The sequence below is a fragment of the Artemia sp. Qi Xiang Cuo genome, chromosome 7 (genome assembly GCF_049724085.1).
Source record: "Artemia sp. Qi Xiang Cuo chromosome 7, ASM4972408v1, whole genome shotgun sequence".
In the NCBI taxonomy this organism is placed as follows: Eukaryota; Metazoa; Arthropoda; class Branchiopoda; order Anostraca; family Artemiidae; genus Artemia; species Artemia sp. Qi Xiang Cuo.
This window is the reverse complement of record NC_142800.1, coordinates 43,740,477-43,884,655: the sequence shown is the minus strand read 5'-3', so window position 1 is coordinate 43,884,655 and position 144,179 is coordinate 43,740,477. Positions and strand designations below refer to the sequence as shown.

Below are 144,179 nucleotides of genomic sequence, written 5' to 3'. Positions count from 1 at the left end.
CAGCCCCCAGGGCAAGGGTTGTAAGTTAGGCCCTGGGGACTTATAAGGTTTCTTATAGAAAGCGTTGTCGTACGAACTTCAAAAAGAGCTTATTGAATTGGAAATTGAGAGAGTTAGTGCCCTTTTTAATTGTCAAAAGTGATTGGACGGCAAATAACTCCCCTCTCACGCCCACCATTTCCCCAAACACATCCAATCAAAATTTTGCGATAGCTATTTTGTTCAACGTAGTTGTAGTTTCTGAAAATTATGTCTTTGAAGATGACAACCCCCGCCCCCCCCCCGATCCCGCCGGGCAAGGGTTGTAAGTTATGAGTAATAAGCTATTAATCACCGCGAGATACACAAAACCTGTCAGACCATTTCTGTAGTTACACCCATTTCTGGACCAGTCAGAGATATTTCTACGAATCCTACACCATATAAATTGAGAAGAATATCGTGGCTATGATGTCATAACAACAAATCCACAGCAACCAGATTCAATATAAGGAGGGATTTTCATCGTAGCTCGTATTAGTACGAGGATTGAATTCAGAGAGAGAACTATTTGTTTTTTATGCTCTATTATTTGATAAGATATTAGCATAGAAAATGAGTGCTATGTTTACGCTATTGGAGCTTGAGTGTGGAGCAGGTAGTAGCAACGATATTAAGACAAGAGTACAAAACGTAGCAGTGGAAATTGCACGAGGATCTCAACTAAGCGTTAATTAGATTGATATGCATGCAAGATGTGGGATATCATTGAGAAAATTTAAAAAAGGAAAAGCAACTATACTTTGCCGCGAAACTGGATATAGTTCATATAAATAAACTTGAAACTTCTTAGAATGCAACAGTAAAATGTAGTGAAGAACATAAGTTTTATCAGTGATTCTTATTGCTATTGTAATTACATTTAACAAAATTGTTTATAAATCGAAGATTTTTGTAGTAGGTTAGCGTATATTCTTAAAGTAGCGAAAGAATCCTGGTTAGTCTGAAGTTGGTCGTGAGAGTTTTAGGATTGTAAAAAATAGATGGATTTGAGAAAGAGAAAATTATACAGAATCTTGTGTTTATGGAAAAAATTTTGATTCTAGATGATGATTTTCTGGAGTTACCTCTTCAAAGGAAGATATTTTCTCAGAGAATACTTGTTAATATAATGAAAACTGATCCTCCGTCATTAGCCTATTTTATGAAACTTTTACGTCGTGGTCCAAACGCATTTACAAAATTTATTAAAATATTAATCGAAACAGAACAAAATGATATTGTGGATTTGCTTTTGAACACACTACCTTAGAAATTTAAGACTATGATTTTTCACGAAAAAGATTTTGTTAAAACAGGATTTACTCCTCTCTCCCTGTGAATTTGCCGATCGTATGTCAGTTTCATTTTTTGCGGTGATAGTGTCAACACATGAAAAAATGTTCTATACATATCCAGTATGCATGTATTCACTGGGCAGCTGGTCATCATGTGAGAATAGTACAATGATTGACGAATACGGTGAAAAGTACAGATTATGAAATCCGTGTCAATAGTATAGAGGTTAAGCATTGCAAATTAATGGCTAGAATTCTTGTCTTGAAGAGATATGTGACTGTCACCCTAGCCGCCACCTATGTTCTAATTTACTCTATGGTAAATGTCATCTGTTGGAGAACGTACATTCTTGTATGACTAGAAATAGTCCTTAATGTGAACTCTGCTTATAGCTTAGAGAGACGGATCACCTGGGTTTTAAATCATTCTTAAAGGAGGAGTCAGATATACAATTCAAATGCTAAAGTTAAAAATCAATTTGGTTTCTTCGTCATCCCTTCGAAAACAAAGGCTGCAAACAGTTAAAGTGTTCTGATTTTTATTTAATTGTAACAGAGAGTGATTTTCCATTTGAGAACACTATGTGAGATATTGTCTCAAATAAGCAAATTGAAACACATGAATTTTACAATATGACTGAAAATAGAATCATTGACTATACAAAGAGACATGATAAGAGTGAAATTACATTATACTGTAGAAAATGAGACCCTGACAACTAAGCACATAATGATCAGTATATGGGGAATTCAGATGATCTACCCGCATTAGTTGCTCTCGACAAATACCTAAGTAGTGGAAGAAGAAATCTAAATAGTAGAAAAGTCGTTTTTTATTGTTTATATACATTATTTTTATTAATAAACGATTTTACATACATATTTAGAACATTTTATTCGTAGGGCACTAAAATAAAAATTAAACATGTTTTAAAGTATATTTTCCACTAGGAAGTCGTTCAGACGAGGAATGTCAGCGTAAATGTTGAGAAAATGCTTATAAGTATAGCCGTGACATCTGAACATGAGATAGAGTAGTGCATGAAAGCCACAGGTCTTAGTCGTTAAATCCCGAACTCTCCTCACATTTTGAATAATAGTTTTCCCACTGCTTTCAATAAAGTTGTTGATGTGTGGGGTGTACAATTTATATGATAGGCCAAGAGGATCAAAAAATTCTATATTCTTCGCTGTTTGAAAGATGCATAGCCAATGACCTGTCTTCACACTCGACGGACTGCTAAATAGGGTATTGATAACACTTGTATTTTTTCAATGATGTCTGATGGTATACAATAGGATTTATATTGGTACATGTATAAATCCATACTAAATACGCTGATTATTTGATTTGTGTTCTTGGTGCAAGGTCTAGTAAAACACTGCCGTCGGGGGTGATTTCCCAATAAGTTTCAAATTGACTCAGTGATATTAATGTGATAATTTCAGTCAAAGTTTTGGCAAATGTGCACTCTAAACGTACATTCCCCGTTCTTACTATCTTCAAATCTTAAGCGCCAGCCAAGTCCGAAATAATTACGTCATGATTTTTTGAAAAGATTGAATTGATTATTACATTTCAACATAGTTGTGAGTCATGATCTCGAGATAGCATAGTCAACTCTTACACACTTCTTTAGGATTTTTGTCAAATAATAAAGTGCGCAATGGACTCCAATTTAGTTTGCGCACAAGGTTGCACAAGCCAAAAAATTAATATCATGGGGGGAAGCGGTATATGATACAATGGCACTAGTACTCTTCGCTAGGAAAGAGGTGAGTTTTGAGGGTAATTCTGAGTCGATAATTGACGAATTGGTGTAACTACGAGAGTCAGTGGCAATGTGATGTTGATAAGTGACTGTATGAGGAGCACGAAGTTTGATATTGTTACCATTGGCTCTCATTTTTTCCACTGCCAATGCAACAGAGCTCATAACCAGTTGTTTTCGAACATGAAGAATTGCTGAAGTGATAATGACATTCTCTTCAGGTGCTGCAGCAAGTGTTTTTCTCAAAATGAGAGCTAGTTGCAACTTCATGTCAATTTTAACATTAGGAGGCAACCATTGAAATATATTAAATATCTCACGATTTAATTTTCCAAATAAATGATACTCTTGGGTCACTGCAGCAGTTAACTCACCCTCAGTACCAACATTCGATCTATATTCATATCCCAGTGCCTTTCCTCTCAACTCGTTGTATGACTGGAGTCATCAACATAAATTGTATGTTGCTCTCATTGTTTTATAAATCATTGTTAGTGGTCACTAAACTTACATTAATGAATACATTAATTTGTTTGAATCAGTTGTGTAGGATACAGTTTTCATAGGACAGGCCATCGCTAGCAGTGGGAATTGTATTTTTTGACTTTTTCTTCACCACAACATTTAAATAATTAAATTTTGATGATAAATCTATGAAATAATCTTCATTGGAAAACACCTGAAAGGGTATATTTTCCGACAGAGGTTGTTGAGGATGAAATTGTTCATACTAATCATACTTGACACTGACATCAATATTTTCAGCATTGAATAGATTCAATGATGAGCTGATTGATGGGTGCGATTCTTTGTGGGGGAGATAGGTCATCTTAATAGAAGAAACCCTTCTTTGATCTAACAATCTTTTTCTTCTTCTTTTTATTAATCTTCTTCCTTTTTTGCCTTAAAGTCGTTGTTGATGTCTTTCGCTTCCCACCTGGGTAGAGACTGATGAGTGAATGATAACCACGAATTGTTTTTAATACCTTAACCTTTTTCTTAAATTTTAATTGTTCGCCAACTGCTCTTGCTAAAGATCTAATATTTTCTTTAAAACTCTCGTTGAATCATTAAATTTTGATGATAAATCTATGAAATAATCTTCATTGGAAAATACCTAAAAGTGTATATTTTCCGACAGAGGTTGTTGAGGATGAAATTGTTCATACTAATCATACTTGACACTGCCATCAATATTTTCAGCATTGAATAGATTAAATGATGAGCTGATTGATGGGTACGATTCTTTGTGGGGGAGATAGGTCATCTTAATAGAAGAAATCCTTCTTTGATCTAAAAATCTTTTTCTTCTCTTTTTGTTGGTCTTCTTCCTTTTTTCCCTTAAATTCGTTGTTGATGTCTTTCGCTTCCCATCTGGGTAGAGACTGATGAGTGAATGATGACCAAGTACCCTATTTTAATCCCTTCACATTTTACTGAGACTTTAATTGTTCACCAACGGCTCTTGCTGAAGGTCTAATATTTTCTTTAACACTCGCTTTGACATTTTTACCCGACCTCCAGTCCTGTAGTGTTGAGGCAGCATAATTTGCTGCAGCAGGTACAAAATATATTCTGGTAAGGGATGGTGCAGAACAAAATAGCCTAGCAAACCAACTACCAAGATCATAGCCAGAAATTGTAGTACGCTCCTTGTAATTGTTCAATCCATGACCTATTTGACGAGGACGAGGACCTATTTGACGAGCACCAACATAGCAGTCAATATCTGGATAGACAGATGGAATACTTCTATTATTCATCTTAGGCAATGGGTCAAAAATGACCTGTAATTACAGGTAAACCTTTTTTTATTGCTAGAGGATCACCCAATTCACTTCTTAGTGTTAACTGACAGAGTTTCAAATATGAAGTGTTTACAGGAACATACTGAAGATGCTTTTTATTATAGTGGAACATGTTCATGCGTTGTTTTTCGTTCAAGAACACGTAGGAGGAGAACCTTTGAATTACCAACTCTCGATGTTTCCACAAAGAACGCATAAAGAAATACACAAGAGTCCGAGGCGAAACCGGGTGGATAATCAGCAATGATAACATGATTCATCCCACTAACAGTTCCACCACTTTTACCATTAATTATATTGTGTTTAAAACCAAGATTATATCTTAGATTATCATTGAGAATAACCTTTTTATTGGCAATGGGTGAACTAATGTAGATCTTGTCCTCTTCCTTTGAATAGTTGAATTGAAAGATTCCTTTTTTACGAGCGAAAATTCTTTCATTGATAGTATGACACAAATAATTCATATAACTGAGTTTCTCGTATTGTAATACGTCAAATTGATATTCAAATGAATTTACCTTTTCAATTTTATCTCGATCGCTAAGGAGTGGCCAATCATCATGTTGATCGCTAAGGAGTGGCCATTCATAGGGTCTAATTTTTATATCAACATGTAATCCTTTCTCAAGATATCAAATCTATTTTTGAGAATACAGTCGACAAGAGCCAATTCAAACTTTCCATCCTCGAATTTGATGGTGGCGGAGAGTTTTGTCCAAAAATCACTTGTTTTATTCAAATCATTGTAGAGAGGGTCGGAGACGTTGGACATAAACGTTACATAAGAATCATTGGGCATTGTTAGTGTCTTCAACTGCAATCCAAGAATCAAAACCAGAGTTGTATCCTAGCCAACGAACAAGCAACTGTTTCTTGCCCCTGAGAGTACGACTCTTTAATATCTTTTCAATTTGATAGATTTCACTATTATTTTTAACTTTTTGTAGTTCATAGTCATTAAGGCCAACAAGAATCTCAACATCTTTGGTGTCTCGTAGATGATACGCTTTGGGTCTGGCGTTTAGGATTTTTGACACTTTAAAAAATCCAGTTGACCACAAATAATTCCCCTTTTCAAATCTAATAGTGGTTCTATCGAGTTTAACACTATCACCAACACTGAATTTTTTCTATATAGTCTTTTCATTGGACAAATACTGTTCCAGGGAACTATCAAGTGTATTATTATCAGAATAATGGACTGCTGTTGTGGTTGAGTTGGACAATGATCGATGGGGTCATTGATTATAAATCAATATGATTTTATCTAAATCATGAATAAAAGCAGCAGTATTTTTCAATATATAATATCTTGAAATTAAAAGTCGAATAGTTCTTGTCAATAGTTCGGCCAATGCAGCCTTTATAGGACAGTGACTATGATGGAGGATTGTATTATATTTCAATAGTATTTTTCGACATGTGGATGAACAAATTCATTACCCTGATCCGTTTGAGTTTTTTTATAAGAATCTTGTTCAAGAATACTTTCTATAGCCTGAACAACTTCAACACCTCTCTTTGTCCGCAATGGAATGGCTTACAAATAGCGACTAAAACACTGATTGCAAGTAGAATGTACTTGTATGGTGTAATGTGACGCCTTTGAAAATCATCTAGAGTTAAGAGATCTGATTGCATTGTATGCAGTGGGGAAAAGGCTTTAGTTTTCGATAATCATTACCATGAACCCTATGATTTCGATGTACAGTGTAACTTGGTTCATTTTGTAGATGTCTTGTACACTTTTCGAGTCAACACCAGTACTTTGGAAAGAGTGATGGGGGAACTTAAACTTCCCGTTTCGCCAATATTTTCATAAACATGTTTCAAAACTTCAACTATTTTGATCATAAACACGTAGTGTAACGTCCAATACCCTTTTCCATACTAGTGGGTGATGATAATGACTTTGAGTTGATATCAATACGTCTTAGCTTTTTTCTGGGTACCACTGGCCTCGTCATCGTCAAATCAATGTTTCCACTAGGTGTACTAGTATTTTCCAACATTGATTTAAAATCTTCACCCGTTTCTTCTTCTTCTCCTTCTTCTTCTTCTTCTTGTTTTAATGTTGTTGATGATGGTGATGGACTATGCTCTTGGAATTTCTTTAGAATTTGCTTATTGATAATAAGACTTTTCGGGAAGTTTAATGTATTTAAAAGTTGAATAGATGACTGTCAAATGATAAAAGTCCTTTACGATTTGTAACCATATCATAAATTAAAACAAGTAGATTATAACTCTTCCCTTGAATTATAATTCATTTCCAATTGCTATCAACTTGAACATGATCTTGACCACTTTCCATGAGCTATGTTCTGAGTCTTTTACTTTTTTAACGACAATAGTTTGGCAGTATATTTACAAATCTTGCCACTATTTAATTCGATTCGTCATCCTTCTTTAATTGTGCTAACCTTCCAGCAGCAGCAGAATCTTGAAGAGAATTTTCTTTTTGTGATCAATGACACTTACATTGACTTGTCTCAAACGATAGGGCTTATGTTTATCCACACGTCGAAGTGCATCTTGAAGTAAAAGTAGTTTGTATCATCACCAATATTATCATTTTTAATGAATTTGCTCTGATTGTCCTCAAAGTGTTCCACAAGTTAAAGAGCGAGTTCTATTGGGGTCAATTTATAGGGTTTAGCCACCTAGAAAAAACCCTGCAATTATTGGCACTTTTTATTTAATAAATACAATACACTTAATCAAGATTTTTTTTCTTCATTTACAAAAAAAATTTTTCATACAACAACAACAAAAACAACAACAACATTAATTTGAAATACTTCTTAGGAAAAAAACACATTTTTATTAAACAATAAATACACTTAATCAAAATAATATCACAGTTTTTTTTTGTTTTTTCTTCATTTTATTTACCTAAAAATATTTTTTACGACACATTTAATCAACAACAACAACATTTTAATTTGAAATGGGCCCCCCACCCCCACCCCACCCTCATTTAGAACATTTAGATAGTATAAATTTTCAAGTCAAGATATATACTTTGAGCTTCATGCTCCCAACTATTAACAAAAGTATTCCATTGTTCAATTCTATCTGAACACTTTACATGTAACAATTCATCTTCCTTGCTTAAGGGGAATGACTCCCAAACATCAATCTTCTATAAACAAAGTAATATGATTTCTACAAAATTTTAATTTACTTATATTAAATATATACACTTAGAAATGGGCCCCTCGGGGGCGGGCGCTGCAGCGGCCGAAAGCCAAACCGGAAAGCACGGGGGGCCCACTGCGGCGGGCCAGGCCCGGACCGGAAGGCGCGATATTATGAAGAAATAACTCTACCTTGCAATCACACACACAGACTCACACACACAGACACACACATAGAAAACTAACATATTTTGATAAAAAAATGTTTCCCCACCCACCCACTTTGTATTATGAAAAAAAAATGAAAGAAAGAATTTAAGTTCATTTATCCAGACCCAGTTGTTTTCTGTACTTTATGAATTCAACTCAATCTGAAATCAGATAGTGTCCGTGTGGAAGTACCTTAACATCATCCTCAAGTGAATAAACTTTGTCTTATATGGCTGACATGGCATTTTTCTCAACTCTAACTGTGTAGTTTTTATATTGCAAAGAGTGAATCGCCATGACTTTTACTCTTAGGACTAAGCAACGTTCTACACAGTTTCCATAAACACTCATATTAAAATTATTTTACAAAGTGTGTAGGCACCCCCTTCCAAACTTGTTGGATAACCTTATTGTGCGTTTCCACACAATACACCTTCGGACCAGGAAACACACCATTGGATATCAAGTCGCTTCCTCTTAAAATAAAATAATTTCTTAGACCACACTGCTTTTCCATTTACAAAAAAAAATTAAACAACAAAAACGGGTTTTAATTTCTATAAAGCAGTGAATACAAAACAATTAATTAAACAAAAAATACTCCGAATATTTCGGCCCCACATCCGGGAGCCTTTCTCAACGAAAAAAAAATTCTTACATCAACATAAAAAACATACTAAACAAAAAAAAGAAAAAACATAAATAAATAGGAAAAGAAAACTCACATATTAAATAAACAATGCCATTCACTGGCGTATAAACAAAAGTGAATGGAATTGTTTATTTAATATGTGAGTTTTCTTTTCCTATTTATTTATATTTTTTCTTTTGTTTGTTTAGTATGTTTTTTATGTTGATGTAAGAAATTTTTTTGTTTTTTTTTTCGTTGAGAAAGGCTCCCGGATGTGGGGCCGAAATATTCGGAGGATTTTTTGTTTAATTAAGTGTTTAGTATTGACTGCTTTATAGAAATTAAAACCCGTTTTTCTTGTTTAAATTTTTTTTTAAATAAAATCTTTTTTTAAATCTACAGATATTAACGTTTAAATTCTCAATAAATAAAATCTCTGACCCACTTCCCCCCTTATTATAATTATCCAGTTTAGTTACGATGCTCTTAATCCAATCCAAAAATACCTCCTCGTAATTTTCCAAATGCGGGTGCATTGGTAGCATCTCAGTATGTACAAACATTGAATATACCTCGCCCGCATTTTCATTTAAATAAAATAATTTTAGTACTATTGACGCTTTTAAACTGCCTCTTCCTCTCCACACCCTCATCTCTTGTTCAAGAAGGGCTCGAATCTTGTTCACTTAGGAATGTGTAATAGCCAGGGGATCTGTTACTATATCCCCAGACATTAAAGAATTAAAGGGATCACTGAAAATGGCTCCATAAACATTGATATGGTGCGAGGCAGAGTTAGACAAGGAAAAAATCTGGTAGTGTAGTTGCCGGTGGTAGCGGTGATATTTCAATATCATCATTACCACTCTGCTGAACCTCAATAAGGGGGATGGAGGGTGGTGTAAAATCTCCCAATTCATTATTACAACCAGTCTGTTCAATCTCAATAATGGGGCTGGGCGTGGTGTGAAATCACCCAAGTCACTAAGCATAACTTCCAGTATGTTTGGGCTTAGTTGATCAGCTATTTTGAATTTATTTTGAACTTCAATATTGTCCATTAAAATAGTGGGGGGAGGGTTTTAAATTAACCCACGAGTGAAATCGTCCAAAATAATGCATGTGTTTGGGGATAGCTGATCAACCCACCCAACATCATCTTTTGACACAATTTGATTTGCATATGTATTGGCATAAATAAAACCACCAAGTGAACCCGGTTCAAGTGCACTTGGGGAATATCCCCTAAATATTCGTTTATAAACTTACTTGGCCATTCCGGGTCCTCAGTCATGTCTATATCACAGGTTGAATCCTCTAGGCTAGCTAATTCCCCAAAACAGTCGTTTAAAAAACCCCATTGCCTTTCTATGTTATCGTTGAAAATAATCGACTCTTGAGCTGATGTTGATGGAGGAGGCGATAATTCACCAATGTTAATCTATAAAAACAGGATTTATTTTCCATGTGAAATATGCACTATTTTATAAGGTCAAAACAATAAACTATTAATCAACTCTATGCTCATTGATGTAAATAGAAAAAAAAATTCTCCCCTCCATTCCTCTTTTTCCTAGAATTAGCCCATGAGTTAATACACACACAACTAGCTAATTTAAAATTGTTAAGAATAAAAAAAAGAATCGATGAATGCTGTAACATAAAATATAACAAGGAGTATCTATCCCTTTAGATCGACGCTAAATTACCGTTCGTAATCTATTTTCTGTTGCGAAATTGTAAGTGTATTATAAACTTGAAGAAAAAACATTATTAATGATTTTCATTAATGTAAAATAGAAATAGATGTTTCCCCCCCCCACCCCCTTCTTTTTCCTACAATTAGCCCATGACTTAACATACACAACTTGTTGGTTTAAAATTATTAAGACTAAAAAAGAAGTATCGATGAATGCTATAACATAAAATGTAACAAGGAGTATCTAACCCCTTAAGTTGACGTTAATTTATCGCTCATGATCTATTTTCCCTTGCAAAATTGTATGTGCATTATAAACTTGAAGAAAAAAAGGATTATTAAGGATTTTCATTTATGTAAAATAGAAATAGGGTTTTTTGTGCCCCTCCATTCCTCTTTTTCTACAAACACCCCTTGACTTAATATACGTAACTAGCTGATAAATTCACTTATAGTTATGTCAAGAGAGTCATTGGTCGGTTTAATTTGAGACACATCATTAGCTAGCTATTATAGATGACCTGGTTGTCACATGGATGCGCATACATGATCATTGATTCCCTCTACATGTTCTTTGAAGCAATCAACTCTATATAGTCCATGTCAGGTCTGGATCTGTCATTCTCATCCAGCCTTAGTCTTTTCTTATTTGGATGTTGACCAGCATTTTCCTTGAATACAAAATTTAAATTTAGTTTTTTCATCAAGTAACACCAAAAGACGGAGTCTAATAATCTCTTTCATTACACAGGATAAATGAAAAAAAAGTATGCTTTTTTATACTGAAAGTAAGGGACAAGATTAAAACTTAGGGGAGTAAATTATTTTGCTCAAAATCTCATCTGGTTAAACTCCTAAATCATAAAAAGGAATCAGCGCTCCCTAAAACGGTCTCAACCCATAGAATAATAATGCAAATAAGATGCACACAAAAAATATAACACAATTTGCGTATTAGTTCCAATAGATTATATTCCGAATATGAAGGGGTGTCACCCCTCCTCAATACCAAGCCCCCTACACTAAAGGTGTTTTGCACTTTCAAAACACTCCGTGTGTGTTTTTTAGCAATTTTTAAATCTAACATAGAAATTCTTCATCACAAATTAAGCCGATTACAACCATTAGACAAAGGTTTTTAAATCCCTATACCGGAAAGGATTTAAGCCTGTGACAGCGGAAGGTATTCCAGGAAGAATCAAGCGATAGTTATCTTTGCTATTCCAGTATCTGATACAAACCTATTTACATACATGTCAGACAATGATTGACTTAATTGAATGCACAAAATGATTTTTTTTTATTATAACGCAAGAAAACATTTACTCACCAACATTCGCTTGGAGTTCTCCATTTCCCTCATCAGTGCAAATAATCAATCAAAAAAAGCAAATAATCTATTCGAATCGTTGAAGTAGTGTTTTCAAACTGTAGAAAACCGTAATCTACATCTGTATTTTATACTAAAAAAATTGAATATATTACCCGATGGCAAAACTGAAGCGGTATTTTTTTTTCTTTTAGGATATTCAACATTAAATGGTATGCAGTTGGCATGTATTAAGGTAGAAAATCTGACGGGCTTGGCTCTTGACGCCAGAAACCTGTCCGAAATGGGTGTAACCACTCCAGAAAGTCGTCTGACAGGTTTTGTGTATCTCGCAGTAATTAATAGCTCACTACTGTTATGCCCTTGGGGCATATAAGGTGTTTATAGAAAGTGTTGTCGTAGAAACTTCAAAAAGGGCTCATTCAATTGGAAATTGAAAGGGCTTGTGCCCTTTTTAATAGTCGAAAGTGATTGGAGAGCAACTACCCCCCCCCTCACGCCCACCATTTCCCCAAACACAATCAATCAAAATTTTGAGACAGCCATTTTGTTCAACGTTGTTGAGATGTTCTGGAAATTAGATTTTTGAGGATGACACCCCCCCCCCCAGCTATCAGGGCAAGGGTTGTAAGTTATGCCCTGGGGGCATATAAGGTTTTTACAGAAAGTGTTGTCGTAGAAACTGCAAAAACGGCTCATTCAATAGAAATTGAAAGGGCTAGTGTCTTTTTTAATAGTCGAAAGTAATCAGAGGGTAACTAACCCCACCTCACGCCCACCATTTCTCCAAACCCATCGAATCAAAATTTTGAGATAGCCATTTTGTTCAACATAGTTGAAAGTTCTGGAAATTATGTCTTTAAGGATGACAAACCTCTCCACACCCCTCAGGGCAAGGGTTGTAAATTCTGCCCTTTGGGGATATATGGTTTTTACAGAAAGTGTTGTCGTAGAAACTTCAAAAAGGGCTCATTCAATTAGAAATTGAAAGGGCTAGCGACCTTTTTACAGTTGAAAGCGATTGAATAGAAACTAATCCCCCTATCATGCCCACCATTTCCCCAAACACATCCAATCAAAATATTGAGATAACCCTTTTGTTCAACGTAGTTGAAAGTTCTGTAAATTAGGTCTTTGAGGATGACAATCCCCCACAGCCCTCAGGGTAAGGGTTGTAAGTTTTGCCCTGGGGGCTTATAAGGTTTTTACAGAAAGGGTTGTCGTAGAAATTTCAAAAAGGGCTCATTCGATTGGAAATGAAAGGGTTAGTGCCCTTTTTAATAGTAGAAAGTGATTGCAGGGCAACAAGCCCCCCTCTCACGCCCACCATTTCCCCAAACACATCCAAAAAAAATTTGAGATAGCCATTTTGTTCGACGTAGTTGAAAGGTCTGGAAATTAGGTCTTTGAGGATGACAAACCCCCCACAGCCCTCGGGGCTAAGGTTGTAAGTTGTTTCCTGGGTGCACATAATGTTTTCATAGAAACTGTTGTCGTAAAAACTTCAAAAAGGGCTTATTCCAATGGAAATTGAATGGGATATTGCCCTTTCTAATAATCAAAAGTAATCGGATGGAGAATCCCCCCCCCACGCTCATAATTTCCCCAAAAATTTCCGATCAACATTTTGATATGGTCATTTTGTTCAACGTAGTTGAAAAGTCTAGAAATTATTTCTTTAAGGATGACAACCCTCCCCCAATAGCCCTTTGGACAAGGGTCGTAAGTGATGCCCTTGGGCCATATAAGGTTCTTAGAGAAGTTTTGTCGTAGAAGCTTCAAAAAGGGGTCATTTGATTGGAAATTGAGAATACTAGAGCCTTTTTTATTAGTAGAAAGTGATAAAAAGGCAAATACCCCCCCCCCCCCCCTACGCCCATCATTTCCCAAAACACTTCCAATCAAAATTTTGAGATAGCCATTTTGTTCAGCGTATCAGAACGGCCGGGAAATTATGTATTTAAGGATAACAAAACCCCCAGCCCTCATGGTAAGTATTGAAAGTTATGTCCTGGGGGCATATAAGGTTTTTATAGAAAGCGTGGCCATATAAACTTCGGAGGGGGTTCATTGGATTGGTAATCAGACGCTCTAGTGCTCTTTTTAAGAGTCAAAGTTATCGGATGGCCGCTACCCCCCCCACACACACAAACACACATGTCGTATTGTCCCGAAATTTATCTAATAGAAATTTTGCGATAGCCATTCTCAAATTTTCTTTTATTTGATTAATTTAAGAAATCAAAAATCAATTAAGGTTTTAAGGAATAAATATCAGCATATGTGTATTAAACTGACAATGCACATTTTTTTTTTTTTCAGTAAATTCATTTGAATTTTTTTCAGTAAAGTACAAATTATATTCTGGCTTTTAGAAAGCTTGGGGTTTTGAGCCCTACTCATATTAATTTCTGCTTGTTTTGAGTTTGACTGTTATTTATTTTAATTTCTGTTTGTTTCGGGTTTCATTTATTTATTGATATTGATTTGTGGTAGTTGTATTCTTGGTAGATGATTTGATTCTATTTTTGTTCATTATCTTTACTTTTTTTTAAGAACTTATTTTGTTGAAAAAAAATGTTGATTAATAATAAAAAAAAAGCTTACACGGGCCCAAAGCTCAAAGGAGGCCATAGACGGTCAATCATTTTGATCAAAATTTTCCATCAATTGATTGACGTGTACTTTAATCAACCTTCAATCGACCCTTCAATCAACCCTTCTATATTGACCAAAGCTAATCTAACACACCGCTTTTAATCAAAATGACTGAGTCATTCAAACTTTCTATCAATCACTGTCAACGGTTGACTCAAGCGTCAAACAGGTTCCTAGACGGTCAATCATACTTTAGTCAATCGATTGATAAAAGCTTTTGATCAAAATGATTGACTGTCTAAGGCCTCCTTAAGATACTGTTATTGGATTGTTTCAAATGCCCTAAGGGAAAATGGATTAGGTGAAAACTGAGAGACATATAAAGTTCTAAACGTCTGTTGAAATTGCCTTTTCCAGCCGTAGTGGATTAACTGGTTTGCCCTAAAAATTAGTAAATTTAATTTTAATGTTCATTCTGTTTTAATCACTATCACTTCAATCTTGCTCCATAATTTTTAAAAGTTGTTTCAGCAACAACTGTTTTTCTTAAATGGTACGGTTTCAAAGTATTAATTGGAATGGATATTCATTGAAAATTTCCCAAATATTTTCTTACTATATTTGTTTCCTTGGATAGATGCAAAGATGACATACTCTGAGCTAGGCATATAACCTCGCTAAAAATTGAGTTGAGCTTCCTTAAATGTTTACTTAAATCATATTTTTATTAAACGTTTAAATTGTCATTCTTCGAAAGTGTAAATTGGTGTATTTTCTACATTACCTATTGAAATAACATTTACATGGAAGACTATTAGCTAATATTTTGCTTACTCTTTATTTTTCAGGTTATCATTATGATAATCCAGACGCTCGTTACCATCATTCCTATACAAAATCGTATAGCGATCTATATACTTTTCAAGAGGCAGATCCACAAAAATTAAATGGGACGGATATGTGCAGAAAACAAAGAATTATAAGACAACAATTTTCACCTAAGATAATGGACTTACTAGCTTGCAATTGACAGTCAACTCACCATGCAAATCAGCCTTTAACATGATGCTAGAGAAGGTTCGAAAAATTTCACGAACTGGGACAGTACTCATTTTATCCAGTCAAACTAAAGAGCAAGCCAAGTGAATATGAAATGATTAGGCTTGAAATCAGCCATGCTGCTTATTGCAGTGAAAAATTCATCCTTCCTGGAATAGTCATAACTGCCCTTTGGTTTTCATACCATAATTTTTAGTTGATTGTTTTACTTCTCCCATGGCTGATGGTTTTGTATTTAATAAATTTGAAGCTAATTACATAAGATATGAAAGCTGAATGTGTACTTTATTTTGTTAATACATTTGTTTCTGTGTTTTCACGATTCGTTACTCTTTTCTTTTCTAGCCGAATCAGGTTTCTATCTGTCCTATAAAAGAAAAGTTTGCTTTTATTTAATGTGTTCCTGAAAAGCGTAAACACGACTGTAAGCGTCATTTGCTGACAAAAAAAGGAAGGTGAATTTGCTGACAAAAAAGGAAACAGAGTGAGATTCAACTAGATGAATTTAGCTCAACATTTTGAAATGAAAGTGTTCTTAAAAGAATTCAGTTAAAAGTTAAAAGGCAAAGAAAACCTAGTGCTATTAATAGTGGTTTCATATTGCCATTCTGTAACTTAAGCCAATTGGGGAAAGAACGTAAAACGGTCAAGTATTAGTCAGTCTAAAAATTATCCACAAATTCGATAAAATTTTACATTCTTACACACCTTGAAAATTTGCCATATTTTAGAAAAAGAGGGAATTATCCCAAAAAGGGAAGTGATCTTGATGATGAAAAGACTATCAAATTCAGTATGTAAAAAAAAACCGCTGAGGTTTCCAGCTTCTATCAACAAAAAAAGGAAATGACCAGCTAAGAAGGATGGTCAGATGCGTTTCTTTTTCTTTTTTTCACCAGGGGTGATTGTACGTAGCTAATGGTCCTAGAATATTGGCTAAGGGCTCATTTGAACCAAAAATTTGACTTTAATATCCTTTTTATGCATAATAATGAATCGACAGACATCAAAGTAGCTTTCTTAGTAATATTTCTTGCCCTAAGATGGCTAAATTACAACCAAATGAAAATTCAGAAACAGAAAATCGATTCAGGATCATCGTAAAACTATGCGATAAGCTTCCCAATTACAGAGGACGTAATCCCGCACAGTGACATATTCGCTTCCAAAGACACGTGTAGTTCTTTATAAAATGAACCGGTATTATAGGCATTATATTTTAACCTTCATTTAGCTGATTTTATTCACTTGAGGCTTCATAAAAAATATGCATAGTAGAGTATAATAGTGCATCAGCTATCATGAAGGAGAATCAATAGGACATTCAGTAGTGTGGGGGGGGGGGGAGCGGTAGCCAGAAGGCTCAAAAATTTTATTTTCATGCCCACGGATTTTAACCTTTTCCGAGCTTGCAGATGAATATATAAGGAGGGGGAGAGTAATTTGCCCCCTGATATTCTTTCATCCTGGACAAAATTGTTGCACTAAGCTTAAATATCGGGCCTGCGGGGCGAAAGACCCATTTTCGTTGCGGAAATATTCCAAGCTGAACAAAAAAGATAACATTCATTTATTTACATGAACAGAAGGATGAGAGGAGGGGGAGGGACATTTCTACAAAAACATCTATTCGAAGAGCAGCCATTGGAAGCCGTGAAAACGATAACATTAAAGTTAATTTTTGATTTTTCAGCACTTTTTTCATGAATGGTTATGAGTATTGAAACATTGTTATATGATTATGAATAAACTTGAATTTAGAAAAAGGTTTAAGAATAGCCTATATGATATAGTGATCCTTGTCAAAATATACCCAAGCCCTTAAAACAGAAGTTTCGATTGCAATATATGCATTGACAGAATATACTATTTGCACTGATTGTAAATATGCAAAATTCTAAAACTTCAATTTTACTCATCAATTCTATTAGCATGTGAAAATCTCGGAAAACTTCAGAAAAAGGTTTTAAAGACTCTGAAAAGGGGTTAGATCTTAATGGAAACTATACGATGAAATTTGACAAGTTTGAAAGCCCTAAAAATTGATTACTCAATCATACAAAAGACGGACTGGACAGAATCTCTAGGGGAACATAAACCTGAAGCTTTTGGTTATGCACACATTAAGCAAAACCGAGAGCTAGTCAACTAAAGAGAATATTGAAGCCCATATTACTATATTGAAGGTTGAAAAGAACTATTCCAAGAAGTATATAAATGCTTGCGTGAAACATCTGATACAAGTAAGCCAATGTTGATTACGAGGACAGCAAAGAAAAATTGGCCAATAAAAACTGTAAGTAAGCGAGAAGCTCTTAGAAAAACGGCCAAAGACAATAGTAAAACGCTCCCTTAGATCCCAATCAATTTACAGGTAGCCTAAGAGAAGTAACCCATATCACATGTAATTGGATTTTGAAAATCAAACTACATATTCCAGTCGGTTTTCACAATTTTCCATGTGATGCTAAGCAGATTATGCTGAGATTTTTACCCTTCAAGCTAGAAAATTTGAGTTTATGCCAAGAGCAAAAACGAGCGAAAAATTTATGTTACTGAAAGTTTCATGGAAAAATGCAAGCAATCGAAAATAGACCATTCTGTTTTTCGACACGTTTAATTTCTTCCTGAAATAACTTGAAATTCTAGTGAAGACTCAAGGAAGTGAGGACTCCAATAATTTTCCATAATTGGGCAAGAATTATCTTTAGATGACCAATTTTCCCTGCTTACACATAAAGGAGTTTTTCCAAATTCGTACATGGACTTGTTCTGAAGTTTTAAGGAATAAGCCCTACCACAAAAGTAACCTTTTTATAATGATTTAATTCAACACGAAATTTCAGACAATGAATATCAATTTGCCCAAGGAATCTTCAGACGAATTTGAAGGCGAGAGCACCAGGGGCACCAATTAGGGGGGGGGACCATGCCCCTCCCTAGACTTTGAAAATTACCTTCTTATTTATATTTCACAGCTATTTTCTATTTTAGCTGTGTGCTATATTAAACCAGCAACTGGTCCAATAAATACGACCAACAAACTGGAGATCTAATTCTATCATTAGGAGACAATCTAAGAGTGTGTCTCCATTCACGCGTCTACACTATTTTATACCTGAGTAGGGTCAATTCAAAACTAAGCTTCATGTGGTCAGTATTTCTTTATTGTTCTTGTGAAGAATTCGTTGTAAACTATGAGTGTTGTATATTGCCTTTTTTTAGTAGCTGCGGAAGGAAATGTGTTCTAGGGTTTCAAGGGGGTTTTGGTCAGCAGATTATTGACGATGTTGAATAGTTTATGGGATGACTAGTCCCAGTGGAGTGTATGGGACTGTCGTGACCAGGAAATGTAAGTAATTGGTTTATGGGGTTTCTAAGCGGGGTAGTTTCACCATAGAGTATGGGAGTGATTTTCTAAGTGAGTTTCTAGGTGTTTCTTCAGTTCTTCTCTTGCCGTGTCTGAGTGAAGTCCTTGTCTACTACCCGTTTAACTGAATCTATCTTAAACTACTGTACATAAACTTAGTACAATAAAACACATAGTTTATAGTGAAAGAGACTCTTTTGCCTCCTCCACGAGAACCTATAACTCTGAATGATTCGGCTAAGCTTTCCAAAACGCTTATCAAAGTAAACCCCTATATCAGCAGAAAGCAAGGTTTACATCGTAATCTAACTATGAGTAAAAAGCGACAACAAACTTTGTATTTTATTTTCGGTGAAAATGTGGAAGAAAAATGAAGAAACTTTAGTGCAAGAAACTGGCAATAGTGTCAGCGCCCAAAGTGTCGGGTTAGTTGGGATTAATTCCCCCACCTGACAGAATTTCGGAAACAAGCGGAACAATAAATGGCTCAGGTCAACATGAAAGTTCGGTTTACATCGCTGAACCCCTTGCTGGTTTCAGTAGCAGTCAAGAAACTCTCTCAGATATCTCTAGGACGCGTCACGACAAACCAGCTCAACCTATTCTTGAGAGATATCCGGCTTCCACTTCTAACGGAAGGAAATTCAGTGCACATTACTATAAGACTTATGAATGGATGGAATACTCGAAAACCTTGAATTCCGTGTTTTGTTTTTCTTGCCGCCATTTTTCTATGGGGACTCTAAGGGCTGGAGAAACTGCTGGAAAATGGCTTTCATTGAGTCAAGATTTTGCAAGTGGAAAGACAGTTCTGCTCTACTAAAGCAACATGATGGTTCTGAAAGACATAGGCCTTGTATGTCAGCATGGCCAGAATTTAAGATAATGAGTACTGATACGTCGAAATCTATAGCGAATGCCTTAATTCAATCCAGATCTCAAGAGGTTCAGGAAAAAAGAGATCATGTGAAGTACATTTTTCGCACTATTTGCTTTCTTGGCCGCCAGGGTCTTGCTTTGAGGGGTCAGAAACATCTGCAAACCGGGGTAATTTGGTTGAATTGATGGAGGAAATGTCTAAAGGCGACGAAAAGCTGAACGTCAAGTTACTACTACTACTACTACTACTACTACTAACAACTCACTGCAGCACCAAGCCGCCTGAGGCCAACACAGCTACACACACTCCTCTCCACCCCAATCTATTCAAAGCCTCCCTTTTTACACCCGCCCATGAAGTTCCCATTACCTTTAAATCTTTCTTTACGACGTCCTCCCACCCCAGACGGGGACGACATGCTTTCTGTTTAGTTTTAGACGGTTTGCCGAAAAGAACAGTCTTCGGCAATCTGTCATTCCTCGTCCACACAACGGGCCCTAACCATCTCAACTTTTCTTTCATTATAGCCCTAGAGAGCGGTATTGAACCACATTTTTCGTATAGCCAATTCTTTGAAATACCGTCAGTCAGCTGGGTACCCAGAACAATCCTTAAACAATTTCTCTGGAAAACATCTAGCAAATCTTCATCCGCTTTTCGGACCGTCCATGCTTCAGAGCCATATTTGACCACTGTCATCACTGTAGCTTCTAATATTCTAATCTTGGTTTGCAGACTTATCTTCCTATTCTTCCAGACTTTTCTTTAGCTGTGAAAAAACACCCTGAGCCTTGGCTATTCTATTTTTAACATCTTCACTGCTCCCTCCATCTTTACTAATAATACTACCAAGGTAAGTGAAGCTGCCCACCTGATCAATCTTTTCATTACCCAACGTCACCTTTTCATCTTCACTTATTCCTAGCCTTAGTGACTTAGTCTTCCTAACATTAATTTTCAAACCAATTCTAGCACCCTGAACTCGCAAAACCTCTAAAACTTCATTCATTTTGCTCTCACTTTCATCCAGGATGCTTAAATCATCAGCATAATCTAAGTCCATGGGACTTTTTCCTCCCCATTTGATTCCGGTCTCCCATTACCTTTCCTGTGCTCCTTAAGACACAGTCCATCAAGATGATCAATATAATGGAGAGTTGAACACAACCCTCCTTAACTCCTGATTTAATACAAAACCAGCTGCTAACCTCATTTCCTACCTTAATCGCAGCAGTGTTATTCTCGTACATAGCACTAATCACTTTAATGCATTTGTCTGGTACACCATACAAGAATTAAACCTTTACTAAAGCTCTTCTATCAACAGAATCAAACGCTTGCTCATAGTCTATAAAACTGAGGACCAAAGGTGTTTGACAACTCAGACACTTCTCAATTACTAACCTAGGAGTGAAAATTTGGTCAACACATCCTCTACCTTTTCTAAAACCGCACTGCTCTTCTCTTATAACTTTGTCTACGGCATCTCTCAGAGTACCATATTACTAAGTAATATACTACCTACAGAGACCAAACTAATGCCTTGATAATTACCAAACTCACTTTTATCACGTTTCTTATAAAGTGGCTTAATTAAGGTTTTCCTAAAATCGTTAGGTACTTCCCCTTTTTCAAAAATCATATTCATAATCTTCAGTAACTTATTTCTAACCTCAGAGCCACCATATTTAAGAAACTCATTTACCACCTTATCAGCACCTGGAGCCTTACTACTCTTTAATCCTTTTAGTACTGTTGCAAATTCCTCCTCACAAAACAGATCTTCCTTCACATTCAAGGTATCAAAAACTTTTATATTTTCCTCTATATTTTTTCTAACACTCTATCTCGGTTAAGTAAATTCTCAAAATGTTCGGCCCATCTCTCTTTACTCTTTTCCCTATCACTAATTGCGACCCCACTCCTATCTTTAACTGGGTCAAGTTCGGATTGACTACTCACTCTCAATTTGTTAACGTACCAGTACAATATTTTACTATTATGCCGTCTAGCTGCATCTTCCAGATCCTCGGCAATTTTATCCATGGCCTCCACTTCACACCTCCTTAGTTCATATTTTAATGCTTTCTCCACTTTCTTTACATTTCTTTTGTTTTCATATGATCTATCACTCAGATAATTCTTGTACAAGTCATTTCTCCTTTCTGTTAAACATAACATCTGCAAACCGGGGTAATTTGGTTGAATTGATGAAGGAAATGTCTAAAGGCGACGAAAAGCTGAAGGCCAAGTTTCAGTGCCGATACGGTCACTATTGCAGTCATCAGTACCAAAATGACGCAGTTACACTGATAGGAAATGCCTTGCACCAAGATATTATTTCAGAAGTAAAATCAGCTAATTACTTTGCTATTCTTGTCGACGAGAGAAAAGACGTCTCTATAAAAGAACAATTAGCGATCCTACTCAGGTACATATCAAATGGAAAAGTAGTGGAGCGACCAATCGGCTGCTATCACATGCACAAATTAGACGCCGAGAGCTTATCCACCTCAATTTGTGAAACTATAGAAAAGCTTGGTGTATATTTGATGCTGTGTATTGCCCAATGTTATGACGGCGCATCCGTTATGAGTGGGAAATTTAACGGAGTTCAAGCAAAGTTTAGGGAGAAGGTGCCTTATGCAGTTTATGTACACTGTCACGCCCACAGATTAAACTTGGTTTTGACTGACTGCCTAAAAAATATCAGCGAACTTTCTGAATTTTCTGAATCTGGTGCAAAGACTTTACGCATTTATATCATGCAGCAATACTCGTCACGAGCTATTTGTGGAATCCCAGCGTATTAGCGGGCAAAAAGTCTTGGAGCTTGAGAAGACCGTCCAGACTCGCTGGTTTTACGCAGTCCGCTCTATTTCAAAGGTGAAGGCCAGATTTGATTGTATTGTTGCTGTGCTTGCCGCAGTGTCTGATAGTTCCAACGGCGAGGCAGCGTGTGAAGCAAAAGGACTACTGGACAAAATCAACTCTGCCTCTTTCGTTTCAACTTTGCAGATAATGGAAAAAGTATTAGTCATTGTAAATTGTTTATCAGAGCAACTTCAATCCGGAAGTTTGTTGATTTATAAGGCACTTGCCCTGATTTCTGGGATATATGAGACACTCCAAAAGCTGAGAAATGATAACGAATCGAACAACTTAAGCAAAAAAATATCTGAATTCTTGGCTTTAAACGGTATCCAGGAATCGAAATCTCTACAATCTAAAACCAATGCTCGAAGCAAGAGAAGTCAAGCCATTTCCATTTGTCTCAAAGACTTTCTTTCGAACTCAACAACCGGTAAGCGCAACACCAGTCAGCCAGTTGAATCAGACTGCAGTAAACTTCTTTACTTTGAGGTAATAGACCGTTTCACGAGTGAGATGGACCAACGTTTCATGCAAAATATGCCTCTACTCGACGCTTTATCTGCTTTCATCCCCTCAAGTTCCGATTTTCTCGAACTTTCGAAAGTGGAAAGAGTTATGGGTCATTATCAAGAGATTCTCGGTGTCGATGACCATGCAATAGAATCCCAGCTTTCTCTTGCAAAGCTGCATCTGTCAAAAAGTGATATTCCAAAAATGTATCTTCTTCGAGCTATCAAAATCTTATCCGACCTCCCAGTTGCCTATTCTGCAGGGCTAAAACTGATGAAGCTAGTTGCTACTTTGCCTGTGACCACTGCCAGTAATGAACGATTCTTCTCGGCATTAGGGCGTGTGAAAGACTATCTGCGATTGACAATGGGAAACGACAGACTCAGGGATCTCATTATAATGGCCGTTGAAAAAGAGGAGGTAAAGAAACTGGATTTGGATAGATTAGTTGACGATTTTGTCAAGCAGCGACCTCGCCACTACCCCCTGTTTTAGGTATGTTTGCTCAATGTTGTTCTTTTTTCTCCATCTTAATTTTTAAAAAATCTAAAAAAAATCCTTGCCCCCCCCCCTACATTTTCGTGAATTGGCGCCACTGGAGAGCACTTGTCGAGGAAAGCCTTAATGATGCAATAGCTTACAACTCTTCTATCAGTAAGAAGAAAGACTTCATCATGAATAGAGAAGTCAAAGGCAGACTAATACCAATCTATCCTAGAATTAGTGGAAAACCAGAAGTGCCGGTTTCGATCAGCAAATTTGTGGTAGCAGACAGCGTCTTAAGACCTCCCTAATTGACAATGGAAGTCGAACTTATGAAACTTGCCAAAACACTTACTCTCAAAATGATCTATAATAGCAAATTCTAGTAGCTTACGAATAGCAGTTGAAACGGCGATAGGCTTGAAAGAAGTACATTAAAACAGAGTTTTTTTCCCTTTTTGGAAACGGTTATGGTATCTCCAATACGAAAAAGAAACAACATATCTTGTCAATCCACCGCCGTAACAGTAAATAAAAATCCTCAATTGACTATTTCATATTAAGGTAACTTTAGGGGGTCTCGAAAATTGTTTTCCATAAATTTCGGCGATTGTCACTATTTTTCAGAAAACAAAAACATTTACTTTATCTCCGTTCGAATTTCGTTTATTCCTCATAAATATTTTGGAAAAAAATACCGCAGTTAATTATAAGATAATTATGTAGGAAAATGACAAGCTTCAAAACATACTTTAAAAAACGAAAATGATATAGCCAATACATCAACAGGTGGCACCATTAAGTATCTGTTGTCTCCAATCTGTTTCACTGAAGCCACAGCCATGATTTTACAATGCATATACTTTCAGAAATATGTCTTACCATTAGTATTTATGGCATTTAGATACTATCTGTATGCATAGTTGACCATTCTTCTAGTGCACGGAATGAAATAACACCATCGAAAGCTTCGGTAGTGTTTGCCTCCTCCCTCCAATGGGAATAAATGCTGACAGCGACGTCCATGATAAGCTGAGAACTAATCATTTTTTTTTTTTTTTTTTTTTTTAATACTTACTGATTACTTTCAGCAGAGAAACGGTTTTTTTTTCTTCTTTATTCCCAGAACAAAGGAAAATGGGCAAGTTGGAGCTCCGGAATGAAGAAGCATGTAGCTTTTAATGATGGGCTTTTAGCTAACAGACTTTTTGCTATCTTGAAAAGTAACTGAGCTGAGAAATTAGAAAAATAGAGGTAGTTTAGAAACTGCCCCCTGTTATGTCACTTCCCTTTTTTGCAATAGGGTTGGATTAGGAAACAATAGTTAGAGAAAGAACATAAAATCCCGTCATTTAAGCAGAAAATTGACTCAGGTTACCCATTCCGGCAGGAGAAGGCGGCGATAGGAGTGATAGTATTATATGTTAGTTCGTTAAAGGCGCTGACTACCCCTATGACCCTTTCTGGCAGAAGGTCAAGAAGGCCCTTTGGATTTCTGACAGATTAAGGAAAGAACGAGGAGCTCAGGGATTCGTTTTTATTTTTTAATATTATTTACGACTGGACACGGGATATTTTAGCCGTATCAAAGTATTAATTTTCAAAAAAAGAGTTATTTTGAGGGGAAGCTCGAAGATTCATTTTCAATCATTATCTCAAGATTTTGATGGTGTAAGAAGGAGCGGGGAGTTGTTTTCTAAGAGACCAAGGTAGGGAGACGAGAGTTTCGAAAACTCCCTTATTTAGGGAGGGTTGATTTGACTTATGTATAATATAGTACCCTTGTCCTGTGAGCAAGTACTTAAAGAGGGGTTTTATTTTGCTAACAAGATTTCGATTTTTCAGCATAGCAGTTTCCCGGGTAACACGAAGTAGTCGGTTATTATGCATATAAATAGAAAATGAGAAAGTGCTTACATTCATCGTTTTTTTAAAGGTTCTCCAGTACGAAAAAAAAAACGTACGTGTTCATGAAATTAGATTCACGAAACAAGAAAAAAAAAACAGAAACGTTGGTATTCAAAATAAGCCTATATTAAGCAAAACATATTTATTCATATACATGAAACTCGCTTTAGGCCAAGCCCATATGCCTGATGTGTTCAAACTCCTTCTCCCCAACCATCTGCCTCTCAGCAGCCTTTCCCTGAACACAGATGGTGCTAGAAACATTTTATGCTGTAAGGTGAAACTATTATTTAAAAATGATAAACTGGCTGTAAAATACCGAAAACATCCTCTGATTCAATAATGTCAAAAATGTAATTTTGTCCAAAGCGTGATTTTACTCAAAAAACAAACCATTTTGTGGGAAATTGTCGTCTTCTTCTGTAAAATACTACTAAAATAATAATTGTGAAATACTGACTTTGATTTGCGAGATAAGATATGCAGGATATTGGGCAAGTCTATTGAATGATGACCGAAAGGAATTTCTTTGATCAAAAATGAAATTCTGGTCCTATTATTAGATTCCCTGACTCCTAGTGTAATTTAATGCTATCTTTTGGACACGGGCAAATCTTTTACAGTCAAGTATCCCAGCCAAAGGTCAAAGAAAACTCCTAAATTATCAAAGCCAAGGGTAATAAAGGCATTTATTTATATTTTAGCTCTAAAAGGTTTTATAATACAAAGGGGAAACAATAACTATAGCCTTTTTCTGAATAATGTTGTCGATCTGTCAAACATGTTTACACTACTGCCTTCTTTGTAGAAAAAAAATCCTATTGTCCCATTGTAAACTAAAAAGCTCTAAAACGAGCAATACGCGAAGTAGAATGGCGCATTTATGTTCTCAAGATTGTCAATGCTAATTAAGGGTGAGCGTTATCCCGTATGTCGGTGTCAATCATTTTTTAGAACTCAACCGTAAATCTTACTTGGAGTTGAGCTAAGGCATCCAAACACTCATACTACTTCCCTTGAATTCCCTTTTATGGCGACAAGTTATGTTAAGTTAGGTTATGGAAGGTTAGATTAGGTTTCTAACCCATTTCTGAGATTTATGATCTAACCTAACCTTAACTTTTACCATCAAACCTTGCATAAGACTAACGAAGCTAACTAGCAGAGCTGATTAAATCCAAGTAGAGAAAAAAGAATTTAGGACATTCAACGGTAAATGTCGCCATTAACCAAATTTCAGACATTCGCAGTAACATATATAAATAGCACTCCCCTTGAATAAGCGGCGCTAGGAGATGTAGAACACATTAAACCACCGCAGAGAATTTTCTCTCCATGAATTCGTTATGGAGTAAATTATAAATCCATTAAACAAATAGATGAACCTGATAGGAAAGGTTGGTAGCTTAAGATTTAGACGCTCGCAGACATGATGGACAACCAACATCAGCAGAAGAAGGCAATTTTGCAAGACAGCTTGAAATTCTCGAAAGTCTTCCAAAATGCACAAACTCATAATATCGAACCCGTGAAAAAAATTTTTTAGTTAATGCCGAAATCCCTGCGCTCAATTACACCAATGCTCAGTCCTGTGTGGTTGTGTCTTGCTAAAACTAAAAAGATAGCCTATGAAAGAGTGTGTAGTCTAAACATAGGGGTGAAAGAAACATCACCAGAAAAGCTAAGGAATGATACCCTTCGATTAGAGCAATGATATTCGTCTACAGCAGCCTAAAATAGGAAAAAGTAGCGTGTTTGAATACATGTCACCATAGTATAATCTAGAGAAGCTACGTTTTTCCAGTCAGTCCCCTTAGTTAAAAGAATCAGTGCATTTTTATGAGGGGGGGGGACCTTTGTTCTGCATATTAGTATTGAGATCTCTCTAACAACCTTATCCCTAGCGCTTTAGACTCTAGAAAACTATTCATTCTCACACTATATTTGGGTTTTGGAATCTATTTCTTTCTCCGATAGAAAGTAGTATTCAAACTAAGTCAGAAAAGTTTTACAAATAAAAGCTTTTAGGTTTTATTCTAAACTTAATACGTTTAATATATACTCCTTAGTTTTTCTTAGGGCTCATTGACTTTCTGAACTGAAAAAACGACTCAATTTTTTTTCCTTCTCTGATAGAAAGTACTAATCAGTTAATGTTAGAAACGTTTTACATATAAAAATTTTACGTTTTAATATATATTTAACCTATACTTCTCAATTTTTCTTAGGACTCATTGATTCTCCGAAAACTTCAAACAACCCTTTTTTTGTAAAGTCGCATTGAAACGTTTAATGGTCACAAAACGGTGCATTGTTTTGGTGAAACACGAACATATGAACAATTATAAATGGCACATGGCCAAGAAAATGCACTGAGACATCCAGAGGTCCCTTCAAAGCTTTTGTGTCTCTTCTTTTTTACTTAATGAACAGAAAAAAAACCCTAAGATGTGGTTCTCATATATTCTACACTATTATTTCAGGTAGCACCATACTGAAGGATTCTACCAAACAAGCTTTCTAATGTAGAAAGTAGGTAAAAAAGAGACAAGACAGGGGAAATAAAACAGGAAGTCTAACCCCCCTCAAAATATTAAGTGTGAGTGTTCTATTCCGCAAAGCTTAAAATAAATGTGACTTATTTAACAAAAAAGAACTGTATTTAACCGTTTTTCCCCCTCCCTAGAGATTCCAGAGCCCATACCACCCTCTGGAACAATTTCATTACAATATGATGCCTGCCAAAAAACCTCCAACATTGGAAAATTAAATTTACATTCACGGATAAGAGTGGAATTTCAATTTCTGCTAAACTGCTAATGGAAGAAAGAGCTGTGTCTTGCATTATAATTTATATCAATTTTACATTAACTCTAATCAAAAGGATAATTCATTAAGCACTGGGACATGTCTCTCGTGGAAATTCCTTTGCTTTACACTTATATAGAAAATTAGTTTTTACATCCGAAATATGTATGCATGAAAGTATGTGTATTGATACCCAGTATACAAACAACAACAGATGGCGTAAAAATAAAGAAAATAAAATTAAAAAAGATCCAAATTAGCCTTGCCGCGGCTGGCCAGTTTCTCGGCTACTCAGGTGCACTTCTAGCTCCTGATGCTTTTCGATTGGGTTGTGTAACTAGTATCACGGCTGTAGCTGTAGCTGCAACCTAGTAAAGAACGAAACACGGCCCCTACTAACCAAAAATTAAAAAACGCATTTTAATAAAAACTATCTTGTGAGAAAAAATTACCATTTGATGGTAACTTTTTTGTCGATTCGTCTTAATAATAAAGTATTATTTCGAAAACAAACTTATGGGAATTTCGAAAAATAACCTGAAAGCCTAAAAAAAAGGTATCATATCGAAACAAAAAATACACTATTGTAATTACCATGGCCGAAACCCTTATATAGGAAACTCACAGTCCCCTGGCTTGAACAGCAAGGGAAATATTTTTTTGAATTGGTAGCACTAAAGTGTGCTTATTTTCCTCCACTGCTAGCGGGGTAGTGAAACATCATATGAGAACTGTTTAAGGGCTCTTTTGAAAGTAAATTTCTATATTTCAATAAAATATTTTTTTTTTTACAAAAAACTGAATCTTCGTATACAACATGATGTTGTATTGGGTTTGATGTCATATTTGAGTGACTCCTGCCTGATTCTGTTGGGTTTGTTCTTTGCCATACGACTTTTATTGATTTTCAAGCCAATATATTTCCCTGTTGTTAGGCGGTTCTAATCGTGTACTTTTTATTCTGATCTGATTCTATTTTTAGGAGTTATGGGTTATTATATTTTTTAACATTGGACGTGATCGTCTCTTATTAGGTTGCTAGCTACCGCTGCAACCCGGATCTAGCTAAGAAAAACCCAAAGGCTTTTTCCTGTCTGTGTTATATGACGTAATTTATGATCAAGTGGAATACAAAGGTCCAAGCATAAACACAGCAAATCAACAAAAGTTAACCTTAGCAGAAATTTACAGTGATCGAGTGATATGCTAAGACCCAGAAATAAGAAGGTTAATTTAAGAAAGTTTACGTTTAGTCACTATTTACTCATCGTTCGAAAACAAGAAAATCCAAGAAAAGGCAGAACTTATTCAAAAGAATAGCAATAGAACATAGCTGTTTAACCTTGTTTGCAAAAATATTCTGATTAAACAAACAGTATTGCATCCACGAAGGGGAACACAAGGATATTTAAAAGATTTATCAGGATTAGAATTTTTGATGTCAACACAACAAAATCCAAATTATTAATTATTTATTTATTATTAATTAAGTAATTATTATTCAATATATCATCAAACCCAGTGCTAAATAAAAACATGGAACGTTGCTATACTATCATAAACTCTTGTAGGGAGAGCTCTATTTAATTAAAATTGCGAACTTATAATCGACCCATAGGCTAAGCGTATTTTTCACAATTAACATGCTATAATAGAACGAGTCAAGTTTCTTTGAAATCTCGTCCCAACAGCAAACCGAGGCAAGTAAGTTTAGCACACGGTTTAACAATGATACTATTTGGATCAATTACATTATTAAAGAGAAGAATCTTTTTGGTCAAAAACCACAACGTCACTGTTCAAAATATTAAAATCTAGATCAATCGTCTGATAGTTCTCTGAAATATCCCGGAAAGATTTTTCATAGCCCAGAGTTCTGTTAATACTAAACAAGCAATCGGTGAAGCACAAAATGCAAATTGTTGTTCCTTCAAAAGTGATGCACTGGAAAAGTGAGTCCTGGGCTAGGAGGGTCGCATTGTTACAAATAACAGTTGAAGATAAAATCCCTTGCTTCACATTAATAAAATCATCGAATTGTAAACTACGCTAAAATATAAACATTAAGTTACCACCACTGAGTTATAAATTGCTGTACATAGTTATAAACTGCGTGAAAGACATCCGTTCATTAATGTTTTGTTTATTTTATCAAAACGTATACAAAAGAAAACCCAAATGAATGATAAATGACAGCTCTCTAAGCATCTGTAGATTTAAAGGTATCGTCATCTACCGTAGAAAAGATGTGACCTTCGGATGTCATCATTTGTAAAATGGACCTAAAAAGAATTTGAAGTGAAATGGAACCTATTTATTATATGTTAACGAAAAAACTTGTATAAGACAGGGAATCTATTGATAAATTGTTGCGAATGGAATTGAACAATGCAAACAAGCATAGGCACAGGCATTTATTTTGAGTCGAGGCGCCCATTTCGAAAGAAAAGGGGATAAATTCGAAAATGCTTCAGAAAAGGGGGGGTTAATGGAAAACTATAAGACAAAAAAAAAACTTTGAGGTGCGGAAGCGCAAGGTTTGGGTCCAAAGACAAATATGAACTAATAACTAGTCGTAATTAATGTCTTGTCATAATTCAATAAACTAACAAAATTATATTATTCAATACTATACATATTCAATTTTATAGTGGTGTACGGGCGGACCCTTAACGAGTTTACCAGAACCCTGACTGCAAACAGGTGCCCAACTATAAAATTATATCCTTACAAACAACACAGCATTTGGACCGTATTTTAATTGATGGATAATTCTTCTGGGTTTTGTTTGTTTTCGTTGGCTATTTTGGACTGAAAGACCTCTTCTTAGCAAAGTTATCTATTATGGGTGGCCTTCTCACAGCAGGGGCGTAATTTGCTATGGGGCAGGGGGGCAATTGCCTCCTCCAAACCCCGGTTTGCCCCTTACTCAGGCAGGAAGGATGGGGTGCATAGGCAGAAAATAGGGATCATGATAAATAAGGAAGCTTCTAAGTCTTGCTTAGGTTGGGAAAGTATAAATCATAGAATGCTAGTTGTTCATTTTACGACTAAAAAAAGAGCAAGTTATGAGTCATAGTAGTATAAGCCCTGTAGAACCGACTGGTGGAGATAGTAGTGACTCAGATGAATTTTGCTTACGGTTACAATAATAAATAAACAGGATTCCGCATAAAAATATGGTATTTCTATGAGAGGACTTAAATGCCCGGGCTGCTAGAAATATGGATAAATGGTACCCTAGCCTGGGTAAATTTGCTATAGGAATGTCTATACAACTAAAGCATTTGACGGCTTTGCAGAAAACAAGGGTGTGGATATTAAAAAGAATATTAAGATTATAGTGCTTATGCTATGATAAATAATTTTTTCATCAGACATATGGTTATACCTACAAGTAAAAAATCTTTGGTTCGTTTCTTCAAAACTTAGAGCAAAGCAGAGGCTACTTTGACAGCTAGTTTTCTAGTAAAACAGTCTCCAGTTCATAATTTAACAGCTTGCTAAATCCTTTTTAAGCTCATCGCAATGAATCTGGAAGTTTTGGTAAATCAAGCAATAAAACATCTTAACTTACTAGATTCCAAAGTGAAGAGACAAAAATTACACCTTTAGCTCATATAAAACTAAAAATGACTCGAATAGAAGAGCTTAAGATTATCAATAGCCGACAGTCATAAATCTTTACGACGAAAAAAACCACTTTTAAATGAGTTTATTTCATAAAGAAACCCACTAGAAAACAATGGTTACTCTATTGATTGGCTCGGGAGGCTTAAAGACAATAAGAGAAGGACAATAAAGACACGCTTGGCACAGTCCCCCAACACCTGCCATACTTCCACCACACTCGGCACGTGTCACCTGGTGAACGTGATTTTTGAAAGTGGGCAACCCCTCTATCCGAATATAACCAAATCGTAATGGCAATTTAGTATGCGTGAAAGAGGAATTAGAAACTATTAGTGGCACTCAAGGGCGTATCCAGAATTTTTCGGGGAGGGGGGTGGGTACAAAAAAGGGAATTTTAAAAACATCGGAAATTTTTCATATGCATTTTTGTTACGTTTTTACCTGTCAGACAAAAATTAGGAAGGAGGGGGGTTGAAATCTGGTACACTCCCTCCGTAGACACAACATTGGTGGCACTCACACTATAGAATTGCCCACATAACTAGAAAACCTTAAAAAAAAGCTTCAATTGTTTTAATTTTTATTCAGTAGAATTTAGATTTTAATTTAATTTTAAAATTCAGATTTGGAATTCTTTGCACTTTATTTTCACTTTTCTGTTAAAGCAAGCTTGGCCTGCAGAACATGGGCTAGTTAGAAGAACAGGCACGAACACATGTACAAAACTCGTATGTATACAGATAATATCTATACAGACTTTTGAAATTAGCTTCATGACTTTGCTGGGAATCACTAGATGACACTAATTGTCATTTCATGCGTATAATCTTTATTTCAAGTTATTTGATTTTAGATGAAGATAAAACGTCGTTTGCTTTTCTTTTTCCATAATGAACGAAGTTCTTACTCTTATTGGCTTTCCTGCTTTGCGGTCCATGTCGAAAATTAGGAATTTGAGCAAACGTTCCAAAAAAATAAAGATTGAATCTATTCTTCAGGTAAGCGGAAACAATTCAAATTTCTAACCTGAAATACTGAAATATGAATCATACAAATATACATCTAGTTTCAAACCTAAAAGTATATACAAACTGAATATTCCCTTTGTTGGTTTGGTCAATTAGTTTTTGATTTAGTCTACCGGAAAATATTTGTACTTCAGCCATGGGTGCCCATAAGCTGAATTTTAGAGGGGGGGGGCTTACCAGGACTTCCATCGCTGTATAATAAAAATCTCAAAACAATAATATAAGGCAGCATCATTCAGCCCAGGGGGAGGGCTAAACCCCCTCTGCCCCCCATATGGGCGCCCATGACTTCAACTAATTTAAAAGCTGCAAAATTTCGCCTTATTAGAAGTAGCAAAGTATAAATAAAGAGAATAAAAATCGAGGAAATAGAACTTACTCTATTTCTCTCTTGCTAATGATGCCTTGACACTGCCTGACAATATCATCTTTGTGTATACCCATTTCATCACTTGAGTTCTAAAATAAAGGATTTGAGCGTTTGAGAAGGAAGAAAACTGGTGAAAAGCGTGACTAATGCTGACAAACAGAATGACCAAAATTATCAAGGAATATAAAAAAAAAACAAGAGTTAACAACGTGTTTCATATAATTCGCGTTAAATAGCTATAACAGCCATAAATACAGTTTTATTTGTCGTGGGGGAATTGGAGGATGATGACGCATTGGTATATAGTGGTTTATGTCGTAGGTAGTTGGGCTAATCTACTGTTAGTTGACATGTTGATTAGTGGTATTTGGATTGAATCAGAATTTGGATGAGGGTATATTTGTTTTTCCATGTTTATTGGGCTGCCCCTTTGGACAACATTGTGTCAGGTTTTTAGGCAACCCAGAAAAGTGTTATGTTGCTATGTATGCAGTAAATATTTGTTCAAAAAATGAAATTTAAAAAAATTATTTCTTTTCTTCCTAATTTTTATTTATCTCTTCCCATGGAGCAAATTGCGCTGATCTGGATAGACGGCTCAATTCGAACAAATATTCCGAAGAAACAGACCTCAGGTATAAAAAGAAATTTCAAAATTATACAATGAGCAAAGCATATATCCTGATTACATTGACCATACAGTTGTTTAGACGAGAATATTCAGACATTTATTTCGAAAGGGGGGGGGGGAAGAGATAAGCCCCGATTTGCAGTAGTAAACATTACCAAAATCTTCGTAGAGAAGGAAAAGTTAACGACAAAAGGAATTCGCATTTCCGAAGATTTCTTATGTCAAAAATCAAAATGTGTTTAGGTAACTTCATCTCTCAGATGAGACACAATCGTAAATGTAATCCCCTTTCAATATCTATTCGAGGAAGGAGGGTGCAGATCGAACGTAAGTTATAGGGCGCACTTGCATACTAATTTATTTTGGTACTGTTGGCAGCAACAGGGAGATTACCTGTTACGGCTACTGTGGCCAGTATTTTTGCTTCAAGTGCTGGTTGTTGGTGACGTTTTCTTTTGTTTCTTGCATAGCGTTTTCACCTTTAAAAAAAAAAAAAAATCTGCCAAGCTTTGTTATGAATAACATTTAAAGTAATCTCAAGATGCCTTGCCACTTTTAACCCTTTTCGTTCAAGCATTCGGTGGAACGCATAAATAAAGCGTTGAAGGTGAGTACGTAAATAAAAGATACAGTAGAGCTGCAGCTGTTATTCTGAAAATCTAGAAAGAGGAAGTTCTAAAAGAAAGAACAAAGTAACGAAGTGAAAAATAAAGAACAAAACAAAAGTCACTATTAGAAATTTTTAAGATGATGGCTCCGTTAACAATATGCATACAAATGATTACCAACTTGCACGCTGGTTAGAGTCATAAGAAGACAGTTGGGGAAGATGTCTTGACAAAAAAAAAGTTTATCAGCACAACTAAGTCTAGACTTAGGATATTGAAAATAGTTTTTGAGTCTTTCGTGACTGAATGTTCACTTTTTAACAATGAGTAGTTTTAATTTCAGTTACTTACCGTAGTCTGTCATTTAGCCAGATAGAATTTTAAGATCTTGGATAAACTAGCGAGTCTTAATAATTCTGTTCTTGTAATGGCTCATTTTAAATTTAATTTAATGATAATTTTATCACCAAATGGCATTAGAACCGAAAAAGAAAATAGTGTACAGCGTTGAAGAACGTCCTTTATCACACGGTTTAAAGACCGTATGCCATATGCCAACTAGGATAGCAGATGTGTCAGTTTTGGTAATTGATAACAAATCTTCAGCTTTCAGTTCCGTCACTGTCTCTTATTCCAGGAGACTCATCAAACCATTGCATAAGTCTGATATTCAGGTTGATTTGCCCTATGGTGGAAAAGGCAAAACACGTCGGAGACAAACACAACTTTCACACAAAAGATTTCAACTAGATTTCAAACATGAGCTTTGAGATGTTGACTAGAGTTCTGTAATTAAGGTAAGGGATCTGAACCAATGATAAGATAAATATTATTATATTGTGAATCAAAAATTAATCTATTTTGTCCATCTACGAATTACTACTACTACAACTAACAACTCACTGCAGCAGCAAGCTACCTGAGGCCAACACAGCTACGCACAATCCTCCTCCACCCCATTCTATTTATAGCCTCCCTCTTTACACCGTCCCAAGCAGTTCCCATTCCCCTTAAAAATTTCCCTTGCAACATCCTCCCGCTCCACTCATTGCTTTTCGTTTGGACCTAAACGGTTGGCTGACAAGAACTATCTTTGGCAATCTGTCATCCTTCATCCATAGAACGTGTCCTAGCCATCTCGACCTTTCTCTCATTATAGCCACGGAAAGGGGGATTGAATCACATTTCTCGTAAACATTACTATGTCTTGACAGACTTTGACAATCCTGTTTTTGAGTCCCATAAGTAGCATCTTCCCCAGCTGAAAATGCGAGTATTCTTTTTGCACCAGTCACTCTTTGAAGAACATGAAAAGATTGATAAGAGTTACAAACAATATTAATCGGTAGGAAATGATGAACTTTCATCTTATTTAAATTTGTGTCCAATAGTGTATGACAAATATAAACACTTTTTGGACGCTCACAAAACCACTAAAAACATTTTAAAATAAAGAATAGAGAACAATTGGATTTTTTTTTTTTAACTGATTATAAAAACTAAAATATGGATCAGAAAGAGAGATTATTTTTGCGTTGAGAATTCTAAACGTGAAACATTTAAGGATGAAAAGATTGCAATATGGCACTTAAAAATACAAAAACTAAATAATTACTTTACGAAAGGTTTTTGTTGGTTTGTCCTCTTGAAAACTTCGCTCCCCTCCCTTATGATCAGAGGACTTTCGTGTTGCAAATAATGTCCTATATATAACAGAAAAACTTGGTATTTTGCAAATGTGAAAAAAAACTCCCAAACGCAATTTGGTATTTTGAAGTGTGCATTAGTGTTTGTTTCGCCTCTTTTGTCGTACTTAACAAACCCAAAAAAAACAACTAAATCAAAATGCACAAAAGTCCTGGATGAAATTCCTAAGAAAGTCCAGACATGAAGGGATGTCTTTCACCCTGAGTTGATTTGAACCATCCAAAATTTTACGGTGTAAAAACTCTATATACACCAATCCAGTTGCTGGGAAAAAAAATAATTGAAAATCAAGAGAACAGGTTCGCCATTCTATTTTAATTTGTCAGCTTCAATGATTAGAAATGGGTTCTTTTGAAGAAGACGAGTGAGAAGTTACTATGAAATATTTGAACTTTTGATATAAAAATGTAAGATTTCAAAAATTTTCTATAACTAAACGTTCCACAAGAAACAAAGGTTACGCGAACCCAGCTTTAAGGAGTAATTATCAGTTCAGACTTAAGCCAACAACCATAGGTAGACAGCAATTCTCTAAGCTGACCGTTTGCTCCCCCCCCCCTCCGGCTTTTCAACCCCCTTCCCATAAAATCACCTCCTAAGACTCAACACTATTTGTTCGACCTCGTTTAGAGTATGCTTGCCTAGCCTAGTACTACATAGCCTATTCACGAACCAAACACAGACAATACAAACAAAAGGTCTCTAAGAGTAGTATACAGTCAAGTCAAGCTCTTCTTCCCCTTTCTCCTCCAAAGTTCGAACAAATACTCCGGCTGGGAGGAGGCTCTGTGCAGAAGGTTTGGGCTAGAGACTGATTCTTATTCTCAGGTTTCTGGCATTTTCTTTCCGCCTCACATTCACACTCACCCCCCGAAGCATCGTAAAAGCACGAGAGAAAGCCCTACGCAAAGAAAATATTTTATACCATCGTTTGCCAAATGGCAGAACACTAGTAGATAGTGGGAAAGAGTCTATTATCTCTGTATTATAATTATTTTTATATATTTTTTATTTTTACTTAGATTCTAGAGTTTCATCCCCGAATATTAGTTGGACAAGTGTCCAACATGACGATATTTTATTCAGCTACTGACCGAGTTATTTTTTATCTTCGACGAGAACACAAATTCGGCCATTACGTTTGTGAGCAGTCGTTTTGAAATATACTATTCATTCATTTATTATGTATCTATTTTGAAGCTCTAAATATTTTAAATACTCTTTGTCAACATTATGACTGTAGAGTGATCGCCTTTCGATCTAGGCTGGTCAAGAACTATCGGAAGCATATAGGGCTAATGTTAAAACACTTACCGCAATTATTGCGAGTACTCTCTGCTGATTTGGAGTGAAACCACTAGCCGTAGAGCCTCTATCCATTAGTGGCGCAATGATTGAATTAGGCAACGCCCCTTCTGCTTGGTGACTAATGCCAGACTTTTCAAGCTACAAAGTTCAGAGGAGATAAATAAAAGATCTTTCTCTTGGGATTACAATAGGTCACTTCCAGAGTGACAATGAAGACAAAAGATAGGGAATAGGATTTACGTGACGGAATTTGTAGCAGCTAGAAGACAAATAGACAATCCAAGACTAATAATGAAGTTTGAATCGCGAATTTCGGCTATTGTAGGAAATTTCACAATTTCAGGCTGAAATAACTTTGTCTACTATATATGTGAGACTGAAGCTTATTCATTCACACAAAGTAACTGTCTTAGCTGGATAGCCCATTATTTTTTTGTGAGATCAATTCCTGAACCATCTAATTCTGAAAAAAACACGGTCTTGATGATGATAAACAACTCTAATCTGAATTTAGGACCAAACCAGAATCTAAACAAATTCACGGAAACAAATTAGCCTACTGATTTTTTCAAAGTGACGAAAACTACAGTCACCTATGAAGATGAGCCATTTCATCCTAAGAAAAAAAAGTTTCAACACTGGGTTTTAGTTCATAGAAACAACATGTTTTTACAAATAACAACAAATACATTGCTTTAGAAAAAAGACAACTCATATCACACCAAAATCTATAAGTACTATTACAGTAAGTTTAGCTAAGTAACAGCACAGTACTAAATCAATTCAATAGTTTAGTTTTTCCGTTTTTAACATCAATCTAGTCAAAACTGTTAAAAATTCTCAAGTCATTGATATGGTTTGATCCTCAAGTGCATAGTCTGGATTATCTGCTTTTCATTGGAAAAAAAAGGCAGGTCCAATTCGAACAGTCAAAACAAATTTACTGGTATTGTCACTTATTTATTTCTTACGCATTGAGCTTGAAAGTACAGAGAAAGAAATATCCTTGTAAAAGAATCGGTGTCACAATGAAGCAAAATTTTACAAATCCCCTTGTGGCCGTATCTCTCTCACCCATGTGTTTTCTTCCGAACTTTTTGTAAGTTACAGAGAAGCAGTTTAGTCATTTAATTAATGTATATCACGTCCCTTTTTGCAGTGAGGAAGCAAAAATTTAAAATAATAATAAAACATGGACGGCAAATCACTCTTTATTGTCTATCCTTGAATATGATTTTATAAACTTAAAATAAACCAGTTGCTTTTAAAATATACTGTTTATTTTTTCTAGGAAAACTTTCAAAATTACATGAACTAACAGACTTACTTTTTGCTTTGCAAATCAAATTATTCGTATTGTGGAAGAAAAGTGACTGAAAAAAATATTTTTAAGGAAGACATAGCATATAATCCATAGGGACATTTAAAGGCTAAGGGTAGAAACGTACGTGATAATTTTTATTCTTCTCTGTTCTGTTAGTTGGTACCTGAGTTTATTGACTATTAAGATGTCTTGCCCAAATTGTGACTTATTACCCTCCTTCACTTTTTATTAGACCTTCAAGAATAAAATTTTCTTACGAAAAAATCAAGAAAAAATTATTCAGAACACACAAGCTCTTGATCTGAATGTAAGATCTGAGAAAATCGGTTTCATAGCAACAAAGACCAGTGACGGGTGACAGAATGCATTGAACTTGTATAATTTGGGCTATATATTTACACATTAGGGGAGTTGGGGTAAAGTATAGCGTGTCTGCATGCAAAATGTGTTAGCTACAATTGTTCTACATTTGACGAAGTGAGAATTATTTTATAACTTCACGCTGTCCAAATAATTTACCCCCCCCCCCCCCTAATGTGCGAACATATAGCCCAAATTATATAGGTCCAATGCATTCTGTCACCCAAGCATGAAACCAGTTTTTAAAGATCTACAGATCAAAATCTTTGAGTGTGTTCTGAATAATTAACAAGTACCAAAGAGGCTTTTATGCACAAGGAAATAAATGCTTACATCTTTCATTTGAATCTGTTTCAGCTTCAGGGGAGTGTACATGACTTCCAACATATGACAGGTTATGTCGTTATAAGAGGCGCAAACTCTAAAGTTTATAGCCATGAGTGACTTTCTTCCTTGGAATTCTTTGAAGTGCCCAACAACCTTTACAATCGCTTCATCAGTAAGCTCAGCCTCTTGTTTAGTCTAAGAAGAAAAATAAGTAGATGTCAAGTTGTGTCAAGTAGCGCTACAAGTCTAACTCGCAAAATGGATTTTGAATGTTAGTGATATATTTTGAGTGAGAAGTGACAAAAAAACCAGTTTTTTTAAAGAATGATCTTGACAGGCCTTTATTTTATAAATTTAATAAAGAAACAGTTAGAAGAAGACAGAACAATTTAAGATTCTAACATGTGCATTAGCCCATGATATTGCCTTATATTTGGAAAATACTGAAAAAATAGCGCTGTACTAAATACACAAAGTATAATTAAAAAACAGGACGTTGCTAAATGCAGCAAGAAAGTCTTTAACTAGCCTGCAAAAAATCAAAGACTAATTTTATAAGGTGCTTATTATTCTTTCGCAGCTATAATATTAAAGCTTTTGCCATACAATTTAATTTCTCTAGAAAACTCAAGCTAGGCCAGTTTTCGTATAAAGAGTTTTTTTTTAGAGTTTACCAAATATAAAGAATTGTCAAGAGTGAGCTTATTTTAGCTGCTTTTGTAAATAGACGTTGCATAAACTGCGAAGCAATGATGAAAATAAATAGCCTCAACCATTGACGAATTAGCCTTGTATTTGAATAATGTTTTTTCACTCGGTAGTTTTCTCAAAATACTTTTTTTGTCCACTTGCAAAGGTGATTACGAAAGGGAGTATTAAAGAGGGGGGTTTTAAACACTAGTTTAAAGGTTTTTGATCATGGTTATTTCAGTAGTAGACCTTTTTATGATTTCAAGCCTTTACACTCAAGAAGTGACACTAAAATCACACTTTGGTGCCATAAGACATTTTATGGTAGTGTTGTCATGACGAAATTATAAAAAGTGCGTAAATGTGAATCAGCTTTCAAATCACCTTAAGCAACCCTCTATGATATTTTAATGCTGGATGAATAAAACAGAAAAAGGGAGACTTGCCAGCGTTTCCAGCTCTTTTAAAAAGTTCCCTTTAATTTGTTTCCGCCATAAACTTTTGCTATTAAGATAAATTTAAATAATAGTTATCACTCCTGAACAAGGTGCTGGTTTTCTCTGTACTAGGGTACAGCTATCACTACAATAATGACCATTAAGTGAGTTCAGGTCCTGGGCATGAAAAGTTTCACTAATATTCAAATACAAAGGACAGAAGGATAAATTGTTGTTTTTGGAGGGGTGATAGTTTTACATCGAAATGGAGTAAAAAAAGAAGCTTTTGTCACCTCCGACAAAACAGGCTGAATTACATTTTCTAGTTAAATTGTTGATTTGAGGAGGGTTGAGCCGAACGCGTTTGATTTGAATAGGGGTTGAGTGAGACAGGTTTGGGGTAAACAGGGAAGGAGTATTGGGTTAAATGAGGGTTGAATTGCACGGAAGCAGTTAAATGGGGGTGGAAATAAATAGAGGCTGAGTTGCACGAAGGTTGAATTACATAGAGGTTGAGTTGAATGAGAGGTTGAGCTGAATGGGTTTGAGTTGTATGGATAATGAGTTGATTCAGAGTTGAGTTACATTGAGGTTCAGTTTAATGAGGGTTCAGTTAAACGAGAGTTCAGTTAAACAGTGGTTCAGTTGCGTGAAGATTCCGTCGAATGGGGTTGAGTTGCACGGGGGTTGAGTTGAGTGAGGGTTGAGTTGCACGAGGGTTCAGTTAAACGGGGGTTGAGTTGCACGAGGGTTCAGTTAAACGGGGGTTGAGTTGCACGAGGGTTCAGTTCCATAGGGGGTTGAATTTCACGGAATTTAGTTAAACGAAGGTTCAGTCGCACAGAGTTGAGTTGCATAGGGGTCCAGTTGCATGAAGGTTCAGTTAAATGGGGTTTAGTTGCACGGGGGTTCAGTTGCACGGGGTTTCGGTTGCACGAGGGTTCAGTTACAGCTAGGTTCATATGAACCAGGGCTCAATTACATGGGGGTTCAGTTGCACCTGAGTTTAGACCTACGAAGGTTCAGTTAAAGGTGTTCAACTTCTTGGGGTTCAGTTAAATGAGGGCTCAATTACATGCACACACTTAAGGACAAATACAAACCTCGTCATCATGAAAATATGTAATTTCCATGATTCCCGTCTTATCATCAAGGTGAAAATTCGTTCTACCAGGATGAGACTGAATATTTTTCACTTGACCAATCAAAACAATGATGGCAACAGGCCGATTCTCTACAGTGATTTCACCACCTGGACATCGTAGAATCTGACCAACTGTCATTTCAACTACATTTTGAGCTTTGGACATTCCAGGCTTTAAAAAAAAGGAAGTTATTTTGAAAGTCTTTTCCACCTTCAATCCTGGAAAGTGTTTATGAATACTGGAAATTTCAAAATAGCACTACTAAGAGCAAAGAAAACAGTGGCATAAAATATAAACACTTTCATATTTTGATCCCCTCCCCCTTCCAACCCCTTATCTAAGATACCTTCTAACGAAAGTTTAGAACACTCCGAAAGTTTCAACTTGATAACACCGGCCATCGAAAGGCATAGCTGATGATCGAGTTATCTGCTAAAACATGTCTGTGAACATTGGGTACATCATATAATTTTAGTCTCATTTTCCTTGGGGAGTAGGGATGATGTAAGCCGTGGAAGCATGTTTATTAGACCTTATGACATTTCTGAGCAAAATAAATAACTCAGAATTTTGGTTCAACATCACGGGGATTGGGGGGGGGGGGGAGTGGGCAAAGCGCCATTTTATTTATATTTGTCAATTTAGGAAAATACGCAAAATGTAATAAAAAGCATCTTTTTGTACAAAATACTAAATTGTTTGATTATAATGATATTTACTAATTTTAAAGTTCGTTTGGGTTTAAATCAGTTCTATTACTAGTAGTAAACTGTTCCAACCTTAAGCCACCTAAGGCAATCCCCTTATTGGACACTTCGTTCTATAGCATCCTTTTTAAGGCTTCCTCTTTAGCCACTTCCCAGTAATTTGTACAACCTCATCTTGGCCTAATCCAGAGCATCCAAATTTTCTTTTACCATCTTGATGGCTATTTAGAAGATATAATTAGTATATATGGTCTTTGTTCATCTAGATTGAGTCCTCATCCCTCTTTCCACTCTTTCTTAATATTTTTAGCCCCTTTGTTCCTGTAAAGTTCCATATGGAACCTTGTAAACAAGTGAAAATAATGAAAATGAATTCAACAAATAGAAAAAAAACAATGGAAAGTCTTTTATATTTTCTACAAATAATGGAATTTCTTCAAAACTTAAAAATACACTACCAAGATTTCCTTTCTCTTCCTATCTCTTTGGAACTTTTTATACATCAAGTAGGAGCAACTGTTTTTTGTTTCTGGAAAATTTATTCGGGAAATCTTTTTTGCTTGAAAAATTGTAACTAGAAACAAAATACCTGATTTCAAAAGACATATGCTGATAGTTAAGAAATCACCACAACAATCTAAAAAAATCAAGCCTCATTAAAAGTTTTCATTGCCTCAATGGAGAGACATTAAAAAAAAAAAAAAAAAAAAACTACCATTGCCTCAATGGAGAGACATTAAAAAAAAAAAAAAAAAAAAACTACCCTCTTGTCAATATACAGAACAAAATTTACCTTTCTGGAACCAGCTGGTGAGCCACCAGATGGAGAACTCATAAATCCTCCACTTTGATCCATTTTTCCCACTTTCAAGAGCTTAAAACAGTAGCAATAGAGTTAGTCTGAAAAAGAAAGATTTTAATTAGTAGCTGTTTTATATATTTTGTTTAATAACAAACTTTCATGTATCCACTAAATATTTTGATTAAAATCAATTCACAGCAAAAACTTATAATTGCCCAAAAATTAGGAGAGTAGTTATTAGCCAGTATACCTCCCAAAATTTCCCTAAATAAAAATCTTTACTTTGGGAACTTATTGTTCAATTACAGATTATCTCCTAACAAGTTATCAGATCTATTTAACTGCCAACAGCTGTGAATATCAAGACAAGTGTAAACATTGCTGATGAGAAGATATAGTCATGTTAAAAAGGTTGATTAAATGATCGATTCTATTTAAATCCTAATGCATTGAGAACATTGCCAAGGTTGGCTCTGAGTTTTAAGGAGGGATGCAATAGCAAGACCCATATTACTCAACCTTTCAAAACTTGTAGAATACTTATGAAAAACTAAATACCCTGTAATAAGTAATTTCTGAAATTACAATCTTTTTTACTAAAGTTCATTGGCACTCAATATTTTTGGCACATCCCTAGGGTTCTGGGGAGCCCAGTGTAAACAGCCGGACGTAAACAAATGCTTGCTATTTGGAATAAAAAAAAAGAAAGAAAAAAAATGCGTTCATCTAAGAAGGTACTTTAATACCAGAAAGACAAGGGTGATGAAATGAACTAGAACCCCTGGTAAAGAAAATACAGTTACCAGGTTTGTAGATGAAAAACACCTCTCCATAATAAATTATTTATCACCCATATTATCCTTCACTTATCACTCTCTTTCTCTTATTTTAGTAGACAGAGTGACCTTTTTTTTAATTGCTTCTATAAGGATAAACCTGATAAAGAACCTAAAGTCCCTATGGTCTGGGGTAACCAACAATAAACATAATTTCATTATTGAGATTCATATGTTCCCTAAATTACAAAGACTTCATATTCCTCTTCAAAATGTTCTCCTTATACACCATAATATGCTCTAAACTTGTTTGAATAGCTAAAAACAGCCTAAAATTCTTTTCTTTTGAGCATTATTGCTGTTTTGATTGCACTTTGCCAGTAATTTGTAACCAATTACAGTAGTAATCTAAACCCCATTTTGTTTGGCAGTTACTGGTTACTGGTTGCTAGAGTGACTAGTAAATAAAAGCTAGCTTCTAGTGTCATTTCTTTATGCAATTACCATATACCTTGAACATTGAAAAGTCCTGTATCTAAGTTGCAACAGAAAGTATTTCTTTCATTTTGGTGCTTGATTTTTATTTTTGAAAACTTAAAAATGTGTGTTTCTAACTTTTAATGGATAACTAGAAAATACTGTCACAATGTTCAACAGTCATCCAGTAAAATAAGAGAATGCTAGTAAATTAAATGGTTACAAGTCTAGCACCAAAAACAGGGCTGCTGTCTATGATCTCAATCAAAACATATAATAAAGCACCTTTATAACTGAAGAACTTTATTAATCTAGAACAATCCCATTTATAGGATGAATAGTAAATTTCAAAAGAATTTGATTCATTCTTTAACTAAAAGATAAACATATTATTTGATTTTACAATCATATTTTTTTGCCAAACATAGTAATCACTAATGTCACAATTGCATCATAGCCCCTCTTCTTAAAGCCTAAATAAGGTGGCAACAATGGAGTAACACCATAATAACAAAAATATTACTTCAGTACAGATTATACTTTGAATGAAATCATCATAAGTGAGTGCCAGAATAGTAAAGCCAAAAAGATGCTCCCCTATTGCAAGCTGATTTCTGAAAATCTGGCAAAAATAAACAGGAAACAACATAAAACTAAGGACAGGGATATTTATTCTTACTAAAACATATTCAACTCATCACTGCTAGGTTTAGAAAAGCTAAAACACCAAGATTTATTGGTCTGAGGGATCAAAACCTTCCCTCATCTCCCTAACTGTGTGAGAAGGATAAGAAACAGTAAAAGTCATACTTAAAATAAGCATGTTAAGTGTAAGAGTAATAACCACTGCAATAGATTTGACAAGTGCTGAAATAAGTTGTAAAACTTGATCCAAATGATTATTCCTGATTGTGAAGAGTCTATTGCCTCTCACCTTAAGGCCAACACAGAGAAGTTTTGGTAGCATGTATCTAAGACTAATCTCTCGCACTGACCTAAATGTAAGATTAGAAAACCTGATGGCATCATTATCACTATACAAATGGAACTGCCTGAATAAAAAATTATGCACTAACTTCACCACCATAACAACAGACACTTATCCTCCCAAGTTTCCCAGTTGAAGCAACTTTCTCAATGCCACTCATCTCCTCTATTGATGGTGGTGTTTACAAGAGACCAAAGAAATGTTGATTGCAAACAACTTTTTGAAAAACAATCCCCAGTATATTACTAATGCAATTGAACTGATCTTTTATTAATTTATTTTATTAAATAAAGGAGGAAGCCATAGGCTTGTCGCATAACAACACAAAAAAACAACAGCTCAAACAGCAACATGGCAAAACACAAAAAAAAATAAAATGAACAAATATTCATAAATAAAAAACAACTATGCAACAACTATATTACAGAAACTGTTTTTCATATAACTCAGTTTCAACAAGAGCACTCTTAAATGATTGCACTGTTTGCATAGAAACTATGGTATCAGGTAAACTATTCCAAAGTTTAGTTGCACGGTTAACAAAGCTAGATTGACCTATTTTCTTGAGCACTTGTGGCTGATACAGTTTATACAAGTTTTGTCGAGTGGCTGAGTAATGACTAAGTTTGAAAAAATCAGCCCAGTCCACATTATTGACACCCTTCATAATATGGAATGTATTGATCAGGTCAATCCTATCCCATCAAAACTCCAGAGAAGGAAGTCCCAAACACCCCAGTCAATGCTGATATGGTAAATGGCTCAAATATGGCACAAACTTTGACGCCCAATGTTGAACCCTTTCAATTTGCTACGAGTCAAATTTCCATGTAGGATAACACACAGAGGAACACTATTCTACCACTAGGCATACTATTGTCTTGTATAGTGTCATAAAAGTGTGAAGGTTAAATTTCATAAAACTTCTCTTAATCCAAAGCAGACTGTAATTAGCATTTCGTGAAATTATTGACACGTGCTTGTGCAACTTCAACTGGTTACCAAAGTGGATACCTAAATCCCTTACTGAATCTGAAGATGAAACAGGTGTATCACCAAGAAAATAATGATAAGTCAAGCTTTTATTATATGTCATGCAACAGAAGATCTACTACAGTATTGGAAGCAAGCACACATCAAATTAATTCTCAAAAAAGGATTGATTCAAGGAAACAGCTGAAAATTTCATCAGCTGAAAAATTAGTATTAGCTTAATGATGAGGAATGGTGTGGAAAATTCCTTAATGGTGGGGAAAATTCCCTAATGACACTTCTGTGACCCACATAGAAAACAACCAATCACCCATTGACAGCCAAGATCATATTTGTAAAGGCAGGCAGGGGTACACTTAGGGGGGGGGGGACAACAAAAAATTCACAGTGATCCCCTTAGGTGGCACTACCTAAAAAAAATTCATATTAACACCAGGTATAGAAAAGGTTCTAAAGCTGCAAGTAGCAGAATTCAACAGAATTTCAAAAGCTGCTGACACTTCAGCAGCACAACTTGTGTTTTGACAGGTTCTCTCTGAGCAAAAAGTATTTTTATATGTAAAAATGGTATTTTCAGACACAAACTGCCAACAAATTTCAAAACTGCTAAGTAGTATTGCTACTTTACAACCCTACTTTTTGTGCAGTGGATTAAAATCATAAATATAATGTTTCCACATACTACCTTCCACAAAGAGGTCCAAACCAAAGCTGCAATATTGTTTGTTGACATAACATGGTCAGGCAACACGCTCTATGATTTAATGGATGAATTTACAAAAGAGCCCTTTCAAACTTTCTTGAAACCCTTTGCTGGTAAAATTTTAATTAGTAGTAGTATTAGTCAGCAATGTGGGTGAATAATGGCTGAACTGAAAGAAATCACCACAAGATAGATTATCAACACCTTTAATAATTTAAAATGTGCTAACCAAATCAAATTTATTTCTCCTGAATTCCAAATATGGTAGATTCAAACTGCTTAGCCTATACTCATAAGGTAAATACTTTAAATAAGGAACAAATTTAGATGCTTGTCTCTGCACTTCTTCAATAAGCTGTGACTCTGATTTTCTTGTTGACTACTACACAGAAGACCAGTATTCAACAATACATTGCATAATTGTCTTATACAGTTGAGCAAAGCTTTGCTGGTTAAATCTTCTAATCATTCTTTTGATGTCAAGCAAACTGTAGATTGCCTTATGTGATATAGCTAATGCTTGATTACCAAACATCAGATGACTATCAAAAATAATACCAAAATCACTAATAGAATCAACAGAACATACCACTACATCATCAATGAAATACCAGTACTACTACTGAATAATTCACCACAAGGCATTTTCCCTGATTAATAAGCATTGAATTTAAATTACAAAATTAATCAATGCATTTATACCTTCCTTTACAGGAGCTGCATCAACTGGGAAGAATATAGGCTACTATATGAATCTTTACATCATCTGTAAACATTTTAGTTGGGCTAAGTTGGATTACCTGTGGCATATCATTTACAAATATACAAAATAAAACTGGTCCAAAACAACTACCCTGGGGAACTCAACTCAATGCACTATACCCCTCATATAAAGCCTTACCAGCCCTAATGTTTGGTGACCTATCTGTTAGGAAATCTGCATTCTAAGCAAAAAGTTCTGTATCCAATACTATAGTTTTGGTGTTTTTTCAACAGCTGAGGTATTGTAACCTTGTCAAATGCCTTACAAAAATCAATATGAACACAATCAAGCTTTTGAGCTGATATCAGCTATCTTTTGAAAATGCTTAGTTACTTTCATTAACTAACTGTTACAAGACTTAATTGTTTCTAACACCATGCTTTGCTGATGCCACTGGTCACTTTTTCAAAATACTTTTAGAACAGTAAACCATTTCTTTCTCCTTAACTCTTGAAAAAATTGAGGTTTTTGAAACAGAACAATGATTACTTCAATCTGACATTATTCTATACTTATGAAGTGGTTTTATCACTGCCTTTTTCTACATAGCAGGGCATTTATCAGGATCCAAACAAAGGTTAAAATGAAAAGCACAAGGAGTGGCCAAACAAGAAGCTAATTCATGCATTTGAAACACTCTCCATATTAGGGGCTATATATTAAAAAAAAAATCACATACAATATTTTGTACATGTTAAGGTGCAACATCTGAGTTGTCAAACTGTGAACCATTTTGCAGTGAAGGAGCTACCTGCATGGAATAAATTGTAAATGAGCAACAGTATTTAGAAAGAATGATGATGAAGTTTCATTAAAGACAGCTGCCTTCTTATCATCATCAGCAGATTCACAAGCATCAGGATCAATTAAGATTGTAGATACTGGTGACTTTCTTTGTTAACCAGCTTCCTTGTGTACTTGAAATGGTGAAAATAATACAACAAAAGGTTGTAATACAGCTGTTGTGTAAAATAGTATTTGAAATAATTTAAAAATGGGGATGAGCTAGACTAACAATGAAGAAAAACATGATCATCTGATTAATAGAAAGATACTGTATATGATAAAGTAAACCTAATAATTAAGTTAGGCTACCAAGATATTTGGAAAGAGCATAAAATAAAAATCTAATTATAGGCCTAGCCTACTATATTCATTTTATTAGCATAGCATGTTTCTTTTAGATATGGTCAACCAAAGCAAATTTACTAGAAAAAGCTAAACATTAGAAGTTTTGCCAAGCTTTGACAAATTTTCATCAGAAATATTAGCTTAGGACTACTAGGTATACCTCACTGAGTTCTTCCATTTACTACTACTAACAACTCACCACAGCACCAACCCACCTGAGGCCAACACAACTATGCATGCTCCTCCTCCATCCCAGTCTATTCAAAGCCTCCCTTTTCATACCCTCCCATGAAGTTCTAATTTCCTTTGAATCTTTCTCCCACCCTAGACAAGGATGACCTGCTTTTCATTTAGCCCTAGCCTAGATGATTGGCTGAAAAGAATGGTAAATTTTTACCAAATGATATTATTGACTTACAAATAAAGTGAATATACCACTCAATGCCTTTTCTTGTGCTCTTTCCAAATATAATAATCATTTTTGTCAGGAATGAATTTTACCCCCACCCCTATATATACCAATTCAGGGTATATATTTGCACATTAGGGGGGTGGGGGTAAAGTTCAAACTTACCTTGGTAAATATATACCAAATCATATTATTGGGTTAGGAATAAAGTGAATACACCATTTGATGCCTTTATTTATGCTTATTATGAATATAATAATCATTTCTATTGGAAATGAATTTTAGACCCCCCCCCCTATATATGCAAATTCAGGTTTTATTTTTCAAAATTTTTTTTGGGGGGGGGGGGGTAAAGTTTAAACTTACCTCCCATTTACATCAGAAATAAAATTTGCACCCACCCTCCCCCCCCCTAATGTAGAAATATATACCCTGAATTGGCATATATAGGGGGGGGCGAAAATTCATTTCTAATAGAAATGATTGTTATATACATAATCAGCATAAAAAAAAGGCATCAAATGGTATATTCACTTTATTTAAAACTCAATAATATGATTTGGTAAAAATTTACCCTTACCTTCCATAAAAAATAGAATTCCCCCCCCCCCCTTAATGTGCAAACATATACCCTGGGTAAATATCTACCAAATAATATTATGACTTATGCATAAAGTGAATGTACCACTCAATGCCTTTTTTTATGCTGATTATGAATATAATAATCATTTCTATTGGGAATGAATTTCAGCCCCCCCCCAAATATATGCCAATTCAGGGTATATATTTCTACATTAGGGGGAAGCAAATTTTGTTTCTGATGTAAATAGGAGGTAAGTTTAAACTTTATCCCCACCCCCTAATGTAGAAATATATACCCTGAATTGGCATATATAGGGGGGGATGAAATTCATTTCCAATAGAAATGATTTATATTTAGGCCTATAATCAGCATAAAAAAGGCATCAAATGGTATAGGCCTATTCACTTTATGTGTAAGTCAATATTATGATTTGGTAGATATTTACCATCCCCTGAATTGGTATAGCCTATATAGGGGTGGGGGTAAAATTCATTTCCAACAAAATGATTAGCCTAGCCTATTATATTTAGAAAGAGCATAAAAAAAGGCATCAAGTGGTATATTCACTTTATTTGTAAGGCAATAATATGATTTGGTAAAAATTTACCGAAAGAACAATCTTTGGCAATCTGTCATCCTTCATCCCCACACCTACAACTAAATAGGCCTAGCCACCTCTTTACAAATAAATAGCCAAGGTAGGCTATACTTTACCCTTTACTGAGAAAAAAGCTGCAGAAGGAACACATGCAATACTTTTACACAAATTTAACTGAAATAACGTAGTTTACAATGAATGTTTCCTATTGTGATGAGCAAACAGAGTAGGCTAGCATGTGCAAGGAGATTGAGCAGGGCACTATCACCCCTTTACCTACATCTTTCCTCTTTAAATTTTGTGATTTCAGTCATGGCTAATTTAAATACTATTATTTTAGAGTATGAAGTTACCAGAGCAAACTCTCTATACAGATAAACAATAACAGATTTATAAATTATGCTGTAGTGCTTTTCCCTCGCTTGTCGGCGACTTTTAAATTGATTGCTATTTCACAATTTTTAAGGCGCCATCTAAACTTTACATTTTTAAAACATGGATTTCCAACAGGCTGTTTCCGAATTCATTTCGTTTGCTGGAAGGATAGATTCTAAAAATCATAGAAGGAAGTTCTTTCAATGGCTAAATGAAAATATAAAGGATCTTCAAGAGGGTATGATTTTTCGTTCTCACTGAATGTGATCTCGTTTCTCTTTGATATTGGAGAAAATTGCTGCCTATAGTGCCTAGTTCTTTTGCAAGATTATAGGCAGCGCAGTATCGATGCCTAAATAAAGTGATGTGATGTGGTTTCTTTGACGCTCAATCCTAATGAAGTATACCAAAATATGATGAAAATATAATATTTTATTAACAAAATTATGTTATCTGTTACAGATTAGGAAAAATCTAATTGCCCCTTTTTCAGTCCTTGGCAACTCCCAAATTTTCATTTTAACAATTATGGTCAGATTGGTAAGAAACTATTCTCTATCAGTACAGATTGCAAACTAAATGAATTTCATACATGGTCAGAAAAACCGGTTCTACTTAGATGGACAACTAAGTGTTGTAGCTATAACAGATAAGGGTACTTGTGCATTATACCAACTCTTTTATATTCTGCTAGTTTGATTAATGCTAATGAAATAAAATAAGATGAATATAGAATAGTTTAGAAACAAATTTGGGCTATATATTTGCACATTAGGGGGGGGGGGTAAAGAAAAGAAACATATAATAAAAGGACAGATACCCAATTATAATGGCGGGAGTAAGTAATAAAATGGATTACATTTCTTCTCATTCAAGTAAAAATTCATGATTTGTCCATTTTTACACTCTATTGTTTTGGGGAATAACCCCTTTTCCTGAAAAAATTCAACTGCCTCTTTTTCTGTCTTAGGCAAATTCCAAATTATAATTTTATCACTCATTTTATATGACCCGTTTTACACAACTCGACTCTAACAACTGTTTTATGGTCGGGTATCTCTCCCTCATCTGTCCCGGAAACTGCCGCGTCTCATTTGACATATATAAAAGAGTGGGTATAATGCACAAGTAACCAGATAAGTTCAACTGAAAAAATTCAACTGTCTCTTTTTCTGTCTTAGGCAAATTCCAAATTATAATTTTATCATTCATTTTAAGTCACCCGTTTCACACAACTCCACCCTAACAACTGTTTTATGGTCGGGTATCTCTCCCGCATCTGTCCCGGTAACTGCTGCGTCTCATTTGACATATATAAAAGAGTGGGTATAATGCACAAGTACCCATATAAGTAACGTCAAGGGTTGTATTGTATGCCCTTCGGGCATATAAGTTATTTATGTAAGGGATGGTTGTAAAAACTTCAGAGGATGCTCATTTGATTAAAAATGTAATGTTCTAGTTCCATTTTAAGAGTCAAAAGTGGTCGAGGGCAACTAGCCTGCTCCCCCTCCCCCGACGCCCTTTTTTCCCCAAATGTATCTGATCGAAATTGTGAGATAGCCATTGTGTTTGCATTAGTCCAAACAACATACCACAATGTTTACAAGGTGGACACAACCCCCCATAGCCCAGAGGCAAGAGTTATAAGTTATGCCCTGGGGCACAGAGGGCACTGGGGCACATTTCCCAAAATACTTCTAATAAAAATTTCAAGAGAGCTATTTTGCTCATCTTTATTGAAAGGTCCAGTGATTATGACTTTGGGGATGTCAACCTCCCCGCAGTCCTCAGGGCAAGGGCTGTAATTTAGGCAATTTGTTCATTGTTTAAAAATAGTGTATGTTATTGAGTAAGGTATGCATGTTCGACCTTTACTTTCCAAAAAGATGAAGGGCATTCAGGTGAGCCTTTCGGAAAATGTTGAGGGGAGTCTTGAACTAAATCGAAAAATGTTATGTGTATATTGGTTGTCAAAAGGGCATAACTCAGGAATGACCAAAAAGGCAATATGCGTACGCTACTGCTACTACTGCAGCTTCCACCACAACTACTGCTACCACTACTACAACTACTACCACACTACTGTATTTACAATATTGAGGGGAAAATTGAAATAAATCAATGACACTATGTGCATGCACATTGTCAATATTTGCACGCTACTGCTACTCCTGCAGCTACCACCACAACTACTGCTACCGCTACTACTACTACTACCACACTACTCTATTTACAATATTGAGGGGGAAATTTAAACTAAGTGAAAAGAAACTATGTGCATGCACATTGTCTAAGGAGTGTATCTCAAGACCGGATTTGGGTATTAAGTTGAAACTTTCAAAGAATGCGAAAACAGCGGGTCATTTGACCAAAAGGTAGTATGTGCACGCTACTACTAATATCACTGCTACGTTTACTACTACTATTTCAACAACTAGTTCTATTGCAACTACTTGTAAGGCCAAGAGCATCAAGATGAAAATTTCAAGACGCATATGAATCTAAAGGTTATCAAAAGGACATATCAGCAGTCTTATAGCATTAACTAATTGTATTAAGTTGAAACTACCAGGACTTGATGAGAGGGATGTTCAACTAACCGAAAGGCAATAAGTTAATACTAACACTACCACTAAAACTACTGCTTCTGTTGCAAATACTACCATGGCTGAAGATATTGAAATGAACATCTGGGAAAATATTAAGGGGAAAGTTGAACTAAATCAAAAATTTACTCTGTGCATACAGATTGCTGATACAGCTGTATCAGCAATATTTTTGGAACGGCTTACCATATCAAGATGAAACTTCTGGGACATCATGAGTGGGATGTTCAAATGACCAAAAGGCATGATGTACCTGCTATTACTGCTATTAATACTGCTGCTACTACTGTTACTACTACTACTAATAATACAACAGTATTACTGCTACATGTGCTCCTGCTACTACCACTACTACTAAGATACTAGTACTATTAAGGCTACGCATATGAAGGTGAAAATTTGACAGAATATTCAGGGGGAATCTTAACTAAATAAAAACAGACTATGTGCATACTGATTGTAAAAAGGGCGTGTCTCAACAATGGGAATTAAATTGGAGCTTTCAGAGAAAGCTTAAAGGGGAAGATCAATTGACCAAAAGATACTATTTGCATGCTACTATTATCACTATTACAACTGCTGCTTTTACTACTACTACTGCTACTAAACTACTCCAACTGCTACTTCAATTGCAACTACTTGTAAGGCTGTGACAGCCTTTTCAGTCTGACTTGTAAGGCTGAAAAGGGTGTCAAAAGGGCACATCAGCAATACATTTACTACTACTACTTCTTTTGCAAATACTTGTAAGGCTAAGAGCATTAAGATGAAAATTTCAAGAAGTATGTGAATATAAAGAGTATCAAAAGGACATATTGGCGATGTTATAGCAATGGCTAATTATATTAAGTTGAAACTTCCAGGACTTGATGAGAAATGTTCAACCGACCATAAGGCAATATGTTAATGCTACTGCTGCTGCTAGTACTGGTGCCATTACTATTAATATCACTGGCCATTAAATTACACTAGCTATTAAATTCACTAGCCATTTATATCCGCTCCGTGTGTTACAAATTAAAGCTGTAAGAGTTTTGACCAATGACATGTCCTACAATTGGGTAATATCGAGGTATCACCAATTAAAAATTTTACCATTTTTTGGTTTGGTTAAATTTGATGTAAATTCGTTTATGTATAATTTTTATCTAATTTGTTACCTGCATGTTTTTCGGAATTTTATAAGGAAAGGGAACATAGTTATGAAACTTAAAATGTTGAATTAGTTAGAACGCTGATTCCAATTACTATCAGATCTAAATTTTCTATTAGGTATATTGGTCCTGAAGTCTGGAACAGGCTTCCGGCAGGAATAAAAGGTAAGAAGACCTTTGAGGAATTCTGGGCTTCTTTGCGATGTATTTGTTTTAAGCAGTATTGTAGACATGGATTGAGTGATTGATTTGGGAGTGAGTAAATGCTTGTGGGTGCTAAAAGAGAAATTGATTCGTGTGTTGATTGAGGTGAGTGTCGGTATGTGAAAGGAAGCATGATGAATCATAGAGTATGAGTGTTGGATCCCTTTAAGTTTCCTATAAAAATATATTATCTTCAGAATATATTAGGGTATTAGTAGTGGAAGTGTCCCTTTTTTGGGTTGTCCCAAACACGCTAATATGCGTCGGGACCTATTTTGATATTGTTAGTACTATATGCAGTTTCGTTTTGTTAGTATTATATGGAGATTTCAGTGATTGCAGTTTTGTTTTGTTAGTATTATATGGAGATTTTTATGGTTTTTTATAAAAATGATTAAAAAAATACTACTTCTAGTACTACTAATATCATTACCACTACTGTAGCTACAATTACAATTATGTCTAAGGGTATAAAGGTTTTCAGGGAATTTTGAGGGGGTAAGATGAACTGAATCACAACACCGTCTGTCTGCATGTTATCAAAAGAGCATATCAGCAATATCTTACGAATAGTTTGGCGTGTGAAGTTGAAACTAACAGGGCTTGTTATTGGGGGGGGGGGTGAACTAACCAAAATATAATGTTTCCATCCTAATTATACTGCTTCTATAATACTACTTCTACTTCTACTGCTGTTACTGCTGCTACTATTATTACTACTTCTACTACAACTATTGCTACTAAAGCTAAGAGTGGGGATTACCCCCCCCCCCCTCCCGTGGACAACCCCCCTGAGACTCTAGGTGGGCGGGCCTCTCCAAAAGCAAATACACAAGTATTTGAATTAAGAGAGTCATAGTTACTCTCGCGGTTTACCCAAACAGTATAAAAACCACAGGTCGCCCTGTTCGCCTGCGAGTCCAGGAGACTAGCGGACAACTAATTTTAAATAAATTTTGTGTTAATGTAACTGTCTGAGCTTCTAAATTGGTTCACCCGCCTGAGACTTAAGGTGGGCGAGCCTCTTCGTCCGCCAAGAGTCAGGTGGGTAACGCTTTGACCCGATCATTTTTTGGCAAAAAAATACACAATTTCAAACATTTGCCGATGAAAGCTTTAAACCTCTACAGTAGGGTTCTCTTTGTTTTGTTGTTAGGGAGGGGGCAGATGCCACAAAGGATGCATTTGAATGCCAAGACATCCTAATTTTCATTGCGCCTTCAAGTAAATACAGAATTAGTTTTAAGGAAGGGGCTGGAAGGGAGTTATCATTTCTGAATCAACTACAAATGGTAATTTTTTATCACTAGGTTGTTTTTTTAAAAGCACATTTTAAACTTTTTATTTTTTTGGCTGCGGTTCGCTGTTTTATATTTTTCTGTAGATGCTGCAACCTCTCTCTCTCTCTCCCTCTCTCTCCCTCCCTCTCTCTCTCTCACTCACACTCTCTCTCTCTCTCTCTCCCTCTCTCTCTCTCTCTCTCTCTCTCCCTCTCTCTCTCTCATTCTTTCTCTTTTTTCTCGCGGAAATTTATGCTGCACCTTTGTATTATTGGTTGCTTCACTTCTTTTGCAGACGAAGATGAGGCTTTTAGTGGAACTACTAATATTGAGGAGGAGCTCAAAGGCATTGCCGCAGAACTAAGAAAATGTCTACCATCGGATGCCACACTTTCCTCCGAAAACATTATATCTCCCTTGGTTGGTCCCGTAAGTCTTGTCATTACTTAATAATAAAAGAAAGCGTATATTCCACTGAAATTTTTTTTTTTTACTTTTCTTTTTCTTTTTTTTACTATTTCTTATTGACCCGCCATTCTAATTTTAGAATTCAGACTGCAATGCTACAAACACGGTTCACATTGATGCCTTTTTGTACGATGATGATCTAGTCGATTCTTTAGTAGAAGATGGAAAACTCTCAAGGTCCTATTGTAAGGATTGTGGATCAAAGAACACATCGCCCTTAAGTATGTATTTTTGGTTGTAAATTATTGCCAAAATGTTACTTTTATTGCTCATGATCTAAGCATACCCAAGACAGAGTACGATAATAGTTAGACTGGCTTTCTTACAAAAAAGTATGGAGAGTGGCTCTGAATGAAGTCTGTTTAGTTTATGTCTAGAACTCTTCTTGCTGTCTACCCTGAGGACGGAAACATATGCTTCCTATGTACCTATTTCCATGTAAGATAATTCAAGCAGATGAGCTTTTTTTTACATATTACTCACTTTACTTAAGTATATTTCCTGTCAGGTGATACTTAGCGTAGAGAGTGACTTCTGGAGCCTCTCCCTACTTTGATCCATGACGATCGAATGTCTTTTTCAAGTCTGATATTTTCCATAGTGAGGAACTTAACCATTCTGTCGGACTATTGTTTTTCGGCCGACGACTGGGCGTTACCAGCTGGCTGTGATAAGTTGGAAGTCGTAGAGGATCTTTTTGGGTTGGGGTGAAAACATTCTAAGCAGGTGCCCAAACTATAGGATTCTTCTTGTTGTTTGAAACGAAAACTAAGATTCCTTAGTGAGCTGGAGCAAGTTCTCGTTTTTGACGAAGCCGAACTTCAACCCTCCTCGGGCTCTCTGATTTGAATACATCGATAGTCTGGAGGGCCACGGCTGATGTTTACCACGTCTCAGCTCCGTAAAGCATCAGAGCCGTCGAGGACATATTGATTCAGAACGTCAGAAATAGTCCCAATTTTCGTCTTCAACCGGCTTGCAACTTACTTGGTATGAAGACTGAGTAGAACAGATTTAAAAGGACAAAATCTTTTGAAAAAAAATTGGATTGTATCTATTCATGAAATCACAAAATGGAGCAAAAATTGTTCTTCTCAGATCAACAAATCTGGTTGATTTGATTTGTGTCGCCTGATTTTTTTTTTTTTTTTTTTTTTTTTTTTTTTTTTTTTTTTTTTTTGTAAGACGACGAGCAGAACATGAAAATATCCAAAATATTCTTAAAATAAAATGGATATTAAGATACATGTATATTCCGTCGTGTCCAAAGGATGGAGATTAAGATGGCTTTTGTCCCATTGAACATTAAAATTATTTAGTTTTCCACTCGGTATGATTGCAAAACCCCACTATGATTTAATAGTGTATTTTCTATCAAAATCCCTCCCCTTTTTGGGAGTGTTTTCTCCTCTTTCGAAATTAAAAAAAAAAATTCTCAGGTGAATAATCTTTCGATGGATAAAATGTTTTTTTCCTGTTTTAGATTTTTGATTACTATTATCACAAGTCGTTCTTAACTTAGAGCTTGTTCCCACGAACTGTTTGATCTGACAACAAACGTGTACTTTAATGAATGCGTGCTTCACGGGATTTGCCTTTACAAGAAAAAGAACAAAATTTACACAACATTTGTGTAATAAAAGAGGACATACCAGTTTGAAGCAAATAAGTGTAAATATGGAGCAAAACACAAATGAACTGATGCAATCATCCTCAATCTTTAACATGCAAAATTTCGGAGGTTATTTTGAAGTTTCATTGCTAAAATTGCAACTCAATTTTTTTGTTCATTTTCTATTGTAGTTGAATTTTTCTGTTCGTTTTCTAAATTAAAACTTTCTTTATCGCTGCCTACATGGAAATTAATGTACTAACGGAAACGAAATGGAACAACAATTTTTTAAAGTAAAGGTCAGTGCTTACGATTATTTCTTGAAGATAGCCTAGATGTAAGTATTTTGATTAATTATCAGCTATAATCTTTTTCAGATTTTGTTTCACATTCCGCATCCATACCTCGCCTTAGAGCAATTTTCCAAGAGATTTTGCCTGACCTAACGGGAAAAGTGGTTTTGGATATTGGCTCAAGACTTGGACCTGTTCTTTACGGGGTATGTAAATAATTTTTCTACTCCCATGCGTTAGACGATAATGAAATATCCGTCGATATTTAGTTGACTGACCTGGATCAAAGTGTATAGTGTTACGGACAACAAAAGGTAAAACCATGAGGAATTATTCGAAGACAGTGAAAAATTTCCTAAATTAATATTTTGGCTCTATATCTAAGGGTTGTCATCAGCAAATCACAGATAAATATGAAATAAAACTTTCATTAAGACTAAATTAAAACTAAAAATAAAAATGGAAACAGCCTTAGAATTATCACTTCAAGGAAATTTAACCGAAACTGAAAAAAAAACACGAATCAAGAGTATGTTTTTAATGTGATTCTTGCTTTTTGGCAGGTAGTCTAAAAGGTGTTTTCGATGCAGTTTCATTGTTATTAACTATCGGTTTTGGAATGTAATTTGTTAAATCATTTATTGTTAAATTTGCGCATAATGCGTTGAGTAAATATTCTCCCAAATTTCTTTTTTTTTAATTAGTATTCTTTAACTTAAATTTAACTTCTGTGGCCTCTCAAACAATTGACTTGATACCCAAATCATTACTAATGGCAAGGGTGTTTCAAAAGATATTGTATGACCAGCGTTTTCAAAAATATGGCTGCTTAGAGCATAATAAAAAGAGCTAGGAACACTGTTAGAATTTAAAGCCAGGGTTGTATCATCCTTTCGTTTTTGCTGGTGTTTTTCCAAATTTTGGTGGGTTCTACCCACATAATAATTCCTGCAGTCACATAGTATTTGACACACCCCTCTTTTACGAGTAACTGGGGTTACCAGAGTTTGGGAAATTTGTGATTTTCTAAAATTTAAACGTGTTTTACTAATGACATTATTTTGTTAACGATGTTTAATTTAACTTAACGAGCGTAACCATTATTTTATTAACGAATCATTTTATTAACGATAGTTATAATAAATTTAATTTCAGTAGTACTTTTTCCTTTCATTTAATCTTTTTTGTTAAGATGCAAATTAGAAGGTATTGTCGTTTTACAACATGAACCTTACTATTTACAAAAAAACGATTTTGAAACGAAATTTGCGTGCAGCATTCTTCTTTATGTTTGTACACGTGGATCAAGAGATTGAAATACAAGTTAAATGCACGGAGACTATTTAATGCAAGAGTTCTTTTTTCTTTCCTTTTCTCATTTTATCTGAACTATCTCTTCCAGGCTTACTATTACTCCAATGCCGCTAGAATTATCGGGATAGAGATCAATCAAGAATTTGTACAATTGCAAAGCCAGGTGGTGCATGGCAAAGGGTTTACGGTAAGTTTAAATCAATTGTGTTGCTAACGAAAGAATTAGCGTAGAATTTTAAGCTTAAAGCCTTCATTCGTAAAAGTTTAAACTAATTTTTATAATTCTATAAAAGAGAAGTTTACTCAATTCATTGATTCTCCTCCATTTTCTTGCGCATTAACTAACTAATAATTTTTCTAAGGCCTTCGAAACAGGGAACTTTCTTGTTAATGAACGCTAAAACCGACATGAGAAACAGATGCAGCCAACATTAGCCTCAGACGAAAAATTGTTAATAGCTGCAATTTTGGGTTGAAAATAATATGCTGTACTGCTGAGCTTGAGTTGTTTAAGCTTCCTAAAATGAAGCTTTATTAAACGAGTTTTATTATGCTTATTTTAATGAAGATTTTTCTTACTCATTCTAGTCTAACCGGTGACCAAAAGTATCTTAATAGGGCCACCCAGCTAACCTTTTTTGTGTTGTGTATTTTTATTTCGATCTGATTTCGCTTTAAAACAATTAATTTTGGGTTATTGTTAACCGAGGTTCGTCCTTTACTAGGTTGCAGCTACTGCAACCACGATTGCTACAAACTTATCGTAACATTAGCCATTTCAGACCAGCTTACTGAACATTGCCTCCTCTTCATTCCAATTTTCTTTATGTTTTTTCTTTGGCAGTGAATCGTTAATAGTTTAGTTTAGAATTAGGTTGTTCTTGCCAGTCTAAACCGGCTAGTCTAACCGGAAACTAAAAATATATATTCGTATCTGCTTCTTTCTATTTCTGCTGCAGATGATAGTTCATCATTTGGAAGTGGCCTGATTCCAAATTCTCTTATTGTCCACTTAGAGCAACTAAACCTTACAGTATCATCGCGCCAATATTATTGTAAAAGCATTAAAAGTCTTTCCAAGAATCTGGGAAGGCGGATGAGAAAGTTTGTTTGTTTCAGACCTGCAGACCTGCCAAGGTATATTGAGATCATTTATTCAGCAAAACAAGCTAAAAGAAAAGAATGAGCTCCTGGCATAGATGGAATCACAGCAGAAATGGTGAAATATTCAGTAATGACATGCCCATCAGTGTAGCTTGCCCTTTTTCACCAAGATAAGAAATATTGGAAAGTTTCCTGCGTATGAACCAAGAGGATATTGGTCAAGATTTCCAAAATGGGGAGACAAAATGTTGTATGATAATCGGAGAGGCATAAACCTTATGTCAGTGCCGTGCAAACCATTGTCCTGTATTATATTGCTCTGGTTACAGATGCACTTGATACAAATCTGCAAGAACAGAACCATGGTTTTAGAATTGGTATATCGTGCCTATATATATGACTGGTTTTAGAACAGGTCTATACAATTTAGTATGTGATTGTTAACGGTCTCTAGGCCGCTTTTATATTAATTATGTTTTTCTAGGATAGGATTGAAGTTATTCATGGAGATATATGCCAGCGAGTCGACATTTTAAAAGCAGCTAATGTGATTGTCCTCAATAATGTTTTTGAATTTTTTGTTTCGCCTGAGAATCATGTGAAAATATGGCAGTTCCTTAGGAGGGAGATCAATCCAGGGACCTTACTGGTTACTATTCCGTCGCTTGAAGAGGAATTTGCTGCATTGAATGTGAGCTTTTTTCCTTTTCTACTAACCATATAATTCTCTTGTGTTTTTTCTTCCTTTTTTGTTTTTTTATGATAAAAACTTTACGAGAGTAAAAAAATTATTTTTTATTCATATTAACGACTAGTTGCTTACACTAGAAAGGTTATTTGAGGATTCAAGATAAAGTGAAAAGAGATTTGATCCCAGAAGCTCCGAAAAAAATACTTCTAATGTATTTTTTTTAAGCGAAACTACTAAAAGTAGGCGAAGGAAACAAGATACGGGAAAGTAGATGATCGATACTGGATACGGGAAAGTAGTGTAATTCAGTAGACTAATCGATCGAAAGTGTTAAGTTTCAAGGTATGGACAATTAATGTCAGTTAAATGAAAAGTGTCATACATTATCTGTAATACCACAGGCGAAACATGCAAGGGAATTTTTTTACAGGATAGGAATTTTTTACATGGAAAGATGATATAAATTTTGAAGCAATAAAAATTTCATTTTTTATTTGCCTTTGAGGTTCTTTCCATGTGTATTAGCATCCTCCCTTACACTTCCCCATTAGCGCCATTGAAAAAGTATGTTTGCTTTTAGTCCAGTTTTTTAGAAATATTCCATAAAACGGGATGGGATACAAATAAGTCAATAAAAAGTGTCCATCATAAGTCTATGATAAGTCTTGAAGCATGAAAAGCAATACAATCAAATAGGAAAAAATATAGGGAAATTCCATAAGATGGCTTAAGTGTCCAAATCACAGACTCGGATATCCCTTCGTGTTGTAAGACCATTTTCGGGGCTTGTTTACATGTTTCAATGTTAAGGCCTCTCGTTCCCCAGTAGCAACAGAAAAAACGTCCATATCGCGTGTTGAACAGTTTAATTGGCTTCGCCTTAGCTTTAGCTCGTCGCTAACTGCTAAATGTTCTTTTATTGTTAGCTTGGCACTAATTGAATTTTTTAACAGAAAATATACTTCATTTTAATTGAAGTAAAATGAGTTATGTCGTGATTCTTATTCTTACAGCCCATTTACCCAAATTAGTTATGCTTTAAACACTATCTGAACCTATTTTTTGTCATGCCATAATTTCTACTTCAAGGCCATGCCGTTTTAAAACCTTTGTATTAACAAGTTTGGTGTTACTTCCTACGATTGCTAAATATCTACATTTCTTTTAATTATCTTATGTGTATTTTGTTGGTTTTTTGTTAATATTCAACTCTATCATTCATCAATGCTTTACTTTGTGAATAAACTATAATAGCTGGATTTGTTTTCTGTAGCTTATTTCTCCGGTTTTATACTGCTATTCCTATTATCATTTGAAATGGTAAAAATTTCAAAATTTAGAGTGCAATTTGTTAAATATAATTCAGAATAAGGGATTGTGCACCTCCAAGACAACTAAATTGCCAGCTAAATTGCGATTATGCAATAAAAATACAGAAAAGAATAAGTTATTGCATTCTGCAAAAGAATATCAAAGTGCAAGCCTGGTCGTAATTAGTGCGACATAGATAATCAAGACATAGCTAATACAAAGTTACAATTGTTGGTTAAAGAAGCAAATAAAAAAAATGGAAACAAAAAATACTAGAAGTGGAATCTATGTTCAAATGAGTCCGTTGGAATCCAATGCCGACGACCTAGCGCACATGGGGCATAACATTTTTCAGTGCATCTATGCACGATATTCTTGCATTAGTCGAGATATTACGGCTGTTACTACAATGCCCTAAAAATATCTTATTCCCATACAGAGAAGCAATAAAAAATCCACCTTTGTTGCTTCGGTTAATAGTTTTCGTTTTTTTCCAGAAAGTAATTACAAATAGTAGAAAAAGTGGTCTCACGGTTGATTACTGGTTTTACAAGACTTACTAAAAATGAGCCTAATTGTTAAAATTGTTTAGGAACTATAACACTGTCAAGGAAAATGAAATAATGTATGCTTTAAGGCTTTAAGATTTTTTTCAAGCTAGTTCAGTTATTAGTTGTTTTTTTTATCTTCTGCTTCTGAAGTAGGTTAGTCAAGTTGGCCGTAGTATAACAAGCGCAGTCTAACTCTTGTAACAAGCATTTTCAAATAGTTCGTCATGTCCAAAATCAGTGATTGTCGCTAACCTTTTTCCTAATATGAGCTATCTGCTCCCGATAGCCTTTTTTTGGGTCTCTGTCTAGTGTATACTCTATACAATTTTTGTGTTTTTTTTTTGGGGGGGGGGAGGAGAAGAACGCCGGCTGTTAGTGAATGTGTATGTTGGGTTTCGTAAAGGGTGATGTTTACCCATACAAGTTTATAAACTTTGGGTTTATTGTTAATGTGTTTATTTCTTTTAATAAAACCATTTACTTCTTACTTCTCTAGCAAAAGCATATTTATTTGATAAATGGAGACTGGTTATTACCAGGACAAAGTTTTTCATTACCTCTTGCACAAAAACTACCAAATACAATTTTATGTACTGTAAATCAACGTAAAACTGTTCTTCAGCTGCTCATTGTGCTTATTCCCTTTTTTTTTTACTTAAAGTTCTGAAAAAGCTATTCTGACTAATAGGTTCAGAGTCCTTCTTTCGACTCTCCTGAAAATTTACTCTGATGCTCGGTAACTTTTTTTTTTTTTTTTTTTTTTTTTAGTGACGCTGGAGGGGCGTCAATTTGCTAAAATGTAATATTGGGGAGGATTTATTTTCAAAGTATAGCAGGGGGGCAAATTTGTTGTTTTGTTATTATTTTGTCAATGAAAATATAAAAAAAACTATCTTTTGTGAAAATCCCCAAAAAGGTATTTTTCAAAATCCAAGGGAGGGGGGGGGCAAAAAAGGAGACTTTAACCCCCCCCCCCTCTCATTGATATTCTCCTGACGCCGTAAGACATTTAACATTTAGTATGCTACGGCAAAATAATTATCATATTTGCAGACAGGAATCGTTCTTGGTAGTTGGGTAAAGCCCCTGCCCCCATGCAACCCAGCCATGGTCGATGATTACGAAGAATTGGAAGTATCTGAAGTGAAACTCTATCAAGTTTTATAATCAAAAGTTTAATTTAATTCAATTAAATACCCATTTGAAAGTTCTTCAACAAAATCAAAGAAACAAGTAGTACGTAATAAATGCATGGCTTGTAATCAAAAATGGCCAGATAGGCACTGTAATTGGCAACTCAAAAACGACCGCATTTTACCAATGCTGGGCTATTTTACTCTATATTTCAATAAAGAAGTTTTTCTAAGTTAAAGCACATCTCTTGTATCTCTGGCTGACCATTGACCATTGTTAATTCTGTTTTTTTTTTTTTTTTTTTCAGTATCTTGGAAAATCATTTTCTGGTTATAGGTATCCACAATTTAATTCATTTCTTTGTTCCAGTCAGAACGATTGTATATTGCAATAACAAACTAACAGGTAAAAGAAAAGAATAAAAGAAAGTAAAAATAGGATAGCTATTTTCGAAGGGCTCGTACGGCCTGATCAAACAGTTCGTGGTAACGAACTTATTGAAACGATACGGATTAATAGCAACCGAAACTCTAAAAAACTTATTATGTTGGTTCCAAATATATAAGATTCTTTAAGTTTAGTGTAACCCATCAAAAGCTAGGAGCCTGAGAAAATTTGCCTGGTTTTAAAAAAAGGGAGAAACATCCCTTAAAAGTCAAGGAATCTTAAAGAAATCTTCACATTATCAAATTCAGTGTATGCGAGAACCCTATTGTAGAATTTTTCAAGCTTCCATCTGCAAAATGTGGAATTTTGTATTTTTGCCAGAAGAAAGATCACGGATGCGTGTTTATTTGTGGTTGTTCTTTTCTTGTTTTTGTTTTCCCCAGGGGTAATCACATCGAACTAATAGTCCTAGAATATCGGGAAAGGACACATTCGAAACGGGAATTAGAAGTTCTAGTGCTCTTTTTAAGTGATCAGAAAGGTTGGAGGGCAACTAACCCCCTCCCATTCCCCTTTTTTCCTCAAAGTCGACTGATCCTTCCATTTCAAAACTTTCAAAAATTTTCAAAACTTTCAGATAGCCATTTTGTTCAGCATAGTTTAAAAGTCCAGTAACTCTGCTTTTGGGGATAATATGACCCCCACATCCCCTGAGGAGGGTCCGTAAGTCATGAAGTTTGCCCATTGTTTACGTATAGCATTTGTTATTGGGAAGTATATAGATACTTTTCGAGGGGGGGATTTTCTGCTGTGGGGATTTTCCATGGGGCGGGGAGGTGCCGGGGGATGAACTTTCCAAGGGAAATTTTACACTGTGGTATTTTGCCATAATTCTTATACGAAATTATTTTTATTTGTTTTACTTTCTCTTTGCCGACTCAGTTTTACGCATGGAAATGTCATGGGATATCTTCCAGGGGAAGTTTTACCGGGTTGGAATTATCTAGAATATCTTTCTGTAGGGGGGGGATTTTCCACAGGATAAATTTTCCAGAGGGAACTTTCTGCGGGATCAACTTTCTACTAGAAGGTGGGGGGCTATTTGCTGAAAAACTTTTCATCCGGAATCGTCCTCAAAGAAATTTCCGGGCGGAATTTTCTGCTAGAATGGAATTGTCTGAGGGGAATTTCCCTGGCTGGGGGGTGGAGGATTAATTTCCCTCATTGGGGGAATTTCCCTGTTGGTTTTACGTGGAAAGAACATTCCATGAAGGAATTCTTCATGGGGCCAAGGAGTTTTCAACAGAGGGGACTGAAAGTAAGGAGCAACATCAAAACTTGAAAAGAAAATTATTACGTATATGAAATGGGTTGCCCTCTCCTCAAGACATTGCTCCATTTCTTTAAGAAAGATTTCTGAAACACAAGGGCCGTTTAATTAGAATAACTAGCTTTTTTTAAATTATATAAAAAGCTTTAGCGTAAAGAGCGAGGTCTTAAGGAGGGGGAAACCCCTTTCAAATACGTAATAGTTTCTGTTCGTTTTAAGTTTTGATGTTACTCCTTACTTTGAGTTGCAAAAACTCGTCTTTTTATTTAATCCTAATTAGGGACGAAAGTCTTAAAATCAAAGCACAAAGAACCTGCATGGAGCTGATGAAACATTGTTAAATAGGACTAGCATATTGAAACTAGCATAACGATGAAATATATGTATCAAAACGTTCGTGGTAACAAATTGTAAATAAGGAGCGACCCGGCTTTTTTATATCAATATATACATTAATAGAATCAGATTTTGGTGCTGATTTCAAATATATAAGTTTCATCAAGTTTAGTTCTACCTATCAAAAGTTACGAGCCTGAGAAAATTTTCCTGATTTTTAAAAAAGGGGGAAACACCCTCCCAGAAGTCATAGAACCTTAATGAAAATCACACCATTAGATTCAGCATATCAGAGAACCCTACTGTATAGGCTTCAAGCTTCTATCTGCAAAAAATGTGGAATTTTGTATTTTTGCCAGAAGAAAGATCACGGATGCGTGTTTATTTGTGGTTGTTCTTTTCTTGTTTTTGTTTTCCCCAGGGGTAATCACATCGAACTAATAGTCCTAGAATATCGGGAAAGGACACATTCGAAACGGGAATTAGAAGTTCTTGTGCTCTTTTTAAGTGACCAGAAAGGTTGGAGGGCAACTAACCCCCTCCCATTCCCCTTTTTTCCTCAAAGTCGACTGATCCTTCCATTTCAAAACTTTCAAAAATTTTCAAAACTTTCAGATAGCCATTTTGTTCAGCATAGTTTAAAAGTCCAGTAACTCTGCTTTTGGGGATAATATGACCCCCACATCCCCTGAGGAGGGTCCGTAAGTCATGAAGTTTGCCCATTGTTTACGTATAGCATTTGTTATTGGGAAGTATATAGATACTTTTCGCGGGGGGGATTTTCTGCTGTGGGGATTTTCCGTGGGGAGGGGAGTTTCCGGGGGATGAACTTTCCAAGGGAAATTTTACACTGTGGTAATTTGCCATAATTCCTATACAAAATTCTTTTTAATTGTTTTACTTTCTCTTTGCCGACTCAGTTTTACGCATGGAAATGTCATGGGATATCTTCCAGGGGAAGTTTTTACCGGGTTGGAATTATCTAGAATATCTTTCCGTAGGGGGGGATTTTCCACAGGATAAATTTTCCAGAGGGAACTTTCTGCGGGATCAACTTTCTACTAGAAGGTGGGGGGCTATTTGCTGAAAAACTTTTCATCCGGAATCGTCCTCAAAAAAAATTTCCGGGCGGAATTTTCAGCTAGAATGGAATTGTCTGAGGGGAATTTCCCTGGCTGGGGGGTGGAGGATTAATTTCCCTCATTGGGGGAATTTCCCTGTTGGCTTTACGTGGAAAGAACTTTCCATGAAGGAATTCTTCATGGGGCCAAGGAGTTTTCAACAGAGGGGACTGAAAGTAAGGAGCAACATCAAAACTTGAAAAGAAAATTATTACGTATATGAAATGGGTTGCCCTCTCCTCAAGACATTGCTCCATTTCTTTAAGAACGATTTCTGAAACACAAGGGCCGTTTAATTAGAATAACAAGCTTTTTTTAAATTATATAAAAAGCTTTAGCGCAAAGAGCGAGGTCTTAAGGAGGGGGAAACCCCTTTCAAATACGTAATAGTTTCTGTTCGTTTTAAGTTTTGATGTTACTCCTTACTTTGAGTTGCAAAAACTCGTCTTTTTATTTAATCCTAATTAGGGACGAAAGTCTTAAAATCAGAGCACAAAGAACCTGAATGGAGCTGATGAAACATTGTTAAATAGGACTAGCATATGAAACTAGCATAGCGATGAAATATATGCATCAAAACGTTCGTGGTAACGAATTGTAAATAAGGAGCGACCCGGCTTTTTTATATCAATATATACATTAATAGAATCAGATTTTGGTGCTGATTTCAAATATATAAGTTTCATCAAGTTTAGTTCTACCTATCAAAAGTTACGAGCCTGAGAAAAGTTTCCTGATTCTTAAAAAAAAAGGGGGAAACACCCTCCCAAAAGTCATAGAACTTTAATGAAAATCACACCATTAGATTCAGCGTATCAGAGAACCCTACTATAGAGGCTTCAAGCTTCTATCTGCAAAAAATGAGGAATTTTGCATTTTTTGCCAGAAGAAAGGTCACGGATTTTTTTTTTTTTTTTTTTTTTTTTTTTTTTTTTTTTTTTTTTTTAGGGGTGATCATATCGACCCAGTGGTCCTAGAATATCGTGGGAGGGATCATTTGAACGGAAATTAAAAGTTCTAGTGCACTTTTTAAGTGACCAAAAAATGGAGGGCAACTCGGAGGGCAAGTTTTGTCTCTTAAAAAAGGAACTAGAACTTTCAATTTCCAATTAAATGAGCCCCCTCTGAAGTTTATACAACCACCCCCGAGATAAAAACCTTATTTTCCCCCTGGGCATAAATTACAACACATGTCCCCGGGCTCTAGGGGTTGTGTCTACCCCAGAGTTTTCGTTATTTCATCTTTGAACTATTTTGAACAAAACGGCCATTTCAAAATTTTGATCAGAGGTATTTGGGGAAAAAGGGCCTTTGGGGGAAGGCTAGCTGCCTTCCAATCACTTTTGACTCTTATAAAAGGTACTAGAACTTTCGATTTTCAATTGAATTAGTCCCCTCTGAAGTTTAGATGATCATCCCTCCCATAAAAAGTATATATGTCCCCAGTGAATAACTTACAAAACTTACCCCCGGGCTCTGGAGTTTTGTTATCTGATCTTTGAACTATTTTTAACAAAATGGCTATCTCAAAATTTTATTAAACAAATTTGGGGAAAAGGGGCCTGGGGGGGGACTAGTCGCCCTCCGATCACTTTTGACTCTGAAAAAGAGCACTAGAACTTCCAGTTTCCAATCGAATGATCCCCTCTGAAATTTATACGACCACCTCTTCCATATGAAGTGCCTCTGAGGTAAAAAAAAAAAAATAACAAAAAATTGGAGCCTTGTGGCCTTGACTATAGGCAACGCTATAGAATTGCCAATGACTACCCCTCAAACATATCTCTACGACGCTTCAGTGTCCCACCAGCGGAACGACAAAAAGAAGAAAAAAAGGACACGCGTCACTGTTTCCCATGCGAAACCATGATTTTCTTTGTTGCAACACAGAGGACTTTAACAATGGTTGCAGCAATAGCTGCAACCTAGCAAAGAACGAACCACGGTCCATTGTAGCGGAAAATTTAAAAATACGTTAAAAAAAATATATGCTGAGAAAATAACTATCATTTGTGGCTGATTCAGGATTGGTAACTACTCCTTCGATTTGTAAAATGTTATTTTGAACATCAATTTATTGTAATTTTGAAAAATAGCCCGAAAACCCTCGAAAATGACATTGGATCAAAGCGAAAAATAAACCACTGGAATAATCATTGCTGAAACCCTAACACAAGAGACTTGCAGACCCGACCTGTCTCCTCGTTTTTTCTTCGGCTGTTTTTTTTCTTCCGTTTTTTCATCATCGCTAGCAGGGAACTGGAACAACGTAGAAGGCTGTTTAAGGGCTTATTTGAAAGGAAGTTACAATATATAGTGCCTTTGAAATTGACAAAACATAAAATTTCAAATTTGATGCAATTTTTGACAAAGTTTTGTCTGAGTACCTACTGAGTTACCTTCACAGTTAGGGCCTCCTCCAGGACACTCGGCGTGCCCCCAGGTGACGGATAGAGGAACGTCCTACAGATACATAGGGTACTTCAATTGAGCAGGAGCCAAGTCTATGCCCCAGACTCCGCCAGAAGTGAGGAAGAATGCGATGAATTTTATTTTACACTAGAAAGCGTCATCGGCCAAATCCATAACAAAGATGTACTGATTGTCATGGGGTACTTTAACACTATAATGGGCACGGATACTACCGATCGGTTCGATAAAATGGGACCTTCTGGCAATGGAAAACTCAATGCAAGAGGCAAATGATTACTCGACTTCAGCCTAGAAAACTAGTTATTCGTAACGAACACAATGTTCAAACACTGCCATCGACGTAAAGTGACCTGGATATCCCAAAAGGCAATACCAAGAACTTGACTGATTGTGCTCTAATGTCGAAGCGCTGGAAATCTTCCATTATAGACACAGTAGCTCTACCTGGAGTAGACTTTGACTCTGACCATACTCTCCTGATGTCAAGGTTCAAGCTAAAGATGAGAAAATTGGCAAAAGCAACAAAAATCCAAAGATTACGAGTGATCTTCTGTGGCGAGGCTGACTAATTAAGTCAAAATCGGATTTTAGTAAAAACATTAAGACGCAAAATTCAAAGTTTTGAAATACCACTTTTTATTAAGATAAAGAGCACATCCTGGTATGTGTAGATTTGAATCTACGATAAGATGTGGTTGATGCTTGGTATAAAAGAAACATTTTATGGGAACGGGGAGGCTGATACTAATTTTATGTCGGACTGACCTCTGGTCCGTTTATTTTGGGAATCCCTCGGATTATATGTTCAAAAATCGTAGGTGTTTTAAATGTTGTGTAACCTGCATTAGAGTATTATTGTATTTGTTTATTTTATGCTACAATTAGTCTCAGTGGGCCCCTTGCAACCATACTTTGTATGTTTCCGCGTTAGTTGAATAGAAATATGGTGTTATAGTCAACCTATTTACCATCGTATTTTAGTCCCTTGAATAATCCCAGCCGGTACGCCAAATTAGTTTGGTCAAAGCCTAAGGCACGCTACCAAAGTTTATTTATCTTAGGACCATAATTATATCCCCTATAAAGGGAGTAATAATGTAAATACCACAACTTCACATTACAACCATAAAATCACTTTACCACACTTCTTGCAGGATCCCGAAAAACGGCAGACCTACACTTCCACCCAAACTGTAAGAGAAAGAAAAAACAAAACACAAAAAAACGCAAACACATCGAGATCCAAATATATCACAAAAAAAATCATTACATACATTACATTAATACAAACAAACTCCTGTGAACAAATTGGTGACCATGGATGATTAAACTTATTTTGAAAACGGGATAGAGATTTATTAATTCTAATATTAGGGTCAGCCAGCTCATACAAATGAATTATTTTACGGTTTCGTTGTCCAAGGGGGCAAATGTAAAAGATATTTAGCAAATCTGAAGAAGATGGATCGTTGGTGCTTTGTATCTGTAACTTTAAAGAATTTCAGAAAGGAATAATGTAAAGTAGATGTGGAAGAGCTGTAGCATTGTAAATGGATGATAGAAGGTAACGGTTGAAACGTAGTTTTCTTTTTACGATACCAGCGTAAAAAATGCTAATTTTACGCTCAACGTGAGATATCAGCAAACGACGTCTGTGGTCGATAGATGTGCCAATTGCAAGGCCCAGTTATCTAATATGGTCGGCGGGTTTAACAAAAGAACTGTCCAGATTTAGAAGAGAAGTAAAGGAGTTTCGCCAATTGAAAAGGACAAGTTCGGATTTCTCAAGATTAAAAGACAGCCCGATTTTTGAATATTCATCTTTGAGGATTTTGAAATTCTGCTCAATGCAATGGATCGTACGGCTGAGATTCAAGATGTTATGAGCATAACAAATAAGAGATATATCAATTCTCCCAAGAATGCATGAAGGAAAACACTTTGCCTGAGCATCCAGGACACTGTTATTGAACAGGGTTGGGGATGTGATAGCTCCCTGTCTAGTCCCTTTCTTAACGAGGATGGGGTACTGAGGAATCACAAACATATTCGAGGGATTCGAAGAGTTTGGCCTCACACGAGAGTTAATGCAATTACATTGGGATTGATGAAGAGCCGATTGCAGGAGAAAACGGAATGGGTGTTTTAAACGCATTCTAAGATTTCAATATAAATCCGTGAGAACATGGACAACTGACGGGTTTGCGACTCGCCTCGCCATATGAAGAAGCATGGACGAATAAATTAAGGAATTGAATGCACGTTTAACGTCATGTCCGGCGAGGATCACACTTTCTCCCAAAGATTCAGTGTTAGCAAGGGCAGTAAAAACTGCTGTCAAAGCATGAGAATAGCCAAGATTAGCCTGAAAACCGAACTGATATGGGGGAACGTAACATTTCTGTCTTAACTCATCAACAAAAAGGAGCTCGAAAAGTTTGCATATTGTCGTAGAGACAGTGATGGGACGGAAAGAGAAACATTACAGCTCAGATTTTCCTATTTCTGGAATCGGAGTCAGATCACCAATGCAGAACGAAGAAGGAACAATACCTGTAACAAATATCATTTGCATGAGAAGGCTGAGGTGACGCACCAATACATAACTTCCATTAATGATGTGTAGAGTGCTCACCTTATCTATCCCACAAGACGCTTTCTTTTTAAGTTGGGATATTGCTTTTATGACAGCGTCACACGTAACAACATAATCTAGGTCAGGAGATTCATCAATGAAGTTGCAGAGCTCGTCACAAAATTGTGACTCTAAAGCAGGATCAGGCTCAGAAAATTCATTTAAAAATGGGATATCCATTCGGACAAAGGAATGTCATTCGGGTCTGGCAAATTGGAGGAGATAGTACGAGGTATTAGCTTCCACAGTAGATCAGGTGAATTCCTGACCTTTTCGGAACAAAGTTACTGCATTTTAGATCGATGAAGGGCAAGTTCCTTAGCAAAACATTTCTTTGACACTTTTCTCAGTTCATTGACCATTTCTTAACGGGGGCATAGGCAATCTCTCCATAATTTGTGCCAAAACTTAGGACGGTCACAAGCTTCAGACAGCGCTAGATTTCCTGACCACCCAGGGACTTGGGTGCCAACACGGATTTTTTTAAGAGGAACTGCCCTTTTTTTAGCACACAAAAGTGCATGGCAGATTTGTGCGGAGTAGATATCAAGAGTTAATCTAACTTCATTGATTTCTTTATTGGAAGACTGTTGCAGAAGATAAAATGAAACCCGGATATTGTTTAGGATGCTATCTGAAGTTTCGATGAACTGAGATGTGTCCATTTTATTCCAACCGCGACAAGTATACCGCTTATGCTGGTGAACAATATGAGCCTGTAACACTGGAATCTGAGAAGCTTCTCGTTTAAAACTAGAAGCAATAGGAAGGTGTTCTGAAACCTGAAATTAAGAATTTAACTCAACACAAAGTATATCAAGGTTATATGACACAACGTGGTCAAGGTTAGATGTGCAAGAGGAAGAATGAATGTAAGTAAACTGACCGAGAAGATTTCTGTTGAACTTTAAAATCATCACCAAATATTCCTATTAGTAATGAAACACGGGTAGAAGCTGAAGACAACCTGAAATTTAAATCACAATTAAAATAACATACGATCAAACATGAGATTTTTTGTTTAAGGACATCACGGAAACAAGAGCTAAGTTTACTAACTGTTAATGAGAAATCTCTCTCCAAATCTTCATCTTTGTAATCAGGGGGTAAATACAAATTTATTACTACGCACTCAGCTACTCTAACAGCTAAAAATCTATCACCAGAAAAGAAAACACTAGAATTAAGATTCGACTCTATATAAGTAGCAATACCACCAGAAGCTCTGCCTTTAAAAGCACTACGTTTAGCTGGAAGCGAAAAAGTTTTGAAGTTGGCACTAATGCCAAGTAAATCAAGGCTGTGGTTGGTCAGGAAATGTTCCTGCAAACACAGAATATCATGATTATGAAGTATATTCTCAAGAATAGATCTTTTTTTATAAGACCACGATTAATGTTCCGAGAGAGAAAACGAATATCCATTTATCTACTTAGCTGCCCGTTCATCGGTTTGAGCGTTGCCAGGACATTTGATATTGTAACGGTGTGATTAGACTCTTTACATGTAATGCAAAACATGTTCCTAACACATGGATTATCCCTGGTGGAAGAGTGCTCCGTGGAACCACAACGAGAGCACAGTTATGCGTTCTTACAATCAGCAGCAAAATGTCCTTTTTGATGGCATCTGAAACACCATCTAGGTACGAATATGAAATTCTGGACAGCTAACTTCTCATATATCCCCCGTGTCATGATGTGCAATCACTGCCAAAGTGTGTCGCAGTAAACCTAGATGTTCAAGGTGTGCCAATAGCCATCTAGCATCATCTTGCCCTATTAATAGAGACAATAAATCACTATTTAAGTGCCCTAATTGTCTTGGTAATCATCATGCTAAAGACAAAGCAGTAGAAGAAAAAATCACCATTGGTGCTGCAAAAAAAAGTATGCAGATATCCTTAAATCAAGTACACAACTGGTAGACTTGACTCCAGTATTTTCTAATGAAGAATTCCATCCCCTTTCAACCCCCGAAACCCCTACTCTAACCCCAATCATATCTACACAACAGAGAGTCATAGAACCCCTAATTAAGAAAATAGTTGATGATACTTTAATTTATAGAATCCCTGAAATGATAAATTCATTCTATTTCTGAGGATGACTTGGAATATATTGATTCTGTTTCAACCTCAAATTCACCTTCAAAATAAACATCAATAATAAAAAAAGACTCTACCTCAACAAAAAATCAATTCCTCTAAAGAAATGCAAGTGCACTCTCACCAAGTTCAAAACATAAATAAACTAAAAACAACCTTTAGCACCAACGCCAGTGCGCAGTTTAGAATTAAAATATTTCAATTTAACACAAAAGGTTTACCCATTGATCGTTTGATTTGAAAAGGTTTTTGGATGTTGAATCCCCAGAAATTGTATGCATCCAAGAATCTCATTTGTCCTCTGGTCGAAAGTTTACTATTAAGAATTATTTTATACATAGAAAAGATAGGGTTCACACTGTCTCGTCTTAAAAAGGTGGAGGTCTTCTAACACTTGTGAAAAATAATTTGATCAGCTCAGTTGTTAATGTTGACATCCAGCCATCTATGGAAGTACTAGTTACAAAGGTTGAAATGGATAATCAGCCTCCTCTATCAGTTGTTAATTTATATATAAATAAACCTTCTTCTTTCAATAATCCTACCTTCAATTAACTATTAGACCTTTCCTCAAACCAACTAATACTTGGCGATTTCAATCTTCATCATTCTTTGTGGGACACAACCCACTCAAGAGACCCTCAATCATTGTTGCTTTTGGATTCTATTTTTGTCAGTCAGCATTCCCAAACGCTAATTACACCCAAGAAATTTGGAACTTATGTGCATTCCTTCAATGGTAAAAATTCAACCATTGAACTTTGTTTTGTTAGTAGCAGATTATCTGTTTACAGTAAGGTGTCCAAGTTCCCTGATAGTCTTGGCAGTCAGCACTATCCAATATTACAGAACTGTCTAAAAGACCAGTTCTCTCTAAATTTAACATTGGACCTAGATGGATTTTCAAGAAGGATAACTGGAAACCATGGGCAGACAAATTGGGAAGCATGGTCCATGGTATCAATATTGATATTGATGTTTTAAATGATAATATCATTAAAAGCATCATTGATGCTTCAAATTTTTTTTTCAAACTCCAAACACAAATAGTAAAAATAGAAAAAAAAATATACATTTTTGGAATAATAATTTGGAATCATTTAAACAAAATGAGTGTAATACCAGAAAAATATGGCTTTCAGATAAAAGAAACCTTTATAAAAAAAAGTTTAAATGAGAAAAGCAGAAGCTATTTTTAAAAAGCAGGTCCTAGCTGAAGTAAAAGCAGCTTGGGAAGAAATCTGAGAAAATCAATTCTATCAGTCAACTCCTACTAAAACCCTCTGGAAAAATTTCAAGAAATTTGCAGGATATCAGCATACAGAGCAGTCTATTCAGAGGATTATGTCTAATGATGGCTCACTTAATTTCAAGCCACATGAGGTGGCAGAGACATTGAATAGTCACTTTGCAGGTCAATATTCAAATAATCTTTCATATAATAACTCTCTGTTTATGGAAGCTCAATTTCCCCCAGTGTCTGTCCCAAATCTAGACAAAGATTTTGATATGGAGGAGCTAACCTATACAATACAGTCTCTTAATGACTCAGCAATGGGTGAAGATTTGGACCACAACAAAATGCTTAGAGCTCTTCCACAAACTTTCTTGGTCCCTCTTCTATACCTGTTTAATATACGTTGGGAGTCTGGTTCTGTCCCAATAGCTTGAAAGTCTTCAATGTTAGTCCCAATTTATAAGGGTAAAGGAGATCATTCTGATCCTCCATTATACCGCCCAATTGCCTTAACCTCATGCATAGCTAAACTTTTTGAGAAAATGATTAACCTCAGATTTGAATCCCTTATAGATGATCAACTTATTGTTGAACAAGCAGGTTTCCGGAAAGGTAGATCCATTCTTGATAACTTAAATCAACTTGAGTATGATATTAAAAAGCTTTTAAAAGAAAGCGAGTTGTATCAGCAGATTTCTTTGACATAAAGAAAGCTTATGATATTTTGGACCTTTTTGCAATCCTTAGGCACGCTCATAAATTTAACGTTGGAAAATAATTTTTGGAAGTGGTGCAGGTCAATGCTTTTTTGTAGATCTATTAAAACTAGAGTTGGATCAGAAAGTACCTCTGCTAAATTGATTTCATTAGACGTTCCTCAAGGAGGAGTTTTGAGTCCTCTTCTTTTCAACATGGTGATTAATGATATTATTTTAAGTGATATACCCTCAATAAAATTTGCCTTTTATGCAGATGACTTAGCCATTTGGACTGATGGACATTGTCCTGAAACTTGTAAACCCAAGCTCCAAGGAGCCATTGATAAACTGTCAATATGGCCTTAGAAAAATCCGGTTTTCTCTACCCCAAAAACTACTGGCATAGTTTTTTCTAGGAAAAGTGATCATAGGCAAGACTGTCCCTCAATCAGTTCGACTCCGTGTAATCAGTTCATTCACCTTGACAGGAATGTGAAGTTCCTTGGTGTCTGGCTTGATAACAAGTTAAATTGGAATGTTCATGTTTCTTATCTGACTGATGCACTTGAAAAACGGCTGAATTTTATGCGTGTTGTTCTCAGCACGCACAAAAGCACGCATCTCAGCTCGCGTTCCAGTGTATTACTCAGCTTCAAAAAAGTTACTTCCTAAAATAGAATCAATAGTACATCACAGCCTGAGACTAATCACTGGTGCTCTAAAAAGTACACCCACTGCAGCAGTGTTCAATGAGCTGACCATCCCTTCTTTAGAAGAAAGGTTCTTGAAACTATCCTCTAATTACTTTATGAAAGTTAACACCAATCAAAACCATCTTTTTTTCAAGGAGTGTCCTGCAAATCTCACATTTTCATATGAAAATTGGAAGCCATATAGTGGTCCAGCCATCGTCAAGTTAACTTCCTTGCTGGATAGTATTGGTGTTCCTGAAAATCTAATCTTTTCTTGCGAGACTTAGACCTCCTCCAATCCTCCCAATAGCATCAATAATGCCATAGACATAAATATCCCTGGCACGGATTGCCCTAAGAATAAGATGAACACTCAAATCCTTTGTCAACTAAGATTAGCTAAAATGGCAGAATTTTGCAATTGGAAAAAGGTATTTACTGATGGATCAGTTTCCAAAGATGTAAAGGCTTCCATGGGCATTTTTTTTGAATGGAATAGTTCATCAGTTGGGATTAGAGTTCCAGATGAAACCTGATTCTAAAAGTGTTCTTTTCGATCTCAAAAAGAGGCAAGGAAATGTTATTCTGATCATTGTTCACCTACAGGAAAAGATTCAGAAAATAATGTCTTCCCAGGCTCTTCAACTGAAAATGATTTGGGTTGCTTCTCATATAATGATTAAGGGAAATAAAATTGCTGACAGTATTGCGAAACAGGTTATTCACCACCCAATCACTTGGAAGGTTGCTCTCTCACTGTAAATTAATCCTCAAAGTTATTAACCTCTGCTGCAAAAGTTTTTAGAATCAGTAAAACCTGTGTTGCAGCAACAAATACATATGTTTTGTTTTTTGACGGGCAATGTAACCCTAATCATCTTACCCACACAAATAGAAAAATTGAAAACACTATCTTCCGTCTGAGAACTGGGCATGCTATCACCAAGTCACGTCAAGCATTATATCATCTTTCAGATAGCAAGTCATGCCCTTTTTATAGGTGCGTAAATATTGACGAGTCAGTTGATCACATCCTCTATGAATGTCCCCATTTTGCAATTGAGAGAAATATTCTAATCAGAAAAATTGAATCATTGGCCAGAAGACATATACCCCTCTTGTTTTAGGTTTTACCCGTGTTAGCAAAGATAAAGAGATTGAAATATTAGAGGCTTTGGGAGTTTTTGTGTCTTCATCAAGTATTTTCAATTTGCTGTAGTTTTATTTGTATTAATAGGGTGTCTGTTTTTAACCAGTCACAGGAATGGGTTAGAAGAAAAGATGATTTGATTTGTATTTTAATTATTTTTGATTTATAATAAGTTGATCCTTGATAATTGTTTAATTTTTATTTGGTGACGCAGAGGGCGAAAGCCGAGCGTATTTTCTCAACAACAACAACCAAGGGTATGTCCTTTGGTATATATTCAGTATCAGTAACTGTAGCTATGGTGACGGCCAAGCGTCAATGGATTATTTATACTATGGCTATATTCATAAATTTAGTATATTTCTAAAGTTTTGATAAATCAACATCTTCAAGCAAAATGGGTGAAGTTGACGTTACCATTCAGTCACTTCTAGGAGGATATTTTGTACCAATCTTGGTTTTTCTTTTAATAGTATTTCTATGGAGAAAATATTCAAAAAGTTTCCGTGACTGGTGAGTGAACATTAAATTCATAGAACAGTGCCATAATGTCCACATCTCATGTTGCAGAAAAAAGAAAGTTACTAGTTTAAGTTAGTAAAAACAAAAAATCTAATTGAAACTAGTCCATGATAATAAATCCGTTCTATAAATTTCGATTCTTTAAAAGAAAGAAAAATTATGAACAATATGTAAATCATAAAAACTTCAGAATAAAATTAACCTTATTGCATGACTATCTGCCTTAGTTCTGCGCTAGGATCATAGCCTATCATCAAGAAGTCAATACAATCATCTATAAAATTCTGAAAAAGTTGTGCCAGCTTTCCCTCTCACGAAGACTATCTAGCTCTTAAGACTGTCTGTATTAAAAATGAACTGCACACTAAGAATCAACTTCTAAGATTGTTGTCGCGCATCGATTTTCTTGTTATGATAGAAGTAACTATTTATCTAAAAAATATTTTGAAGGTTTTCAAAACATAGGCTAATTTTCATATCTATCATAAAGTTTCGTAAAATTATATTATATAACCTGACTTCGAAATAAAGAAGTTTCTATTGTTTATTTTTAATGGACTACCAATCGGCCCCATTCATTCAATTCTGACCCCTGGGTTCAAATTTACCCTCCCGGTACCACAAAATGCAATAAAACGAGGGGCATTCCAAAAATACGTGAACATTTTGTCAACAAGGTATTGGCAACCGTTTTCTATGACTGTGAAGGAGTTGTGCCTGTGGACTTCTAAGAAGGTCAAGAGGATCTCTAGATTTCCTATGTCTATAGTACATCTGGTACTGTTGTATTATCTGTAACACGCGCAAGAAGTGAAGTTTGGTTAATGCTACTGAAATAAAACAAAATAGGATAAAAATGTAATAGTTTAGAGACAAACTTCGGCTATATATTTGCACATCAGGGGGGTGGGGGGTAAAGTATAGCATATATTAAATAGGTAACCTAACCTAGGTACCTTTTTTTGCCCCTAAACCAAAAAAAAGTTTAAATATTGTAAACGCTGTGATAAATCGCTGTTTGCAATCCTCAGCATAGGAATTGTCCGTTGAAAGAATCCTATTTAACTAGTTTCTTTAGAATGTTTGCTGGGCAGTATCGCGCGTGTGTTACAGATAACACAACAGTACCATACATCTTTACCCTTTTTGTTACTATGTGGCTGATTTTTCAGTTTTTACTGTCATTTTCACTTGATTTGGGAAAATTGGCTCCAGACCCCCCCCCCCCCTCCCCACACACACACACAGGATTTTGATGAAATAAGGCTTCTGGTTGGAGTATGGATTTAGTGATCTACTTAGAATTTAGTTTTATCCATAAACTGGATGATCTCTATGCTCTTTTAAATCAAAATGCTTGAGAAGTTTAAAAAATAAGTGCATCACATTTACAAAAAAGTGAATTATCTGAAAGACAATCATTTAGAAGGGACAAAACCGTGGTTGAAAAAAAAAATAACCAAGCATGAATTATATGCTTGACATTCTGATTTGAAAACTTACGCTCTGCTAACTGAACCACGGCTCTGTTAATCTAATTTAATTTATTGGTCTTTGTAGGACCATAATTGCGTAACCTATTAAGGGGGCTTGAAGGAAGAATATATGGGTGGTGTTTTTTAAACCTACAGTTAAGGGTTTTGGACCATAATTATTACAATGATACCGTTTTATACTTCCAAGCATTTTCACTTAAGAAGTGGCACCAAAAGTGTTGTTTTATTGCTATATCCCACTTATGGATGGTAGAATTAATAAAAAGAACATAGATATAAGCAATAGTTTTCCAATGAGCCATCAAACATCACTCTAAGATGATAAACACTCGAAACATCACTCTTAATACATGTATAAAAGCAAAATAAGATCTGTAAAGAGGAAACTTTTATTGCTGTGACCCACTGCAAATATATAATCGAACCATGATGCAAGAAATCAAGAGAAAATCTTTCTTAAGGATAAATTTTAGAGCCAATCGGATAAAAAAGTACTGAGGCCCTTCTTCGGGCCTTATTTTGGGGATCCGTGCATTTTCTTTATATTGGGTTTTTCTTGGCTGTACGTTTCAGAATGATAAGGGACAAACACCTTTTCTCCCATTTCAAGGCTGTTCCCCAAAACCCTCCCACTCCCAACTAAACACATATTTCTCTTGATTCAGAGAAGGATTTCCTGAATGTTTCGAGTAAATCTGATAAACAGGATCAAATATGCCTCCCTTCTTTTTCCACTGCAAAACCTATTTGTATACGATTGACCGTTTTCATAATTCACGGTCTTTGCCCGAGGGGGGGGCATAAAAACCTTGGAGAAATATTTATTGACCTATCGATATTTTGACAAACAGCTGTTCAAAATTTGGTCCTGTATCATTGGTGGTTACGGTGCGTGGGGAGGGGAGTGGTTGCTGCCAATGACTTTTGGCCCTTAAAAAATGCACTAGAACCTCCTTTCAAGTGAACCCCTTCTGAAATTTCTACGACCACGCCTTCCTTACAAAGTGGTCAGGAAAAAAAGTACATGGGTGGCACATGGCTCTTTACTAGAGACAAAGCTCCGTGTTGCCTCAGATGTGTCTCCTTAACTGATTTGGCAGAAGACTAGCATTCCATAAAGCTGGGTGCTCAAGGGTTTATTTACTAATAAAATGTATCTATAAACCCTCCGACATGGCCGCCACTCTATTAAAGTGTATCTATGCCACTGTTTACAGTGGCATATTTAAGCTCTTACCTCTGGGACTGCACCCCCCCCCTCATATAAAATCCTGAAAGCCCAGTTTTTTGCCTTTTATCCGATCTGATTGAAGTGGCTTTCTTCAAGTTATGATATGATGCCCACTGAAGCCGTATGGGTAGCCAAGGGAACTTACAGCGCTGAAGGGGTGACAGGTTTTTCCTTATTCAGTTTGGGCCCTTAAAAAGTGTGCTAGAACTTAAAATTGTCGATCGAATGAGCACCTCCTTAACTTTCTACGAATAACCATTGTAATTGATGGTCCCTGGGGGCTATTAATAAAGCGTGAACTTAAAGCTTCGATTTTCGTATTTTAGGGTATTTGCGAAGTTTACTATTGTCATGCTGAAGAAGTACCATATAAATCACGAGTCACAAAAAAAACTTCATTTTCAACCTCTCCACGACCAGGACTCTTGTGATCCAGTGTACAAAAATAAGGGGATACTTCGTGTTTTAGAAATTGGTGCAGGTGGTGGAGCCAATTTTCAGTTCTTCCCCAAAAATTGTGAGCTAACAGTAGTTGAGCCAAATGCATTTTTCAAACCTGCCTTTTTCGAGTCTCAGTCCAAGTAAGTAATTTTTATCTTAATTTCGGAATTCTTTTTTTCATTATTTTCTTAAACTTGTTTATACTTCCCCTCTAAAAACTTCTCTTTTTGATTATTTTGTAGAAAATTTTCGTTTTGTATAATGATGTATTGGATAATAAACCCCCCATAAAACTAACAATTCCATTGATCTCTACTTTGTCATAATGTATTGATCAATGTTATTAACTCCGTCTGCTTAGACGATCAAAAATCAAACCGTCAGAAGATCAAATATTCTTTTCCAGATATTAATATAAAAAACTTTTCCACAAAACAAGTTTTCAAAGAAAAATAAAGAGCTCCATTAAGCCAAAAATGATCAAACGTAAAACAATGCTATCCTCCAAGCATAAAACTACCAAGAACCACTCTGAATAGATAAATTCAACTCAAAATGGGTAGTAATAACTATGAACAACCGAGTCAAATTGGAAATCATCAGATATTAACACGAGTAGGGCTGATAACCCCCATGCCTTGTCAATACCAGAACATAATTTGTGCTTTACTGAAAACAAAATACGTTGTAAATGTTTTCACTTTTTTACTTTCAGAAATAAAACATTATCAAAACTTTAAGGAATGAATATCAGTATTATGGCAATCAAACTGACAATCCACGATCATTCGTTTTTTTTTCTTTGAGTAAAGCGCAAATTATGTTCAGGTCCTTAGAAGGCATGGGGGTTATCAGCCCTACTCATGTTAATATCAGCTCATTTTGAATCTGACTCGGCTATTTATTGTAATTTCTGTTTATTTTGAGTTTCATTTATGTATTGATAGTGATTTGTAGTAGTTTTACGCTTGGAACATTATTTGACTGTATTTCTGCTTATTTTTGGCTTGATGGAGCCCTTTACTTTTCTTTGAAAAACTCGTTTTGTGGGAAAAGTTTTTTTTTAATTAATTTGTGTTCGTTTTTTATTGACATAGTCTTTTTCATGGGGAAAAAAATGATAGGCCTTTTTTATATCTTTTCAGTTTTTTATAAGAATCCATAGTTTGGGTTGCTATTGGTATTGAGAAACGTTTTCAACAATTTTAATCCTGACATAAACAGTATTTTTAATTTAGTTTTATCACTCTTGAAGTTGACCTGTAAAATGAAACTTAATATCATCAAACAGTTCGTGGTAACGAACTGTAAGTAAGGAGCGACCCGGCTCAATGGTAACCGAAACTGTAGAAAACGGAATTTTAATACCAATAGATACATCAAAAGAATCAGATTTTAATGCTGATTTCGAATATATAAGTTTCATCAAGTTTAGTCTAACCTATCAAAAGTTACGTGCCTGAGAAAATTTGGCTGATTTCCGAAAAAAGAGGGAAAGACCCCCAAAAAGCTATAGAACCTTAATGAAAACCACACCATCATATTCAGCGTATCTGAGAACCCTACTGCGGAAGTTTCAAGCTCCTACCTACAAAAATGTAGATAATTAGGTAGGAAATTAAAAGTTCTATTGTCCTTTTTAAGTCACCAAAAAAAATGGAGGGCAACTAGGCCCCCTCCCACGCTCATTTTTTCCCCAAAGTTACCCGATCAAAATTTTGAGATAGCCATTTTATGCAGCATGGTCGATAATATGATAACTATGTCTTTTAGGATGACTTAATCCTCCGAAGTCCCCGGGGGGAGGGCTGAAAGTTATGAACTTTACCCAATGTTAACATATAGTATTGGTTATTGGGAAGTATACAGATGTTTTCTAGGAGAATTTCTTCTGGTAGTGAGGGGTGGGGTGGGGATAGGGTCGGGGGTTAAGTGGGAAGATCTTTTCATGGAGGAGGTTTTCATGGGGGAATGGACATTGCTACGAAGGGGGCGCCGGATTTCCAAGCATTATTTAAAAAAAGATCAGAAATTTATAATTAAAAAAAATAAGTTTTTCAACTGAAAGTAAGGAGCAACATCAAAACTTACACGACAGGAAACATTACGTATATGATTGGGTTCACCCCCTAGTCAATACCTCGCTCTTTAAGCCAAAGAATTTTTTAGTACTCTCATAAGAGCTATTTATTCTAATTAACGGCATTTGTGATTAGGGGTCATTTTTAAAGAATTGGAACAAAATTCGAACTTTAGCTTAAAGAGCAAGGTATTGACTAGGAGGCGAACCCTCTAATATACGTATTAAAAATATATGAATATAGAAGTTCGTTACGTAAGTTAATACGTAAGTTACGTATATTTATTACTAATAATAACGTTCGTAAATAAAATTAAACAGGTTTCGAAAAACCATTTAACCAAATAAAAGTAAAATTAATATTCAAATTTGTTTTAATTATTCATGTACGGTGAGCCGAAATCAAAATCTGCATTAATTCAAAAACGTTCAAAAATTAAATAAAAAAAACAATTTTTTTTAACTGAAAGTAAGGAACGACGTTAAAACTTAAAACGAACAGAAAGTATTTCATATATGAAAGGGGCTGTCCCCTCCTCAACGCCTCGCTCTTTACGCTAAAGTTTGACTTTGCCACAACTCTATCTTTTTTAAACAATGAAAAACTTTAGCGTAAAGAGCGAGGCGTTGAGGACCCCTTTTATATACGGAATAATTTCTGTTCGTTTTAAGTTTTAACGTCTTTCCTTACTTTCAGTTAAAAAAACTTGTTTTTTTATTTAATTCCCAAAATATTCTATCCGTGCTCTTTGACAACCTGGGTACACTTGCACTCTTTTTATTTATTAAAGTTTCATGAGCAAAAGCAGTAAAAGTATAACTCCTGACAGTTTCCAACTTAACACTCCCGATTGTACCTAATATACAGCTGAGTTGTCTTATTGCAAATCAAATACACTAAGCCTTTTGATTTATTTTAAAAAAGAGATCAGTTATGGGACAATTGCATAATTGTGGGGGATTGACGTGCCCAGTTTCCCTAAAGAAATGGTTGCTAGACCGTTCAACTATGCTTAACAAAATGGTTGTCTCAAAATTTGACTGGATGCGTTTTGAAAATGAATGGGCTTGAGAGAAGGGCTGGTTGCCCTCCAATCTCTTTTTACTCTTAAAAAGGGCACCAGAACTTTTAATTTTGAATCAAATTAGCTCCTTTAAAAGTTTCACTGATATTTCTAGCTATTATAGAGTGGTGCTGCCTATGATATTGTTCATATCCCCTTTTGAAAACCTGCATGCATACAGTTTTTTTTAATTGAAACTCCCAAAATTTCCCTAACAGTTTCATCCTAATAACCTTAGCTTCATGAGTTATATTAACTGTAGTGGTAGTATTAAAACTATACACATAATGCCTTCTTGCTAGTTCAGAATCCCCCATAACTTACCCTTAAAGGTTTAACTAAATAATATAAGTTGTTCTTCACATATTGCTTTGTCACCATTTTGAAAATCAACATGCTCATAATTTGTTTTGATTTATTTTAACATCCGCCGAAATATTCCTTAATAGCTTCACCTCAATACCATTAACTTGCTCAGTAGCTATAGTTGTAGCAGCAGGAGTAGCAGTATATGCATAACACCTTTGGTTTCTTCATCATTCCTTTCAACACACGCTGAAAGTTTCAGCTTAATACCATCAACCGTTCCTGAAGTATTTCTGATGCTTCCGCTTGACAACCTGTTTGGGCATATTGTTTTTCGAATTAGTTCCATACAGTTTCTTATATATCCAAAATTTTTCACCTTAATATCCATAGTTTTAATATCAGCAGTAGTAGTAGTTGCAGTAGAATTAATTTTAGTAGCCCAAGCTTTAGTAGCAGTAGTAGTAATAGAAGTAGTAATAATGGTTACAGTAGTAGTTGTATGAGTAGAAGCAGTAGCACCAGGATGCAAATATTTTCTTTTGGTTAGTCCAATATCCCCCACAACAAGCCATATTAGTTTCAACTTCACACACCATACCACTGGTGGATCCAGGGGGCCAGGGGGGGGCCCTGGGCCCCCCAAGATTTTTTCTGGCACCCTTTTTCCCTGTTTTTTTTTCTTTTTTTCACTCTTTTTTTTAAATAAATTTTTCAATTTGGTCAATTATTGGCACCTTTGTCATATTCCCCCCCCCCAAGATTTTGCTGTAGATCCGTCCCTGTACCAAACTGTCACTAAGATATTCCTATTACGCCCTTTTGACAACCTGCATACAGACGGCGTGTTATGATTCTGTTCAAATTCTCCCCTCATATAGGCTTTTTGGATTTAAACGCATGCCCTACCGTAGTTTTAAACGCATGCCGTATTTTTAAACGCATCCCTAAGAGATTCAGGTGCTACGTTCATGTTTACATTTGGGAAGACACGCCTTCACATTTTAAATGGTCAAGTGTTAGTTAACTCATAAGGGGAAACTAAGAGATGTAGGTGTTAGGGAATGTTTACATTCGGTTGCTATGTATTAGAGGATGACGCAATCTTGTGTGAGTCAACAAGTGTAGCATCATTGGAGATTTTAACCTGTGTAATTGGAGTTGGGACTCATCCGTGGCTTAGTGGATTTATCGGAAATAACTGAATGGTAGCGCGCACACGGGTCTTACGTAATGACAGCGCACAGGTTACATAATGACAGCGCACACGTGGGTCTTACGTAACGACAGCACCAGACAGGAATTTATTAAGACATTTCAAGACGTTTCTTAAGACATCTGTCTTCAAGAGGTTTCAAAACATTTTTCTAAGACATTTTTCTTCAAGACGTTTTCTAATATACTTCAAAACGTTTCTTAAGACTTTATTCTTCAAGACATTTTTCTTAAAAAATTTTTCTTCAAGACGTTTCAAGACGTTTTTTTTGTTATTTTTCTTCAAAACGTTTCAAGACATTTTTCTAAGACACTTCAAGATGTCTGTTAAGACATCTTTTTTCAAGACGTTTCAAGATGTTTTTTCTAAGACATCTTTTTTCAAGAAGTTTCAAGACCTTATTTTTCTTTCTATGCATTTTCTCAAAGGATCATTATATTCTAATGATTTTTGTCCCTGTTAGGACTCGAAAGACCATTTTCCATCCAATAGAAACGTGTCTTAATCAACTCGTCCATGAACCCCTTTCCAATATTCTGTTCTGGCTAATACATTCTAGAAAAAGCCTGTTACCTGCGAGGACAATTCCCATGTTTCGCTTGCTATAATGATGATAACTTGTTTCCTACGGGTACAATAGCTGACACACAGAGGTGAAAAATCGATTCCTAGAAATGAGTCATCACCTGATCATTTAGAAATAAAGGCGGGAGGGGACTACAAGATGCTTAAATTGTGTAAACGATTAGGTATTGAAGATTCTTCCTAAACAATAAATCTTAAAAACACAGACCTTACTAATTAATTGTAATTTCTATTAATTAAAACAAATTTACAACATTATTAAAACGTAGAAAAAGCCATTAAAAACACGACATACAAAAACACAAAACGTAAAAAAAGATTAAGACTTGTCTTTTCAGACATGTTTTGTTAAAAATTATGCTTCAACCCGGTGTTTCAAGTTTTTGCAAGCCAAGCCTTTCATGATGCTCCACAAAACACATCACACCACCACGGCATTACTTGACTGCCCCTACCATCCATGCGGCACCCCGCTTATCACCCCTAGGGCATTTTAAAGCCCCTTCCGCCCGAAAATAGGTTTGTGAATCTAAATTAAACACTTTTTATTTGGACAGCGGAACTCGGAATTTCATTGCTAGAGCGTGATACTCCAAGCAATTCACCTCAGAGTTCCACACCATTACTGCTCCATGGTGCCCTCTGACATTCCCTCATCGCCCCCAAGACTTTTTCAGACGTTTCTTGTTAAAAATTACACATTCAATCTGGTGATTCAAGTTTTTGCAAGCCATGCCTATCACGATGCTCCTCAAAACACATCACACCAATACGGCATTACGCGCCTGTGCCTCTGTCATCCCCGCGGCACCCCCCCCCCCCCTCATCACTCCTTAAGACATTTTCATTCTTTTCCCACATAAATAAGCGTGTAAATCTAAATTAAACACTAATTTTTTATTTTTACAGCGGGACTCGGCATTTCATTGCTTGAGCGTGATACTCCAAGCAATTCACACCACAGTGCCACACTATTACGGCTCTGCTGTACCTTCTGACATTGCCTTGTCACCCCTAAGTCATTTATCGGACATCTCATGTTAAAAATTATGCTTCAATCCATTGATTCAAGTTTTTTTTCAAGAGCCACCCCTTTCATGTTGCTCCACAAAACACCCCCCTCCCCACACACAGACACACACACCACCACCACCACGGCATTATGCGATTGAACCCCCTCTAACACAATTTACCACCACTTCATCATTCCTAAGACATTTCAAGATTTTTCTTCATTAAAAATAACGCATTAAGGCCATTGGTTCGTGTTTTCGCAACCCAACCCTCCCTGATACACCGCGTCAATTTCCAACCTATGCAACACTATTAATCCCCCCTAGCACCATCTACCACCCTAACATCATTCCTGAGACTTTTCAAGAATTTTTTTTAATAGGATGATAACCCCGCTTCTGCCCCCACTGGTTACAACGTTGTCATCTCCAATTCTTCTGGATTCCACCCTGGTACAACCGACTCCGACCCCAAGATGGACCCCAGATGGAGCCCGGAGGGGGCTCCATCTATGCCCCCTCCGACCCCAACTCAAAATCTACATCGTATTTAAAAAAGTGAGAATGAAATATTCCAAGAAGACGCGCATACATGATAAAGTTGCAGTAGCATTGAATGCCGAGAAAGAGAAATATTTGAACTATGAAACAAGTGTTAATGACTATCTTATTGGAAATGTATGCGTGCGCTGACATGACAGTAAGGAGTTAAATTCCTTTCGAGTACCGAAAAAATTCATCATTACTTAAGGATATACTAGAATAAAATTTCCAGAGATGATAGTGCTCAAAGAGAATGCTAGTCTAAAACTTTAAGTGGACGATGAAGGTCAAGTTGTTGCCCGTAGCGAGGCTAACACATTACCCTTGATAGATAATATTGCCATCTTTCTGGTATTAGCATTCAAAAGAAGACAAGAAGAAGATAGGCATACCACTGTAACAGCATCATAAGCCACATCTTATCCAAGTGTCAAAACTGCGACCTATGCAAAAATAATGTCATAATAGACAATGAAACCACAAGTAAAATAAAAAGAGCACTAGCAAACATTATCAGCAAGAAAATTAAAGATGATTTGATGAAAAACAAACCCATGCAAACGTCACTAGCACTATCATGGAAAAGGTGAAGGAGAAGTATTTCGAGAAAGCTTGTGCACATAATAAAATGATCTTGGCATTGAAAACCGAGAAGGAGAAATATTTGAACTATAAAACAAGTACTAATGGAGATTTTATTGGGACTGTATACGTGTATTGTCACGACAGTGAGGGGATAAATTCCTATGGAGTACCCAAGAATTTCCACCATCAAAATGGTGGTTATGCGAGAGTAACATTTCCCGAGATAATAGTAGAATGCATACAAGGACAGTGCAGCCCTAAAACTTTTAGTTGACGATGAAGGCCAATTACTTGCTACCGTTTCTGGTAACACATTACCCGTTGATAGAACCTATCCGCATCTTTCTGGTATTACCATTCAAAAGAAGACAAGAAGAAGAAGACAGGCCTACTCTTCTATTAATATCGTAAGTCATATCTTATCCAAGTATCAAAACTGCAATCTATGTAAAAATAATGTCATAATAGACAATGAAACCACAAGTAAAATAAAAATTGCATTGAAAGACAATATCACCAAGGAATATAAAGATGAATTGATGAAAAACAAAGCACCAGCAACGTTACTACTACCATCATGGGTTTACCAACAGATTCAGTCCATGAACCCGATATTATCGTCAATGAAATGTAAGACGAAGTTGTTTCCCAAAATGGAAATATGTGACATCTCAAGAGAAACCACGATGTAGTATTTTATGGGTGGATTCAAGGCAATCATTTTTATGATGATGATATTCAAAACGCAATTATTACTATAAAAATATTTTATTGCATTACTTTGTCATGTTTCCATTATTTTTAGGGTACGCTATCAACTCCGAAGGAAACTCAGAACTGATGTGTAACTTTTTATCTTTTATGGAAAAATTCAGAAGAGAACCTTTCCTTATCTTCGACGACAAAGTTCAAAACAGAACTTGAAATTTTTTCTCCTCCTAGAGAAGATTCAGAATTGATCTGGAACCTTTTTTTTCTATTCTTTGGACAAATCTTTAATCGAATTGTAACTTTTTTTCTTCCTTCAGAGAATTCGAAATTAAAGTGGAACTTGTTCCTGTTGTCTACAGAAAAGCTCAGAATCGAAGTATAACCTTTTCTCTTCCCTGGAAAAAATCCAGAATTAAAGTGTAATTCTTTTTCTCTTGTATGGAAAATCTAGAACAGAACTTGACCTTTTTTTCTCTTCTTTGAGAAAATTCAGAACTTAAGTGAGGCTTTTTTCTTCTTTGGGGAAACTTAGAACTGCAGTGTAACTGCTTATCTTCTACAGAGAAATCCAGAATTAAAGTTTAACTTTTTTCTTCTCTGGAAAAAATCCAGAACTTAAGTGGGACTTCTTTCTCATCTTTGAAAAGATTCGGAATTGATCTGGAACTATTTTTTAGCTCATTCTGTGAAAAAATTCGGAATCGAAGTGTAACTTTTTCTCTTCCCTGAGAAAATTCAGAATTAAAGTGGAACTTCTTCTCTTCTCTGGAAAAATTCAGAATCGAAGTATAACTTTTTTCTCTTCTCTGGGAAAAATCCTGATTCTAAGTATAACTTTTTTTCTCTTCTATGGAAAATCCAGAACACAACTTGAACTTTTTTTCTCATCTTTGAGAAAATTCAGAATTTAAGTGGAACTTTTTTCTTCTTTGGTGGGACTTCTTTCTCTTCTTTGAGAAAATTCAGAATTGAACTGGAACTTTTCTATTTTTTGGAAAAATTTGGAATCGAAGTGGATTGTTTTCTCTTCCTTAAGAAAATTCAGAAGAGAGCTTGAACCTTTTTCTCTTCTTTAAGAAAATTCCAAACTTAAGTGGAACTTTTCTCTTCTTTGGGAAAACTCAGAACTGAAGTGTAACTTTTTTTCTCTTCTTCGGAAAAAAAAAATCAGAATCAAACTTTAACATCCAACCAAGTGTCATTGATATTCAAAACCTGTTTTTGTTGAATTATAAAGCTCCTACGGAACCGAACCAAATCGCGCAAGATTACGTCATCATGACGAGTAAATATTGGACTATCTAGCCTACCCCTGGATACTACAGCCAAAATTAAACTCCTCCTTTGATTCTTTTTTTTTCAAAGCAAGACTATGAATTACAACCCAACTGTTTTCATTACTTCCACACTAGTTCTAGATGCCAACATAAGTGGACAGGTTAGGTTACATTACGTTAACTACGTTTAAGATAGGTTCATTTAGGTTAAGTTAGCATGACCGCTCATGCTAACCTAACATAAATGAACCTAACTTAAACGTAGTTAAATTCTGAGTTTTTTCATAGAAGAGAAAAAAAGAAACAAAGCTACACTTCGATTCTGAATTTTTTAAAAGATTACTCCGGTTCTGAGATTCACCAAAGATGATAAAAAGCTCCATTTCAGGTCTGAATTTTGCAAAGAAGGAAAAGGTTCAAGTTCTCTTCTGAATTTTTCCATAGAATAAAAGTTAATGTTCAACTGTGAATGTTTTCCAAAAGAAGAGACAAAATGTTGAACTTCGAATTCGAATTTTTTCCTAAGAAGAGAAAGACAGTTACACTTCAGTTCTGAATTTCCCAAAGAAGAAAAAAGTTCCACTTAAGTCCAGAATTTTCTGAAAAATGAGAAAGAATTATACTTCGATTCTGAATTTTCTCAAAGACGAGAAAAAAAAGCTCAAGTTCTGTTCTGGATTTTCCATACAAGAGAAAAAAGTTATGCTTCGATTCTGGATATTTTCCAGAGAAGAGAAAAAGTTATACTTCGATTCTGAATTTTTTTAAAGAAGAGAAAATGCTCCACTTTAATTCTGAATTTTCTCAAGGAAGAGAAAAAAGTTACACTTCGATTCCGAATTTTTCCAAAGAATAGAAAAAAGTTCCAGATGAATTCTGAATTATCTCAACGAAGAGAAAGGAATCCCACTTCAGTTCTGAATTTTTTCCCTGAGAAGAGAAAAAAGTTAAACTTTGATTCGGAGTTTTTCCGCAGAAGATAAGGAAATTTACAATTCAGTTCTGAGTTTCTCAAAAGAAGAAAAAAGTTCCACTGAAGTTCTGAATTTTCTCAAAGATGAGAAAAAAAAATTCATGTTCTGTTCTGGATTTTCCCTAGAAGAGAAAAAAAGTTACACATCGATTCTGGATTTTTTCTAGAGAAGAGAAAAATTTATACTTCGATTCTGAATTTTTTCCAGAGAAGAGAAAAAGTTACATTTTAATTCTGAATTTTCTCTGGGAAGAGAAAATGTTACACTTTGTTTCCGAAATTTTCCAGAGAATAGAAATAGTTCCAGATCAATTCTGAATTTTCTCGACGAGGGGAAACAAGTCCCACTTCAGTTCTGGATTTTTTCCAATTAAGAGAAAAAAGTTAAACTTTGATTCTGAATTTTTCCGTAGAAGATAAGGAAAGTTACACTTCAGTTCTAAGTTTTCCCAAAGAAGAAAAATTCCCACTTAAGTTCTGAATTTTCTCAAAGAAGAGAAAAAAGTTCAAGTTTGGTTCTGGATTTTCCTTAGAAGAGGAAAAAAATTTATACTTAAATTTTGGATTTTTTTCCAGAGAAGAGAAAATATTATACTTCAATTCTGAATTTTCCGTAGAAGATAAGGAAAAGTTTTACTTTAATTCCGAACTTTCTCTAGGAACGGGAAAAGTTAGACTTCGATTCCGGATTTTCCCCAAGAATAGAAAAAAGGCTCCAGATCGATTCTGAATTTTTCCCAAGGAGGAGAAAAAATTTCATGTTCAGTTATGAATTTTTCCGTAGAAGATAAGGAAAAGTTCTCTTCTGTATTTTTCCATATAAGAGAAGGAAGTTACACTTCAGTTCTGAGTTTCCCACGGAGTTGATAGCCTACCCTAAAAATAATGGGAACATGACAAAGTAATGCAATAAAATATTGTTATTGAAATAATTGCGTGTTGAATATTATCATCATAAAAATGAACGCCTTAAATCCACCCATAAAATACTTCATCGTGGTTCCTCTTGAGATGTCATATATTTCCATTTTTGGGGTATGCAGAACTTTTAACAATTTCTTCATACATTTCATTGACGATAATATCGGGTTCATGGACTGAATCTGTTGGTAAACCCATGATGGTAGTAGTAACGTTGCTGGTGCTTTGTTTTTCATCAATTCATCTTTATATTCCTTGGTGATATTGTCTTTCAAAGCCCTCTTTTATTTTTCTTGCGTTTTCGTTGTCTATTATGACATTGTTTCTACATAGATTGCAGTTTTGACACTTGGATGATATGACTTATGATATTGATGGAAGAGTAGGCCTGTATTCTCCTTCTTGTCTTCTTTTGAATCGTAATGGCAGAAAGATGGTGATACATTCTATCAACGGGTAATATGTTACCAGCAACGGTAGCAAGAAATTGGCCATCATCGTCAACTAAAAGTTTTAGGGCTGCATTCTCTTTGAGTACTATCATCTCGGGAAATGCTACTTTCGCATAACCACCATTTTGATGGTGGAAATTCTCTGGTGCTCCAAAGTAATTTAACCCCTCACTGTCATGACAATGCATGCATACATTCCCAAAAAGATCGTCATTAGCACTTGTTTTATAATTCAAAGATTTCTCTTCCTCAGCATTCAATGCTACTACAACTTTATCATGTATGCACGTCTTCTTTGAATATTTTATGCTCGCTTTTTAAAATATGATGTAGATGTTTATCCTTCCAATTTACTAATGATACTGATCGAAAATGTATAATAATCTAGCTATTGTCGATAAGGAGCCATAGATTATCACTGAGGCAGCCATATAGAAAATCTTGGAATAGGCTGAACTTGGAGTGGGATTTGCTAAATATGAATTATGGAATCGATAGTCAAAGCGTGGGGTCCGGAACTGACGCAATCGGAGCCAGACTTAGAGTTGGGTTTGGAGAGGGCATAGATGGAGCTGGAGTCGGTTGTACCGGGGCGGAAGCCAGCAGAATTGGAGGTGAAAGCATTATAAAATATCTTGAAGTGTCATAGGAATGATATGGTGGTGGTAAATGACGTTAGAGGGGGGTGAATCACATAGTACCATGGTGGTGTAGGGGGGTATTTTGTTAAGCAAAATGAAAATGCTGACTCTTGGAAAAAAACTTAAAACAATGGGTTGAATCATAATTTTTAACAATAAATATCTGAAAAATTACTTGGGGTGATGAGGCGATGTCAGAGGGTGCCACAGACCAGTAATAGTGTGGCACTGTGGTGTGAATTGCTTGGAGTATCACGCTCTAGCAATGAAATGCCGATTTCCGATGTTCAAATAAAAAAACAGTGTTTAATTTAGATTCACACGCTTATTTTCGGTGGGATAAGGTTAAAAATGTTTTAGGGAGTGATGAGGGGGATGTCGCTGCAAATGACAGATGGGCAGGCGCGTAATGCCGTGGTGGTGTGATGTGGTTTTAGGAGTACCGGGATAGGCTTGTCGTGCGAAAACTATAATCACCGGATTGAATGTGTAATTTTCAACAAGAAATGTCTGAAAAAGTCTTGGGGATGATGAGGCAATGTCAGAGGGTGCCGCAGAGCAGTAATGATGTGGAACTGTGGCGTGAATTGCTCGGAGTATCACGCTCTAGCAATGAAATGCCGAGTTCCACTGTTCAAATAAAAAAAGTGTTTAATTTAGATTCACAAGCTTATTTTCGGGGGGAAAAGGGCTTGAAAATGCCCTAGGAATGATGAGGGGGTCCCGCGTTGATGGTAGGGGGCAGGTGCGTAATGCCGTGGTGGTGTGATGTGTTTTGTGGAGCATTATGAAAGGCGTGACTTGCAAAAACTTGAATCACCGGATTGAAGCATAATTTTTAACAAGAAATGTCTGAAAATGTCTTGAAGGTGATGATGTGATGTCAGAGGGGGCCTTAGAGCAGTAATAGTGTGGCACTGTCGCGTGAATTGATTGGTGTATGACGTTCTTGCAATGAAATGCTGAGTCCCGCTGTCCAAATAATAAAAAAAACAGTGTATAATTTAGATTAACAAGCTTATTTTCGGAGGGAAAAGGTTGAAAATGTCTTAGGGGATGGTGAAGGGGGTGCCACATGGATTGCAGGGGGCAGGTGTGTAATGCCATGTTGGTGTAGGGGTGTTTTGAGGAGCATCATGAAAGGCTTGGCTTGGTGGTGATGAGAAAATATTATTCAAATGCACGTATTGTCATGGTGGGCGATTTATTCATAGTCTTAGCTCAAAGAAAACGTGGTATTTTCATTAATAGCTCTCAGAAATACCTCAATATGGTCTAAATTTTCCTCTAATGTTAACCCTGACCCTCTGGAAATGATTGCTAGGATGTATTTTTCTTTAAAAAATGGTTCTTTTTGCTTAAATTTTATTTTTTATAAGCTTTTTTTCACGTTTTGTTTTTTTGTCTGTCGGGTTTTTTAACTGCTTTTTCTGTGCTTTTAATAATGTTTTGAATTTGTTTTAATTAATAGAAATTTTATTTACAAAGGACTGTGTTTTTTAGATTTATTGTTTAGGAAGAATCTTCAATACCTAATCGTTTACACAATTTAAGCATCTTGTAGTCCCCTCTAGCCTTTATTACTAAATGACCAGGTGGTAAATCATTTCTAGCAATCGGTTTTCCACCTCTGTGTGTCAGCTATTGCACCCGTAGGAAACACGCTATCATCATTCTAGCAAGCGAAATATGGGAATTTTCCTCGCAGGTAACGGGCTGTTTCTAGAATGTATTAGCCATAACAGAATATCGAAAAGGGCTTCATGGACGAGTTGATTAAGGCAAGGTTCTATTGAATAGTCTGTGTTCATATTTGAAAAAGTTGAGGGTGATGTGAATGGGGGGGAGGGCATGGGCCAAACGGCCTCGCTTTAGGGTTTTCAAACTGATTGGAAAGCCTTCCATCACTCTCATTTCGGTAGCGTAAAAATGTTCGTATGTCTTTTAAAATGTATCCATGAACAGTCTATTTTATGAACTATGTGCATAATATGGAACTCCCTGGAATTCCCTGGAGCAGGCCTTATCATCTCGCCGTAAAATTTGGCGGTCGTTTTTTTAGCACTTGGGCATCGAAGGAGAGGCATGTTGCACTTTAATCGGGTTCGGCCCTGCAAAACACCGCTGTAACTTGAATCTAGTATTAGATAAACCCTTTGGTTTCCTATGGCCATCGGTTGTATGTGACGATTCCTTTAGAACAGTCAAAAAAAATAATATATGACATATTTCTCTTTACTAAGTAAACACTATTGCATTGACTAAGATCAAAGAAGCTTTGCATAACCGTGGCTGAGCGTGATTAGAAATAAGAAACTGTATTTTTAAAGAGCCTATTATTTAAAAGGGATTTTTTAAATAAGTGTTTAAATAATTTTTTTTCAGACACCCAGACATAAAACTTCATCGGTTCGTCGTTGGATGTGCTGAAGATATGAAAGACGTTGAAAGCGAAAGTATTGATGCTGTTGTATCGACTTTGGTCCTTTGCTCTGTTGCTGATGTGATGCAAGTACTCAAAGAAGTCAAAAGGATCCTTGCAGAAGTAAGATTAATCTTGCTCCATGCTTAACGCTGGCCTATATTACCTCTTATGTCTTTCGGCATTGCAAAAAGTCTGTAGTGTGATATGAAAGAGTTACCAAACCTGCAAATGTGTTTGTCCTTTTCTGTGAAAGTTGCAATATGAACAACAATTTAATGCTACAATTAGAGGGAACCCTCCCCTCCGAGCTAAGCTTGTTCTGCAGGGCCCCCGGGGAAATCCAGACATACAAAATCTACTTTTAAGAAATCAGCTACAGCTGAAAACTTTACCACCGTAACCCTCTCCAGGGGTCTCTCTGTAACTAGGTACAGGCCTCGGGGAGGCAGCTCTTGCGTATGGGTGTTAATAGGGGGTTCAATTCATTCTCGTTCCTCAGTGAACTGAAAAATTGTTCACAGGATTTTTCAATTTATTGAAGGTTTAGTGGGAAGAGTAGACAGTGAATCGTCTTGTCTACTGTACTTGCCAAGCGACTAGCCCTTATCCTTAGAGTGTCACTTATTTTCTGACGCTTTTTTTTCTTTAAAGAGTTCTAATTCTCTCCAAGGTCTCATAAAAGGGTCTGATTAGGAGCCATATTGCAATGACTGCACAAACCTTACCACTTACTCAACAGCTATGGTCAGTACTTCAGCTATCCTCGAATTTTCGGGAAATTCTCCGAAAAAAGGTTTTTTACAAGTATCAATGAAATTGTTAGCAAATTTCTACAATCGCCGCACGTGCAAATGACTTGAGTCACCACGATAAAGGAAACAAAGGAAACGACCTTTACACAATTTCTTAAACCAAATCACTTCTATCTTCCGAAATTAAGGTTTGAAATAAGATTGGAGTTGTCAATACTGAAAAATTAATGGTAAAATTATAATGAAAAATCCTAATGTTAAGAAACCAAAGTGGAAGACAGCAGATGGAGAGTAGGATAAATATGGTCCATCTCAATGGAATTTAATACGCAGACAATGTTCTTTAAGAGAGCAATATACAAAGTACGTTTGAATACAAATTGTTGTCTATTGCTGACAAACGAAAAAGCTAATCAGGGCAACCTTTCGCAAAGCAGCAGTGGAAAAAAAGGAGAAAGAGACTATTCTATGTTCACCAAGGAAAAAAGTTGACAGTTTCGTTATACGAAAAAGAAGCGGTTGAAAATAGTATTAGTCCGATTGAAAGCCAAAATCAGAGGAAAGAAATTGATAATTACGCTGCAAGTAGTAGCACAGTAGACTATGAAAGCTGCATACAGATTATGCCGATCAGCGACGATGTGTCAGTACATCCCCAACGGAGCAACGACAGCTATACTGCCAGTAATAAGCCCTATGAAAAAAAACAAAAACAGATGAGTTGAATAATTCAAATAGGACCTTTTTCTGGGGTGCGTCAGTGATGATCCCAAAGAATGAACAGTTGCTATATTCTTTTACAAAGAGGGATCAAGCAAAATAAAGACTGCAGTTCTATCATCTCAGAAAGGAAAATAGGTGACAAAGTAAGAAGTTTGACTGCAAGTACTTTCTATCAACGATTAACAAACGGAGAGTCAAGATCATAGCAATTTTTGGCTTATCAAAAAAGTACTGGATTCGTTTATTGTGCTTTGTCCAAGCTCCTTGAAAAACTAAATTAGCAGCAGCAAGTACGAAACTTGGTAATGAAGGGCCATCCAAGCGGAAAGTATATAAAGTATCCTCTCCGCTCATGAGAAGTCTCAAGACAAACATGGACAGTGAATTAGCCTTGTTGAAACGAAAAAAGGAACTTAGCAGCAATCCCTAGATATTGCAAATCTTATATTGAAACATACAAGAATTCCTGGAGAAATGTCCTTACTAGAGCGTTTACAGTTAATAAAAAGTTGACTAGCAAAGGATCTCTACCCTACCACGAGAAATTTAGTAAAAAAGTTATGATTCTTAAACTCATTTTTTGGGACACCAGACACTTTATCCACCATCCAAACTCATCGTTTTATTATGATTCGAACATCAACTGAATGTACAATCCTAGAATTAGAAAAGATGAAAGACCAATCGGATGAGGTTTTCTCCTGACTCTCTGTCCTTTTTTCTGACGCTACCAACATTATATTTCACTGATATATAAAATTAATCTGATTTTGCACACACTTCTTAATGGCTAAAATTCTTTTGGTTAATGAAAAGATGAAAGTCCCAAAGCTCACTAGTTAGAAAAAACAAGTGTTGATACTCTATATAAACTCTATAATATCTCGATGTCTGTGATACGAAGTAAATTTTAGTTTATCTTGAAAAACATGATAATAAATAATATTTAACTGACCCTATTTTAGATCATAACTCCTCACGGATCTCCCCTCTCCCGCTTCTTCACCATCCTCAGTGATTGCATAATCTTTCAAATTGAATTCTATACTTCCGGGGAATAAGGAGGGAAAGTAAATTTATCATTAAAGAGCGCTGAATTTATAAAGCTTTACGTCTGAGACTCGTCTTCTTTTGCATAAAATAATAATAAGGATTATATACCCAGTTATGATGTTAATGAAAGGGAGGTGTAATATGAATTAATTTCCGTGATGAAGCAGGACTTGAATATAACTGAACGCTATTATTAAAACAATACCAAATACTCGTTATCTGTCTATCATAGGCAGCGCAATAGCGCTGCCTAAGTAAAGAACGATATTGACACACTGTATCATTAATTTTATTTTTATTTTTTTCGGTTTTTTTCTTGGTCTTAGACCAGGGCACTTGGTATCGAAGGAGTTGTCGTAGAAACTTCGAAAAGGGCTCATTCGATTGGAAATTGGAGTGGCTTGTGCCCTTTTTAATTGCCGAAAGTGAATGGAAGGCATCTAACACCCCTTCCACGCCCACCATTTCTCCAAACACATCCAATCAAAATTTTCAGATAGCCATTTTGTTCAGCGAAGTTGATTTCCAGATACAAATTAGGTTTTTGAGGAGGACACTCCCCCACAGCCCTCAGGGCAAGGGTCGTAAGTTATGCCCTGGGGGTATATAAGGTTTTTATGGAAAGCTTTGTCGTAGAAACTTCAAAAAGGGCTCATTCGGTTGGAAATTAAAAGGGCTAGTTCTTTTTTAATAGTCGAAAGTGATTGGAGGGCAACTAACCCCCCTCTCACGCTCACCTTTTCCCCTAATACACATAATCAAAATTTTGAGATAGCCATTTTGTTAAACGTAGTTGAAAGTTCTGGAAATTAGGTGAGGATGACAACACCCCCCCCCCTATAGCCCTCAGAGCAAGGGTTATAAGTCAAGCCCTGTGGGCATATAAGGTTTTTATGGAAAGTTTTGTCGTAGAAACTTCAAAAAGGGCTCATTTTATTGGAAATTGAAAGCGTTAGCGCCATTTTTAATAGTCGAAAGTTAATGGAGGGAAACTAATCTTCCTCTCACGCCCACCCTTCCTCCAACCATATTCAGTCAAAGTTTAGAGATAGCCATTTTGTTCAACGTAGTTGACAGTTCTGGAAATGACGTATTTGCGGATGACAAACCCCCCAGAATCCCCGGGACAAAGGTTGTAAGTTATGCCCTGGGGGCATATAAGGTTTTTATAGACAGTGTTGTCGTAGAGACTTCAAAAGGGGCTGATTCAAACATATCCAATCAAAATTTTCAGATAGCCATTTTGTTCAACGTAGGAAAGGGTCAGGAAATTGTGTCTTTGAGGATGACACTCCCCCCACAGCCCTCACGGCAAGGGTTGTAATTTTTTCCTGGGGGCATATAAGGTTTTTATAGAAAGCGTTGTCATAGAAATTTCAAATTGGGCTCATTCAGTTGAAAATTGAAAGGGCTAGTATCCTTTTTATAGTCGAAAGTGATTGGAGGGCAACTAACCCTCCTCTCACACCCAACATTTCCCCAAACACATCTAAGAAAAATTTTGAGATAGCCATTCTGTTCAACGTAGTTGAAAGTTCTGGAAATTAGGTCTTTGAGGATGACAAAGCCCTCAGAACACTTATGGCAAGGGTTGTAAGTTATGCCCTGGGGGCATATAAGGTTTTAATAGAAAGTGTTGTCGTAGAAACTCCAAAAAGGGCTTTTTCGAAAGGAAATTGAAAGGGCTGGTGCCCTTTTTAATAGTCGGAAATGATTGGAGGATACCTAACCCCCCTCTCACACCCACCATTTCCCCAAACACATCCAATCAAAATTTTTAGATAGCCATTTTGGTCAACGTAGTTGAAAGTTCTGGAAATTAGGTTTTTGAGGATGACAACCACCCCCCCCACCCCTCAGGGCAAGGGTTGTAAGTTATGCCCTGGGGGCATATAAAGTTTTTATAGAAAGCGTTGTTGTAGAAACTTCATAAGGGACGATTCCATTGGCAATTGAAAGGGCTAGTGTCTTTTTTAATAGTTGAAAGTAATTGGAGAGCAACTAACGTCCCTCTCACGCCAAAACATCCAATCAAAATTTTGAGTTAGCCATTCTTTTCAACGTAGTTGAAAGTTCTGGAAATTAGATCTTTGAGGATGACAACCCCCTCACAGCCCTCAAGGCAAGGGTTGTAATTTATGCACTGGGGGCATATAAGGTTTTGAGGGAATGAGCCCTCAAAAAGGGCTCATTCGATTGGAAATTGAAAGGGCTAGTGCCCTTTGTAATCGTTGAAATTGATTGGAAGGCTTGATATTTTTGTAGTAAAGATCGATGTGGGTACAATATATATTTTTTTTTTTTTTTTTTTTTTTTTTTTTTTTTTTTAGATCAGGGTACTTCGTATCAAAGAATTTGTCATAGAAACTTCGAAAAGGGCTTATTCGATTGAAAATAGAAAGGGCTAATGCCCATTTCAATAGTTGAAAGTGATTGGAGGGCAACTAATCCCCCTCCCACGACCACCCTCCCATTTTCCCGTTATGTTTAAAAACTAAATGTTGCTTTAAGATTAAATCAAATGCACTGTGTTAATACTAATTCCCAATAAGGCATCTCAGCAGTATCCCAAGAACGACTGAGGGTATTATGTTCAAACTTTCGGGGCTACTTCTACTCTTAAAATTTAACCAAATCAAAATAGCGTAAGTGTATCCAAGTTATCAAAGAAAGTAAACAGAATTATTTGCGAATGGTATCAAGTTTTCCATTTCAGGTCAACTAGAGGAGGTGTGAAACTAAATTAATCACTACTATTCGTGTCCAATTTTTTAAAAGGGTGTATGTTGTTAAAATTTGCTGAAAAATTTTTTCCAGTATACAAATAGCAGGCCAAACTATAAAGTCTTCAAAAAACGAAAAGATTTAATCTCTTATTTTCTTTTTCCCAGAAAAGACTATGTCAATATAAAACAAACAGAAATTAATTTTAAAAAAACTTTTTCCACAAAATAAGTTTTTCAAAGAAAAGTAAAGAACTCCATTAAACCAAAAATGAGCAAAAACTAAAATAAAATAATCTACCAAGCATGAAACTACCACAAATCAGCATCGATAAATAAATGAAACCCAAAACCAACAGAAATTACAATAAATAATCGAGTCAAACTCAAACCGAGTAGAAATTGACATGAGTAGGGCTCAAAGCCACTATGCCTTCCCAAGGGCAGAACATAATTTGCACTTTACTGAAAAAAAAAAAACGAATGTGCATTGTCAGTTTAATATACATAAACTTATATTTATTAATCAAAATGTTAATATTATTTGATTTATTAAGGTTATAAAAGTAAAAACATTAATTTTTTTTTCAGTAAAGTGCAAATTATTTTCTGCCCTTGGGATGGCATAGGGGTTTTGAGCCCTACTCATGTTAAATTCAAGCCAAACCTCACTTAGAAGTAGTCTGAAATGACTTGCGAAACATGGCGCGTCTTAAGTGGACACTTAAGCAGTAGTCCAGGAAGTGTGTGAAAAAAAGGGCCTAACCCGGAACAAATTGCAATAGAAATGATTCTTTCACTACCCGACTCAGAAAAATGCGCTGATTCCAAATATGCAAATTTTGCTCATCTAGCTGTTTCACAAATACGTTTTTTGGGGGTTGAGGTAAATAAGAAGGAGGAGAAATATGTCTTTTGCAGAAATGCGTAGAATCACGAAAAACAATACGCATTTAGGGGTAATAAAGTATACTGAATCTGAAAATGATCTCTAACTGCAAGGATAAACAACGGTTATCAGTATTTATAGGGGAAGTATGCAGGAGGAGGGTGAATTTTCTCATCTAGTGTTAAACCACGCTGAATCTGAAAGAAACCGGTCTTAAAATGTAGAATGACAACTATCACCCATTTTGATGGTTTAATTAACGATTAAAGCATTCTCAACTTTTTTATTTATATAATATACAAATGTGATAAAAAAACTAAATATTAATATTCATAGATCTTCTTTATCATCGCGCCCATTAACTTTGAAAATCTCATCTGTACCCAATTCATACAAATTGTTCCTTTGAATGCTCCAACGGCCCAGGGGCATTTTATTCAATATCCTTTGCAAGTGCATCGCATATTTGAGCAGTCGGTTTTGCAGTTACAGCGAAGAACTGCAAGGAGAGAGTTGGAGGAAGCGGGGAGTTCACCAAAAATAGGGCGATATAATCCATTCTGAATTACCCAACCAAAGTGGCCAGGGTCGAGATTACATCCCAGGGCTTTCCATGATCAAACTTGCAAATAAACTCGAAATGAGTGGAAGCTGCAAGCATCACTGGTGGGAGGGACCACTTTAGACTAAACATAAGAAGCAGATGCTGTAACTTTCTCGATGAATTTGAGATGATGCAACTGATTGAGGGTTGAAATTGATCCTGGACACTTAAACAGAAGCATCATTGCCTTCTTCTCAGCTGCTGAAGTATCTTGCTAGGTGGATAGTGGGTCCATAAAAATTTTAATGGATTCGTAAAACTCATTACTTTTTATCAGAAGCTGTAGTCCCGCTGACTTCCCAATGCCATAGATACGAGAAGCTGAATCACACCCAAGGAGGGCGTGGACATACAGGACTGTGCTGCATATACGAGATCCAAGTTTGAGTTTCGTTGCATTTATATCCCAAATTCTATTCTTTGAGATTTCAGCTCGAGGTTCAGAGTAAAAGTTAGATCGCTTGGCTATCTGTCTGTGCGTGATAACAGAGGAGTATAAGCTGTCTCGTCTCCAACCAGGACAGTAGGCATAAGAGAAGCAGATCAAACTGCGGTTAGAACAATGAGAAGATCAGCTTCCCCTTCTGCTTGGTATACCTGACACCCAGCTTTGGTCAGGTACTCACTGGTCATGGCTATGATTGCTTGCTTATTCTTGAACTTGCTTAGGAACACTTCTTTCTTTGTAGAACAGACCATATTCCTGCTAAAATTGATCTGCGGGCACGATCATTTCCCTTTCCGTCTCAAATGGGTGATGTGTTTGATTGAAGGTGCTTGGTCGTATCCGTCGAAAACCACCGACGTCCTTTGCGCCCCGTATTTCCTTGCAACGTAGTCAACGTACTTCTGGTAGATACTATCATAAGTTGAGTTTTTTCCCCAAGGAATTCGCTGAAGCAGTGCCCCACCATCGAGAACTATATGCTTGTCACTGAAATCTTTGACGAAGTCTTCAGTTTTCGGCTGCTCATCTGCAACTAGACGCCACAACATATTGATGAGGGCAGGCTTATTAGCTGCTCGTAGTAGTCCTTTTACTTCAAAAAGCGACGCAAGGGATGAACACAATCCATACTTAAAGTATGACTCTAAATCATCTTTGCTATTTCCAGCAACTGTCACCAGCCGCTGAAACATGAATGTTGGATCAACGACAACTGACTGTCCGTTAATATCTAGTGCACCTTTATGGGCAAGCTTTACAGTTACAGACTTATTCTCAACTGTGTAAGTGCTCACGTTTTCCCCTGTCATGCTATCCATGATTTCTTGTCCGACGCATTTAGCTGTGTCGACGCTGACTTTTTCATCAGCCGTAACTCCAGAGGTAATTTTTCGCAAGTTCTGGTCTTCTGCGAAAGGGGTGTTATCAGCATGAAAACGAGAGAGCTTGCTAATGTCATGGGTGTCGCGTTCAATCCTTCACTCTCTAACGTCTTTGTGCTGTTCGCTCGTCCCATATTGGACCTTAGCAAAAGTTTGCATCGACGAATTAATTGCACTACAATTTGGTGCTGAGAGTAACCAAGTCAGCCTCTGCAACTCAGTCATGCAGGTTTCCCCTGTAAGACCACCGTTAGTTTTCAACCAGCGCATGAGGACCTGCTCAATGACCAGATCTGACGACAGGCCCGCCCAAAATTTTTTGGATCTGCGGATAACATGGCTCCCGTTCTGAAAATTGTCAAACACATCGGGATTGGTAGTTTCCAGCTGTTTCATATTTTGCAGGTACACCCTGGCAGACTTCGCATATAGGAAGTGGTTGGACGCTGCGAAATACGGCAACATAGCTTCAACTGCCTGAAGGTGAAGATCCCAGTTCCCCGTGCGCTCTGCTTGGATGAACTTCTTAAGTATGTTTATCATTTTCATATATTGAATCCACAGTTTCGCCGTACGCGAATTTTCCAAAAGTGACTGTTTAAGAGAAGAAAATTTCTTGGCGACTTCTGCCAGGGTCGGATTTTCCTCTATACTTTGCATGTCTGTGTGACCTTCCAATGCACCAAGATAAACAGTGAAGAACTCCATAAGCTCGTCGGAGGCACTGAATATTTTTTCCGTGTCTGCTGAATCGGCGCCATCTTCAGTGCTGTAAAGCTAAGCGAAGAGAAGTGTATTCAGTGCCCAGTCAGTGAGTATGTGTCCTCGTATAGCTCTGGAATAAGCTCTCCCAGAAATGATTTGTAGAACAGTATTTGGTGCATATATTATTTCCAACGTGTCTTGAAGTCCAGAGCCTTCCATAATCTGTCCCATAATCTGTCAGCCGCAGGACAATTTTTTTTATAGGACTTGCATCCGACTGGCCAGATTTAATCGACTAGCCAGATAAGGCAAAACATGATGAAACAGGTTTTATCACTGTAATGATAGATTTAGAATCGCCCGAAGGATTTTTACATGCTGGGACTGTGAGGTCCCGTCAGTCGCGAAAGGATAATGAAACTGATGGAGTATTTAGATGATACCTCTTATTTTACATTCCACTAAAGATGATTTTCATAATCACGATGGTCTGGTACCCTATTCTAGACATTAATTTTGCTGTTTTACACCTTAATATTACAACATGAATGTTACACCCACACAATCAACCTCAACCTCAAAAAAATAATTTTTAGTAGTTTGCTATATATTCATCGTTCAACCTAAAAAGATAAATGAATTTTTTAATTTTACGTTCAAATAAAGGTGATTTTCGTACTCACTGTGATCCAGTACCCTATTCTAGACATCAATTCTGTTGTTGTACGCCTTTATATGGAAACACGAATTTCACCTCCTCAAAATCAACCTCAACCTAAAAAAAACATATTTGTGAAACAGCTAGATGAGCAAACTTTGCATATTTGGAATCAGCGCATTTTTCTTTACCTGTATTTTTCTGTGATCTAGTACCCTATTCTAGACATCAATTCTGTTGTTGTACGCCTTTATATGGAAACACGAATTTCACCTCCTCAAAATCAACCTCAACCTAAAAAAAAAACATACTTTTGAAGCAGCTAGATGAGCAAACGTTGCATATTTGGAATCAGCGCATTTTTCTGAGTCGGGTAGCGAAAGAATCATTTCTATTGCAATTTGTTCCCGGTCAAACCGTTCCCTTCCTGGACTAAAGAGGAAATCGTTAAAATGTTCAAAGCTTGTAGGTTGTTTTGTGAGATACGTTTCTTGTGCTTGGATTCATATTCAGTATATTTTTTTTCGTTGGTGGGCGGCGGTTTCAAAAAGCGAAAACCCTTAAATAAAATCTACGGATTGATTTCAATTGGTTAAGCGAAATCTTGCGCAACCATATAGCCTATGACCTAAGAAATCAGGAAAACCTGGGAACTCAATTTTTAATGAAAAAAAACCTGCGTATACAGCTATGCACTTTTAACGCTTAGAGGGCGCCAAGTTTGAAAATGAGGAACGTGTGTGAAAATCAGCAGACAATGAGCGAAAAAAAGATATGTTATCGTGGGGTTCTAGAAACTGTAGCTTTCCTGATTGCTGTAGGAAAAGACAAATACTGCAATTATTTGGCAGTAAACTGGCTAAAAAAAACAGTTATTGAATGATTAAAATTATGTGGTAATATAACCCTAACATATAAAAAAAAAAGAAACTAAAAAGAAATGTCATTGAACAGCTATAAATCTAAACTATGTATTAATATGTTCATTATCAAAATTAGTCAAGATTGACCCCTTAAATATGAGTAAGTCAAATTATCAATTGACTTCCGCACAACAGCATTTTTTAGAAAGATCAATCATCTTTGATTTTGAAAATATTACTTTTATTACTAAATTTTTATTATGTAGAGCTCAAATATAAAAGTCAATCGTTTGCTTCAGACACAAGGAGAAAAACCCAATCAGATGTAATGCATTCAATTGTTATTGTTTGATGTAATAACACCTTATTGTATGGATAACCCCCCCCCCCCACCCCCCGTTGGCCATTAGACTAGACTATTTTGCAAAACAGGAAAAGCATTGTCAAATTGCTGAGTGTGTTAACATGGCGATACTTTGCACATGACAAAAAATATTTATAATTTTGTAACAGCCAAAAGAGAAATCGTAGAAAATCTTGATTTGTAAGTACAAGTAGAGTTAAGATGAAGCCAAGGAGTAAAATATGTTTTTATTTTGCTGTTCTTGGTAATTTATGATTTGAATAAGACATTTTTTTATTAATTACATACATCCATGCACATTGTTCTTTCTTTTAATATAAAAAAAACCGTATTGACCAACACCATTTATGATGAACTACGTCGGTCTTTTTTGTAACCAGGTTCGTAACTTTTGATGAGTAACACTAAACTTGATGAAACTTATATATTTAATACCAGCATAAAAATCCAATTCTTTTGATGTATCTATTGATATTAAAATTCTGTTTTTTAGAGTTTTGGTTACTATTGAGACGAGTCGCTCTTTATATACAGTTTGTTACCACGAACTGTTTGATCAGCATAAAAATCCGATTCTTTTGATGTATCTATTGGTATAAAAATTCCGTTTTTTACAGTTTAGGTTACTATTGAGACAATTAGCTCTTACAATAGAGATCGTTACCACGATCTGTTTGATTGCTTCAAAAATCAAAGATCTTTGAAAAGACTACAGTACGAAAAGACGTCAAAAATGCAGTTTTTTGTAAAAAATGATTATATTTTTAAATTTCTTTGTTTTTTTGATTAAAAAGGGTACAAGAACTTTTAATTTCCGTTTAAATGAGTCCTCTCGCGACATTCTTGGGCCACTGGGTCGTTACGATCACCCCTGAGAAAAAGAAAAAAACCAAATAAACACGCATCCGTGATCTTTCTTCTGGCAAAAAATACCAAAGTCCACATTTTTGCAGATATGAGCTTGAAACCTCTACAGTAAGATTCTCTGATACGCTGAAACTGATGGTGTGATTTTCATTAAGATTCTATGACTTTTGGGGGGTGTTTTCTCTTATTTTGATGAGTAAGACCAAACTTGATGAAACTTAAATATTTAAAATCAGCATAAAAATCCAATTCTTTTGATGTATCTATTGATAAAAAATTCCGTTTTTTAGAGTTTTGGTTACTATTGAGACGAGTCGCTCTTAATATACAGTTTGTTACCACGAACTGTTTGAAATAGTTCATTTCACCTTTCTTGGCTCTTTTTCACGGAGTTGTAGGTTTAGCAGAGCTACTTCGCTCGTTCCTGTTCTTGTGAATTATTTTCGCATTAGAAATCATCCTAATCTGTGTTCTTTTCTTTGATAGGGTGGCAAATTTTATTTTTGGGAACACGTCCATGAACGTCCAGGAAGCTATCTACATACTATCCAGAACTTGATGTCACTTTTCATCTGGCCACTCCTGTTCGACAACTGCCAGCTAAATCGTAATATAGATGACATGATTGCCAAAAGTGGTTTTAGTTCATTGACACAAAACCGATTTTATGCCACCGGTACGACAGGGCTGTTCCAGCTAATCAAACCTCATGCTAGGGGGATTGCAACCAAATAATAAATTGGAGAAGTGTCATTTTAAGATGTTGTTTTAGTGCTCTGTGTCAAATCTCAGAGGGAATGGTTGTCCGATAGTAAATTTCATGAATAATTAGATAATTACTATAAAAAAAATAGCTGAAACTCTCTCGGTTCAGGTGCCTTAAAAGTTTTTTTTCCTTGCAGTAGTAGAAGTGGGCTATAATGATTGTTTAATTTTGCTGTTTTATAGACATAAAATTCAACTTGTTTCACTGTAACATCGTTATGCCCAAAAACAAAAGACGTTTCTCACATTGGCATAAGTGTATGGAAAAGTGGCAGCAGGGGTTTTAAGCCCTTCTCAAAAATGGGTTCTCTTCCAAGAAAAAAAAAAGCAAACACAGCCTGCAACTTAATAATAATGCGGAATATGAAGTAAGTGTACTTCTGCGAATGCGAACAGTAAATAAAAAACCTATTATAAAAGTGTTTCTCATTTTCTCCTGTATTTGGAAAAAACAAAAAAGAACTTCTGATACAACCCTGTTCGTTTTGGATAAAACAGTATATTCTGTACCAAGACTGAAAATACAGATTTTGAAACTATTAGAACTAATTCAGTAAGACCATTGTCTTCTAATCACCTATGAGCTTTGACTGTCAGTGCACAAATGAAGAAACTTTTTTACAGGGTTTTCTATGCTTCTAATAATGGTATAATATGCTTTTAAACTAATCCTTTCCTTTTTGTTGCAAATGAGCAGATAATGAAGAATAAAAGAGATGACGAAAAAAATCTTAATTTGACTATATCCATCTTTCGTCCCTAATCGTTGCCTATTGGTATAATATCGGATTTTTATGGGTACGCCTATGTAGCGGAAGAAGAAGGGCTAAGGAGACCCAGAAACAAGACTAACTAAGAAATGAGAAGACTAAGAACATTCGTGATTTTGATGACTGCAAGCAATCCTGAGCGATTCTTTCTCCTTCAATTTTCTGTTTTCAGATAAGTTTTTGCATGAAGGCTGTAACTAATTCGTATAAACCAGCGTAATCCGGGCTAACGCTAAGAAATTGATCGAACAGAAGTAATTTAAAGCTTTTGTGCGCTACTAATACAACTAATACATCCTATTCAGCACATCAGTGCTTTATTTAGTCAACTCCATGTTTATTCTTGTGTACCAATCTTCAGCTTCAGGATTGTTTAAGTATATTGAAACTGTTTGATTATTTTATGAATGAATTATGGTTTAATAATTGTTAAGTAACAGAAGCTGGGTTTTTTACTATAAATACAGGCATAAAACCGATTTTGGCTTGGCACCTTAAGTTAAGAATTTTATGTTTGCTGACAACCAATTAAACTATTCTTCTCCTTCTTCTTAAAAATAGCACCTGGAATCCTAAACGGCCTCTTTTCGGCTTCCAATTGTACTTCTTTACAAAAATAATACAATTAAAAAAAAAATACATAATACAACATTCACATACAGTTCAATACATGATATAGGATTTGATTGACTTGTGGAAAGTGCAGGTACTCGAGCTGTCTGTTCTCCGCAGTTTAAGACCGACAGGCCGGCTGGTATCGATTGTGCCATTGTGCCGATCTACTTCGTACCATTTAAAATCGAAAAAGATTCTCGGCCAAAAAAAGGTTTTGAATTTACACACAGTAGATCCTTTCAGGTCCTTCGGTAATGATTATGACCTCCTCAAAATCGTGAATTATTCTATGCAAAACAAGCACTTAATTTCAGGACCACTTTTGCTTTCTATGCTTTAAATTTTTCTATGCCAAACAAGCACTTAATTGCAGGACCACTTTAGTGAATGTGTTACTCGGTTTCTGCAAAAAGTAATTACATGTTCCATATAATTAATAAATCATTTAATAACTTTTCCTAATATTGACTTGCAGACAAGAAATGAACAACAATTTTAAAACTGAAATGTTTAAAGTCCTATATAATAGCGATCCTGGGTTGGGTCCGAATGCCAGTTAGTCGCTATGATGAAAAAGAACGCCACACCATACAACATCAATATCGACACCGCCAATATCAGGGGGCCATCTCTCCGTCTAAGTGAATGCACTCCATAGAGTGATATGGTACAAGGTTTGATTTTTTTTTTAAAGCAGATAGCAAAGTGGGGTTTCGCTTCTCGATGCAATATTGAAAGTTTCGGTCGTAATGTTGTCTCAACTTGAGCTGCTCTAATGTAAGACTCCCCTAAATTTCATCAGGGATTTTGTCGGGTCCTGCGTTAAGAACTCATAATGAGGATCGTCTATGCATAAAACTATGAAAAAAAGCCTAAAAATTACACTAATTTATCGCTGAATCATTTCATGGCCCAAATTTCTAAAACCAAAGGTAGATGTGACAACTTTTTGGAGTCTCCCAAGACAGAGCCCAAACAAGGTGCGCTTGAACTGCATCTTCTAGGGTTACATTTAAGCAAGAAAAACTTGTAAAAATTACAATTAATAGCTGAATAACATAATGCATCTACAATATTCAAAATAGTATTGAAGCTGAAGGAATCTCTTAAGCGCAATAGCTTATTTTTTGAAAGTTTCAGGTACGCCCTATGATTTTAGACACAATGATTTCCTGTCAAAGAGTAGTACATTCTAAGTAATCCATATGCTACTTAGCTACCACAAAGTGTTATTTCAATATGTGTTTTAAAGGTTTATATCGTTGTTTGTCAATAAAATAATTTCTAACACAACTTTTTTTTTCATCGTAGTCTGGAGCTACAGAAACACACATGAAGTTTCCGACCTTTCTGCCCGGTCCACACTAAGCATCGGCACTGTTTCTGTTTTTGTCTGACCTGTTTCTGTTTATGAAAAAAAAAAAAAAAAAAACAGGTCATCAGTTTCTGTCAGACCTATTTCTGTTCTGTTTTTTAACCTGTTTTTTCCGTTTTTGTTTTTTCCCCGTTTCCTGTTAGTTTACCAAGCGCTTGCGTTTGAGCTATTGACAAGCGGATAAAGGTCGGCGAACTTTTGCGCTGCTATCTAGTGGCGAAAAGTCAGAGCGTCTGGATAACAGAGGAAGAAAACGAAAAAAAGAAAAGAAACAGGCATTGAAAATTAAATGCCACAGCTCAAAATTCCTACATAACTGGTTAAGAAATGCATCCATAATATAGAGGCATTGCACATGAGTTTGCTAATGCTCGAATGAAATTTTCAGTGCCATCCAGGTCTGTCGACCCCACTTCTCCTCAAATCCCACCATGGACTTTGACCTTCCTCATAATAAATACTAATTTCTTATATTGGACCAAAGAACTTACCCCCATCCAATACATCCAGAAAAAAATTGCTGGACTTAATAAATTACATACAGTGACCATTTTCTCATTTTTGTTGATGGATCTAAAATAAATGAAAAGGATTCGAGGGGAGCTTATCTGCCATCCCTCAGCATAGCAGTTGATCAGAGACTATCTGAAAATGTTTCTATAATGTCAGCGGAGTTAAATATCATAATTATGGCATTACAGTATGTTATGAATAGTTTCTCACAGATCCCCTAATATGGAAAATATTATATCTGAATCGAAGTCAAGCTTGGAGCTCCTGTATATGGCATCTCAATATAAGACGGATATAGATTCATTCCATTATCTTACTCTCACAAATGCACTTGCTTCACGAGGCATAATAACGTATTTCCAATATGTTGCGTGCCACTCGGGCATTATAGGTATTCATCATGTTGATGAAACTGCAAAAAAGTTCCTAAATATTGATCAGCCAAGTGGGAGACCAATCCCCCTTAGAGATATATATCGATGGAGATTATCTGATGCCCATCTGATTAATACTAGCCTAATCCATATATATTTTCTTTCCCCAATAAGCACGAATCTAAAATTTACCCATAGAATCCTTTCAGGCTCACATGGGCTAAACCTTCAGGCTTTTTCCTATCAGTTCTCAAATCAGTTCTACTGGTTAACCCCCTCCACCCCAGTTTGCAGATATTGCAATACAAAAAAATGAAACAATTGACCATTGTCTACTTAAATGTAATATGCTGAGGTTTGCACAGTTTATCCTTCAGATTAAACTGTTGAAGTGCTTCAAATACCGCAAAATCTCACCAAGTCAAGGGCCTAGCTTACCTAACGTGTACACAGAGCCAGGGGGGGGGGGAGGGCCATGGCCCCCTGACTTTTTGAGGGGTTTAATTTTCAACTCTGAAGCTCTTAGTTTATTCTTCCTTTTCCAAATTTTTTTGTTGCTTTTAATTTATTCCTGAAAAACCAAAAACCAGGTCATTAGAAAACAGCAAATTTAAGACACTCAAAGATTTGCAGCGAAGTCACCCTTTTGAAGAATATCTCCTTTGGCATGGTTCCGTCGGATTCGGCCTGTCACATTATACTGTCTCCAATAATTTATGAGCCCGGTCAGCCTGTAAAGTCATTTCCATGGCCATATCCATGGCTCAAATATTCAAAAGAACAGGACTTGGTATTTTGCTTCTGTTGCCGACACTTCCGAGGATCATCGCTAAGATTAGGCGAAAGATATGACGCAAGAGCATTCATCAAAGTGGGACTGAGAAGTGAAGATATTTCAGAGCTGATAATGCTGCACGAAAGCAGTAACCGATAAGAAGCATATACCATTTTCTGAACGAAATTTAAAGCTGTTCAGAAGAAAACGGTTAAACTGTTGTCTTAAACCTCTCAAAAGAACAGGAAAATGAAATATTAGAGAACAGACGGTATGTAAAGGCTCTGCTGAAAACTACAGCCTTACTTGGACGGCAAGGTCTTGCGTTTCGTGACTATGATGAAGGAGAGTCCAGTGCCAATCTAGGAAATTTTGTTGAGACGTTAGGTCTTTTAACGGAAATCAACCCGGACCTGATGAACAAGTTTCGCAAGGCATTTGGCCATTACTTGTCACACGAGCACCAAAACGAATACATTGAGGTCATAGGAAATAAAAATAAAAGTTCTATCGCGAATTTAGTCAGAGAAGCAAAATATTTTGCAGTTCTTGCTGAAGAAATAAAAGACCTCTCAAAAAAGGAACTACTTGCGATCTTAGTGCGCTATGTATATGATATGAAAACCAAAGAAAGAGCCATAGGTTGCTACCACATGCGCAAGGTTGACGCTGAGAGTTTGGCCGACTTTATTTACAACGAAATAAAGTGTATTGGCCTTGACTGGTCAAAATGTGTCGGACAGTACTATGACGGGAGGAGTGTAATGATTGGAAGGTTTTCAGGAGTACAGGCCCGTCTCCCGGAAAAAGCACAGCAAGCGGCGTAAACTCACTGTCATTCCCATAGACTTAACCTTGTTATTGGCGATTGTATGCAGAAAATACAAAGAATTTCGTCAGTATTTTCAGTTTTGCAAACAGTTTATGGTTTTGCTTCCAACAGCAACACTCGATACCAGTTGTTTCTCGGGGCCCTGAAAACTGTCAACGCTTGAAAAGACAGTCGTGACACGCTGGTCTTACTGGTATAGATCAGTGGCTAAAATTCTGGTGAGATATGACTGCATACTCACAGTTTTGTCAGTTGTTCAAGAATCTTCTGACAGGGAGGAAGCGGCGGAAGCTACAGGTCTTATGAATCAACTAGTCATTTCCCTTCACATTCAGGTTGCATGTCACTCATGAAGTTCTTGCAGTGACCAACCCTCTTTCTGAACAACTGCATGCCCCAGATCTGATCATTTCAGACGCCTGCACTTTAATCATCACAACAAATAAAACAACTGAAGACAATGCGTGATGTCGAGTATTTTCGAGTCCTCTACGGCAAGTCTAAGGATATAGCTAATAATGTCGGAGCTGATCTGTCCGAAACAAGCGCTTTTGCTTGAACCATACCAGCAAAATCAAAACGATTTCAGAAGATATCCGGAATACTCAGGAACTATTTGAAGACATCAACAGTTGGTAAGCACAGCACTGAGTCTGAGGGCACAGGAACAGAAGAGAAAATGTGAAGAGAGTTCTACGAGGTTTTGGACAGAGTGGTAAATTAGTCTGAAGAATTTTTCTGTCCAGCTGCCAGTACTAGAAGCCACACGATGCTTTAACCCCAAATCTGAACACTTCATGAACACAGATTTACTTCTCGAGATTGCGACTTATATTGAAAAAGCTGGTATCAATGTTATACAGCTGAAGCGTCAAGCTTTGATAACTTGCATATATGTATCGAAGTTAGCATAGAAACCAACAAACACTTTAAATCTTTTTGAAGACCTGGGCGAATTAAAGGAAGATTTTTCTGAGGTTTTTGAAGTCGTGAGGGTAGATATTAAACTCTCGCTTACAACAAGCCCAAATGAAAGAGTTTGCTATATGTTGACATTCGTGATGGTTTACCTTCAGACAAAAGTTGACAACGAGTAACTTTCGCATGCTCTTGGTGTTTTCTGAAAGGCTGCAGAGACAGAGCTCGATTTGGTATAGCTTGTAAACGAATTCACGAAAATGAAGCCACGGAGATATCCATTGATTAGGTAACTGCACGTTACTTTCAGTTTTTATTTTGTGTGGTAAATTTTCTATCTTGTAACGATTTTTTGGTACCAAACCAAGTTGCAAGTTGCAAAATCTAAATAAATTACGTTGCTTTAATGTGTAGCCGAAGACTAAATTGAAGAGTAGTCTACCAAACAGAGTAATTACATTTTGAGTCTGGGAGGGGGCCCAGAATTGATCTTGGCCCCCCCTGAGGTTTTCTGAAATGGCACCACTGCACTGAATACTGAATTCAGGTAATCAGAAAAGGTTAGCAACGCCAGGTCTGAAGTGAGATGAACCTAAAAGCTTAAAACTACCTTAAATAGTTCTCTCTCAAACAGTTTGTGGTCACGAACTGTAAGTAAGGAGCGACCCGGCTTAATAGTAACTGCAACTCCAAAAAACTGAATTTTGATACCAATACATACATCAAAAGAATCAGATTTGTATGCTTATTTCAAATTTTAAGTTTCATCAAGTTTAGTCTTACAATCAAGAGTTACGCGCCTGGGAAAATTTGCCTTATTTTTGAAAAAAGGGGGAAACACCCCCTAAAAGTCAAAGAATCTTAATGAAAATCACATCATAGGATTCAGCGTATCAGAGAACACTACTATAGAGGTTTCAATCTCCTATCATCAAAAATATGGAATTCTGTATTTTCTGCAAGAAGAAAGATCACGGATGCCTGTTTATTTGTTTTGTTTTTTTTCCCAGGGGTGATCATATCGACCCAGTGGTCCTAGAAAATAGCATGAGGGCTCATTTGAACGGAAATTAAAAGTTCTAGTGCCCTTTTTAAGTGACCAAAATATGGAGGACAACTAGGCCCCCTCCCACGCTTATTTTTTCCCTAAGTCACTGAATCAAAATTTTGAGATAACCATTTTGTTCAGCATGGTGGTAAAAAGGATTCACCCCTACCAAAGTTAAAGTCAGTTGTTGCAGCTACCTTTCAAAAGGGTTCTGCGGCATGAAATTTCTCCAAGATTTCGACGGAGAGGAAAAGCAATGCTTGTTTCTTCAGAAGAAATTCAATATCAAGCAGCTTCCCGAGCCCAACTCTTTTCCGAGGGATGTTCAAAGCCAGAAAAAAGTTTCAATTGTTAAAAAATTGTGTCTGATGATGCCGGCAAATCGAAGGAAATTTTGGAAGGATCTTCTGGTTTCCGATGAAAGTCTAGATCTCATCGAGGATGAAGACGACCAATATGAAGAATAAACCTCTCTGATAAGCTATGGTTTCAGTTCTTCTTTTTTTTTTATTCGAAGAAGCAGTTTATCTTCATTGTTACTTGACGATCTTTTTTAAAATTAAATTTGGTGTAGATACTAGTTTTTTGCGGTGGAATTCTCAGTTTATCAGCCAAGAAAATCTCTGCCAAAACATAGTATATACATTTAGTGAAGTTTTAAAGAAAAAAAAATGTTTCTCACTACTAAGCCGACTCTAGAATACCTATTGACGAAGTCGTGTATCGTCATCAGCTATTCCAGCTTAGAAAATGAAAAAAATCACTATTTTACGATTTTCTCGGAAACTTGAAAAATGTAGATACTTGGTTTTGGCAGAGGACAGCCGTGCTCTTGTCCATAGTAAAACATGCGGAAGTGTCCCCGGCGTTAAACTACTAAAGATGAAAAGAGTAGTGGCTATAGGCACGCTCGGAGTAATTTAGAAACTCTTAGCGGGCTGGCAAAGGGCCCTGGCAGAAAATTTTCCAGGGGGGAGCAGACGCAAAAATAGCAATGGTGGTTAGGTGACAGGGAATATATTTATGAATATATTTTCGTAGGAACAAGTTTATTTTTAAATACTTTCAGGAAAAACTCTCAAATAAAAAGAGCAATTAAATTGCATGCAAAATGAAATAAAATAACAGTAAATTTTAAACGACAAGGATTCCTGCCAAAGGGATTACTTTTTTTAACCAATAATATATTTAATTATTATGCAATTAATCTTAAAGGAAAATCAAACTCCTACAAAAATTACAGAAAGATTTATTGCTTCCGTAGATTATAACAGATGTAGACTTGTCTTTAAGCAATTTCCTACGCCTTAGAGTAGTTCACAGAAAGAGTAGAGATACTCAAAAATCATCCTGCCTGCATAGATACCACGTTTTGAGTTCATACCGGCCATGTAGAATGTACCTCTTTCATAACAGGACAATTCTTCCCCGCGAACTTAAATCCCTTGTATATTCAGACATTTAAAAAAATAGAAGAGCGAGAGAAAAATAAAATTTAAACTTACTATTCAGCTGTCAAATTGACCCTCTTTTTTATTGTCCTATTCAACTAAATAAAATGAACCAGTTCACAAAAAATTTTGTCACCAGAGAATTTTATCAAATAGTTTGTGATAAAAAACTGGAAGTAAAAAGTGACTTGGGCAAATAGTCACCAAAACCAAAAATAGAGTTTTCATGAAAATTGCTACATGGGCAGTATTGGCTTTTTATGCTGATTCTAAATATATAAAATTATGTCAGTTTATTGTTGCTCACCAAAAACAAAATCTGAGAAAATTTGCCTGATTTTTGAAAAAAGGGGAAAGACCTCCGAAAAAGCAAGTAATCTTACTGAAAATCCTTTTATTTGATACATCATATCAGAAAACTATATCGTAGAAGTTTTAAGCTCCAATCTTCAAAATGTGGAATTTCGCTATTTTTAAACAATTCGTGGTAACGAACTGTAAGTAAGGAGCGACCCGGCTCAATAGTAACCGAAACTCTCAAAAAGGAATTTTGATACCAACAGATACATCAAAAGACACAGATTTTTATGCTGATTTCAAATATTTAAGTTTCTTCAAGTTTAGTTACACCCATCAAGTAACGCGTCTGAGAAAATTTACCTTATTTTCGAAAAAAGGAAGGAACACCCCTTAAAAGTCATAGAACCTTGATGAAAATCACACCATCAGATTCAACGTATCACAGAACCCTACTGTAGAGGTTTAAAGCTCCTATCTGCAAAAATATGGAATTTTGTATTTTTGCCAGAGGAAAGGTGATCACGCATGCGTGTTTATTTATTTTTTGTTTGTTTTTTTCCCCAGGGGTGATCGTATCGACCCAATTGTCCTAGAATACCTTGGGAGGGCTCATTCAAACGTAAATTAAAAGTTTTAGTGCACTTTTTAAGAGACAAAAAAATGGAGGGCAACTAGGCCCCCTCCCACGCTCATTTTTTCCCGAATTCACCCGATCAAAATTTTGAGATAGCCATTTTGTTCAGCATGGTCGAAAAATGTAATAACTATGTCTTCGAGGATGAATTAATCCCCCACAGTCCCTAGGGGAAGGGCTGCAAGTTATGAACTTTGCCCAATGTTTACATATAGTATTGGTTATTGGGAAGTATACAGACGTTTTCAGGGGTATTTTTTCTGGTAGTGGGGGGGGTGTGGATTGGGGTTTACGTGGAAAATCTTTCCATGGGGGAAGGGACATTGCTACGAAGGGACCGCCGGATTTTCCAGCATTATTTAAAAAAAGATCAGAAATTAAATAAATAAAAAAACAAGTTTTCAACTGAAAAACTTTCAACCTCAAAACTTGAAACGAACAAAAACTATTACGTATATGGTTGGGTTCACCCCCTAGTCAATACCTTGCTCTTTACGCTTTCACCCCCTATTCAATACCTTGCTCTTTACGCAAAAGTTTTTTTTAGTACTTTCATAAGAGATATTTATTCTAATTAACGGCCTTTGTGATTAATGTTTCATTATTAAAGAATTGGAAAAAAATTCGAACTTTAGCTTAAAGAGCGAGGTATTGACTAGGGGGGCGAACCCCGCTAATATACGTTACTAAAAATATACAAATACAGAAGTTCGTTACGTAAGTTAATTCGTAAGTTACGTATATTTATCATTAATAAGAACGTTCGTAAATAAAATAAAACAACCTTAGAGAAAGCCATTTAGCCAAAAAGAGTAAAATTAATACGAAAATTTCGTTTTAATTATTCATGTACGGTGAGCCCAAATCCGAACCTGCATTATTTAAAAAACGATCAGAAGTTAAATAAAAAAAAAGTTTTTTTTAACTGCAAGTAAGGAGCGACATTAAAACGAACGGAAATTATTCCGTATATGAAAGGGGCTGTCCCCTCCTCAACACCTCGCTCTTCACGCTAAAGTTTATTATTGTTAAAAAAAACTAAAATAAAAAAAAGTGTTGTGAGACAGAGTCAAAATTTAGCGTAAAGAGCGAGGCGTTGAGGAGGGGACAGCCCCTTTCATATACGGAATTACTTCTGTTGGTTTTAAGTTTTAATGTTGCTCCTTACTTTCAGTTCAAATAAAACCTTGTATTTTTTTTTTTTTTTTAGAAGTAACATCGTCGATGCATGTTTATTAGTTTTGATTTTTCTCAGGGTTGATTGTATCAAACTGAAGGCCCAAGATAATTGGGAACTAGCTCATTCAAACGCAAATTTAAAGCTCTTTTTTAAGTGACCATACAGATTGGAACAGAGGAAAGTCTTGTTTTCTGCCATTTTAGGGCACGAAACTACAACTTTACCCTGAAGAGGACAAATTTGCAATCAATTTAAAAATCAGAGAAGCTAATTGATTTAAAAGTATCAGTAACTATATTTTCGGCTTCCCAGTTGCAAAATAAGTAATGCCACACGGTGGCATTACTGGATTCAACCAAGTTGATTCGGTTTATTTGTAATGAAATTAGGCTAAGTTTGGTGATCTGCAATTGCGTATCAGCTATAAATAGGTGGGGGGGGGGGGGGTGAGTCATTGTTTAGGGGGGTGGGTAGCTAAGATTCCTAAAAAAGTACATTTTAATGGACAAACTGCTTACTCTTCATGAGACTTCAGATAAATGTTGAAAGATGTATGGGAAAGTATAATTAATTAAAATGTTTCTCTATACAACTAAAATGTCACATTCCCGTATCTACCAGCACAGAGGTAGAAAAAGCGAGGCAGGCCCTCATCAGCCCCGCCACGAAATTTCTTTGGGGTGTTAAATACTGCTAGGAACTTAGTTTTCAGCAATTTTAAATGGTAGTATTTTCTTTTTCTATTTATATGAAGTACTTCAATGTATTTAAACAAATATATGTAATGTATTTATCGATAAGAAAATCCGGTACTCTTTTACTAAACGGACTCTTTTATATACGACAATGCTAACCAGTCAAGGAGGCACACTTGTGCCTCTATAAAGAGGCGACCCTCAAGGAGGCACACTTGTGCCTCTATAAAGAGGCGACCCACCACAATGTTAAGCGATTTCCGGTCCTAGCGGTCGCAGAGATATATATATATATATATATAAAAAAAAAATTTAAACTGAAAGTAAGGAGCGACATTAAAACTTAAAACGAACAGAAATTATTCCGTATATGAAAGGTGCTGTGCCCTCCTCAACGCCTCGCTCTTTACGCTAAAGTTTTTATTGTTTAAAAAAAAGAGTTGTGAGAAAGTCAAACTTTAGCGTAAAGGGCGAGGTGTTGAGGAGGGCACAGCCCCTTTCATATACGGAATAATTTCTGTTCGTTTTAAGTTTTAATGTCGCTCCTTAGTAGAGGAGGGGGTGTTACTCGTGACGGGGCTCCTTATATGGGCATAGAATACTGACGGGGCACCAAATATGGGCATGGAGTCATTAGGGAGAACACGTGGTTAATGGGGTCAATGACCTAAATTTCACAACAACAACATCGACCTTGACATTCGCTGAGAGCGTGCACTTACAACAACAACAACATCGACCTTGGAACACCTGTGCAGTCGACCTCAATTCACCTATCGTGAATCAATAATTCCCCCTTAGAAACAACAAATTAATTTCCCCTTTCTTGACAGATCAATCAATCAATGACATCATCTGTCAGACTTTAAAAATTTTCGCCTAGAAACATTTCTCCAGGAATAGATCCAAGTCATTAATGTCTTTGCCTCGGGAACAACTCTTTTGGTCGAACTCCAAAGGATATTAATAACCAAAGGCCTTGGAAAACAATTCTCCAAAGAAACATCTTAGCGATGAATTGTTTTAGCGCGGGAATCAGGTTTCTTATTAATTTGAAATGCGTTAGCGCAGAGATGCCAATAACAAAGGAACACGCTGAATTTACGTTTAGGGATTATTTGGGCAAAACCGTTTTAGACAGGTTATGGAACTATTTCGGCGAAACAGATAGAGACATTTTAAAAGAAGATTTTTGAAGAGATTTTGGAAGAGGTTTTGAGTGTGGTCGTTATAATACACAAGTTTCATTTGAACAGTGTTGTGAGGTCCTCTAACCCAACCCCAAAGGGTTCCAATCCTCCTACCCCAACCCCGAAGGAAGCCCCCGGTCCTCAAAAGCCCCCCAAGCTCCCAAAGGCCCTCCACCGGTCCCCAAATGTCCCCCAGGCTCCCAACTCTCCCCCCGGACCCTCAAAGGCCCCCCAAGCTCCCAAAGGGCCACCGGCGCCCCCAAAGGCCCACCCAGACCCCCAAAGACCATCCCCGGGCCCCCCAAAGGCCCATCGAGCTCCCAAAGGACCAACGGGGTCCCAAAGGCCCTCCACCGGCCCCTAACTGCCCCTCTGGACCCCCAAAGGCCCTCCCCTGGTCCTCAAAGGTCCCCCGGGCTCCCAAAGGACCAACGGGGTCCCATAGGCCCTCCACCGGTCCCCAAATGTCCCCCAGGCCCCCAAAGGCCCTCCCGGTGCCCCCACGGCCCAACCAGTCCCCCCATGGCCAACCCCGGGCGCCACAAAGGCCCATCGCGCTCCCAAAGGACCAACGGGGTCCCAAAGGCCCTCCACCGGTCCCCAAATGTCCCTCCGGACCCCCAAAGGCCCTCCCTGTGCCCCAAAGGCCCTACCAGAGCCCCAAAGGCCCGCCCCCGGCCCCCAAAGGTCCCCCCGACCACAGAACCCCCGCCGGGATAACACACACACACACACACAAACACACACACATACATACATACACACACACATACACACACACATACACACACACATACACACACACACATACAAACATACACACACATACACACATACACACACACATACACACACACATACACACACACACACACATAAACACACACACATACACACACACACATACACACATACACACACACATACACACACACACACACAAAGATACACACACACACACACACACACACACACAGAGGTGAGTGTTGTCTGAAACCTATGATTTGAGAATATGTAATTTGCTATTTCTGACTTTTCATAACCGGATTTCTTAGTCTTTCGTAGGTGTGTGGTGTCTGAAACCTATGATTTGGGATGTGTGGGTTGCTATTTTTTGACTTTTCTGAGCAGGATTTCATAGCCATTCGTAGGTGTGTGTTGACTGAAACCTATGATTTGGGATGGTTAATTTGCTATTTTTGACTTTTCTGAGATAGATTTCTTAGCCTTTCATAGGTGTGTCATGTCAGAAAATTATGATTTGGGAGGTATAGTTTGCTTTTTGGACTTTTCAGAGATAGGATTCTTAGTCACTCATAGGTGTTTGTTGTCTGAAACTTCGAGTTTGGGATGAGTAGTTGGCTATTTCAGACTTTTCTGAGCTAAGGTTTCTTAATATTTCGTAGGTGAATGCTTTCTGAAACTTATGATTTGGGATATGTAAATTACTATTTCGGGCTTTTCTGAGTTAGATTTCTTAGTCTTTCATAGGCGCGTGATGTCTGAAACCTATGATTTGGGCTATGTAATTTCCTTTTCTGACTTTTCATAACCGGATTTCTTAGTCTTTCGTAGGTGTGTGGTGTCTGAAACCTATGATTTGGGATGTGTGGCTTGCTATTTTTTGACTTTTCTGAGCAGGATTTCTTAGCCATTCGTAGGTGTGTGTTGACTGAAACCTATGATTTGGGATGGTTAATTTGCTATTTTTGACTTTTCTGAGCTAGATTTCTTAGCCTTTCATAGGTGTGACCTTTCAGAAAATTATGATTTGGGAGGTATAGTTTGCTTTTTGGACTTTTCATAGCTAGGATTCTTAGTCACTCATAGGTGTGTGTTGTCTGAAACTTCGAGTTTGGGGTGAGTAGTTGGCTATTTCAGACTTTTCTGAGCTAAGGTTTCTTAGTATTTCGTAGGTGAATGCTGTCTGAAACTTATGATTTGGGATATGTAAAATACTATTTCGGGCTTTTCTGAGTTGGATTTCTTAGTCTTTCATAGGTGTGTGATGTCTGAAACCTATGATTTGGGATGTGTAGTTTGCTATTTTCGACTTTTCTGAGCTAGGTTTCTTAGCCTTTCATAGGTATGTGTTGTCAGAAAATTATGATTTGGGATGTGTAGTTTGCTATTTCAGGCTTTACTGAGCTATGGTTTTCTAGTATTTCGTAGGTGAATGTTGTCTGAAACCTATAGTTTGGGATGAGTAGTTTGCTATTTTTGACTTTTCTGAGCTAGGTTTCTTAGTCTTTCGTTGGTGTGTGTTGACTGAAACCTATGATTTGGGATATGTAGTTTGCTATTTTTGACTTTTCTGAGCTGGATTTATTAGCCTTTCCTAGGTGTGTGTTGACTGAAACCTATGATTGGGATGAGTGGTTTGCTATTTTTTGTCTTTTCTGAGCTAGATTTCTTAGCCGTTCATAGGTGTGTGTTGTCTGAAACTTATGATTTGGGATGTGTAGTTTGATATTCGAACTTTTCAGAGCTATGATTCTTAGTCCGTCATAGGCGTTTGTTGTCTGAAACTTCTAGTTTGGGATGAGTAGTTTCGCTATTTCAGGATTTTCTGAGCTAAGGTATCTTAGTCTTTCATAGGTGAATGTTGTCTGAAACCTATGATTTGGGATATGTAAATTACTATTTCAGGCTTTTCTGAGTGGGATTTCTTAGTCTTTCATAGGTGTGTGTTTTCTGAAACCTATTATTTGGGATGGGTGGATTGCTATTTTTGTCTTTTCTGAGCTAGGTTTCTTAGTCTATCGTTTGTGTTTGTTGTCTGAAACCGATAGTTTGGGATGACTAGTTTGCTATTTTTGACTTTTCTGAGCTAGGTTTCTTAGCCTTTCTTAGGTGATTGATGTCTGAAACCTATGATTTGTGATATGTAAATTACTATTTCGGGCTTTTCTAAGCTAGATTTCTTAGTCTTTCATAGGTATGTGTTGTCTGAAACCTATGATTTGGGATGTTTGGGTTGCTATTTTTTGACTTTCCCGAGCTGGATTTCTTAGCCGTTCATAGGTGAGTGCTGTCTGAAACTTGTGATTTGACATGGTTAATTTGCTATTTCCGGCTTTTATTAGCTAGGTTGCATAGTCTTTCATAGGTATGTGTTGTCTGAAAATTATGATTTGGGATGTGTGGGTTGCTATTTTTTGACTTTTCAGAGCTAGGATTCTTAGTCCATCATTGGTGTTTGTTGTCTGAAACCAATAGTTTGGGATGACTAGTTTGCTATTTCAGGCTTGTTCATTTTGAATTTCTGTCATGAAATGCAAGAGTTGGAAAATTATGGTCTTAGTCCACCAGCTCAGTATTAGGGTCCCAGTCCACCAGCCTGAACGGTGGAAAATTCACTAGCTCAGAATTGGGGTCTTAGTCCACCAGCCTGAATGGTGGAAATCCACTAGCTCAATATTGGGGTCTCAGTCCACCAGCCTGAATGGTGGAAATTCACTAGCTCAGAATTAGGGTCTTAGTCCACCAGCCCGAATGGTGGAAATTCACTAGCTCAGAATTGGTGTCTTAGTCCACCAGCCTGAATGGTTGAAATTCACATTAGACGACACAAAAACTTACACAGACAAAAAAAATTACACACACTCAAACAAAATATCAAATACACACAAAAACAGAAAAAAACACAAACATTAAAACTTACACACACACACAAAAACTAAAACACACACTACTAAACTTACACACACAAAAACACACAAAAACATACACACACACACACACACACAAACTAACACAAGCACACTCAAACTTATATGCACACAAAAACTTACATGCACACAAAAAATTACACACACAAACACACACACAAAACTTACACACACACACACACAAACTCGAAAACTCACACACACACACCAAAACATACACAAGAACAAAAACATACACACACACACACACGCACACAGAAACAAACACATGAACACAAAAAAAACACACACACACATGCACCAAAACTTACACACACACACACACACACACAAACTAACACACACACACTAAAACTTACACACACACACTACAAAACTTACACACACAAAAACTAACACACACACACACACACACACACACAAAAACTGACACATGCACGCGAAAAATTAAATACAAACAAAAACTAAAATGCACACAAAAACTAACACACACATACACACACACACAAACTTACACACACAAACACACGAAAACTCACACACACACACGAACTTACACACACACAAACACACACACACACACACACACACACACACAAACTTACACATGAACACAAAAAGCTCACACACACACACGCACAAAAACTTACACACACACACATACACAAAGACTTACACACACACACACGAAAACTTACACACACACGCAAAACTTACACACACACAAAGACTTACACATGCACACAGAACTTACACACACACACACACGAAAACTTACACACACACGTCAAAACTTACACACACACACACACACAAACTTACACACACACACACACACAGACTTACACACACACACACACACACAAAGACTTACACATGCACACGAAGACTTACGTGCACACAAAGACTTACATGCACACAAAAACTTACACACACACACACACACAGACTTACACACACACACACACACACACGAAAACTCACACACACACGCCAAGACTACACACACACACAAAGACTTACACACACACACACACACACACACACACACACACACAGAAACTTACACATGGACACAAAAGACTCACACACACACGCACAAAAGCTACACACACACACACACACACAAAACTTCCACACACACACACGAAAACATACACACACACACAAAAATTACACACAAAAAAACTTACACACACACACACACACACAAACATAAACAAACAAACAAAAACAAAACACACAAACACAAAAACTTACACACACACACACACACACAAACTAGCACAAACCCACAAAAAAATTATATCCAAACGCAAAAGCTTAGACACACAAAAACTTACACACAAACACAAAAACTTACACCCACACTCAAAAACTTACATGCACACAAAAACTTACATGCACACAAAAACTTACACACACACACAAAAACTTACACACACTCACAAAAACTTACACAAACACACACAAAAACTTACACACACACACACGAAAACTAACAAACACACTCAAAAACTTGCACACACACATAAAAATTAACACACACACACATGCACACAAAAAAACTAACACAATCACACGAAAATTAACAATCACACACAAACTAATACACACACACACGAAAACTTACACACACACGTCAAAACTTACACACACAAGAGCTTAGACACACAAAAACTTACACACACACACACACAAAAACTTACACCCACACGCAAAAACTTACACACACACACACACAAACAAACACACACTAACACACACAAACAAACACACAAACACACAAACACCCACACGCCCATAAATACACACACACACACACAAAAAATTACACACACACACTAAAACATAAGCACGCACACAAAATTACACACACTCAAAAAGACTTACACACACACAAAAACTTAAACACACGCACAAAAACTTACACACACACACACACGAAAACTTATGCACACACACTAAAACTACCATATCACAGTTACATTGTCTTAATTTTTCAAATTTCATTTTGAATTTCTATCGTGAAATGCAAGAGTTGGAATATTTCAGTAGTGACTTGCTGTGCTTTACCTTCTCACAGTTACATTCTCTTGATTTTTCGAAGTTCATTTTGAATTTCTGTCATGAAATGCAAGAGTTGGAAAATTGGGGTCTTAGTCCACCAGCTCAGTATTGGGGACCCAGTCCACCAGCCTGGACGGTGGAAATTCACTAGCTCAGAATTGGGGACATAGTCCACCAGCCTGAATGGTGGAAATCCACTAGCTCAATATTGGGGTCTCAGTCCACCAGCCTGAATGGTGGAAATTCACTAGCTCAGAATTAGGGTCATAGTCCACCAGCTGAATGGTGCCTAGTGGTCTTAGTCCACCAGCCTGAATGGTTGAAATTCACATTAGACGAGGTTATGTGCGCACACACACACAGAGAGAGACGACTAACACACAGGGACAACACACACACAAAGAGACGACACCTAACCTTTTCCGGCGAGTATGGTTAGGTTTGGTTAGGCTAGATTAAGTTAGGTTAGGTTAAGTTAGGTTAGGTTAGCCCACGTACGCTTCACTTAGGTTAGCTTAGGTTAGGTGAGAGACAGGCAAAAAGTTAGGTGTATGACTAGGTTAGGTTAGGTTAGATTAAGTTAGGTTAGGTTAAGTTAGGTTAGGCTAGGTTAGCCTACGTACGCGCGCGTACGTATCATATCTAGATCATATCTAGCTCAGAAAAGACAAAAAATAGCAAACCACTCATCCCAATCATAGGTTTCAGTCAACACACACCTAGGAAAGGCTAATAAATCCAGCTCAGAAAAGTCAAAAATAGCAAACTACGTATCCCAAATCATAGGTTTCAGTCAACACACACCAACGAAAGACTAAGAAACCTAGCTCAGAAAAGTCAAAAATAGCAAACTACTCATCCCAAACTATAGGTTTCAGACAACATTCACCTACGAAATACTAGAAAACCTTAGCTCAGAAAAGCCTGAAATAGCAAACTACACATCCCAAATCATAATTTTCTGACAACACATACCTATGAAAGGCTAAGAAACCTAGCTCAGAAAAGTCGAAAATAGCAAACTACACATCCCAAATCATAGGTTTCAGACATCACACACCTATGAAAGACTAAGAAATCCAACTCAGAAAAGCCCGAAATAGTAAATTACATATCCCAAATCATAAGTTTCAGACACCATTCACCTACGAAATACTAAGAAACCTTAGCTCAGAAAAGTCTGAAATAGCCAACTACTCACCCCAAACTCGAAGTTTCAGACAACACACACCTATGAGTGACTAAGAATCCTAGCTATGAAAAAAGCAAACTATACCTCCCAAATCATAATTTTCTGAAAGGTCACACCTATGAAAGGCTAAGAAATCTAGCTCAGAAAAGTCAAAAATAGCAAAATAACCATCCCAAATCATAGGTTTCAGTCAACACACACCTACGAATGGCTAAGAAATCCTGCTCAGAAAAGTCAAAAAATAGCAAGCCACACATCCCAAATCATAGGTTTCAGACACCACACACCTACGAAAGAATAAGAAATCAGGTTATGAAAAGTCAGAAAAGAACATTACATAGCCCAAACCATAGGTTTCAGACATCACGCGCCTATGAAAGACTAAGAAATCTAACTACGAAAAGTCAAAAATAGTAATTTACATATCCCAAATCATAAGTTTCAGACAGCATTTGCCTACGAAATACTAAGAAACCTTAGCTCAGAAAAGTCTGAAATAGCCAACTACTCATCCCAAACTCGAAGTTTCAGACAACAAACACCTATGAGTGACTAAGAATCCTAGCTCTGAAAAGTCCAAAAAGCAAACTATATCTCCCAAATCATAATTTTCTGAAAGGACACACCTATGAAAGGCTAGGAAATCTAGCTCAGAAAAGTCAAAAATAGCAAATTAACCATCCCAAATCATAGGTTTCAGTCAACACACACCTACGAATGGCTAAGAAATCCTGCTCAGAAAAGTCAAAAAATAGCAACCCACACATCCCAAATCATAGGTTTCAGACACCACACACCTACGAAAGACTAAGAAATCCGGTTATTAAAAGTCAGAAATAGCAAATTACATATTCCCAAATCATAGGTTTCAGACAACACTCACCTATGTGTGTGTGTGTTTGTGGGTGTATTTGTGTTTGTGTTTCTCTTTTTGTTTTTGTTTGGGTGTATATGTGTGTATGTGTGTTTGTATATGTGTGTGTTTATGTCTGTGTGTGTGTTTGTGTGTGTGTATGTATGTGTGTGTGTGTGTGTTTGTGTGTGTATGTATGTTTGTGTGTGTGTGTTTGTGTGTGTGTATGTGTGTGTGTATGTGTGTGTGTATGTATGTATGTGTGTGTGTGTGTGTGTGTGTGTGTGTGTTATCCCGGCGGCGCTTCTCTGGTCCGGGGGACCTTTGGGGGCCGGGGGAGGGCCTTTGGGGCACAGGGAGGGCCTTTGGGCACAGAGAGGGCCTTTGGGGCCCGGGGGGACATTTGGGGACCGGTGGAGGGCCGTTGGGACCCCGTTGGTCCGTTGGGAGCTCGATGGGCCTTTGGGGGGCCCGGGGATGGCCATTGGGGGTCTGGGTGGGCCTTTGGGGCACAGGGAGGGCCTTTGGGGGCTTGGGGGACATTGGGGGGCCGGTGGAGGGCCTTTGGGACCCCGTTGGTCCTTTGGGAGCCCGGGGGACCTTTGAGGACCAGGGAGGGCCTTTGGGGGTCCGGAGGGGCAGTTAGGGGCCGGTGGAGGGCCTTTGGGACCCCGTTGGTCCTTTGGGAGCTCGATGGGCCTTTGGGGGGCCCGGGGATGGTCTTTGGGGGTCTGGGTGGGCCTTTGGGGGCGCCGGTGGCCCTTTGGGAGCTTGGGGGCCTTTGAGGGTCTGGGGGGAGAGTTGGGGGCCTGGGGGACATTTGGGGACCGGTGGAGGGCCTTTGGGAGCTTGGGGGGCTTTTGAGGACCGGGGGCTTCCTTCGGGGTTGGGGTAGGAGGATTGGAACCCTTTGGGGTTGGGTTAGAGGACCTCACAACACTGTTCAAATGAAACTTGTGTATTATAACGACCACACTCAAAACCTCTTCCAAAATCTCTTCAAAAATCTTCTTTTAAAATGTCTCTATCTGTTTCGCCGAAATAGTTCCATAACCTGTCTAAAACGGTTTTGCCCAAATAATCCCTAAACGTAAATTCAGCGTGTTCCTTTGTTATTGGCATCTCTGCGCTAACGCATTTCAAATTAATAAGAAACCTGATTCCCGCGCTAAAACAATTCATCGCTAAGATGTTTCTTTGGAGAATTGTTTTCCATGGCCTTTGGCTATTAATATCTTTTGGAGTTCGACCAAAAGAGCTGTTCCCGAGGCAAAGACATTAATGACTTGGATCTATTCCTGGAGAAATGTTTCTAGGTGAAAATTTTTAAAGTGTGACAGATGATGTCATTGGTTGATTGATCTGTCAAGAAAGGGGAAATTAATTTGTTGTTTCTAAGGGGACTTATTGATTCACGATAGGTGAATTGAGGTCGACTGCACAGGTGTTCCAAGGTCGATGTTGTTGTTGTTGTAAGTGCACGCTCTCAGCGAATGTCAAGGTCGATGTTGTTGTTGTGAAATTTAGGTCATTGACCCCATTAACCACGTGTTCTCCCTAATGACTCCATGCCCATATTTGGTGCCCCGTCAGTATTCTATGCCCATATAAGGAGCCCCGTCACGAGTAACACCCCCTCCTCTACTCTCCTTACTTTCAGTTAAAAAAATTTTTTATTTAAAGGCTGCGAAAGCTGGGGGTTTGGGGGGCGGCAGCCCCCCAACTGTGCCTCCTAATCCCTGTACGTTTTAAGGTTCGACCTTGTAACTCAGCCTCTTTAACTCTTTAGAAAACGTAGTTTTTTTCAAATAATCACGAAATAGACCGAGACGCGTGATGAAAAACAGGTTTCCGCTGCCGTCTGGGATATAAACAAAGGCAAGAACTGTATTTAATTTGTTGTTTTTTGGGGTTTAGGGGGGGGGGGGAAGTACCTAGGGTAGGTTACGTATTTAATATATGCTATGCTTTGAAATCCCCTCCCCATAATGTGCAAATTTATAGCCCAAATTGGTTTCTAAACTATAATATATTCATCCTATTTGATTTTATTTCATTAGCATTAACCAAACTAGCACTATATAAAAGAGTCCGTTTAGTAAACTAGTACCGAAATTTGTAGGGGAGGAGTTCAAACAATAAAAAAAAATTAAACCCATTTTCAAAATATACTAATAAGTGGAGAATTTTTTTTTCTAAAGAATATATGAATATAATCGAACATGAGAGGCACAAAAAGCATTGGGTTTTACGCCACATAAACACCAAATTTACCTAGATTTTAAATGCATAAACGGAAATAGTCGATGAGTTGAGGAAAACAAATAAAAAAGATCAAATTATGTAAAAACGAATCGATTTTTTGCCCCGAATTTTCACTTATATTTATAGATTCTCGAAAAAAATATTTCCTAATTTTAATTTTCCAATTAAAAAAAAAATATAATGTCTCATCCAAGATTACAACCTAAGTTAACACAACCTGGGGAAGTGCTCTTACCGTTGTGCTATACTTATAAAAGTGGGAAGTAACTGAACATTCAGAATCAGAAGTGGTTGAAAAATAGTTCACAAATTAAAGAATAAATCGTGTGACAAAGAAATTAATGGAAGATGGAACAAGAAGATCATTGAGTTAATAGAAAAAAACTGGAAATGATTTAACAAAAAAAATTAGGGGGGATAATAAAAACCTATAATTTAATAAAGAAATGGCGAGAAATTCGAAAAAATTGACATTTTCAGGGGGCTGGGCCCCAGTCCAGCCTGCATGGTACCTATGAATCAGTTTTTAAATAGACTGTAAGCCTACCCTATACAGATACAAGATCTTCTTCATAAAAATGGGCATTAGTCTAATTGTCTTTTTCTAAAGCCAAATATTTAGTGATTGTCCTTTTCTTAAGAGAACATGCTGAACACACAAGCAGTACCTTTAAATTTTTTTATTTTACACTATTTATAAATATCATGGCCCCTTTTCTGAAAATACACCGACCCCCTGATGGTCCGGGATATAGCCCTAGGAATATATATATAAAAAAATCAACCAATAAAATTCTTACTTTACAATATGAAAGAATACAACAAGAAATAATGTCATCGCAAGATTCGACATAACAATGAAATGTATTTATACAGTTATATGTGGGACCTCAGATGGGAAGGTATAATGTCAAACTAGTGACCATGATATTTGGAAAAAATCTAGTATAAAATCGAAAATTCCGGCTCAACTACCCCCCCCCCCCTCCTCAATGCTAATGCTTAGATATAACCAAAAAATGGCTCATTTTTACAGTTTGATATATTTTGTCAATATCAGCTGTTCATAATCCTATATACAAAGAGCAAGGTTACGTATTTAATATAAACTATGCTTTCCCCCCCCCCCCCTAATGTGCAAATATCTAGCCCAAATTTGTTTCTTAACTATTATATTTTCATAATAGGCCTATTTTATTTCATTAGCATTAACCAAACTTGACTTCTCGCGTGTGTACCAGTTAATTGACAGGTACCACATCATCTTATAATCACTTATTAAAAAAGAAATTATAAAGAAAATAGCTTTTATTATTAGTTACATGATTCTATTATACATTTTCCTTCCTGACTTCAGCTAGCTCTTTTTTCCATATAGTTTCAGTATGACTGTTGACAGAACAAGATTCAAACCCAATACTGACAAAATTGAAAGTTGGTGAGGTGACTAACTGACTATTGTCACTTGTCACTAAACAAATGATAATCTTATGCTCACGAGAGAGAATGTTAACTTACTATGCGAGTAAGCGAAGTGGGTATTTTCTCATCGTAATAACTTAGTGATTGTGTAATAAGATTAAATGACCAAGATGTGAAAGAATGTCGATATTCATGTCAGTGTAATTAAACTGGGAACAGCGGATTTTTCCACGGGGGGGGGGGGATAGATTACTCAGAAAATGTTAAACTTACTCATTCTTCAAAAGCGTAACATAATTGTAACATAAATTCAAAACGTAACAAAAATGTAACGTTTTTAGGACCGTAACATAAAACGTACCGTTTTATCTAAAACGTACCAAAAATGGTACGAACGTAACTTCGGTGGCAAACTTGAGAGTAGCCAATCTGGACTTGTCCCAATTCAACATAGAAACGGGACCACGATTGGTGATAAGGAAAGAGTTAAAGAGAGATGGGTATATCATTTTGAGATTATGCTAAACTGAGATAGAGTTGCAGGAAAACAAATAGTAGAAAATGAAAAAGTTTGTGACACCTTGAAGGTGAAGGAATATTTGTTTTGCGAGGAAGAATTAGCGACAGTACTAAAAGGATTAAAAATAATACGGCTCCAGGTGCTGATAGTGTGGTAAACTGATAGTTTCTTAAATATGATGGCTCTGAGGTTAGAAATAAGTTACTGAATATTATGGATATGATTTTTGAAAAAGGGGAAGTACCTAGCGATTTTAGGAAAACTTTCATCACTGTATAAAAAAGGGTGATAAGAGTGAGTGTGGTAATTATCGAGGCATTAGTCTGGTCTCTGTAGGTAGCAAATTACTTAGTAATATGATACTTTTTAGACTGAGAGATACTGTAGAGAAAGTTATCAGAGAAGAACAGTGCGGTTTTAGAAAAGGTATATGTGTCGACCAAATTTTTACTCTTAGGTTGATAATTGAGATATGTCTGAGTTATCAAACACCTTTTGTTCTCGGTTTTAAAGATTATTAGCAATGGTTTGATTCTGTTGATGGAAGAGCTTTAGCGAAGATCTTATCTTTGTATGGTATACCAGGCAAATACATTAAAGTGATTAGTGCTATGTACGAGAAGAACACTGCTGCGGTTTAGGTAGGAAATAAAGTTAGCAGCTGGTTTCGTATCAAATCAAGAGTTAAGCAGGTTTGTGTTATATCCCCTATTTATATGGATCATCTTGATAGCTTTTGTCATAATGGAACACAGGAAAGGAAATGGGAGACCGCGGAATCAAATACGGATGAAAAACTCTCCTGGACTAAGATTATGCTGGTGATTTAATCATACTAGATTAAAGTGCGAGCAAAATGAATGAAACTTTAGAGGTTTTGCGATTTCAGGGTGCTAGGATAGATTTAAAAATTAATGTTAAGAAGACTAAGTCTCTAAGGCTAGGAATAAGTGAAGATGAAAAGGTGACGTTGGGTAACGAAAAAATTAATCAGGTGAACAGCTTCCCTTATCTTGGTAGTATTATTAGTGAACACGGTGGGAGCAGTGAAGATGTTAAAAGTAGAAAAGCCGAGGCTCAGGATTTTTTTCACAGTTAAAAAAAAGTTTGGAAGAATAGGAAGATAGTTCTACAAACCAACATTAGAATTTTGGAAGCTACAGTAGTGACACTGGTCAAATATGGCTCTGAAGCATGGGCGCTCCGAAAAGTGGATGAAGATTTACTAGATGTTTTCCAGAGAAATTGCCTATGAATTGTTCTGGGTGCCCGGCTGACTGACCGTATCTCGAACAGTAGGCTGTACAAAAAGTGTGGGTCAATTCTGCTTTCTAGGGTTATAATGAGAGAAGGGTTGAGAAGGCTAGGGCACGTTTTAAGGATGAAGGATGACATATTGCCAAAGATTGTCCTTTTCGGCCAGCCGTCTGGGGCTAGACGGAAGGCGGGTCGTCCGCGGTTGGGGTGGGAAGATATCAAAAAAAAAGATTTTAGAGAAATAGGAAATTCCTGGGAGTGTGTATAGAGGAAGGTTTTGAATATACTGGAATAGAGAAGAAGCGTCTGTAGCTGTGTTTGCCTCAGGCGGCTTGGTGCTGCGGTTGGTTGTTAGTAGTAGTCGTCGCAAAGAAAGTATCAAATTGACAATAAGCAACTTGCATAACTTACAGCCTATGCCCCGTAAATCAAAGTTGTCTCTTAAATCAGTAAATCCAAGCATCAAAGTGAACCAAGTATCAAAGTAACAATAAGCATCTTGTATAACTCATAGCCCTTTCCCGGGGGTTGAGGGGGGGCTCATTCCCCGAAGCCTAGTTTTTTGGCCTTTGGACTATTTTGAACCAAGTGATTATCTCAAAATTTTGACCGGATACCTTTGGGAAAAAAGTGGATTGGGGGCTGGTTGCCCTTTGATCACTTTAACTCTCAAAAAAAGAACTAGAGGTTTCAATTTCCAATTGAATGAGCCCCCTCCAAAGTTAATAAGACCACCCCTTCTGCAACAACCATGTTAACAATGGGCAACTTGCATGAGTTATAAGCCTTGCCTTCCAATACATAAGTTACATACTGCGAGGTCTGGGGGGGGGGGGTCAAACCAGAAACCATAGTTATTTGACATTTGGACTATTTAGAGCAAAATGGCAATCTCAAAAGTTTGATCCGATACATTTGGTAAAATGAGGGCGTGGGGGGAGGTTTTTGCCCTCCGATCCATTCTGACTCTTAAAAGAGAACTAGAACTTTCTATTTTCAATCAAATAAGCCTCATCCAAATTTTATACGACCACCACTACCATAAAAACCTTGTATGCCCCTGAGGCATAACTTACAATCCTTGCACCTGGGGATTGTGTCAACCCCGAGGGCATTGTTATATGATATTCGGACTATTTTGAACAAAATACCCATATCAAAAGTTAGATCAGATGTATTTGGGGGGAATAGGGCTTGAGAGGAGCTATTTGCCCTCCAATTACGTTTGACTCTTTAAAAGGGAAATAGAACTTCCGATTTTCAATCAAATGAGCCTTCTTTAAAGCTCATACGGCTATCTTTTCCATTAAAACCTTATATACCCCCCGGAGCATAACTTACAGCCCTTTCCTCAGGGCTCTGGAGGTTGTATCGACCCCGAAGGCATTGCTATATAATCTTTGGACTAATTTGAACACAATAGCTGTCTCAAATTTTCGATTGGATACTTTTGGGGGAAAGAGGGTGTGGGAGAGGCATGTTGCCTTCTGATCACTTTTGGCTCTTAAAATGAGGAAGTAGAACTTTTAATGTCCAATTAAATGAGCCTCCTCTAAAATCTCTGCGACCTTTTCCCTTCCATAAAACCTTGTATGCTCCCGGGGAACAACTAACAACCCTTGACCCCAGGCATTGTGGGGCCGTGTCAACCGCAGAGGCATTATTATATGATACATGGACTATTTTGAACAAAATGGCTATCTAAAAATTTTGACCTAATTCATTGGGGGAAAAGGGGTCTGGGGGGAGGAGCTAGTTGCCTTCTAATCACTTTGACTCTTAAAATGGAACTAGAACTTTCAATACTCTAATCAAATGAACACCCTCTGAAGTTTATGCGACCACTACTTCCATAAAACCTTATATGTCCCCGGGGCGTAACTTACAGCACTTGCGCCTGTACTCTGAGGGGTTGTGTCAACCCTGAAGTTTTTATCATACGATCTTTTGCCTGTTTTGGACAAAATAGCTATCTCAAAAATTCGATCGGATGTATTTGGGGAAACACGGCATGGAGGGGGGGGGGCTAGTTGCCCTCCGATTACTTTGGGCTCTTAAAAAGGGAACTAGAACGTTCCATTTGCAGTCAAAGGAGCCCCTTCCGAAGTTTATACGAACATCCCTTCCGTGAAAACTTTAGTTCCTCAAGGGGCATAGCTTTCAACACGCGCCCTCGGGCTCTGGGTGGTTGTGTCGACCCTGGCATTTTTGTGATCTGATCTTTGAACTATTTTGAACGAAATGGCTATCTCAAAATTTTTATCGGACGCTTTTGGGGGAAAAACAGCGTATTTTGTCGCTTTTCAAGTGACAAAAGCCGAGTGTCAGAATATCGCGAGCTGGTTGGATGAATTATGAATTTTAGTTTGTTCTCTATTTTATTCAAAGCTGTTGTTCTTTTGTATTTGAAAGAAAAGTTTGTTCCTTTTATTTCATACTTCGTTGTTCAACATCTTGAGGTCGCAAGAACGAAACTGTGCTGTGCTCAGGTCCTCTAATAGGTTTTAGAATCACCTGTACAGTCAGGGTCACATCGTATGCACAGGTGGTCGAATAAAAAGAGATGGACTAGTGGATTTGGGATGGTTTCGTCGCAGTTTCTTTACGCCAGCTTGAGAATTGCAGTGTATAATCTCGCCCAGTATAGATGATATCGTATCAACATTTTGAATGATGAATTCAGACGCTTCGAAATGGAAACTCATATCCCAGGGGTAGGAAACATGAAATCAGGCGATATAGAACTTATTTACTCAGGCAGTAAGGATGGGGTACATAGACAGGGAATAGGGCTCATGATGAATAAGGAATCTGCTAAGTCTTGTTTAGGTTGGGAAGGTATTAATAATAGAATACTAATCGCTCATTTTATGACTAAAAAGGGTATCAGGGTATCAGTTATAGTGGTATATGCCCTTGCAGAACCAACTGACGGAGATACTACTGACTCTGATGAATTTTACTTACATTTACAGGAGCAAATAGACAGGGTCCTAGGTAGAAATATGGTGTTTTTACTAGAAAATTTAACGCCTAGGTCGGTAGAAATTGGGATAGATGGTATCCTAGATGGTAAACCTTATTGATTATGTTATTGTCAATCGAAGATTGGGAGGATCAATACAAGATACTAGGGTATATAGGAGTGCTGTTATTGATGTTAAAAGTAAATATCACCATCTAGTAGTGTCCAGGGTTAATTTAAATCGGAAATTTCGAGAAAAACTTTCCAGGAACAGTTGAATATTAAAGTGAAGAGTTTAAAATTTGACAATGTAGAAAATGGATGGAATAATTTAAAAAAAACAATTTGTGAAGGTGCTGATGGTGTCTTAAGGAAGAAAGTTAGAAACGCAGCTAGGAACATTAGTGAAAAAGTTTCATGTTTAATACAGAGGAGAACGGGCCTGTACAAGCATTATCTGAGTGTTGGATCATATAAAAACAAAGGAAACGTAAGGGAAGTAGAGGAAGCGTTAAGATATGAACTAAGATGGTGTGGAGTGCAGGCCATGTATAAAATTGTCGAGGATCTGGAATATGCAGCTAGACGGCCTAATAGTAAAATATTGTACTCGCATGTTAATAAATTGAGAGGGAGTAGATAGATAGATTATTTTTGGCAAAAGAACTATCACAAACCCTAGTGGGCCGAATTCGCATTTCTTAGTACAAAAAAATACAATAACAAAATTCCCATTGGAAAAAGACTTAGGTGTAGAGCGTGGTTTAGAGCCAGGGGGCAGAGAAAGTGGTGTTAAAGGTGGTTCAGGTTCATCATTCAAAGAACGGGGGGACTGGCAATTTTAACATAACCACTCACCACATTGTTTTCTCTCCTCAATAGAAATGTCTGTACACTTTGGATGAAACCACTGTTGACACCGATTGCACTTCACTGTTCCACTAGCGGCACGAAGTCTGCACTCCGGGCATGGGAATTTAGTGGGCCTTGACATAACAGTGAAACAAAAAATCCAGATAATATAGCTCGAAACTGGTCAATGAATTTGGGATTATAATAGCTTCCAAAACAGGTTTCAAAAATTTAACCCAGCATAGGTGTATACAGGTCAAATGCGAGAAAGAGACTGTTGATAGAGTAGTCAGGGTTGCCACCAGACCGAAAAATTGCGTAACATCCAAACTCTTAAAAACGTAACTTTTATAGGAAAGTCTCTTTTCAAGGCAGGGTGCCTTAATTTTGCTATCAAGAGCCGTACTTAAATAAGGGAGGGGACATTTGTTGCCTGTATAACTTGAAAAATATATTTTTACGTAATCTCATTAAAAATCCTCCCTCCAACTTTTAAAAGGTGCCTAAAAAGTATTTAATATTAATAGTTCGTGCTTCTTTACCTTCCGGAATATCCTATTTATTCAACTGTTAGTGCTGCTTCCAGTTTACTTGCACAACAGAAAGACACCCCTTCGATGCGTGTATATAACCCCAGGCTACTATTTTGCTTATTTTGTTGTTGTTGTTTTTAATTGCCATTATTGGTGTTTTAAACCAAAAGTTGAAGAGTAATGCGTACAAGATAAAAGGCAAATCAATAAACACAGGACAATTTAGAGTTTTTCAGACAAGACGATAACCAACTTGATATTTTTTTTGTTAAATTTCAATAAAAACGATCTTAATAAATTTCTTCTTAAAAAAACCCAAAAAATCATTTTAATCGCTCCCTTTCCGTCTAATATTTAGATTGGTCTCAGTCTCACCTCCTCAAATTTCAAATTTGCATCGCTCCAAAATGAAGATTTGAGCAATTCCGAGAGACAGAGTTTTTTTTTTGGTTTTTATCTTATCGCACAAAAATTATTTAAATAGCTTTCTTCAGTTCTTATAAGAAACAGCAATTATTTTACATAAAATGCCTTTTTCGGTTTGTAACTTGAATCGTAACTCCCAAACAACAGAAAGCAAGAAATAAAAGAAGATTTCACAAAATTCAACCCCAAGAATGTTATCCTAAAACTGTTTTGATGGGTCTTACTAGTCCAGGCACGTACAAAGTTTTACACAGCAAAGTTTAGTTCTGCTGTGTTTTTTTACCTTAAGAAAAATTTCAGGAATTCAATCTAAAGTGACGTCAGGTTCTTTAAAAAGTGACGTCATGATAGTAAGCGTGCAAGGGCCGGGGCTACAGTTTGTCGGTATTGAGGTAAAGCTGTGACGTCATGCATGACGTCACTTACTGCATATAAGACCGAACAGAATTGTTTTTGTGTCATATAATTTTGAAAATTCAACCAAGTAAGTTACAATGTTTTTAACTGAATCCCTTTGCCAGCCACAGGGTGGCCGTACTTCAATTCACCAAAATATTGGTTTTCCGGTGCACAAGGATACATACGCGGATCTGAATGGCTGTAATTTAGTTGGGTTCTGTTTTGGAAAGCCGAAAGTAAAAATAGTGAAGACAAAAATTACGAGTGAAAATGAGGTGGGGACAGAGGTCTACGAAAAAGAGTGCGAAAGATTTATGCTTATTTTCAGAGCATTTACAGCTGAGCTGACGGATGGTATTATGGAGAGAAAAGAGAAGGCTGCTCTTCGGGCAAAAGAAATAGAGAAGCTGCTCGACCCTTGTATTAAGCACCTCAAAGCTGAAACTAAAATAATGCAACGTCGACGTGACTACAAAAAGGCAATGGAGAAGTATGAAGAATTTGTGAAAATCTTCACAGATGGCACAGCATTAGGAGAAGGAGTCGCTGGATGTGCAGTAGCTATTCCTGAACTAGGGCGAATCAAAATCCGAAAAATTCAATACGAAAAAGCAATTCAAGCAGAGTTACAAGGCCTCTTGGAAGCTCTTTTACTGATTTTGGACTCGACCTGGAAGTTGGGTGATTCTGTCGTCATTTGTACAGACGCGCTGTCTGGCTTAGAATCGCTAATGAGTGTCAAGGCTCACAAAAGAGAAACATTAATACGACGCATTCAAGATACAGCCATTAGAGCTTCAAAAAAGCTAAAAGTTTTGAGGTTTATGTGGGTACCAGCCCACATGGGAATAGCAGACAACGAACAGGCTGATCTAGGTGCAAGGCACGCGGCAAAAATCATGAACAGTAAGCCAGACATCATATGTTATGATCCAAGAGGCGAGAAGGATTTCTTGCGCGACAATTTAGCGAAGAAAGCCAAATATCTTCCAAAAAAAGAGAAGCCTGGAAAAAATAAGAAAAAACTGTTGAAACCTGACCAGAAAACGGAAAATGTGTTCTATTAGGACTCCAAAGGATACTCAGTTATTCGTAGGCTACTAAAAACCATTCCCATTAGGAAAAAGGAAAGATTTCCAAGAACATTTACTCCCGAAATACATGTCATCAATATAATATTCCTGAGTAGAGTATTCTTATTTATTCTTGTGATTTTTAGTGCTTTATGGATAAATTATGTTTCTCTTGTACAAATAAAACCTGATTATCAACATTTTTAATTGTTATATTGGAAATGCCTTAGCTTTAGCCATCACTTATTTAGGTTACGATCAGAGGTTTACGATTCTGCAAATTATGTAAATTGCGATTAACTTTCTATGACTATGACTATGATTCTGCAAATTATGTAAATTGCGATTAACTTTCTATGACTATGACTATAAACTATGACTACAAAGGTTTACGATTACTATTGCTGGATGTATGTGTGAATCTCTTTGTGGAGGAGGGGGGATTGGCTGATAGACCCCGACGTCACACGCAGGCTTTCTTTTTGCCGGCGAATAGCAGATATTTAGGGAAATCGTTGGCGCGCCACCGATTTTTTCTTATGGTCTTTCAAACCTGTTCAAAACACCCCGGGTGACGTACTGTTCAAATTTGAACAAACAGATGCGTTTGTTAAAGCCCTCTAGATTTTCAAGGACATGTGCTACATAATGACAAACTTAAATTCGAAGAAAATCTGTAAACTCAAAGACTAAACTGAAGAATCTATGGGATCAAGAGTATTCTTTAAGACTTTTAATCTCTTACTTTTCAATAAACGGTATATTCGCTTCCCTCTTTGTCTGTGGTTTCATGATAACTTTTGTCTTACTTCATGAAATCCAGTAATCACAGCATCATACCTTTCAACCGAATATGTGTTAAAATAGTGAAGCAGTTTTTTTTCTTCGTGTACAGCAGAACACAGAAGAAGCCAAGGACTCGGTTTACCTGTGGGAACCGGGGGAAAAAAACTACAAACAACAGCATCTTGTAAAAAGGCCTGCCACATAGCATTTATATCAGACCTAGGACAAGATTTGAACAATGGAAGCCGTAATGAATGTAAATACAAGGAGGAGCTGCCTTCTATATCCATTCTAACGGGCAAGGGCCTTGGAACGGAGGGGGAGCAGCACCCCAAACTTATTGATATTCGGTAAAATTTGCACCAAGAATCCAAAACTAATCTGATTTGGATACCAATTAAAAGATTCGGCAGAAAAGGTCCAAAATTCCATAATAAAATTTATAAATTCTTTGAAGGAATCTCGTATTGATACGTTCCGCTATTAAATATAGTTAAAGACAAATCAAAAGCTAAAATCGTTCCACAAATATGAAAAAAAAGTCGAAAATGGGGCTGAATTTCGCAAGAGATTTTAATCTTATTGCTCTCTTCTTTCCGAAATCCAAGTGAATTTTCTCTGCCGGATATGGTAAAATGTGAAACTCTTTAACCTTACGTTTTCATAGTTTCGCCAAATGGGCCAAATTTACTCTAAGAGAGTAAAAACTGTTTCTGCCCTAAAAAAAAGTTATTCGCTTACCAAATTTACTATTTTTACATTGGTTTGACCTATTTTATTTTTCATCTTTTTTCATCAAAGTTGAACAGTGTATAATAAAATAAAATAAGCAAAATATGGCCTTGGTTGCAAGAGTTCAAGATAATACTTTCAACGCAAGGCTTCTTAGAATTATTCTTATCGTAGAATCGTTGACCTGAGCTAATCTTTTTCCTGTGTTTTCAAACATAAATTACGACTGAAGGTATCCCCTCCCCTCAGTTTTCAGGCTTTTTCAATATCAAACAGTTGGTGGTAACGAACTGTAAGTAAGGAGCAATGTGGCTCAATAGTAACCGAAACTTTAAAAAACAGAATTTTGATATCAATAGATATATTAAAAGAATTGAGAAATTATGTTGATTCTAACTATATAAGAGTCACTAAGTTTAGTGTTACACATTAAAAACTATGAACCTGAGAAAATTTGCCTGAATTTCAAAAAGGGGGAAATAACCCCTAAAAATGAAAGAATCTTAATGAAAATTAAACCATCAGATTCAGCGCATCCGAGAATCCTGATGTAGAAGTTTCAAGCTTCCTTCTGCAAAAATGTGGAATTTCGT

General features: G+C 36.5%; 4 protein-coding genes and 1 pseudogene across 6 annotated transcripts in view; 4 read left to right on the top strand and 1 right to left on the bottom strand.

Annotated features, from left to right (window-relative positions):
* The window catches only part of LOC148950313 (neural cell adhesion molecule 1-A-like), a 170,036-nt gene extending 154,159 nt beyond the window's left edge, over positions 1-15,877 (top strand). Inside the window, exon 11 of the mRNA XM_089091834.1 lies at positions 15,356-15,877. The gene's annotated coding sequence lies outside the window, so the exon portion shown is untranslated. The remainder of the gene's footprint in view (positions 1-15,355) is intronic.
* Positions 15,878-30,526: 14,649 nt separating this feature from the next.
* RPA2 (Replication protein A2) lies at positions 30,527-51,401 on the bottom strand. Of its 3 annotated transcripts, none has more exons than XM_089091554.1 (7): positions 51,382-51,401; positions 43,468-43,574; positions 41,926-42,138; positions 39,702-39,890; positions 37,691-37,822; positions 33,440-33,519; positions 30,527-30,681 (listed from the first exon to the last, which is right to left on the bottom strand). In XM_089091554.1, the coding sequence occupies exons 2-7, from the start codon at positions 43,528-43,530 to the stop codon at positions 30,600-30,602; spliced, it is 759 nt and encodes a 252-aa protein (XP_088947680.1). In that variant the 5' UTR covers positions 43,531-43,574; positions 51,382-51,401; the 3' UTR covers positions 30,527-30,599. The 3 variants fall into 3 exon arrangements, with proteins under 3 accessions (XP_088947680.1, XP_088947678.1, XP_088947679.1); XM_089091552.1 differs by lacking the exon at positions 51,382-51,401 and adding an exon at positions 51,251-51,335; XM_089091553.1 differs by lacking the exon at positions 51,382-51,401 and adding an exon at positions 51,178-51,299.
* LOC148950311 (uncharacterized) lies at positions 51,371-65,073 on the top strand. The gene is made up of 7 exons (XM_089091551.1): positions 51,371-51,510; positions 56,815-56,948; positions 57,067-57,208; positions 58,977-59,098; positions 60,295-60,393; positions 61,795-62,001; positions 64,917-65,073. The coding sequence occupies exons 1-7, from the start codon at positions 51,393-51,395 to the stop codon at positions 65,028-65,030; spliced, it is 936 nt and encodes a 311-aa protein (XP_088947677.1). The 5' UTR covers positions 51,371-51,392; the 3' UTR covers positions 65,031-65,073.
* Positions 65,074-79,477: 14,404 nt separating this feature from the next.
* LOC148950310 (thiol S-methyltransferase TMT1A-like) lies at positions 79,478-111,969 on the top strand. Its single transcript, XM_089092296.1, has 4 exons — positions 79,478-79,636; positions 82,699-82,953; positions 97,566-97,725; positions 109,622-111,969. The coding sequence occupies exons 1-4, from the start codon at positions 79,521-79,523 to the stop codon at positions 109,868-109,870; spliced, it is 780 nt and encodes a 259-aa protein (XP_088948422.1). The 5' UTR covers positions 79,478-79,520; the 3' UTR covers positions 109,871-111,969.
* Positions 111,970-114,214: 2,245 nt separating this feature from the next.
* Positions 114,215-115,317, top strand: LOC148950309 (zinc finger MYM-type protein 1-like; annotated as a pseudogene).
* The last annotated feature ends 28,862 nt before the right edge of the window (positions 115,318-144,179 follow it).

What these genes read in the sequence shown, in the direction of transcription:
- LOC148950311 (XM_089091551.1), top strand. Translation starts at nt 51,393, where the DNA reads ATGGATTTCCAACAGGCTGTTTCCGAATTCATTTCGTTTGCTGGAAGG. An exon ending in AAAGAACACATCGCCCTTAA is followed by an intron (nt 57,209 to 58,976) that starts GTATGTATTTTT and finishes AATCTTTTTCAG; the next exon opens with ATTTTGTTTCACATTCCGCA. An exon ending in TTGGACCTGTTCTTTACGGG is followed by an intron (nt 59,099 to 60,294) that starts GTATGTAAATAA and finishes TATCTCTTCCAG; the next exon opens with GCTTACTATTACTCCAATGC.
- LOC148950310 (XM_089092296.1), top strand. Translation starts at nt 79,521, where the DNA reads ATGGGTGAAGTTGACGTTACCATTCAGTCACTTCTAGGAGGATATTTT. An exon ending in TCAAAAAGTTTCCGTGACTG is followed by an intron (nt 79,637 to 82,698) that starts GTGAGTGAACAT and finishes TTCGTATTTTAG; the next exon opens with GGTATTTGCGAAGTTTACTA. An exon ending in TTTTTCGAGTCTCAGTCCAA is followed by an intron (nt 82,954 to 97,565) that starts GTAAGTAATTTT and finishes ATTTTTTTTCAG; the next exon opens with ACACCCAGACATAAAACTTC.
- RPA2 (XM_089091554.1), bottom strand. Translation starts at nt 43,530, where the DNA reads ATGGATCAAAGTGGAGGATTTATGAGTTCTCCATCTGGTGGCTCACCA. An exon ending in CATATTTTCATGATGACGAG is followed by an intron (nt 39,891 to 41,925) that starts GTTTGTATTTGT and finishes TTTTCTTCTTAG; the next exon opens with ACTAAACAAGAGGCTGAGCT. An exon ending in GAGTACTCGCAATAATTGCG is followed by an intron (nt 33,520 to 37,690) that starts GTAAGTGTTTTA and finishes CCTTTATTTTAG; the next exon opens with AACTCAAGTGATGAAATGGG.